Below are 144,179 nucleotides of genomic sequence, written 5' to 3'. Positions count from 1 at the left end.
AAATGAGCTGTAAAGCCACAAAAAGACACGGAGAAACTTTAAAGGCATATTATTAAGTGGAATACACCAATATGAAAATGTTACATAATGTATGATTCCAACTATGAGACATTGTAGAAAAGGCAAAGCTATGGAGACAGTAAAAAGATCAATGGTTGTCAGGGGTTGTGGGGGGACGTGGAAGAACAGGTGGGCACAGAGGATTTTTAGGGCAATGAAACTACTAATAATGATTATATATGTCATTATACATTTGTCCAAACCAATAGAATGTATACACCAAGAAAGAATCCTAATGTAAACTGTGAACTTTGGGTAGTACTGATGTGTCAGTGCAGGTTCATCAGTTGTAACAAATGCCGCCTCTGGAGGGGTTGGTGGCCATGGGGAGGCTGTGTGTGTGTGGAGGCGGGAGGAATGTGGGACATCCCCATACCTTCCTCCAAATTTCTTCACGAACTAAAAGTGCTGTAAAAATAAAGTGTAATAAAAAGTTTCAGAAATAATTTAAAACGATTTTCCCTTGGAAGTTCAGCAAGTGTTATTTCATTTGTTCCTTTTGGATCAGTAATTTTTGAAATTTTGAACTGTTAATGTTACTGACCTGACTGAATGAACACCCTGAGGAACGTTTCTTCTCCACTGATGAGGGCATTGTGGAGAATTGTTTATAAACTCCACATGGCTTTCAATTTCCTTCATATCTTGTTTATTAATATTCTGGAAATAAGACATCCCATCCCAAAATACTTGACATAAATTCAACTGGAAAACACCACTGTTGTGAAAAATATAAAATAACTAGAGGGAACTTTGACAGAATTTACTTATAAAAACTTATATAGTATTATTAGAGAATAGAAGGATTAAACATACACCAAAAATGTTAACACAAAGTCTACTCATCATAGTAGTAGTTAAATATAAGGAACAACTCTTGGTGCTCAGATCACTGCAAAGAAAGAATTGATTCCCTCCATGGTCACTTGAGCACATCCTTGTCAAAGAGGCTGTTCTGTGAAATCCAGGTCTGGGTGACTACTTGCCTTAGGTAACTTCAGAATCTTCCAATGTCAATAGTCTAACATTTAGAACTATTTAACCTATTTTTTCTGCAAAGCTCAAAGTATTTTGAGCTATCTATGCGTCTACTAGGAGATGGTGTAGATGGAGAAGCAGCAGGAACAATCATGTGTCCTCTCTGTACGTAATAGAAGAATCCAGTCTATCCAAATTGTAAAGTGCTCAACACTTATCAATTCCTTAATCGGGATGTGTGTGGAAAGCGGAAGCCAGCACAATATTTAAATTGCTAGTCGTGACAGTACAAAGTGAGGCAACTAAACTCCAAGATGGCAGAAGTGGCTCTATGCAGAAGTGGCTATACACAGAAGCACAGGCACAGCCTTATACAACGTGGCTGTGTGAATATGGGCTTCTAGGGAAGAGCAACTTTGTAACAGGCTGAGCAGGGCTGTAGGAAAAACACTGACCGCCTACGCAAGGAGCGTTCTGGGAGACAGTCACATTTAATGCCTCTTCAGTGATGTCTGGAGGTTAAATAAAGTTGTTCTCAGGCAGGAATGAGCATGAGGTTCTCCGTAGTTGGTGAGAGGTTAGATGTACAGTCCGTGGGTAGAGGGGAGCAAGTAAGTAGCCACACAGGCAGGCTGGGACTAAACTGAGAAAGTCCAAGGAGTGCTAAGAAATTTGGACTGAATCCTACAGATCAAAGAGACTTTTAAGCAGGAGATGTTTTTATTAGGATTGCACTAGCTTTATAAGAAATCAGCACAAAAATGTACAAGGACACAAACACAAGAGCAGTTTAATTCTTGATCATGTAGATGGTCTTGTTTTGTGAGGGAAGCTGGGAGCTTTGGTCCACACAGCATTCAGGACTCAGACTGGCTGGGACTCAGCCGCTTCAACACGTGGCTTTGGAAGTTGTCTCTGTGCATTTGGCACAAGGGATCACAGCTCGGAAGTTGTATATGGGGGCTGTTATGGGCAGACTGGAAGTGACAGATACGCCAAGCTGCTGCATTGCCCTGGCACATAGGGTGGGAAACACAGCTGGTTGCTTGTCCGGGAAGAAAAGGAAAGCCATAAAGATGGGACTGGCTAGATGTGATTTATAGAAAAATAATGCTGGCGGCCCAAAAAAGGATGTTCTGGAATGGGGCATGTTTCCTTGGGACCTTCAGAGAGATTGGGTCCTGGGGTATGTTACAAACCCAGAAAATGGCTGATGAGAGCTTGGAGTCAGGCCTTGGAAACAGCACTGGAAAGGCGCAAGGAAAGGAGATTGTGTAGAGAGGCAGGGAGCGGTGGGAACGGAAGAAGCTCTGTCTGAGCTGGGGGTCCTGACTGTGGCGTGGGTGGATGTGTTATAGAGACCAGACTGGAAGCATGGAGAGGTAGTTCTCAGCAGGGTGACTAGTCAGTGACTCGATAGAACTAGCACTTTAAGTTTGAACTTCCTGTTAGGATTGGGAAAGTTTATATTTGGGGCTTAACCCAACATTGGAACAAGCAGTGACAGTAAAAAAAGTGCCTTGGATCCCAGGCAGGGAAGTGGCTTAGCAACCGCAACCAACGGAACACGTCCAGGTTGCTGGGCCTTAACCGCAGTGGAGACCCGAGATGAGTATTGAATGACGGAAACCTCCCCAAATCCAAGACCGCCCCCCAAATCACATCATTTGTCATCGTTGCCTCATTTCCTGGGATTAGGTCCAGAATAGCCTCTGATTGTGATGTCTGTTCAGCAAAGTGTAAGAAACATATTGTATGATCTCTAGAAACACGTTGTCCATTTTAAAAGTGTTCCCAAATGATCCACTTAAGTGTGTTTTCTCTTTTTCTCACCTCTTTAAAAGTCAGGGACAGCGGCTGAGCACCAGAGCACCGTGCCGTCCTCACCTCCCATCCTGGATATGCGGAGTGTTGGCCAGCAGGCTTGCCCACTTTGCTTGGGCCATTTGGAAACCATCCTTACTCTTCTGCTCTGTCTTTTCCTTTTGTTGTTTTAAATGTTAACTCTTCAGTCATGAAGACACTTATTTCAAACACGCTTACAAAACTGATTGTAGAAACCACAGAGAATCCTTTCTTTGAGATATTGTGGTCTACTATGTCAAATGACAGCTAGAAGGCAACCTGGAACTCAAATTACCTGTCTAGGAAATGTGGGGTTTTTCCCAAGTGGAATCATAATAGGCTTGACTTTCTGTGAAGGGGAGAATAAGCTAATTTAAGCACAAATTGATCTAAACAGAATAAATTTCTGTGTGTGTGTGTGTGTGTGTGTGTGTGTGTAAGAAGGGAGTGTGCAGAGAAATGAGGCATTAGAGAGCTGTGCACCTAGAATGGCTTCACCCACGCTCAGGGTGCCCATGTGGGCTTCAGCCATAGGAATGTGACCCAAAGGAGCAATAGTGCTGAGGGACAAAGCAAACAAGCACATTGCCTGGTGACCCCTTCAGACCACCTCAGTCTGTGATCCAAAGCCTCCATTTCACCATACACAAGAAGTGTAAGGGGATCCACATCCAGATGTTATGCGATTGGCGATGCCATGCGTCATGTGGTACACGAGAACAAGGCAGACAGAGAGAGAGAGGTGGCCACCAAATGCACAGAGCACGTGCCATTCAGCTGCCTGGTGAAGAACGAAACTGGATCCATCTGATATCAAGGCCGTGTTGAAAAGATGTGGATGTAGACATACATACAAGTACAGGAAGAGATGTAGAGACCTCGTGTTTCTCAGCAAATATTTTACTCCTCACTACGTTGTAAACTGTACTTTAAAGTTCAGGCAGTTCCTGATGAAAAAAAGAATCACCTGATAAAAGAGAGATATTTAAAATTTCTTATTGATTTCCTCAATTTGAAGAAAACTTTACTTTGTTGAATAACAGTTTCGTAAAAGTTTAGAAGATACAATATTAGACACCTGTTTTCACTGGTATCAATTTCTTGTAAAAATGGTAAAGAATGAAAAAAAGTCACTGAAAAATCGACTGGGAAGTTTCCTCATCAGATCGGTGGCAGCTTTCACTGACCTGACACGATGCGTGGAGATGGGTGACGTCTACACTCCCGCGTGGTGGCTGAGAGCGTGTGTCTGGAGGGACAGCCCCGCGTTTGAATCCTAGCCTGACAACTTGATAGCAGCATGTACTTGAAGAAGTTTGTTAGACTTTAATGCCTCCACTTCCAAATCAATCCATTGGAACTCAGAACAGTGCTTGACATATGTACTAAAATAAGTGTTAGCTACCATTATCCTGAAAATATCATCTTCATCATCATCTTTATCATTATTATTATAGGAGCATGTGAGATAATACGTGGCCGTATGGGGGGAGTCTCATCTTTCACTCATTATCAACATGTCATTAGATTTTACAATTTGACTATATGATTCCATTTTGCTACATCTTATTGGCAGTAATTATAATTACATTTGCATATACATATAGAAAATACCCAGAGTCCACATGTAGAGATTAAATATTGATATGTGAACTGGATGGGCAGTGTTCTTATGCTTCGAGGTTGTTTGGCTTAATCCTGGGCAGCAGGTGGAATTTAGGTGTGCTGCCTACACCTGATCCTGACAGAGCATGTTCACAGATGTTGGTATGAAAGATGATGAGCTTGCAGTGTGGCCTCCACAGCATCACTGAGCTCAGTGTCCAGTTAACCGTTACTACCAGAACCTAAAAAATATTCAAAGGAACTTTGCCACTTAGCTCTGACAGGCTATAACTGACGTCTTCAAGGACGTGCTGAACCACCAAGGCAGTCCAATCTGGAGAGAATGAATTCCCTGTCAGACCATTCTAGCCATGCATATCTCAGCAGGTTTTAGGGGGACAGTTAGGGTTGAGATCTGGCCAGCAGCATGACAGATCCCACACCAATTACTTGTAAAATTTTAGAGAGTGGAGAATTTCTTTTTGATTTCCCTCGAGGGAAGATTACTGTGCCAAGCAGCAGTTAGCTTTTATGTTAAAATGCCTTTAAACTGAACTTTCGAAATTCCAAAATTAGCTAACATCGTGTTTAGTGGTGAAAGACTAAATTCTTTTCCCCTGGGAACAAAACAATGATGTCTGCTCTTGCCACTTGTATTCTATGCTGGAGGTTCTAGCCAGGGCAGTCAGGCAAGAAAATGAAATAAAAGTCATCTCGATTGGAAAGGAAGTAGTCAAACTGTTTCTATTAGTAGTAATGAACAAACAAAACATAAAACCAACTTTATAATAGCTTCGAAAAGAATAAAATACTTAGGAATAAATTTAACAAGATAACTGTAAAAGTTAAATCTGAACACTGCAAAACATTTTTGAAAGGAATTTTAAAAGGCGTAAATAAATGGAAAGACATGTTCATGGTTTAGAAGCTGTAATATTGTTAATATGGCAATACTAACCAAAATAATCTACAGATTCAATGCATTCTCTATCAAAATCCCAGATGGCTTCCTTTGCAAATCTTGACAAGTTGATCCTAAAATTCATATGAAAATTCAAGGGACTCGTACTAGCCAAAACAATCTTGGAAAAGCAAAAAATAGTTGGAGAATTTATACTTTGCAATTTCATAACTTACTACAAAGCTACAGTAGTTAAGGCAGTGTGGTACTGGCACAAAGATAAACATAGAGGTCAGTAGAATAGAATTGAGAGACTAGAAGTAAATCAATTGATTAACAAGGATGTCAAGTAAATTGAGTGGGGAAAGAATATTTTTTCCTACAAATGGCGCTGGTACAACTATACATTCACATGCAAAAGAGTGCAGTTGGATCCTCACCTATTGCCATATACAATAACTAATTCAAAATTAATCAAGGACCTAAATGTAAGAGCGAAAACTTTGAAATTCTTGGAAGAAAACATAGACATATTTGTGACCTTGAATTTGGTGATAGTTTCTTAGATATGACACCAAAGCACAAAGAAACAAAGAAACATATAAATTGGACTTCATCAGAATTAAAGACCTTTGTGTTCTAAAGGACAACATCAAGAAAGTGAAAAGACAATCCACATAAGGGGAGAAAAGTTTTGCAAATTCTATATCTGATAAGAAACTTGTATCTAGAATACATATATAAGGAACTTCTACAACTTAATAATAAAGAGACAGATAACATAATTTAAAATGGGGCAAAATATATGAATGGACAGCTCTCTAAAATGACTATACAAAGAACCAATAAGCACATGAAAAGATATTCAGTATTATTAGTCATCAGGGCAATGCAAATCGAAACCATGAGATACCATTTCACACTCACTAAGGCAGCCACAGTAAAAAGACAATGACCAGTGCTTGCAAGGCTGTGGAGAAACTAGAACCTTACACACCGCTGGTGGGAGTGTAAATTGTGCAGACACTTTGTAAAACAATTTGGCAGTTCTTCAGCTAGTTGAACATAAGGATTACTAAATGATTCAGCAATTCCACTGCTAGATATATACTCAAGAGAAAGAAAAATATCAGTCCCTGCAAACACTTGCACATGAATGTTTATAGCAGCATTATACATGTATGTCCATCAACTGATGAGTAGATAAATAAAATGTGGTATATCCAAACAATGGAATATTAGTCAGTGATAAAAAATGATGGTGAACCTTGAAAATATTATGGTAAGTGAAAGAAGGCAGTAATAAAGGACAACATATCATGTGATTCTATTATTATGAAATGTCCGAAACAGACACATTTATAGAGACAGAAAGTAGATTAGTGGTTGCTTGGGCCGGAGGGAGGGAACTGGGTGGTAGGAAGGCTGTGAATGGGAAGTAACTTGTAACAGGGATGGTATTGCTTTTGGGGGTGATGAAAATGTTCTAACATTGTGGTGCTGGTTGCATGACTCTATGAGTATACTAGAAATTACTATATTGCACTCTTTAAATGGGTGTACAGTAGGGTGTGTTATTTATATCTCAGTAAAGCTATTAATTTTTAAATTCCTGATATCAGGTGATTGTTTATTTCAGTGATAATAATATCCATTAAAGTCACTGAGGTTGATGAGGTGACTGGACTGTCAGCTAGAAATCCATGTTGTCACCACACTGTACCTGTGGCGACATCATTTGCATCTTGTATCAGCTCGTTCATGGCATAGCTGAGAGCTCAGCAGAGGGATTCATTTTAGAGTAGAGTTTAAGGTCTCTGTATACTCCTAGCATGGGAATTTTCAAATCGGACATTTGCTGCTCCTAATTTGTCCTTGTGTTGGAGTATTACTTTTAAATAGCACAATGAAATTTTGCACTAGGCAATTATATTATTTACAATGCCAAATGTATTGCAAAACATTGGTGAATTGATATTAGCCCACATGTTAGGAAGGAGAGTGAATCTAAGTATATCCACCCTCTCACATGGGAAAAGTAACTAATTTTAAAGTCAGGTTGTAAAGCCTCTAATATTGTACACCACTTAAGCAAGTAGCAGACTGGCTTTGTTTTGATTAATACAGACTTGGAGGATATTAGCAGCACAGGCTAGGAGAGTCCTATCCCTGTGCCTATGCCACGTATTCCTTGGAGAGAATGAACTCTAGGCAAGAAAGGCTGGAGCCAGCCAGAAAGGGGGGCCGGCCTCCAAAAAACCAAAACACTGTAAGAAGGCAGTAGGGGGAAGGGACCTCAAAAAATTTATTTAGGTCCTCCTGGAGGAGACTAAGATCTTTTATCTCATGTGCCTCATCTGTACAAAGAGCCTAGCACGGGGTCTGAGGTTTGCTAAATATTGAAGGAATGTGAGAAGGTTTCAATTCTTTTTAATTTTTTTTAACACACCTGTCCTCTTCTAAGGCCGTAAGTTCTTATTAATGTCTATTTTTAAAACTATGGATACCAAATCTAGTTTGTCTTTAAAAGATGATACTTTCATGGTGGTTTTTCTAAAAAGCAATTAAATATAGACTCAGACTTTTAAAAATGTTAATATGTGTCTCAGCCCTACAAGCAAAAAAAAATAATAATTTTTTTTTTTTTATCGGTTACAATGAAAATGTTGCAAAGGATGTTTTAAAAAGACTTTCCAGGAAAATATTTGGAGACAAGATTTTTTTCACTCTTGTATGTTTCATAAAAGCTCCCATTGGTTCTTTCTGGCAGTTTGATAGTCATGTCTTTAAAATGCAGAAGGGCTTGTTGCAAATTTTAAAGAGTTGATTGCTTTTTCCTTTATTTAATTTAAAAAGTGCTATTAGAAGTAGGAAACATACCGAATACCCACTTGGAGTCAGGGACAAAAGTAAGCCATGAAAACATCCCTGGTGGGAACGGCACACGCTGGCTGCAGAGCCGTGCGAGCCGGGTGTCCAGTGGCCACAGCCCGTCATGCCCTGAGCTGAGAGACCGCTCTGCGTGCACCTCACATGGAGCCTAGTGCGGAATAAAGCCTTCCTAAGCTCCACCCAGAAGTGTGGTTGCCTTTGTCATTTTAATTGGTGTGTGTTTGTGAAGTGGGGCCTCTATTTACTTATAGCTTGGGGCTTGTGTTTACCAAGCCTGGTGGAGGCCAAGGGACAGGGCTCCTGCAAGCTCTCCCGCTGTATCTTGAGGCACTTTTCTTTTCAGTATCTGTGCCTGTCTAATTCGTGAGCTTCTGTGAAGCAAGCACAGGAGGGTACAAGGCCTACAGGGAGGAATTACACCTAATTACTCAAATAATTGCTAGGCTGTTGCCTTCTTAGTCACTGAAAATAATTTCCAGGTCCCTGGCTTTTATAGATAGTCTTCTAGAGGCAGGAGGACACAGCCCCTTTTTAACTCAGCCCATTCACTCACAAAATCAGAACACTCGAGCCTGCAAAATTAATAAGCACCACTTCCATTACATATATTTTAGGTTGTTGTTGCCGTGGCGATAAAGTCAGGGACATTGAATCTCCTCTGTTGAGCCATTGTTATCATCCCTGGCCATCTGCTGCAGAGGAGTGATATTCCATCTCATTTGCATGATGACTGATATATGGGAGGTTTGGAAGGACATATGCCACAGCAATCATGTGACGAAAATTAAAGTGAAAGTTTTGGGCCCAGAGCCGAAAAAAATCTGTGTATGCGCATGAGGCTGTTGATGTGCAAATGTGAATCATATTGAGAAGGTCTGAATAGGGAGGTGTGACGTAAGGAGGGGACACAAACGCAGGTGCTTATCTCTAAGCAGTCAAAGGCACTGGATGTCATGTCATGGGAACTACCTTTCAAAGAAACAGCTTTAGTGTTCCGTTCAGCACACAAGGGAGGAGAGAGATATAAGTTTTGGAGTCAAACAAAAAAGTAAGTTTAAAACTTTTGAACCACAAACTGCTCACACTGATGTTTGAGTCACTCAGAATTGTAGCAAGTTTTCCTGTCTCAAGTCATAACATTTACTTTTGTTTCTGGGGGCGAGGGGGGAGGGGAACGTTACCAAAGGCTGAAGTTTAAAAGTGTGTTGATGGTTTTCCTGATGTTTGTTTTGAACTTCTGCTTCTGATTTCTGCTGTGATGTATATGAGCATGATATTTTAAATGCTATCTCTCTTTCTCTCTCTGTAAAAAAGGTTGTACCATCTTAAGAAGGGTTTCAGAATAAAATGTCACAGTGCAATTGCATTTACACTGCACCAGTAACGCCTTTGTTCGTATACATTTTTGAAATGTGCAAATTTGCAACAGAGAATATTTGATATGAGATACTTAGTGCGCTTTTATCTCTGCAAAAAAGTAATGTGGAAATAATTTCCGAGATCACAAAAATCACCAGTGAGATCCCAAATCTGACATCTCTCTAGAATAAAAGAGATCTTTGTTGGGGGGTGGGGGGTGGGAGGTTGTTAACACAAGTTTATATGAATAACTAATATCAAAAAGATGTTTTGTGTATTCTTCTTAAAAAGTAAAAATTCTGGTAGTATGTATACATAAGAGAAAGAGTTTGTGGGAAGCCCCCGAGAAATTTAAATTGACAAGTATGGTGTTTATAATCTTGTCTTTAAATATTTAGAGGATTAAATAAGAGCGCACTCCTTAAAAATGATACAGTTCATTTTTGACAAATGTAGATGTCAGAAGACTCTTCAGAAAGTAAAAAGAAATAATAGAAAAAGCTGAGGAACGAGAAAGACTTAATACTAACCTTGAACAGAATTTTGCAGAAGGATGATTTCAGTGATATATTTCTTAGGAATAGAGAAAAAACTTAAATACCTTGATAAACAGTACTTTGCCTCATATTTCTCTTACCTTATCAAAGTATTTATTAAAGATGCTTGCTTTGATATACATGGAAATAATCGAAGTTTCCTAAAAAAGTGTAGTGATCTTTTTTCAGTTTCAAAGAACAAAGCAGCTAATAGGCAAAGTATGTAATATAACTTTTCCAATCTTGGTTTCTTTTTAAGTGGTTTATTGTCAGAAAAATTTATATCAACTCTCATCTTTCACCATAACTAGGACTGCAAAATCCAATATATTTAAAGGAAAACGTTGAGGAAGGATTCTTCAATATAATTGTGCACACTATCTTCATATTAGATGTTAGGGAAATAATAAATAAGTTCTAGAGAATAATCGAATTCAGAGTCTAAAATAAAGCTAAAATTAGACTTTCCCTAACTTTTTTTTTTCTTCAAATACGATCTGCATAGTATCCTACTTTTATGCCTGTAACCTAGGATTACCAGTGTTCTCTTTTCTCCCTCTTCTAAATATTCAATTACTCAGTGGTGATTATTATGTGGCCTTCTTGGCTTACTACAATATTAGATTAATATAGATTTCTTGTGCCAAATTAGCGGAAATCACTGTTACACATAAGAGTGACTCACTCTTTTTTAGCTGTATTTATGTTATAGCAGAAGCATCATTTTAAGCTTAAAAGCTTTTATATTTTAAATTTAGATATACTGTACCTTGGAGAGCATTGGGTGGTTGTATTTAAAACATTTCAAAGTACGTTGGAACTTTTATGAGATTCTAATTTAGTTATGTTTAAAAGAGGGTTTTTGTTTTTTTGAGTGGCCATAGTATTCTGCTCTGACATTAACCAGTAGGATTTAAAGTTTCCTGGTTTCCCTTAAATTAAGCAACTGCTAGTGACCTAGAAAAGAATAGAAATGTTAGGAGCTGTCCGTGGTAGCTACATCCTTAAAAAGTTAACTGTCATAAAATGAATATCTACATGCTCTGTGTAATTGGTTTTATTACCATTTCTAAAGGTCAGGCTTAAATTTTTATTAGATGTATTAACCTTGTATGTACACAAGTTATTTGCAAATAATATAACAATCCTACTCTTATAACTAAATTGCAAAACCCAGCAAAACTTCAAGCCTTCATAATGTTAATGAACTTTCCTGGTTGCAGCTTTAAACTATGAGTAAATAAACAAAATTCATACCTATTAAATATATAACTCTTTAGGGTGAAATTAATATAAGAGCACAGTACAAATAGTTTCTATGGTAGTAGGGCAGTGTTAACAAACATATCGAAAAAATGTAACTTGCACGTCTTTATTGCTCTTGAAATTAATTCTTGTCCTTATGTGACCTGCCATGTCTGCTATAGAAATCCAAAAGATCATAATTGTTTGATATGAAATGCGGAAAGAATAGTTAAATTGAAAGTTTAACATCATGAAATTCAAAATCCCAAGCGGTATATAAACATTAAAAGAAACTTTGGACTGCTAATCCTAGGAAATGAGTTTTATGGATTGAATTCAACAAGGCTTCAGAAATGGTTCCATCTGCTGCCTAGCAGCTGGTGAAAGGATAAATTTAATTCATTAATTCATTTGGAAAAAAGGATCCAAGTAGTAAAGACTTCATTGCTCATAATGCATATAGGTGAAAACACAAACTGAAATCTGGTCCAGTTGATCAGCCTAGATAATGAGCTACATTGTCTTCTCTTTTTGGTAAAGGTCTTAGTGATTGAGTCAATACGGTGTTGATTTTTATGACAATAACCAATCATTTCTAATCATTTCAATGATAAAAAAAATCTCAGGGAATTTAAAGTAAGTCTCTGCTTTTAATCCAGGGAACTGCAGGCATTAGAAATTATGTACTTTCTCATTTTGTGTATATATGTATATATGAGAAGCAGTGTGTATATCTATGCTTATAATATATACGTATATGTATACACATATACTTACATACATATATATTTACAAAGAAATTCTGAATCACTTCACTAAAATATATTAGGCAGGTATCCTCCCATTTGTTGAAATACTCAGAATTATTTAGTACTTAACATTAATATAAGTAAAACATATCTTAGATTCAAAAATTCATATTTATTCAAAGTTTGCAAGATTCAAAACAAGACTTATTTTGTTTTCTCCTCTTTCTATACTTCAAACTAATTGCTCCAGTCTTTGTTTTCGGTCACACCCTGCAGAGCGCTTAAAAAGGTAAGAAGTTGTACATGAAGTGGTCACCTCCTGTGCTAATGTTAATCATTGTGACATAAGGAAGTAAAATTCTTAAGACATTGGGGAAAGATTTCATTAACTGAATTGTACAGGACTTTTTCATATCTTTATATAAAAATAAGGAAGGTTTGATGTTAAGTTTCCTGAATTGTTTAAACTCAATCAATGTGTTGAGGTATTAGAAAAGTTGTTTTTGCATTGCCTTTAACTTATCATCATATTGGAGGGGGTTTTTTTTCTAACTAGTAGCATTTTAATAAGAGTGAGGTCTCCCTTAGAAATGTATAGCTCACTTCTTCAGCAAGGTAGATGTTTCCTGTGGCCAGTTAATTGATCTGTGATAGAGATAAGAATATCCCTGACAGCAAAGCAGCTCCAGCAGCCAGTGCACAGTTTTAGCAGTTTCTTTTGGATGGTGATTTCACTAATGGTGTTTTGACTTTTCTTTCTCTGTGGCCCACTGCTCACTGTGGTGGGCTTGCTGGATTTACTGTAAAGGTTCTGCTTGCACCCTGTGGGCTGGGTTAAGAATCAGGGTTTATGCATTTACTTGTACTGTCGCATTGTTTATACAGCTTTGGTTTAGTTTTGATCTTTTTTTTTTTTTTTTTTGCCTTTGAGGCTCTTCCACAGTGTCAGCTGCTGACTGATAGTAGGAAAACGGCCTCGTGGTGTGAATGAAAGGGACCTAGCGGTTGGTAAACAGAGATAAGGAATAAATAGAGCACAGGCAAAAGGAGATAGTTCTGTGGGGGCCCAGATTGCTGCCAGTCTGTTCAAGGGAGATGCAGAGCTGTCCTTTTCCCAGATTAAATTAGTTGCGAAATCTCCAGTGACCTCCTCCTCTTCTCCCCATACTCTTTAGCCAAGCCGAACAGCCTCTGCTGTAAAGTATTCATTTTATCCAGGGACAGGCTGGACAATAGAACTCTCCCTGATACTTATGGACAGCTGTCGTCATTCATAGTGCTCTCAGCATTTCATTTTTCATAGGAGTTAAAAGGGTTTTTACCTTGTACCTGAAAGAGGACATAAATGCAACTTTGCCCATTCTGAGACTGCTTGGGCAGGGGGTAGGACTGGGGTGGGGGCAAGGCAGGAACAGGGAGAAACTGCTCCAGAAAGCAATTCTCTTCTGTTGTGCGGATGTGATTAAACTAAGAGAGAAATTAAATTTCAAATCCAGGTTTCTTGTTAAGGGAAAATATCTTTGATTCTGAAAGGTTCCTAAATTTAAGGTCACCAGTGCCACCTAGACAATTCACCTCCACCTGTTCTACTCTTGTTTTGGCTAAATATGCATGCATTTTATTACCTGCGAATAACCCCCAGTAAATATTAAGCCTGTAAGATACCTCAGTAGTCCCATATTTTTTTTATTTTTTTAGTGATTTACTGCAAATATATTCAGCATTTGACTGATTAAATAGACCTTCGGCAACCTTGAGGGTCACTGTGTAGAGTATGTACATAGAAAATGCATCAGCCCATTGTACCCTGGCAGCTAATGAGATTGGTCGTTAAGTAAATGACACAAAGCCTACAAAAAAAGCTTAGCGGCTCACTAGAGTATCACAGAGTGTCCCTGCACACCACACAACGACACAAACACTGGACTAACCTAGCCCACCCCTGCTTTATTCTACATCACTGCTTCCCTGATGTCAGCGTGAGAGGCAGAACAAAGGCCAGGAGGCACCGGTAAGTCAGTCTGGCAATTAAGCCCCAGGGAGAAAGTAGAACAAATCTCAGCCCAACCGTGGGGCTGAACGTCCGTTTCTCGACAAGTAGGTCAGAATGAAGGGATTTTGCTATCACTTCTGCAGATATTGCTTGAGTGATCAATGCTTTTATCTTGCTGTTGTTGTTTTGTTTTGCCGTTTCACAAAAGTTTGTAAATTTCTCAGTAAAGTGTACCACGAATGCAAGAGAACTTGAATTTGAGAGGTGGGCTATTTGTTGGAGAAATGGTGTTTTCACAGATAACCACCATTCAGGTGCGTGTTCAGGTTTGAAAACTTTCAAATGCACGAGGCAACTTTAATTTTAGTTAGTCCTACTGTTTCTAAAAGATGATGGAAACCTGGGGCATGAATGTGTGCAGGAAAGTTCATTCCTGACAATATTAAATTGTCCCAGCCCCTAATATATATTTAATATTAAATGTTATGACCATTTCCTTGATCAGTATCTTAAAAATCAATCAATCAAACAACAAAACAAGAAAATAAAAGCCCCTCTTTTCCTCATGTATTGCATTTGTCTTGAATCTGGAAATAAAATCATTGCTGTGAATCTGTATTGAATAGAATTAGTTGTTATTTTCTTGCTGTAGTTAGGGAAAAATCAAAGCTATCTCACACCGGAGCAGCACTGGCTTACTGTGTCCCTTGGAAAAATGCATTTGCAGTATTGAAGTGTAACATTGCAGGATTCATTTAGAGAAATATGGCAACAGGAAGTTGCCAGAAAGTCTTATTTGCTTTGCTGAAATGTCTGTCTGCCTTAGATTTGTGTATTCAGAGGATGTTTAGTTCAAGAGATAATGATATTGTTACAAGACATTCAGGTAAATTGAATATCTTATTCTAAGAACTGTCAGCTAAGTGAGTTGTCAAGGGTTTAATAAACTCTGACAATCTCATTGAAAACATTAAAAAAGTATTGTTAACATAAGTGTGTTGTTTTAAAATAGATGTATTCACAATATCAGTGTCGGGATTCAATTTTTAAACACACTGTCATTTAATATTAGAGTGGCATGTCATAATCACTTGTTCATGATTTTAAACTCTATTATAAAGAAATCAGTTTGCTTATTTGCATTACTTACACTGAAACAATTTTGTTTATAGAGGAATATAGAAATATCGTGATACAGAATAAATAGCTTACTATTAGTATTCATGAGAGATTTATAATACAGGTACATAATATAGTCTGTGTGATCAGAGGTCACATAGTTCTTTATCATTTTTGTCTTGAAGTGCTTTCCTCATTCAAATGTGTTCCCAACATTCATTTAATTTATATAATTTGCTTAGGGCTAGATGTGTGTCTGTATACTATATAACGTATATTATAGATTATAAACTCTTAAGTATTATTTTCACAGTCACCAGAATTTAGAAGAAAATAAATTTTGGGAAGAAAGTAGTACAATAGTGTCCTATTAATTTCAAGCAAAATATATGTAGGAAAGATAAATTTCAATTTTACTAAGTTGAGATTTTTCTACTATGTCATCTCATCACTGTGCCTTTCATGTGGTAGAAATCATGAGAAGAGCCAGCCATCTGAAATGGCCACAACTGCCACCTAACAATTTTAGTTTAAGGCAGGATTATGCAACCAGCTTACTCTTTCGGGCGTTGTGAATATTAGGCTATCTTTCTGTGCTATTTTTAATTTGAATATCATGCATTATCATTTATTTTTCTCTAGTTGCTAATATTAATCTTGTTGATATGAGAGTGACTGTTTCAGGAAACACACCATCCTTTTGGGTAGCCGTAAATATTTCAGTCTCATCCTCACCGGTACGGCAAAGGGAGTGCAAACTTGACTGAAGTCTGCTAGTGGCATCACTGTGGATGAAACGGAGTGGAATTACTTTCACAGAAATGTAATTGTCATTCTTCAAAGCAAAACAGGGCTGTGTTGTAATTAATATTAGAGAGCACGGATCATTACTTTTGGTTTATGCAAACCTGTTTCTACCAATATTGATCTTGCATTGGAGAGATTTTTTTTTAATTTAACTAAGAAAATACACATGGTTTTAACTGTTGTGTAGCTTCCTCTTTTAAAGAAATTTGAGGAACTGAATTTCTATTGACAGAATAAAACTTTGCATTACTGAACTTTTATTCCCATTCATGTATTTAACAAATAAGTATTAAAACTGCTTGGTTCAAAGGATTGTAGCGGGCACTGTGGGTAATGTGGAGGCCTCTTTCCCACTCCCAAGGATCCACCATCTAAGAAGAACTATAAAACACTTCCTAAAGAATAAGACAGTCATCATAAGTGCCATGTGAGTGACACAAAGTGACACAAAGTGACAAGAGAATCTACGATACTCCCTTCTCGAGTTCATATAATTGAAACCTGGTTCTCCCACCTAGTCTGTGAGCCTGGATAAGTTCTTTAACTTTTCTGGGCCTCAGTTTCTTGGTCTGTTAGATGGGGGCCAGGGTGGTGGTAGGAGGTAGAGTTTGTCTCATAACTTCTGTGAAAATTAAATAAGATGCTATACCTAACGTCCCTGGTATATGGTGTTTGGTTTTTACCTGTCACTTGCAGTTTGAGACAGCAAGTGGACGTGCTAGTGTCGGTTACCCTCCCCATGCCTGCACTGCCACCTCTACAGAACTCTCTCTCGTTTCACTTTCAGAGCCCCACATCTTGTGAGATTCCCTGAAGGATGGTGACAATTCCATTCTATGTGGCCATGTGCTCGTATCAAGTCTAAGGTAACATGTTAAAAATACTAAATGTATAATAAGTGTATATGACTAAATTGGCTTATTCTGCATAGTTTTGTTAGTAGCTATCAAAAAAGTACACTAGAATTTCATTGCACTTCAACTTAAACTTTTTGAAAGCACAAATATTTAATTTCATTTAACTTAAAAATGAAACATCTATAATTGAGATATTTAGTTAGAGCAAAGGTCTTTACTAAGACTATGGAGTTTATTCATTTCTGGTTTTTATTTTAAATATCTTTATTTTCTGCCTCTTTTGGATTTATTTCATAAGTTTTTGGCTTAGATTATCTCTCTTAATTGATACTTTGGATTTGGTATAAATTTTCCCTCTTCAAGGATGTTATGATTGGAAAATATTTTATCACCTATATAAAAAACTTGAACCTAGATTACTGCTGAATATTCTACCTTAAAAGATTCCATTCTAGCGCATTGCTTTGTCAAATGTTACATCAACTTTATAAGCTTCCAGGCAGGAACCTATTACTTTTGTGTTTAACTCTTCAGATTTTGGTTATAGGAATATTTGTTCTGGTAGGGTTTGACCTAAACATTTAAGTAGCAACTTTGAGAGAATTTTGTTGCTAAAAAGAATTTCTGATCTCTTGTGTCCACAGGTAAATTGCATTGACCAACAAAAATGTCAGTGCCTTCAAAGTTTTATTAGTAACTTATTTATATTACTAAGTAGAGTTAACTACAACAGTATAATACCTATTTAGATAAGAACATTTTAATTTATTTTATTTATATAGCATAAATACAAAGGAGCTAAGGATACCTGCACTAAATACATGTTTTCCAAATACTCATAAATTTATATTTGCTGGCTTACTGGAGTAAAATATATATTAATTGATACTATTCTAATAAAGAGTTACACTTGGTAATTCCATTAAAAACACTTACATTACTATTTCACACACATACAAATTAAGTATGAAAATTTTTGTGGTACATTTTCTCTGCCTCTTCCAAAAGTTAAAAGTAACATAGCTAGTTTAACTTAATTTCTTAAATTTGAGGGTTTTCCTCATGCACAAAACATGGCGTAAGGCCAGTGTCTAAACTTCACCTCGCCCTTTATTTCAGACGTGTCGTACATATCAAATTTTGTTATGAGTGAATTCATGCTTGACGTGAGACAGAACTTACTCTACTTATAATGTTATGCAGAACCAGACTGAAATGAAATGGTTAATTACTTAAATAGAATAAACAGTATTTTCATTCCTGAAATGTAGATTAAAGAGAATGTGAAAACAAAAAAACATGAAAAATTTTTTATTGAAAACCTAATTCGTGAAAGAATACCATCGGCTGGAAGGACGCGTCCACTGCTTGCTCTTTTGTTTCTATAGTATGTTTGGTATGAATTCGAATGGAGGTATTTACCTCTTAAATTTTCTTCTTTCAAATATCAAACAATGGTAGAGAATTAGTCTTAACACTTCTGTTCTGAAGGGTGAAAATGAGGTGAGGATGAAATATGCTCAGGAAGAAAATGAAATCAGGAAAAGATTGAGGCTGACAATGTGACTACTCTAGAAAGGGGGCAAAAATTAGAGCACACAACCTATTATATACAGAGCCCTGGATCTCTTTTTCTGTCAAAGATACCAGTGTCTACCAAAAGGGTTAAAGAAAATGCATTCTGTTGCATCTGCTTACTAAATCCCTTACTTTAGTAGAAATTCAAATTTTGTAAAGATTATTCGTTTTATTGATGCATATAATTATAATCACAAGCCATCTGCTGATTTGGCAGGCATGGTTAAAATTCTCTAACTCTCATAACCTTTCAAGTACAGTGCCCTTGGGACTCTATTTCACTTTTATATTTTGGAAAACACGTAGAGACAAATAAGGGCGGTCATCTGCAGAATGTCAGACCTGGGGAAACCAAAGAATAGGGATCGGAGTTGCTGTGGTGGTTATTTTGAATGGTAATGGTAGAGGAAGTTATTTTTTCCTTTCTTTTTTCTTTTTATGCTTCTGACTTCATAAAGGATTATCCTAGTTTCTGTGATGTATTTGGGAATTTTTTTTTCCTATGGATTAAAGCTCTGTCATTTTACTCCCAAAAGGCATGTTCCAAGTCTAAACAAAATGAGCAAACAAAAACCCTTCCTGGGATTGCTTGCATTGGCTTTCACAGATAAATTGAGTATATTTCACCTAGAATTTCTGAACTAATAGTCCACTGGTTTTATTTTTCTGAAATACATTCTACTGAATACCCTTCCAGCCTGAGATTTCAGACTGAAGAACAGCTTGCACATTTTGATATAGACGTCTTGGTTTAAAGGTCAAATTTCCAAACTTTTTTTTTTTTTTTTTTTTGCTATGAAATCATGTACTAACCAGATTTTCCATGACCGTTTTCTTGCCACCATAAACATTTGAGTTTGGTGACATTCCATACCTGATTCATTTCCTTCCTTCCAGAGGATTCCAAGGATCAGGTGGTCAGGTTTGGCAGAATAGAGTTAGTATATAGGCCATATCACAGTGTCTCCAAGTAAACTGATGAGAACTTGAAAAGGCTATAGGATCCCAGGACTTGGCTTCATGAAATAATGGAAACATGCACATACACAGCTCTCTCTCTCTCTCTCTCTCTCTCTCTCTCACATGCACACACACACACGCTGACACCCCTGTGAACTCACCAACCTAAGAGCCATTTCTTAGGGTTTGGCAAACAAGAAAAAGAACTTCTGGCTTCAACATTTTACATATAAATTTTTTAATAACGATGATATATATGACAATAATTGTAACAATAATACTTAACATTTACCAAGTGCTTACACTGTGCCAGGCCTGTGTTAAGTTATTTACATACATTCTATAATTTAATACTCACAATAATCCCATTCATATCCCATTTTTACAAATGATGCAACTGAGACAGTAAGATGCTCTTTCTAAATCTCAGCAAGATTGAGGCTGGAGCCCAAATCTGACTGTTCCCGAAACCCACACTTTTAATCTCTCTCTGTGCTACATGGTCACTGGGAACAGAGTATATGGGAAGAAACAGTGTCAGCCACATAGTGTCAAATGACACTGAGCCCCAAGTACATCTGGGTTTTAGTCATAGTTAAATATCATTAAGTAGTTGAATGATCCTGATGAAGGGACTTGAGAAGTTGCTTTATTTTTCTTATCAATAATATGTGTCACATTGAGGGTCAGGCTAGGGGACCTCTGGGCTCCTTTTTATCCCCCCAATTCTATAACTCTATAAACTTTTTATAATTAAAACATCCCATAAGTTTGAAAAATAATTCAAAAACAGCATAGCACTGATTATAACCTCTTCAAGACATACATATTCAGCCCACCAATTAACCTTGATGTCAGAAGTATCCTGTTCTAAGAACTGCATGAACTTTAGCTCTGACCCTAAACATCAGATCAAAACTTAAACATTTGACCAAACAGCCAGAAATCTTAGTTCTGTAACTGTAAACATAGATACTTAGAAACATCTGATAATTGAATCCTTCTTCCAAGTATTTTGGTGTCAAGCAGAAAACATTTTTTTTTTCTGTAGTAATAATAATAATATAGCACTGACTTAGAGCCAACTGCTCTTCCAAGTTCTCTGTATCTGTTAATACTTTTAATTTTTACAACAACCATCACCAGCACAGCAAGAGCCTGTAGAGTAAGGTCTGCTATCATCCCCTGTTCATAGATGAGAAAACCGTGCCGTGGAGAGGCCGGCAGCCCACCCTGACTACATAGCTGCGCGGTCAGAGCCCAGGCTCCCCACTGCGCTGTGCGCCCACGTGCCTGGGTGCTTTACCTCTATAGGCTTTTCAGTGAAATCTTACTGAATGCTTAAAACCATAGATTACAGGTTACAAATATGTTTAGACACATGGTAGTATTTATTTTTGTATTTTTGATCTTAATTAGGCAGTTACTATTATAGTACTCATATAGTTTCCTTAAATTATTATAGAACAGTTACTGAAAACATTTTTTAATATTTTGCAAATACCATATTGAAAGTATAATAATAAGTAAAAAGAGCCAAGTTAATGAATTTTAACAAAAATCCTTTAGAAGAGAAACTGTATTTAAGATCTTTTTATACTTCTCAGTGCTTAGCATAGAAACTTTGAACATACTGAGAAATGCATAAGTGTTTGTTAAAAGCAAAGAAAAGATATGAGAATGAAGAGTTTCAATCTCAATATGATATGAGTAACTTTTTCTAGGTAGAAGCCACATCAAGTTCACAAGAGATTAAAATATTTTATTTCCACTAGATATGATTTCAAATATTTTTTGGATTTTTTTATGTACTAAAGTTTCCAAGAGACTGAAGTAAAAAAACGTAAATATCAGAGCCAGAAAATTGTGAACAGATTATATAGGTTCTATATAATCAGTTGACTAAGATATATACACGTACGTGCCTAGACAGTATCAGAAGTATAGAAAATGACTATAAGTCATGACATCTATCTTCAAGGACATGATGAACAAGAGCAGGGGGCAGTGACATAGGTGAAGCTCCCAACCTTGTTTGGGTCCTTGTTGGTGTGGCCGGGCAGGCTTGTCCAACATCATGGCCTGTGCAAAGATCAAATAGGCTGTGGCCACATGCAGTTCCACTCTGGCGCTCAGTCTTAATGTGGGTGGGGCCAGAGCATCTCAGCAGGCACGGCCAATTCTAGTTTCTCTCTAAAAGATAAAATTGTAGCCTAAAGAAGATAATGACTACCTTTGCTCAGAGATAGCATTAGGGAAGATTTCATAGAAAAGGCATTTAGAATCTTGAATCCATTCATGCAACGAACTTATTGAGAATCTACCATGTTCCAGCAACTGGGACAGGCAGTGAGAACACAGACATAAGTAGTCAAAGAGCTCACACCACAACAGGAGACACAAACAAATGACATTCACAAAACAGTATCACCTGCGCTGTGCAAGAAGCAAGCCCAGAACATGGATTTGAAAACTGGTTGAAAGTCATAAATGACAGCCATCTGGCTTGGATTAATTATGAGGTGAATGGTCAACCAAGGTAGGAGATTCAGAAGGAAGAGATTATTTATAAGAAATACAGTGGGGTCTCTGTTTCACATACTGAACGTGAGACAACCAGGTGGTGATGTTCAGTATACAGCTGATTAATGGATCTGAAATTCGCGTGATATCTGGGATGGAGAGATTGACATTGGATGTGGTTTCCAAGGAAAATATGTATACTGAGAAAATGGCCAAAACTGGAATCCTGGGGATGTGTAGAGAAAGCAAGATGAGAAAAAACATCTCCAGGAATTTTAAGAAGTTTGAAGAACAGAGAGAGCAATATGCTTGTATAAAGGAGAAATATGTCTATGTTGAAGAGAAATAACCAGAAGAGGTAAGAAGACTGAAAAGTCTGAAGGCATGGAAGAAAGGAAAAGTAGATGAAGTGGGAAGCAGACGTGAACAGGGCTCAGTGGAAAACCTATCCTTAGAGAGAAGGAAGCAGCCTCTTCTTCTAAAACCAGAGAAAAGGACTAGTGGATGCAGAGAAGGGTGTTTGTTAGTGTAAGGATGAGATGTTGAGGCCACTCGGAGTTGGTAGCCCAAAATTTTCTATAAAATTAGGTTGCACACTTCTATCTTGACTCCGTGTGAAATGGTTTTAAACCGCAAGTTCCTTTAAAATGTTAGTTTTTATTAAGTATTATGTTTATGTCATATTATTAAAAAATAAAAGTTCTACCTAACTCCTAAATTTTATTTATAATTGATATTGGCATAGAAACTCAGAAGACTGCAAGACTAATGAGAACAGAAGACGTGGGGATTTTCCTCTTGGATTTGAGCTGTCGTGTAAGATGCACACAATCAGGGAGGTTAAGGGCAAAGTGAAGACTGTGCTTCCATCTGGAGCCCTGTGGAAGAAGGGGTAGGAAGAGTGGGAGAGGGGAGTGGTTGCTTCTCTCCATAGAGGACACGTGTCAGAGAGTTGGGAGAAGGGAGTTAGGGTGATAGCAGGCAACACATACATTTCTTCCCTTAGTTTCCCTTTCTGTGTGTATTTTCTTGTTTCATGCTGAGCATAGCACTTCAACTGCTAGCTGTCTCTTCCCCCTTAACCCTCCTGCCCAGCCTAGGCCCATTTTCTCACACCCCATTGACTGGTCTAGAAACCGATTTTCCTGTTTCCCACCCCTACTCAAAGCTGTCCAAGATCTTTGTATCATACCTAGAATAAAATGTAAACTCTTTACTATGGTCTTTGTGGCTTCCCTTGTTTTTAACAGCTTTATTGAGATATAATTCGCATATTATGCAATTTACCCATTCAAAGTATACAGTTCAATGGTCTTTAGTATATTCACAGTTGTGCACCTATCACCCTAATCCATTTTAGAACATTTCCATTTCCCAGAAAAGAAACTCTACACCCCCTATCCATCAGCCTCCAATCCCCCCTCCTCCCATCCCTAGGCAGCCACTAATCTACTTTATGTCTCTGTAGATGTGCCTGTTACGGACATTGCATATAAACAGCATCACACAATATGCCGTCTTTTGTGACTGGCCTCTTTCACTTAGCATAGCGTTTTCAAGGCTCATCCATTTTTAGCATGTATCAGTACTTCATTGCTTTTCTTTTTTGCATTTTTTAAAATTTTTATTTATCAATATACAATATAGTTAATTTTCTTGTCCCTTTACCAATTCCTCCTCTTCATTGCTTTTTGTTGCTGGGTAATATTCCATTGATCAGATATACCACAGCTTGTTTTCCTTTCATTGGTTGACATACTTTTGGATTGTTTCCGCTTTTATGGCTACTACTGATAATGCTGCTGTGAACATTCATGTACAATTTCTTGTGTGGACATATGTCTTCATTTCTCTTGGATATGTACCTGGGAGTCAGATTGCTGGATTGTGTGGTAATTCTCTGTTCAACCAGTTGAGGAACTGTCAGTTGCTTTCCAATGTGGCTGAAGCAGTTTACATTCTTACCAGCGATGAATGAAGATCTAATTTCTTCATATTCTCACCCACATTTGTTATTATATGTCTTTGATTATAGCCATCCTAATGGGTATACAGTGGTATCTCATTGTGGTTTTGATTTGCATTTCCCTGATGACTAATGATGTTGAACATTTTTTCATGTGCTTGTAGGTCATTTGTATATCTTCTTTGGAGAAAGGTCTATTCGAGTTTGTTGCCCATTTTTAATTGGGTTATTTGTATTTTTATTATTGAGTTGTAATCATTCTTTATATATTCTAGATACAAGGGCTCCAACCGTTTACATTCTGGCACATGGTTGTTGTTCTCCATATCAGACTAACAAAGGTGATTCCTACCTCAATCTAAAATAGCCCCCACCCTCTAGCCTGCATTATTTTTCCATAGCACTTACCACTGCTTTAGACTGCATTGTACATTTATGGCTTCCTTGGCTTCTGATTTGGCTCCTACACTGGAATATGATTTCTGTGTTGTCCATCCCTGCGTCTCCATCACTCATCTCGTGAGGATGACAGTCTGTTGTGATTGAAACACGGACCTTGGAGCTAGCATATGATTCCCAGCGCTTCTCCTCACTAGCCATGTGACTCTGGGCAAGGACAGGTTCTGTGTGTTTCAGTCTCCTCATTTTAAAGATGGGAATAATGAATAGATCTTGATTCATATAGTGGTGCAGATTGAGCTAACATACACAAAGAATTTATAACAGTATCTAGCACAAAGAAATAATAGCATAAAACAGTCGATAAATATTTTTGAGTGAATACATAATAAAATCTCCTCACTACATGTTCCCTTGAAGAAAGTCAACTTCTTAATCTCCGAAGTTATAACCACTCTCATCTACACCTGCCCTCACCATGAACACACAGTGGTGTTCACTGTAGACCACGTCCCTGTGGGCTTCACATAAGGACTGATTTTGGGGGGAATCATGGAATTTTACCATATGTCTACTGTGTGCCGTGCCTTTTATGTGTGGCATCTCTTGCAATCCTTACAATTCTAGAGGGAGATGTAGTTATTGTCCCTTTTAACAGACAGAGAACCTGAAGATCGGGGAGGTGAAATACAGTTCTGAGATGACAGAACAGTACGTGTCAGAGTTTGGATTCAAACTTGGGTTGGTGTTAGTTCAGAGACAAAGCGTGTCACCAACCTGATTCCATTGCCTTGGACCAGCACTCAAGGTCTCCAGTCACCTCCAAAGCATTTCCAGCTCGTTCGTCACTGTGTTCCCCAACATACCAGTTTTATGATTTTTGCTCTGTTTCACTGTCTCCACTTTCTTAGCACTCATTACTGATTTTTCAGTGTTCTATCTAATCTATATCCAGTCTAAATGCAGCACAAAAGTTGACATTCCCTGAGCGACTGCTCTATCGTTGAGGGTCTTTCTATGATTTGCTCAAAGAGAGATGTGCAGGCACCCAGCTCCCCACTGTCATTTTAGCCAGAGCTTCATGGGAGGAAGAACTAGTTCTTACCAGCAGTGCAGCTTCTTCAGTTCGAGTGCCCTAAGTTGGGAGTAATAATGGCAACCTCCTTGGACTGTTGTGAGGCTTAAATTAGATAAAATAACCATAAGACACCTAGGGCAGGGCCTGAGGCGGAGTCAATGTGCAATTCCGGCAGCTATTGCTGAAAGCCTCATCTGATTTTGTTTTCACCCATTGCTTCCTTTGGATCATTTAAAGCAACATCTATTCCTCTATTTCCCACCATTTCCACGATCATCCAATCTGAGATCAGTATGTCCTTTAGCACGTTCATTTGTATTTTCATGATAAATAATAGTATATTTCTTCTGTTATCTATTTATTTTATTTCTTGGTATTTTTCAGAATGGCCCAATTTAGTTTTGTTAGGCATTCTTAATATGCCAACCATTCCTCTAATTTTAACATACTAGACTGACCTGGCAATGACAGTTCTTAAATGTTAATATCCCCTCCTCTGTGCATCAAACTTCATAGATATGTGTATTAAGGATACAGTAGTATCACCTTTGCTTTTTGTCCATTTGTTTCTTCTCAGTTTGCAAAATTAATCTCGATTTACAAGTAAACTGTTCATGAAATTGCTATTTCCTACATCACTAGTTTTCAGATATAACATCAATAATGCAAAAAGTTCATGGAAAGACTCGTATTATCTTTTAATTTCATTTTTCCACTAACTTTTTGAAGCACTCTCCTACTATCTACTTTTTAAGCATTACACTTATTAGTCTTATAAGATAATGTAAATTATGTTTTCACTAACATCTCTTTTTGCTACATGCTGTTGATATTTACTGTTTTGTCTCTAAATCTTTGATCCATTGTTTTCCTAAAATTCGTATCACAGAGGCAATGGCCTCATCACTATTACCTTTTTTCTTATCAGCTTGTACTCATTCTGGTAGGTGACAATCTCCCGAAGCACCCTGTTTATGGAAGGGAGCAAAGAAGAGCATCTCTAGCTTCTAGGAGCTTCTAGTCTGGAGTGAACGATAACCATGGGCAGTGATTTCTTACAATGGGTGAGGTGCTAGGACAGGAGCAGGTGTAGCGTCCCGGGAATGTGGAGTCCAGGCACGGGGCAGGAGCAGTTCACGAGGTGAAAGGAAAGCCACCCAGCTCACTCTGAGGTGAGGTCTTCCTCTCATGAGCATTCTTGCCATTTACTTCGAAAACACATTGTGTGAATTAGGTCTTTAAAAGCAGGGAGTCCGTAGTTCTTCCTAGGCATTTTATCCCTGCACAAGCTTTTTTGGAAAAATTTAACATAACCAAAAAGTATGTAATCTGTTATCTAACAGAAAACCAGGAAGGATCAAACACATAGAAGCAGAGAACAGAGTGATGGCTACCACAGGCTTGGGAGCGGGGGATGGGGAGATGCTGGTCAAAGGGTACATTGTTTCTGTTAGACCAAAGGAATAAATGATACGGTGGTACTTGAGGTGGGAGATATGTTAATTAGCTTGATTGAATGCTTCTTCATTGTATACATGTACCGTAAAATCATTTTGTATCCCATAAATATATATAATTGTAATTTGTCAATATCCAATAAAAATAAATTAATTAAATGTAAAAAGAAAATCAAGACCAGATTCCTCAGGAATCTGCCACAGCTAATGAGATGCTGTGACATAGAGAAAGGCAAACTGGCTGATGAACACCAGTGAAAATAATGGACTGGACTTGGATAAGCATTGGACACAATGCCTGATGTGAAATGTGCTGACCTCTGATTGGTCACATGAGGTGACTATAAACTCAGATGCTCAAATGAACACGGGCACTTATTTAGTCTGATTCACTGTAACCCTTACAAGCCATCCAAGGAGATGGACCACTTAGGATCTTGGCATTCACATGCCGTCTTAGCCCATGACAACGTTGTGTGCTTCCATCCTAAATGAATTCTTGTTCACTCAAACTATACACCCTAATGTTTGTACTTCTGGGGCAGAGTTTTTATCAAATCCATCAGATCGTTCTCCTAAATCATCAAGAAATAAATTCAGCACCTACATCTCCTTGAAGATTTTTTATTTATTGCCTCTGGCTTGTACAACAGAAATATCTTCGCTGTAGATCGTTCACCTCTTTCTACTCACTGAGGATGCCACCAGTTATATAAACAGTGTCCCCTCTTCTCCAACAGAGTAGGTGCTTAATGAAGACTTGAGCATGTAAGTTAATAAATTAAATAATACTGTTCCCCTACCAAGAGGGTGAATTACACTGGTATTAATTAAATTCCTTATTTGTAACATTATTATCCTTTTGCATTTAGATGAGATTGACACTTTTAAAATAGCTCTGTTAAAAAAAGATCTTTGAGACAACAAAATCAGATAAGTGGTGACAAGAATCCTGAAGGGGCACTGATTCCTTCAAAATCTTTCTCACGTGCTTACATCGAGCCACATTCTCCCAGCTTGACTGGAGGACTAGTGAATAGGTTCATGTTTCAGGACATGAAATCGTCCTTCCTGGCCTGAGCAGATCAATGCAAATCACCCAGCTTCTTCTCAGTGAGTAACTTGCTGTTTGGAGAATCACCCTTCATTTTTTACTAAAGCAGATGGTTTATTCTATGGTTTATTTTATTACTCCCATCTTCCTAAAATATGTATTCCTGTGAACAGTGTTGTAGAATGCCCTTCTAAGAGCTCTGTTACTGAGATGTTTACATGAACAGCAATGCAAATATATCTTTAGTATTAGACTAAAAGGTTTTTCCATCCCCAAAGAAGTTTCCAGGATAATGTGTTCTTCAAAATAGCAATAATCAGCAAAGAATACTTCACAGATCAGTGTACATGAGAAACACATTGTACTGTTTAGAAAGTAAGTCAGAATTTACTAGGGCTAGAAAAACATTGAATGTCTCAAGGAAATTTGCATCATTGCTTGACATTTAAATTTGTTTTTATGGTATAATTTGTAATTAATCCATTCCCATATTTTATTTGCTTTTGGCAAGTTTAAATATTGTACAAAGTCTTAGATTTGTAATTTGTGAGCTTATATTTGATAATGGCACCTGTAATGGAGAAGTACATAATTGCTGCTTCTTTCCTGACATGAATGGCTTCATCTGAAGGGAAGATCAAGTTCAATAAGCTATAAAGTGGTTCTCAGAATGTGCTTCGATGATGGGCCAGAACATTCACTTTTTATCCATTTCTTTCTATCACAAAGGATTAAAACCGGAGGACATTTATGTCCTCCACTCTAGAATAGAGTGGAAGTGCTTCTGTTCCATGTGGATATAGCGTATTTCGCCTGCGGGGATTGGGATTCTTCAGTGCATTTAAGAGTGAATGTCTATTGCAATCCCATAAATACGTGCAATTACAATGGGTCAATATAAAAAAAATAGTGAATATCTAAGGCAATATTTCTCAAAGTGTGTTCCCCGAACCTTCAGCACCAGCATCATCTGGGAACATGTTAGAAATGCACATTCTCAGGCCCTGCTCCAGAATCAGTAACTCGGGTTTTAACAAGTCCTGCAGGTGATTGTGACACAGGCTAACTTTTGAGAACCACTGCTCTGACACTTTGTATTCAGTGTGGGCTAAGGATCAGCAGGAGCACCCGAACCCCTGTTGGAAATTTACAACATCAAGCTGGACCTTAGAACCTACCTGTTAACAAGAAACCCAGTGATCCCAATGCATATTAAAATCTGAGAGCCACTGATAAAAGACCTTAAGATTTAGAGCAGGAAACCTCCCTGTGAAAGAGTATCCTTTATTCAGAGGCATTTTGGAGGCTGTCAAAGTGGAGTTCAATGGATGCTTTAGTGTCTGTGTGTCCCTCTCAGTTGCCACTGGAATAAAGGAAGGCGGAAGAGATATGCTAACTTCTTGGCTGCAATGCTCAAAAATACAGAAGGGCACACTGTGTCTAATTCTGAGAGCAGAGCCATTGCCTGGTAAAAGCTGGTATCTGGGTCACAAATCATATATATACATATTTGTGCATACACATATATATACACAAACACACACAGATGTAAATTCCCACAGAGATCTAGGCATATTAGGTAAAAGCATAATTTTCACGTCTAATTTTTTTGTAAACCTCTCTATTTTCTGTTTCACTTTTCCTGTGCAAACAAAACTAAAATATTTGGGAGAGTCTTTTTCTCTTTGTTTTCTACCTTTGAATTTAATCTTCTGTAGTGTGGATGTTTTTATGAAGTCTTTTTACAGGGAAGGAAGTCGCAGACTTTCAGGGCTATCTGTCGTCCCATTGGGGGATTGTTATGATGCTGAGGAGTCAGTGAGACAAAGCTTTCTGTGCAGGTGATGAAGTTCACTTCTTTCCAAGGCTTTGGCCTTGTTTTACATCTGCTGGTGGTGAACCCAGGGACCTGGAAGAAAAACAACAGTTGAACAAGAAAAACCTTGATTGTAAAAATATTTTTTAGCACGAAAACACATGAGAATTAAAGGTTTTTTTTTTTTTTTTTTAAATCCTTTCGAAATCTTTGCACCTCCCCCCCCCCGCCCCATATGTAAATAGGACTGTCACTCCCGTGTTTGTCCACGGCTAGAGCTCCAGATGAACCAGTGTAGTGTACGATGACAGGAACAGCTGACTCATTAGCAGGGAGCAGTGAAAGGTAATTAACCCTGGGAAAAGTACAGCTGCCGTGTGGGCTGTTCCTTTCTGTAGGATCTGATTAGAAATTAGTGTTAAACCACTGATTCTTTTTTTTTTTTTAAGGACTGTCATTGATAATTCACTTTCACTCTCAGGTGTGTCCCTAGAAAAGGTTCTCAAATGTACTTATACACAAAAGGACTCAAATCTAAAAAGCATTTTCTGATAACAGTAGACACCTGTTTTTCTTGTTGAGGGAGAGTTCTTTCAAGTCAATGTTATCTTTGACTATTGAAGATCGGTGGCACCCCAACCCATATTCTAATAGCCAGCATGTAAATTATTTGAAAGGATTGTTTTTTATAGTTGATAAGCTGTAGATAATTACCACTTAATTAAGTTTTCTCCTTTTTCCTTCCATCTTTCCTCTGACGATGCTTCTCCTCAGTACCAATGGAAACTCTGCAGTTCAAATCCAATAGCTGTTAGAGAAGGTAAGTGAAAACGATTTAAAATAAACTTCCCCCCAGAGAGAAGTAATCCCCAGCTTTTCAATGTCCTTCAAAAATCTGAGAAGTTAAGAAACTTAATTTTAGGGAACCAGCAAAGATGCTCGATTTTGTTAATGTTGGCATTCTCATGGTAATTTGGGCTATATTTTATATATTTATATATATATATATATTTTTTTTTGAGGAGTGCTTACTCCTGTCTATTTTGATTTTTAACTTTACCTGTCTAATATGGGGAACATTAACATGTTAAAACATTTATAATTCACATGTGTAACTAAAGAATGTGGTAGACAGAATAATGCACCCCTCAAAGATGTTCATGTCCTAATCCCTGAAATCTCGCAAGGCAAAAGGGGTGTTATTAAATTAAGAGCCTTGAGATGGGAAGATTATCCTGGATTATCCAGAAAGGCCTAACTAGTCACATGGTCCTTAAGAGAAAGGCAGAAGGATGACTGAGGGATACATGACATGCGAGGGATTCCGCTCGACCCACAGTTGTTGGCTTGGAGGGCGAAGTAAGGAGGCCATGAGTGCAGGAGTGTGGCAGCCTCTGGAAGCTGGGAATGGCTCTCAGTTAACAGCCAGCAAGAGAATAAGGACCTCAGTCTTATCACAGCAAAAAACTGGATTCTTTCAACAGCCCAAATCAGCAAAGAAATGAATTGTCCCATGGAGTCTTCAGGAAGGAACACAGATCTGACTTGGTTTTAGCCTGGTGACTTTGAACCTCCAGAATTATAAGATAACAAACCTAAGCTGGTTTAAACCACTAAGTTTGTGAAATGTTGTTACAGCAGCAATAGACAGCTAATACAGAGAAGAAGCCAGCCAATAGATGGGACATATTTTACAGATGGCAATATAAAGCCTATGAAGAATCTCCTGTGTCTGAATGAAGAGAAAATTTTCTTTAAAGGCTAAGATTGATAAGTAGTCTGTAGAAATTGGAATACTCATGTTGTAGACTAGAAGGATGGTTATCACCAATTATTCAGAGATTTCTGTCTTTTGCTTTGTGACACCCCTTCCCCACCGCTCCCTGCAAATTCTCCCTATGACAATTCTGTAAACACAGTGCCTCTGTCATCCAAGGTATAAGTGAAATGCATGCTTTACTGGACCCTTTAGTGAGTCTGTGCATAACTGGGCATAGGTTAAGAGGAATGAAACTTGGGGACGGCCAGGTCACTGCTACAGTCACTCACCCAGTCAAGAAGGCTGAGCCTAGTGCAGTACAAATCCTGGTTCTGCCTTTGCTACTTGTGTGGACACTGTGCAAGGCAGGGAGCTCCCTCTGTTTCTCTTTGCTCATGTGCAAAGCTAACACTATGTCCCCACACGCCTGCCACGATGACAGGAGGAGAGTGCATACGAGTGCTAACAAGAGTGCCTATCACTTGGCAGGAGTAAAAGTGAGCTGTACTTATCTAGAAAATACTATGTTACTTCACCATTTTGATAAAAATAATAAATTAATCTTTTTCTCTTTTCTCATGGCTAGTGCCATTTTCTCTCCAATACAAAAGTCATCAGTTTGGAGTATATGGATACACATTGTTTAGAATATAATGTAGATATTCTATAGTTGGGACTTCTGGAGAATTTTGAGTGAAAAAGGTAGGTATAAGAACTAGGGACTACATGTAGTTTAAATGAGTTGGAGACTAGATAGTTTTCTTTCCAAATCTGGAAAAATAATACTAACTATATTTGTCTTTAATATTTGGCCTTTGTTACCACAATAGAACTAATTGAAATCATAAGCCCTCTTTTTCATATAAAGGAGATAAAAGTGGACATTGGGGAAGATCTGACCATAAAATCTAACACACTTCACACTTACTCTTCTTTGTATTTTGTGAGCTGATGTTCTTAACACAAGCAAAGATAAAATTGTAAATTCTCTTTAGTCGGCACAGCAACCAAGCAGACAAAATCTATAGTATCCCAGATGCTGAATGTCTGGGATGTTTTGTATTAAAATCCAATTAATAAACTATTATCTCAAGTATCTGAAAAGTATTATTTTTATTTTGTTTCGATTCAGTTCAGTACTAATATATTGAGTACTTACTATGACCATGAAATCATATTGCATCAGAAGGCCAGCGGGACACAGCCCCTCACTTTCAGGAGCTTGCACCAGCCAAGGAAAGAGAAAATGGGCACAAGTAAGTGTAATGCCCAGCAGAACACAGTCATCGGGATGAAGCGTCCATCAAAAAGTGATTGGAACCCAGAACTCTGGGAGATGCTGCCAAGCACAGCATGAAGGACAAATAACATTTCAGAAGACCGACTTTGCTTTTCTGTCACTGAAGGGAAAACTTCCTCTGAAAGTTACAAATGAAATCAACAAATTCAAAACATTTAATTTCAGCTATCTGATTCAACCATCTAGTCTCCTTGACCCTCTTGTAACTATATGAAAATATGGCTTTAATGCATTGCTTAACCACGCCAAGTACAATTTCGACTACTGGTGCTCTTTCAATTAGTCTCTAGGGACATTCATTTATTTTAGTCAAAGTTCTCTGAATCTCTCTAGGGATAAATTTTTTAGGAATCACCATCTTCTAAAAGCTTTTCCAGTCTGGTCTAAGTTTGTGTCCCACTGTCTTCTGCATCCTTCTGCTACAATATTTTCCATGTCATATTGGAATCCTCAGAGTGCTGGTTTGTAGTCTTGAGTTCAAGTATATTGTGTAACAATCTATATAATAAAATAACTTTAATAGGGAAAATTCTGTTTACATAACAAAAAGGCTTATTTTTGAATCAGTAAATGTTCTTTGAACTTTATTAAAAATGTTTTGACATTATAAGTTTGTTTAGTATAGACTTACTCAAAATAGCACATTTGGTTGCAATACAAGCCTTGAAGTTAAGTGGTTAGTTTAATAAAACAGAGTTTCCATAGTTACCAGAGGAGAACAGAGAATAACTTTTATTTCTTTTGAAGCCAAGAAGGGGATTTAAAGAAAAGATTAAGCAAATAGACATAAGCAAGTTTATTATATGTAGCTTCGTACCTGATTGGCTTTTTAAAAGAGGAAACTCTTGATATTATAGGAAATTAAGTTTTTTTCACGAAACTCTAGACCAGAACATTAAGAAGTCTGAACAGTCCCTTTCTCTGGGCATTTCAAACTAGATTTTGAGTCAGAGGGAAAGCTAATTTAATAAGACATCTCTGTGAGATGCATTTCTGCTCATGGTGTTTTGTTAATAAACCATGCCATAAACGAGTGGTTAAAAATGCCATGCTAAGGACATCACTGCATTACCCTAGAGAAAGATCATGCAATCTTAGGTCTGATTTTATTGCTCATGATCAACATTTGGTTGAAAGGCCTGGTGAAAGAGAAGTTGAGATCTATGCTGGTGAAGATGTCTCTTGGTGCCAACTTCATTGTTTTCTCGGTGTAGCACTGAGATCTGCTCCCTCTAAGTGTTAGTGAAGGTCACCACTGCACAGCCCTTTGCTGCATCTCACCCAAGGAGTTCTTCCCAGCTGACTGTTGAAAAACAAAATGATAGGGTTTCCAGTATCTCCCCTTCCGCTCTCCGGCCTCTAAAGCAGCAGTGATTAACAGGACTTTTACAAAGTTTCTGTGTAGTTACAAGGACAGTTTCAATCTTCTGTCATTTTTTTGCATTAGCTATGATTATGCTTTTACCACAAAAATGCATTTGTTTTAAAGGTAACAATACAGACTGGGAGAATAGCTTATGTTTCATCTATATTTATCAGCACTCACTGTACATTTGTGTCTTCATTACCAGGAAATATTAAGGGACATTGTGCCATCTATTCCTGTTTACAGTTTATTATGCAGAGATAGGAAACACTTAGCATGTAAAATGAATGTAGAAATTATTCCTGGATAGAAACACGGACATTTCCCACTCGTTGGCTCTTTCTCCTCCATCACCGGATCAGAGTGTAATTGTCAGTAATCAGGCCTGCTTGCTGCTGATAAAACCACTCTGAATGCTAGCAGCCTTCTTTGTGTGATGACTCAATTATTCCAGAAGTGCCTCATCAAATCTGCCCCATCAGCTGGGCTAATAAATAAGGAGAAGAAACTGGCCCCCCAAAGCAAATTATAAATCCATTTGCATTAACCATTTCGCTGGTCCATGATCCAGGCAGAAATAAGCATGGCAGATTGTGTTAAGCTTATTTGAATATGTTTATAATGTTTACAGCATGCAACTTTTTTTTCCCACAAGGTGTTGGAATTATCAGTCATAAATGGCATCTAAATGCAGTTATGTTAATTACAGCAAGGCTTTAAGTATCTTTGAGGGCTATTTTCTAACTTAAATCAGGTGAAAGTTAAATCATCTTGCAGGGAGAAATATAGGTCTTACATAAGTTATTGGAATTGCTTCAGAGTTTAAGGAGAAGAGATCTGTGTTCTATTTTTACAAGGACTGAAAGGACAAATACAAATACTATAATGCCTACTAGTTCAAGTACAATTACTTCACATCTATCACAGTGGAAGCTAGAAGTTGTTTTCATGCTCTGTATGACTTCAGCAATCTGCAAAGCAAAAACTGCATTTTCTGGGAGGAGATCAGAGTTGATATAGCACTCCTTGTACTTAAAATTCCTTATAAGATTCTATAGAGCAGAGATTTCAGAAAGCTGGGCAAACCAGTAAGAATCAAGTATATTCATCAATGGAAATTTTGCACACTAACAAATTTTATTTTATTCTTCTTTTAAAATGTACTGAATAACAAGAAGTTTTGTTTACATCTGAACTTTAGTGATCACTCAGGGAAGCAAAATATACTAAAAGTGCATCACGAAAAGCAATTTGTTAGTATCAAAGAATTTGTCCTTTTGAATATGCAGCGACTTAAAATCTGAAACAACCTCCCTGAAAGTAAGTGATACCTCTGACCCACTTTGCAATGGGAGCTGTTTTTCCTGCACAGTGGTTCCAGTTTTGCTGAAGCTCTTTTTTCTACTCTGCTGTGATCAGGAGCCTAATTATGGGCTGCTGGTAAAAGGAAAGCTTGTGGCCAATAAACAGTATTTTTCTTTGCATAAAACATCTTAAATGAAACTCACTACTTATCTTCATTTGCTCCAGCCAATGAAACATATTCCTTAATATCAACCTAAAGAGCTAAGCAGAAGAAAGTCATTTTTGATGGTGTAAATATAAAGTGGCAATAAGTTTACATAATTTTTGAACATCAACTTCTAAGTATATCATTTCTTACTATGACGGAAAAACCAATTCTATAACTCACTGATTAGAAACTCCAAAATAGGGGGTTTAAATTTTCATTGGAAATTTAACACAGCAAAATGGCAAATGGAAACTGAAGAATTCCATTGTATTCTCAGTCAAAGATATCTCCAAGATGTATGCAAATTTGACTATAACTTAAATTATCTTACTTATTAATGTAAAAATAAATCTGAAAACTTAGAACTGTAAAGAACTTGCCTTATTATTCAAAAAAATAAACCAGGCAAGGCTAATCTCCCTTTTTCATCATTCCAACTAATGAATAATTGGTAAAGATACTAAAGTTAGAAGAGTAATTAAAAGATTAAAACTGTTGGAAGTTGCGGAGATATGGCGTCCAGGGATAGCAACACTAAAGCAGATATGCTGGCATTCTTCTGTTTACTTGTTAAGAAACCAAATCTAAGATGGTCTTTGGAGACTGTATGAATGTTGTGAACTTCCGAGAGGACTCTTGTGACTTTCCATTCCTACTGAGATAGAATGATCTGGTTCCTTTGGTAGACAAATTCCAAAGGAAATCGTTGGTTGCAGAGGACTCACGTTAGTAATATTACCGGGCTACAAGTGCTCTATACCTTTTTTATCAAATTCATTTACCTTTTCACCAAATTTTTCACGCTGAGTTTAATCCGGAGGATTTAAAAATGTACATATCACATCGTTTTGAATCATAAGTAAATCCATGGTTCTCTATTTGGAGATATAATTGACATATGTATTATACCACTTTAGATCACTCATGTCACCTGATAAAGTATAGTATGGTACACTCTTTTTTAAAGTAATGCAGCAGATTTATTGTACTTTTTTAATAACAGCAAATCCATTGCATTGTATTTTAGGTTTAAAGAGCTGCCTTTTTCCGAAGCAGGTACTCACTTCTGAAGCGGCCACACAGGACTGAGAGTCCCCAGTTATTGGCAGATAGTGAAGCAGGCAAAGGGAGCACTTTGTGATGACTTCATTTAACAAGTAGAGCCATGTCGTAATTACAGAGCACACTTAAGAACCGTGTAATCTATTAGGTTGCGAACACCTTGGTTGTCATGGAGTTTCATCTTTTAAGATTGCTGTTCCATAAAAATATGAGCTTCAGTGCAAAAGCGTTCTTCTTAGTAGGTGGGGGACAGAACTAACTTTGTTTCAAGTTCTAGAAGCTTGGTCAATATTCCAAATGTTAGGTTAACTGTCTTCAAAACTGTGTATTTTTTGTGGAATATTTTAGTAAGTGCTTAAGTTGTATAAAATGGTTTAAGATCATCAGCAAAAATGACTAAGTATGGCAATTAATCAGAGTGGGTTGTTAAAGGTATGTCCTTGATATCATAGTGCACATGCAGGGAAGAGAGGGAACCGATTTCAGTGGAAGATTCCTTTTGGTATCTGCCAAGGCTGTGCTTCCAGAAAGCAGGTGGGTGGAGTGATTGACGATAGATGCATGGAATGGAAAGCCTCTGCAGGGCTTGTCGTTCCCAGTTGTATTTTGGTGTGCTTCAACTTCATGAGCCCCAGTGTGTCAAATCATATCTCTAAACTTATATTTTGTCGGTGCCCTCTGTGCACTTCTCCAAGCCGATCTCAGCTGCGCTGTCTTAACTCCACTCCCCAGGGAGGGGAGCCAGGCAGATGGGGTTAGGGCAGAGGACTGATGCATCTGACAGCAAACGGCCGGGTTGTTGAGTGGAAGCTGTGAGCGTCAGGAAGCTACTTTTCCCCTGAGAACCAACTAACCACTGAAGAAAGTTGAAAATGAGCCCTTTGAGAAACGCTATTAAAAGTAGTAAAAAATTGCAATTGTGCAGATGATGTGCTGCTGTGTGCTTATTCGGATGCTAATGAGTTTGACATTAGGGAACTCAGAGGCTTTACAGCTACTCCCTTATGTGATTCAGTTCTTTATTGGCAATCTTTGAGAAAATAAATGGAAAATGTATTGCTAATAAATACATAACACGATAGGGTATTAGACAAAAAGCCATTACTTTCAGGATTTAGAAAGAGCTTTGTTCACCAGTGTGACTGTTTTCCAGGATCTTTTGTTTTAGGTTAGTGTACAGCAAACAAAGGGGAGTAGCAGGTGGAAAGCTTCAGAACTCTTTCTGAACCGAGGGTGCAGGAGAATAGGCCAAAAACGTTTGTGGAGAAAGCCTTCTTTTTAGTTGCAATCAAACACAAACAGAATTCCCAAGCTCCTGTGCTACTTTTCAATTCTTACATCATGTGCCGTAATCTGCTCTATCACTGGAGAGAGTTTTATCTCCATTTTTCCCCAGGAACTACCATTGCTGGCTTGAGCTGAAGAAGCATCTGCTTAATGCCTGGTCAAAGCCTAGAAGTGATATGGAAATCTATGGTTAGAGAGCTGGACTCTGCAGTGTACCGCAAGGGACAAAAGACAGGACGATAGAAATCTCCTGCAAGGAAGGTTGGTGGTTTGTGTTTTTAAAATACCAGAACTGCCAGGTGTGAACAATCTAAATGTGCATTGATATTTGTGGTGTTTGTGTAAATAGGTCCTCTCTAGTACGTTGAGTGCAGTACACTGAATTTCAAAGTTTTCTCTCAAGGGCCAAATGGCCTGATGAGAACAGAGGCTGTGCCCATCCCTGGGTCCAAACAGAGGTGATGCCACCATGTGCGCTGTGACTGAACACAAAGTGACCCGAGGGCAGGTCGTTTCCAGGAAAGCAGGTTAGAACACTAACAGAAGTGTCAGCAGCACTTTATGATGGCCTCACCAAAGTGAAGCCTAAGTAACAAAAGGACACATTCTGAGTTTGTCTTTTGTGACTTCTTGAGTATCGTACATTCCACATATGTCTTGACTTTTTCTTTTGGGGGCTAAAAGTAAAGATAATAGTTAAAATAACTGAAAGTCCTTCTTATCCAGTTTCCCAACTACATTGAAAATGTAATTGGTAATAAAGACAGAAATGAATTTGGGTTACCTTAAAAAATCTAAAATATCCTTTTCTCATTGATACTTCTATAAAAATGTTCATTCTGTTTGTGGTAGAACAACCAAATGACAGGTAACGTGCTGGTGCGGGCTTAGTGTTCATTTAGGTATCTGTTGCTGCTCTTCTGTTTCCTGAAGGAAAGCCTGACATGCTTTCTTTCCTTTATTTTTCTCTCAGTAGAATGAACTTCAGGATTTCTCACTAAATCGGACACATTTAGTCACTCTGACGGAGCAGAGCACACTGAGGTGGCATACAAGTTACCTGGAGAAAGAGAGAGGTATTTTATTTATTAAAAAGTAGAATATATTGAAAGAAAATGAATTCCATCAAAGAATTTATATAAAGCCTTCCCTTACAACAGTGTGTGGTCTCTATGGATTTGCTTTCAAATTTATTGTTAGTGCTGAATTTAGAGTTGTGATTTTCGTCAGAAGCACAGTCCATTTAATATTTAAAAATATTAAACCGATGTCCCCTGAGCCTACTAACCTTTTGCATATTGATTAATATGTGTTATTTGTTCACACAGTTGCCCTTAAAGAAAGGTTTATTGTTAAAATAGTTTTAAAAATCCAATTTTAATTCATTTGTATTAGAAATTAGTTTGCTTAATAATGAAGACTGAGATTTTTTTAAAGCATGCTTTTAAAAGCACTATAGATAACTTCTAGAGTTATTTCTTACAAACGCTGAATAGTAAGAAATTGGGTTGTTCTTAAGAAAAGTCTGCTTAATACATCCCTGTATGAAGGAGCTTGTTTTCTAACATTTACGTATTTTGCAACAAACGCATTTTAAAATATCAGCAAGAAAAATTTAAAGACCCTTTAGTGTTATTACTTGCCCTGAGTTATCTTTAAACAGGGCATATTTTTTAAAAAAGCAAACAAACAAAAAACATCTCTCCTAAAACACAAAGTTGGTGATTGCCCCCTAATGTCACAAAGCTGTGACTCTGAGGCCATGGTATGGTGACTAATAGAAATCCTTGGCACATGTTGGTGACCTAAGGGAATAATAGAACTATTTGCTGGAGTCGTTTGGCAAAAGGACACCAACACATGGCTTTGGTTTATATTCAGCATTTCCAGTTCTACAAAGTTGTAAGATGAAGTCTACAACACAGTGACAACTTAGAAATACGAATCCGCAAAAATCACCCTCCTTATAAGCTACTAAAGCTTGTCTCTGGTCTATTGCGGTACATTTCCAGGTGATCCTAGACAATTTCCTTTAAAAATCATCTCATCTGTGGGGAATACACATGCACAAGGCCCTCAGGAAGATCTATTTCCCAGAATACTGTACTTAATCTGATATCAGACTGAATCTGCTTTTTCCTTTAGGTTTGGTATTTATGGGCCTAGGAGGGATTAGGGGAGAAAAGGAAAAGTAGCATAAATCTAAAGTGAACATATCATTCAATTCTTCAGCTTTCTATACAGAATCAAAGACAGTACAATTAGAGAGATAAAGGAACAAAGAGTTGAAATCAAGGGTAGTGTGTCCTAAAAAGGTTGAAATGTTCAGAAAAGTGTAAATATGTCATCATGAATGGTGTAAAAAACCATGTTTTTGCTACAGCTGAGATTTTTTTTAAAAACTTACTTTCTAAACATGCTCCTCGTCTTCCTGAGTAATTAATAAACGTATGAAAACTAGAAAAGTAAAAAGAGAGTAAGAATAGACAAAAAAATATACTTAAACATTCCTGGTATTCCTCTGCATGAGTCAGCTGTTGTCCTTTATTTAGCATTGCAGCTCATTTTCCCCATAATTTTTCCTTCTGTAACAGGTAAACATCTCTGCTGCTGTTTTGGGCTGACCCAAAGCCATGTTTAAAGCAAAGTGATGCCAGAATCATCAAAAGAAAGGGCACGCAGTGCGGTGTTCTTTGTTTTTCAGTCTGGCCAGTTTCATCCCAAGGTGCTGGCATCGTCTAGTTGTTTCATGTTCTGGGCTTAGCCTTTTCCAACTTCCTGAGTTTCTCTTTGTCATTTTTAAAAAACACTGATTTTTAAAAAGGAAGCATCCACTACGGATAAAGGGCTTCTCATGGCAGCCACAAACCTTCTCTCACAATTGCCATGAATTCCCAAGGACTGAAGCAACATCTCACATGAGCAATGAGATACAACACACAACCATACTTCCCGGTCAAAAGCTCAGGAGAGGAGCACAATGAAGTCCCGTCAAAAGGGGAAATCACTGCAAGTAGAATGTTTGTGAAGGACTTTGCAAATTAAAAGTAGCTACCTGCCTGAGGCATTTAACTAGGCAGTACTGAGATTACTTGTATAAGGGCTTTCAAAAAGTGCCCTCGAAACACTGTGATTACCATGACATTTTGCTACAAATATTAAGAAACTCGTGACTACTTATGAGTGTGTATTATAAATGCGTATTGAGGTTGTCAGTATCTAGAGCTCTGTTGAAAGGAGAAACAAAATTTCAACATCACCAAGGGATTTATTTTATCTAAGTTTTAAGAAGTGATTAAATATTTACTTGGAAAGTTTGGTTTGGTTTGGTTTGGTTTTTGGTGGTCTTTTGTTCTGTTTTGCCATTTGGTTAAAATAGGATTTTGAGTGAAAAATAAAATCAAAGGGAACTAAACCTCCCCACATACCAGTAGTTGGCTTGCATGAATGAAAGCCAAATTGAGTTTATGAATTCTGTGTCCTGCTCCTTGAGTCTGTCTCCCACAAAACAACAATTCCAGGACTTCTTCTTTAGCCCAAAAGAAGGTAGCAGATCTGTGCCCTGGGGTGCTGTGGAAGACCTCTGCTTATCACCCCTTGATGTAAGCTCCAGTCAGAAAAGACGTGAGGTTCATGGAGCTAGGAAATCACTTTGTACACCTGTGTTTAGGTTTGTAAGTATGTAAAGATGGTAAATGAGAGCATTCCCAATTCAACAAAATAGCTACATTTCATTTTATGGTCATTTTTCTTCTTCATTTCATATCTGCTTATTTTCATTGTTGGTTCTTGCATGTCCTTTTCCAAATTTTGCTTCTTGGCCTTCTTTATTTTATACATTTCTTTATCTCATGCCATTTCTCCTTGTATTTGCTCCTTTCCCCAGAGAATTGGGACATGAAAGCTTTTTAAAAGTTTTCTTCATGGCTTTCATATGAATTAGATACCAAACATGAACCACTTTTTTCTACTTGCTATAGAAATATTATACATAATATGTCAATACTTACAGGTTAAACTGAACTTTTCTTAAGGTAGTTTCATTTATTTTTTTAATTTCAGAATCTTATTTTGTTGATGAGAGAATTTTTATTAGCATATTCCTTATTACAAATCATACTTATTCTTTATACCCCTTATCTAATCTCTCCCCTCCCCCCACCCCCTCCACTGCCCCCTCCCTACCCCTTCCCTCTCCCCCACCCCTTCCCCCTCTCTTCTACTCCCTCCTCCCCACTCTAATAACCATAGATTTGTTGCTCTTTCGTCATGTAAAGTAGTTTTAGATCAGGAAAAATAAAAGTGCAAAGTTTATCTCTAATATTCTTATCTATACTGAGAAGTAGATGGTCAAGGTCAGGAGGAACCTATTATATGAATCTCAGAAAATGTCTTCTTCTGTTCTCATCCAGAAACTATGAAATGGAGTATAGAAAGGCCTTAGGAAATCTGAAGGACAGCTTTTTTAAAAATAAAATCTCTGTTTTGAAAAAAGGCATGATTTGTTAAATTTTACAAAATAAGTTGCAGCCTTTTCAACAATACCTGGGACTCAAGCAGTAAAAATGATGAAGTCTTTTACTCTAGTGGGAAAAAACAAAGTTCCCAACAAGGAGTATAATTTTCAAGATTGCAGTACATGTTATATAGGTCAATTTCCTGAATCACGCCATAATCAGGTGCCTCTTCTATAATTCTGGAAGAATTTGGAAGAATGATAATCTACCCCCTCCCCCTCCTATGGTTTCAACACATGCACTGAGGTAGAAATCTCTTTCATCTTTTAATGGTCCATTACCTGGTCAAGGTACCCATTGAATATGAGGCTTAATTTTAGAAAAATTAGGTCTACCTATTGACAGTTTACTAAAGTCCACAAAAATTAACCAAATAAAGAATACTTAGAAATTTCTACTCCCATATCCAAGATTCTAGAGGACAAAGACCTATTTTGGAATTGAGATCTATGAGGAGAAAGAACCATCCCATCAATGTTAAAACTCTCCACCCCCCAAAAGAAAAACACACATGCTTTAGGTTTCTGATATTCCTGTTCCCCAATGAGTCACAAGATGCCCAGACACCAAACTTAGTAACTTTTAGTCCTTTTTTAGTTCTTCAGGTGTGAAGAAGAGAAAGAAGGTGAAATAGTTGGGTTGTGTCCTATGGCCTTGATCTATTTCACTGCTACAACTTGGCAAACCAGTTAAATTTGAAAACTGAGTTTTATAAATGCATTATCAGATTTTAAAATGTTTATTGTATATAAGATATATATACACACACACACACACACATACATACATACATACATATATATATATATATATATATATATATCACACCAACAAGAGGACAATAGCTCAAAAAAATACAATTATGAGACTAGCATTCCAAGCACAATCCAGAGAGGTCCGTAAATATTTATGCTTTCCTTGCAATGACTTTAATGGAAAGATGGCTACATGTGGTAGTAACAAGAGGCCAGGCCCTTGGATAGCTGAATTGCAAAACAGAATTAGGCTTAAAGCTATTATAAAGAAGGTTGTACTTAAATATGCTTCTGAAACTTTTACGTGTGCCTGCTGGCACTCTTCGTAGTCTGTGTTTCAGTTTTGATATGGAAACTCGTGGAGTTCAACCTTCCTTTGCCTTTGGGGGAGTTTTTCCGAATGGCTGGGGAGAGCTAATAACACCTATAAGGCAGGAGAGCCGCAGATCAGGAGTGTGGCTGCTCACCAATGGGAGTGGCTTCCTTGGAAATATTTAGTGGTTTTCTCATTTTAGCCTTCACATGCTACTGATCTCTCTTGATCTAGTAATTCGCTCAGCGCATGGTGGGCCGTTTCTGTGAGTTGAGCCACTCTGCATGCAGCAGAGATGCTCACAGAGGAAAAGGAGTGGGATTTCACAAGGCAGTCCTCAACATCCTGGATAAACCAAGGCAGAGCCACATCTATCATAAACTCATGTGGTTTTAAAAGAAGGAAAATCCACAGGAGAAAAACACCTCTGTTTTATTGTTGTTTTTCTCTTATTGTGTACTTTAAAAATATTCACAACAATGAACCATTTTATTTAGACTAAAGCTACTGCTGTTTAGCAAAAGTGGTGAACACTTTTTGTCCGCTGATTTAAAAAGCAGTTCAACCATTGGTATGGTGTTTATTATGAAATGACAAAAGAGTTCTGGTGGTTTTAATAGTTTTAGCTTAGGAGAGCTGTCGTTAATTTTGTCTGTAGTGTTGCAGGTGAAAAAATGCACAACGGATAAATAGTCTATATTGGTTTAACTGAACGTAATATATAGTGTGTTCTGGAGTTGTTTGTCTCAATAGACTATAGTAATCAAAAGTAATGAACCTATTATGTGCAGGACCTTGGAGAGCGTCGAATGGCAGTAAAAGTGTGGCACATAAAAGGTTTATTAAGGGAAATTAAAGTCCATCATTGCCACACCTGCTCCCCTATTATAAGTCTATGGCAGGTCAGTGCCTTCAATCACAACTCAGCCTCCGAGAGCAGAGACGCGGGCCCCATTACCATGGCAGTCACACCGCACCCGAGCTGGTGTCAGGATTTGAGGGTGGGAGCCACGGAAAGTGCCTTCTGCCTGCCTCTGATTTCCAGCAAGCAAAACAACTTATTTACGTTTAAGAATTCCTTATGATAATATGCAGAAGTGAATTAAACTAAGAGATGGTTAGCAGATTCTAGTGAAATGGATGGGTGTAGTCAGGTCAGAGTCTATGAGAACAACAGGCTCTTACAGTCTGTGCATTCCTTTGCTAATTTATTTGATTACATTTAAAATAGTAATGATGTTTTAGGGAATTTGAAACTGACACGCCATCACTCAAATTTCATCTTCCTTATGCATTTGGATGATTATAACCATCACCAGTATTTATTCTGGAATTCTGGGAGTAAACATACATCATTGCCGATAATCAGAATTTCTAATGGTATTTTTCAGAGGTTTGTCTCCATGTTGCTTTTTTAGACAGGGAATTATTTTTCCTAACTTAGAAAGAGGTATGTATCAGGAAGGGTCTAAAAATGTAAATGGATTAGATTTTAGTAAATCAGTCTGAAATCTTTTGGTTTGATATGTGAGGTTCCATCTCCTTCACAACCACTGCTAATCACACAATCCTTTCTCTTTTGTTATAATGCCAGAAGTGTTTGAATCACTAGCAAACACTTGTGGACAAGGACATCTGCCCTGTTGTCACTGTTTTTTCATATAGATGGTCTCTATAGATGTATTTCTAAAACCAGTGGTATGCGAGGGCAGTCACAGTTATATCCTTGTAGAGCTAGAATGGGATTCCAGAGCATGAAAAGCTATTCTGTTTTTCATAATGACCTTCGGAACTTCTAATTATATGTTTTTCATATTTTGGTCACTGTCAAAGGAATGACCTCTGGACTATGTGTTCATGTTACAGATGGATGCAGAGGCTGAAGATAAAACACTGCGTACTCGCTCTAAAGGGACTGAGGGTGAGTGAGCAAGTGGGGTCTGTGAAATGGTGCCCCGTGTACCAGAGAAGGGAGTTCCGATGCTCAGTCTCTAATGTGTGGTCAGAATGATTACAACTTCCTCGGGGCTTTTGTTTTCCTAATCAAGCAAGGACACTGGCTCTTGGCCCTGAGAGGCAAAATAGTAAGAATCAGGAGTTAAAGAACTCGGAAAAGTCCAAATGATGTACGATGCTAATTTTTACAAAAATGCAGTCTTGAGTGAACATGAAAATCAAGCAAAATAACATGAGGCTCAGCAAACGAAGAATGCCTCATGGAGACCTACCAGTTATTCAAGTGACCTTTTATGGCCAAGGGGAAAAACGAAGTTGCTAGTTTACTGCCAAAGCAGGTTTGGGGGTTTATTCTATCTGGTTTAGTGACTCCCAATCTAAACTTAGTTTAAGTAAAATGATGATGTTTGTTTTTTGACTGTCCCTGCTGGGAATTTCCGGCAGCCCTGCAAAGCGATGTTTGGAAGGTTTAACTTGCCAGTTATCCCTCTCTTTTTGTAACCAACAGATGGTAATGTAATACTGAAATATAAACAGGCCCTTGATGATCTAAACATCTGGAAAACAGGATTGACTGGCAGTAATACCCCTTAAGGAAAATAACTTTTATTATAATTAGCTATATTTTTGTGACCCTTAATTCTAAGTGGAAAACTATGGGTTCACCATGGCCTCTGAAAACACTGGGGTAGCCCTTCCCCATCCCTCTCCACCTTTCTCAGGGCTCGCCTTGCTGAGGAAGGCTGAGTCACAGCAGGAACGTGCACTGGTTTGGAAGGATTTTGAGATGCACAGTTGGAAGTGGCTGATCAAATCGAATGCTTTCATTAGCTGTGTGTTTTGATATGTAGTCAAGATTGTTAATTACTGTTTGAGTAAAGTCCAGAATCCCAAAATTTTTAAGAAATTCAAGGATAATTTTTTTCAGTTAAAAAATGTATCATTATTCGTGGTAACCAAAATTCAGAATAACACTGTTCACGATATGAGACTTTTCTCTACTTAAACAGTTTGACATTGTTTTATTTTCCAGTTTAAGCTTAAAATACTTTTAAAGTAACCACATTATATGTCCTAATACGTGGAATGTAGTATTTCTAAACAGGAAATTATGCAGGAAACTTCTCAATAGGATAAAAGTTTAAGAAAAACAGTTTGTTTCGTTATGTAGGATAAGCTCATGCCTGCCGTAAATATCAGCATTGTCGGGATTGAATTTGGATTGTTTAAATCTCTTATATTGACTTCTAAAAGCACACTACTCTATCATACTTTTAAAATGTGAGTCTTTTAATTTACAATTCTTTTGGGACTCTAATTCTTTTGGCAAAGGCATATGCACCCTTAAACAGAGTCAAGTGTTCTTCTAGGGATGGAGCGACTGTTTTATGAGTAGTCTTTAAAACCGCCTGTTGTTTCTCTGAATGTGCTCTTCACCCTCATGTAGGCAGGTATCTGTAAACAGAAAGTTCTTTATCTTCCATCGTATCAGTCAGAAAAATCAAAGTTCTTTTTCCTGTAAATTCCTCATTTTTAAAAGGTTGCTGATATTAACATGGCTAAAGCTTATCCCCCCCTTTCTATGTAGAAAGTTTATGGAATAAAATCATGGGGCATATTCATTTGCTGGTTTTGCCAATTTTATTTAAATACTTCTTGCATAATTTCCTATTAAAAATAAAAATTACTTAAAAAATAATTCAAGCCCTTTGTGTTCGTTTAATTTTTCAATGAATCTCTAGAGACAGATATTTGGAAACACCAATCTGTGATGGCAAGGCCCCAGGGTCACCCAAGGCACTAAACCCAAAGTCAGTCTTTTCTGGGCCATAGTCATCTGATCTTTTATTTCCAAAGAACCAGAATAAGAAAACATCAATCCACCCAGTGAAAAACCAAGTGGGGTGCATACTAAGCATTTATTGGTCATTATCTCTAGGTGGGTGAAGTTTCAATAACGCAGTTCTGGAAAGTATCAACTGATTGAGTCCTCTTTTCTTGTTACAGTGCCAATGGACTCCCTCATCCAGGAGCTCAGGTAAGATTTGCCCTTCATTACTTTTTCTCATATTGATTGGGATTAATTACTAGAATGACTTGTACTTTTTGAGCCTCACAATCCTTGTTTCAGTATGAGGAATAAGCCAAAGGGCTTCTTTCACCTAGACTCTGTCTAGACACCAGAGAAGCAGAGAAGGGGAACCACTGTACTGATCATTGATCCAAAACAGTGCATTCTAATATTTTGATAATGAAACATGACGACGTTTTTCTCTAATGTAATTTCTTCGTGGAATGGTGCTACCCCTTTCTACACACCTTGCACGAGGTCAGATTTTGCACTGATGGTCAGTGAAGAACTGAACTGTCATCCATGAACCTTATTAGTGGATTACCCAGATCTTAAGTTATCCACTTTTTGTTTTCAACAACTGCATAATCCCAGTAGGTAATCACATTACTGTTTTAACCTAGACATTAGAAGATAATGTTATTGATGGGTGTTTTGGGTGGGTTCATGCATTTCCACCTTAGATACTATAACTATACCTCAGGCAATATTCTGAAAACTCCACCTTAATAGGGTTTATAGAATAAATTCCTATTAGATTTTTTCACAGAATCTTTATCAAGGTATAGTAAAAAAAAAGAAAAAAAAAGGTACATTTTAAAAATAGAAACCCATGATGAAGATACATGTTCTGTTGGGAACAAGGTGATTCCCTCGTCCGTTCTCTAAGTGTAATGTTGCAAACCCAGAAAGTCCCACATCCAGTCTTTGATCCACCTTTCTGATAACAGCAACAGTCTGAATGTGTTCATCAGGGAGATGTTTGAAAGAGGGGGCATGTGCAACAGTGTCTAATACACTTGGAATTGACAAGGTGTGTATTAACAGTTTACGCAGTTCTTCCAGGCAGCGTGCTTCATGACTTCCTGAAACACGGGCTGTATCAGTTACTTCCACGTCACGTATGATTCGCTCTAGGTTCACCCACTGAGTAGGACACCTGTCCATTACAATCCAGGCTGATGCTCTTCTCTGTGGAATTCTGTTAGCAGGGAATCCACAGCCCTGCCTTTGTTGTCCATTTCATCATTAAAAACTTTAATTTTTACTTTGCTTTTATAAGAGCAGAACTTGTGGTATACCCACAAGTATACCGTAAGTATAGATCAATTTGGACAGGTTGAACTATTGAATTACCTGATTCATTTAAATTCTTGCTTTTTAAATCTGCTCTTACTTAAAATTCCTATCTTTCTGGAGACTTTATGACCCCTGTAGAATGATCAAGAGAAGTTCAAAATGATCAAGTGCTCAAAACCCATAAGATGCTTGCCGTGGGATGGTTTTCTTGTGGTCTGCTACAGAAACCCTGTGCCCATGAGCACACGGCTGGCTCACGGTTGAAGGGACTGTCAGTCTTTTTAGGTAAACAAGCCATTCAGAGGGAGGAAAAAGAGGCCTTTTTAGTAATGTGTCTAGAAAAATAACTTGGAAAGAAAAAAAGAATTTTTAAGGAATTAACATATATGCTTTGGCCTAAGAAGAAATATGTAATCTCTACTAGTACATGATCCAGACTTGTGACTCCAAGACCAGCTCTCAACCACCAGGCAGTGCTTTCTCTCACACGCAATTAATAGTGCTTAAAATATAAATTGAAAAAATGGTTCATTGTTCATGTTCTCAAGCAGCCAGATTTTTTAAATCCTATATTTTAATCCTTATGGTTTATATTTCAGCAACCTAGTTTTTAAAAGTTTGGCCAAAAAATGTATTTTAATTAAAAGTAATAATGTTTTCTATTCTCTCCTAAGTCTCTAAAAGTTGCTATTTTACCTCATTTGTTATTAGAGTAACTTAGAAAGCTGGGAAAATTTCATGAAATTAATTCATCTATTTTTTCCTTAACAAGAGACACTTTATAAAAATTACTAATTGATCATTTTAAATGTTATAACTATTTACGTTCAAAAGAACAATCATGCTTAGGCTGATCCCTATTGTTTCTTCAATGGTTTAAGTTGACCCAGACATAGACCCTTACTATCTTTCTAGACGAGGCTACTTCAAAAAGTTCACAAAAATATGGAATTAAAGGAAATATGGAGATTTTTCATGAACTGAGGGGAAAAGTCCTGATTCATATGGAAGCTCATATTCTTAATGCCTTTATCACTGTTTGTATCACTTTATCTATTTCCTACAGTTGGCCTCTCAATTTATTCCACAGATTTGTCATGATCCAGAATCACAACTGTGTGCCTGAATTTTGAGTATCTTAGGAAAAGTGGCACCTTTTCCCCAGTGTAAAGGTTATGGCTATTTTGTAGACAACATTGGCAATTTTATTGAATTCTTCTTTTTAGAATGCATTGGACATGTTATTGCTTCTAGAGCGACTACTTACAAAAATACTAATACAAATGAAGCTCATTTAAATATACTGTATATTGTTCATGGCACTAATAAAAATTGATACTGACATTCCCATCTTCTTATTATACTCTATTGTCAGCTACTACCATCACTATTAAAAAAGCAATTTATAACCACAGGCCACTTTTAATCATATTCTTTATTAGCATTTCCAGTCTTTCCTCTAGCACAATTCAGCTTACAGGTGGTGTTGAAAGGTCTCTCTTGCGTCTTTCTAAATCACAACCATTGCATTATCTCTGCTCTCCTCTTTTATTACTATTATCCTTAATCTTAACCTCATGCTATTGCATCTACTAATATTGGTAATTGTCTCATGCACTGGCAAAATGTTTTACACCGGTCCAGCCCCCTTCTTCTAATTAGGAAAATAAATTCTAGCCTCTGAATTGGCTTTCCTATGTGACTACTTAGAGAGACAAATAAATTTAAGGCTCTTAAGTCTATTAGAGTCAAATCCCACCATCCTTTAGTGGTCGTATTGCTGTTTACCAATATGTTGGCTTAAGTTTTGCGATGAAAATTTTAATTTAGGTGTCTCTTTTTGCTTTATTTTATTTTATATAATTTGCTCTTTTCATTTAAAACCCTATATTTTGGTATTTTCTTGTAAAATTTTAAATGTTAAATATTTTATGAGCTCTCTAATCAATAAGTTATAGATTTAATAAGAACATTTCAACAGTATATGAAAATTTTTGTGACTTACAGATTTAGATGACTTTCCCTTTTTTCTTCTATCTTATTTCATTCACTACAGTGTTTATATCAGTTAAATATTTTATTTTAATACTCAATAGTTTTCTTTCCAATTTTTTCTTTTTGAGAATAAAATTTTCTTTAGTAGTCATGATTTTACTGGCATTTACTTACAGTATAAAAATTTCTGGAGATAACAACTAAAGAAAGAAATTAACAGAAACTGATTTCTAATAGTAAGTGTTCCACAAATCCATCATCAGGTAAAGGAAATTATTGGTTTCAATCACTAGGTTGGATAAAAGGAGGCAGAAACCCTCTTCTTTCCTTTCGTTACCGTCATTTTCAAATGTGGGGCTCGGTGCATGTTTTTGATTATTTGGTAGCAGATCTGCTATACTCATGTTGGCAATAGGTCTTTCTAAATATTATGGCCAATCTGACAAATTAGAGTCGAAGAAACTGACACCTTAAAGAAGATCCATTTTTCCTATCACCCCCTTTTGAGAGGGAAGTGAGACTGCTACAAAGATGCAGACGACGAGGATGTCATTTAGAAGCCGAGAAGCGGCCATCAGGCCTCCCGCCCGCCCCTCCGACGTCCTCCCCCACGCCTCGGGGCCGCGCCCCCTGAAGCGTTCCAGGCACTGCACTTACTAGGGAGGAGAGTGTCTTAAAATACTTTGGAGAAGGTTTTGACAAGAATTAAAACGAAAAGGAGTTTGTCGTTGAACAAGAAAACTCCACGGACGACAACGCGATCGTGTGTTCCTGTGTCGGCCGGGTCTTTCATAGCATTTAGCATCGAACTTGCTGCTGAGCGCACGCTCAGTAGTTGCTGGAACAACACGCACCGTGTCCAACGAGCCTGTGAGGTAGTCAGGACAATGACATTATCTGCGCGTGACTCCTGAGCTGAGTCCAGGGAAGTCCAGTGCTTTACACAGCGTCCCTGACTCGGAAGCCGCTGACCCCGAGCGGGACCTGGGTCCCTGTGCCTGCAGCGCGCCCCCCAGCCGTGCCAGCGGCCCAGCGGCCACTCCACCGTCGCTGGGGTATGAATTTAACTTTTCCAGTAAATCGATAAATCAAGGAAACATATCCTCACCTACAAACAAACCTTTCGCCTTTTCTTTACTCCCTGCACTGCCAGTTATAAAAAGGCCACTGTCCTTTCCTTCTAAATTGCTTTTTGTGAATTGGTCCTGTGACTTTAAGTCTACAACAAAATTTCTAGAAATGACACAAATATCTGTACATTATATTTGTTTTTTCTTTTAAAATACCACCTCCCAGGCGATGAGTTATCACGGGCCTTGTACTTCGGGGACTGCTTTTGCAGCTGGGAGGTGTGAGTCCCCTGACCTCCCCACCTGAGGCCATAGTCATTTAGAAACGGGCTGACGATGGAATCCTGTTTCTTCACAGCATCCTGAGCTCAGGAGACCAAATGGATTTGTTTTTGCCAGTTTCCACACCATATGTGTGTGTGTGTGTATACATACATACATACATACATACATATATATATATATATATATGTGGGATACTTCAAAAAGTTCATGGAAAGATTTATATTATTTTTTAATTCTATTTTTCCATGAACTTTTTGAAGTACCCTGTATATAGATAGAGGTAGACATCACATATGTGTGTGTGTATATACATATACATACACACACAGACACACACACATATGTAGAATTTTGATTACAGGAGACAGGGCACTGCTCAGGTTAATTGTCTGTGTTCTATTTTAAATTATGTCTGTGTTTCAGAAAACAATACTAAGGGGCTAATAAATAAATGTTCACAGTTAAGATACTCAGAAACAAAACATGTACTTTATTTTCTTGACTTTTTTCCTCTGTGCTCAAATATCATCACAAGGATATTGGTGTCCTCTGTGCACCAACAGGCTAAAGAAGTCAATAGTCGAAGGCACTACAGAAATCAGACATTTTCTAAAACCATGGCAAAATACCACCACTGCAGCTACGTGTGAGGATTTCCTTGTACCATTGCTTTTAGATTTTCAGAGCCCACCTACAGAGATAATTTTTTCATCCATTTAACTTTTTCTTTTCTTATAACATAAGTCTTTTTACACAACAGAATCTGCCACTCTTGGCTGAGGAATGAACATGTCCTTCACTATTTGTTCATTCAATGCTTCTTCTGCACCAGTGTGGTATTAGGTGTTGCAATGGATACACAATTAATGGCATTGGTAAGAAACCCAGGGAATTATGTAATAACCTCACTCTGGGTGATTGATACAAACCAAGTGCTACATGCAGTGAGAGGGAGAATTACTTCCAATTTGGGGCTCACAGGTAACCCTGGAGCCTGCCACTTAGAGTGGCAGCATCCCCTAGGAGTATATTAGAAATGCAGACTCCCAGGCTCCACCCCAGACCTGATGAGCCTGTCTTTAACAAGATCTACAGGAAACGAACATGTATATTAAAGTTTGAGAAGCACGAGCCTCGGGGACCAGAGGTTAGACTTTACCACCTCTTTGTTTTACCTCTTAGAAGTGTTTGAAATTAACCAGATCTACCTTAAATATTCTTCACATATCATTAGAAAGAAAGATTACGTAAGGACTTTTTTTAAACATTGTTTTACATGCCTCCATAGATGGTTCTTCAGCAGTCTAGAGTGTGTTCTCAGAGTATTTAGCATTATGTCTCAAAAAAAAAAATCCAAAATCTCTGTCAACTTTCATATGCCACCCAAGCGCCTTGCAACTTTGATATGTTGGGGACTAATGATGCCGAGGCTCCCTTCGACTTGCTCAGGCATTTCATGGTTTGTTTGTGACTTGTGGTCTGCATATTCTCAGCCTAATGTGCTCCTGAGCATATCCATTGTGACACAAAATCGTTCAACACCGTTTCTTGTCTTTCCTCGGTCCTCTTTGAAGGACTGCATTGACATTAATCATTAGGCAGAGCACTTCATCTCTTGCTGTTATCTTTTAAGTAAACTATGCCTATTTAAGCACCCATTTCAATTACATTATATCCTTGCAAACATAATGTTTCTGATACCTGGTAGTTTTTCTCCTGCTTCAAGTGTGAGTTGAAGTAAATGCGTCCTACGACGTTGACAAGTCAACTCCCTGCAAGCAAGTACAACGCGTGCTCTAGTTTTCACAATTTCTTCACATTGGGTGACTTCTCATAACTCCAACACAAGCTCTTACCTAGAATTAAACTGGTTCACGTGGTGGGAAAACACTGGATCATTGGCAGCCCTGGGTCCTGGGGGCTCTGTGTGGCCTCGAAGAAGTGTTCACAGGTCAAGTCTTGCTGCCTCCTTGACTAATGAAACATTTTTGATGTAGCACTTTTGGTCCAGGCCTCTGGGCTCACTTGCCCCTGCATCTCAAAGCGCACCTGACCTTCACCTCTGGTGTTGTTCAGCCGCGTCTTCTCAGTTCGTCTTTGCCTCCAAACCTCTCCTTTGCTGCATTTTCTGTTGGGTTTTTTCCTGGTGTAATCCGTCTCCTCATTTCTTCTCTCCTCCCTCTAGGAGAAAATACTTTTTTTTCTAAGCACATGTCACCCCCCCACCATAAAAAAAAAAAAATGTTCTTCCAATTTCACCACCACCCTACTTTCCTAAGGAAACTGTATGCCTGAATCTCCTTCTTACTTTTCATGTTATACAACACTGTGTCCATCTCGACTCTGTCACAACTACACTCAGCAAAATTATCCGCTTTGTCTTTTTCCATACAGGCTTTGCACTCATTCTTTATGGCTCAGGACCAATATCATCTCCTCCACCGAGTGTCCCCGTGACCTCCCAGGCTGACTAATACTTTTTCCATCGTGCTCCCAAAACTCTTCTTTAATGGTCTGTTTTTAAGCACTTCTTGCTTTGAATTGGAGCTATTTTGTCGTTCATTCACCCATCTGTTCAGCCATTCAAAAAAAAGCAGATTCTCTACCTTTGAGTTTACAGTTAGGTTGGGGAGACAAGAATAATGGAATAAACCATATAAAAAACTTTAATTGATCATATACAATTCTGCCTTTTTTAAATATACTTCCATCTTTTTAAGGACAAGGAATCTATTTTATTCATCATTGTAGCCCTAGCACATGATGAAAAATATTTTATTTTATATTATCTACCACCACTGTTTGTTTTGGGAATAGATAATGTAGTTAGTAATCCATTGTAAAGGCATTTTATTTAACATGTTGATTCTCTACAACTATTTTTAACGTACCTGCAACTTTTTTCCTTCCTAATTCTTAGGTTCTTTCTCTAGTTCTGTTTCTCTATTTTTTAAGAGAATTTTGTCTTATTGTGATAAGAACACCTAACATGAGATCTACCCTCTTAACAAAGTCGAGATTGTTTAGCCAGCAAAGCTTCCATTGTACCCTCAACTACAAATCAACCTACTCTGTGTTTAATCATTTCTAACACATTTATCTATTATCAGTAAAGGTTTTCCTCTATAAATATATCTTATCAAAGTATCAAACATAAAAGCGAGATGCTTTTAATTCTATTAACATTGCCTTTGGTCTCATTTGTTCAGTTTGAGTCAGGAAGAGAAAACAGAACTGGAAGAGAAACCCAAGCTGCCCGTTCGCGAGTGGCTTGTAAGAAGGGATCAGCCCCATGAGTCTGTGCACAGCTATGGCCTCATGCCACCAGGCCAGGAAGCGACGTTACTGCCAAGACTCATGAACACTTAGCAGAAATCGAAGGCTGGGGCAGGTGCAGAGCAGTGCAGATAAGGAAGAGCAGCATTTGAGCATGGGTTTTCTTCAAGGATTCTCTCCGCCTGAGGCGCAGGGACACACTCCCACCTGTGGGAGTCCCAGCCGGCATGATTCTCAAAGGTGGAGTGTGGAATGTGTCTCCAGGGACTCGTGCAAAATCAGGGGCTGGGGAGTGAAACCTGCATAGGGAACTGAACTGATTGTACTACGCCCCTGGGCACGCTAACCGCCCTTCCCTGTGTGGGAATCACAGGGGAGACTCCATTCTTCCAGGTGGCACCTGTGAGAACAGAGCGAATTTACACTCCTGGACTCCTCAGAGCGCTCATGGTGATTGCTCCGGAGCCTCTGAGGGCGCTGTGCCCTGTGTGTGGAAGAAGCCGGCATAGAACCTACAGTCTGTCCTGTAGGATCACCGAGCTTCGAGTTCCTTGAAGGAAGAGCTGGAATGCTCACTGCCATGGCCGTCTTTAAAGAGACTTGGCTTCCTGACACTGCAGTCCCTGATTTCCTCCTTCCTCTTAGACTGTATCTTCTTAGTTTTCGTTTCTGGTTTTTCCTCAACACCCTGATTTCTAAACACTGGACTCCCCAAGGCACGTCCTTGTTCTTTGCTGGTGATGCCTTGGTGATCCTTTTTGGGCTTTCAATACATTAGCATCTAAATTTACATCTTCAGCTCTCAGAGAGCCAGCTGTGTAGTCAACATCTCCGAATTGATCCATAATGAGTATCTCAAGCTTCACACATCCAAACTTGAAACCAAAGTCTTCTGCCACAAATTGTAATACCCACAGCCTTCCCAGGGTCAGTAAATGGGGAAGTAGAAAAGCCTTGAAGCCATTCTTGACTTCTCTCTTCACACCCTGTATCCAGTCTGTCCAAACATAATAATGCTGCTAATTTCAAAATAAACCCACAGTCTGACCATCTCCCACCAACTGCCGGCTATCACAGCCCTCAAACCATCCTTGCTGCCTGAATTATTGCAGTCACCTCTCATGGCTTTCCCTGCCTTCTGTCCTTCCTTGTTTATGGTTCACTCCACAAGGCTGCCAGAAATCCTCCAACAGGTCTCCCTTTCCTCACAAGAGAAGACAAAAATCCTTACTCTGGTCTGGTTTCTGCTCTCTCCATTGCACCCGGCCCCCCCAGCCCCTCGCTGGATCTTCCAGACCTGCCGAGGCCTCGGCCTGTGTGAGCCCTTCCTCTGCCTGCAATGCTGCTGCCCACACAGCCGCGTGCCTCATGCCCTCACGCACCTCAAGTCTTGGCTCAAATTCCCCCTTGTCAGCAAGGTCTTCCCTGACCTCAGCCTTTGAAATTATAAGCCCTCATTCCTCAGCTCTCCTGTTCCCTTCCCTGTTTTATTTTTCATGGAAAATTATTTTCTGACATGCAGTCTCAGTACTTTTATTTAACTTGTTTTTAATCTGTCTTCTTTCACAACAATGTAAGTTTTGTGACAGCAGGAATTGTCAGTTCTTATCCTATTGATAATATCCACAACATCTAGGATAGTGCCTGGCACACATTAGGTGCTCATAAGAAAAAATTAAATAAATGTGCTCTGAGTCCCATAGATGACACTGGAATGAGACACAGGAACTCAGAATTTTTTTTTTTTTTTTTTTTTTTTTTAATTTTATTTTGTCGATATACATTGTAGCTGATTAATGCTCCCCATCACCAAAACCTCCCTCCCTTCTCCCTCCCCCCCTCCCCCCCAACCATGTCCTTTCTGTTTGTTTGTTGTATCAACTTCAAATAATTGTGGTTGTTATATCTTCTTCCCCCCCCCCCCGGTTTGTGTGTGTATGTGTGTATGTGTGTGTGTGAATTTATATATTAATTTTTAGCTCCCACCAATAAGTGAGAACATGTGGTATTTCTCTTTCTGTGCCTGACTTGTTTCACTTAATATAATTCTCTCGAGGTCCATCCATGTTGTTGCAAATGGCAGTATTTCATTCGTTTTTATAGCTGAGTAGTATTCCATTGTGTAGATGTACCACATTTTCCGTATCCACTCATCTGATGATGGGCATTTGGGCTGGTTCCAACTCTTGGCTATTGTAAAGAGTGCTGCGATGAACATTGGGGAACAGGTATACCTTCGACTTGATGATTTCCATTCCTCTGGGTATATTCCCAACAGTGGGATGGCTGGGTCGTATGGTAGATCTATCCGCAATTGTTTAAGGAACCTCCATACCATTTTCCATAGAGGCTGCACCATTTTGCAGTCCCACCAACAATGTATGAGAGTTCCTTTTTCTCCGCAGCCTCGCCAGCATTTATCGTTCATAGTCTTTTGGATTTTAGCCATCCTAACTGGGGTTAGATGGTATCTCAATGTGGTTTTGATTTGCATTTCCCGGATGCTGAGTGATGTTGAGCATTTTTTCATATGTCTGCTGGCCATTTGGATAGGAACTCAGAATTTTGAAAGGTAGCACCCTGAAAGTCAGGAAGACATACTGTGATAATTCCTCTAAAATGGATTTATGGGAGGGAATGCAATAGAAGGAGCAATAGTTCTGGCTTGGGTTTGACCTGAGTTTCAGAAATGAGAGAATACGTCCGCCCTGTGCTGTCACGGAGCAGCAATCCATATGGGTGAGTTCAATCCGATTGAATGGCAAACTCTTCCAGCAGCCTGTTCTTGCGTGCTGTGCATTTGGGTGGTGGGGTGGGGGGGCAGGGGGGCAATGGAGGAAGGATAAATAAGAGCAGAGATCGTCCCTTGAGCACACGTGAAGCACAGTTCTCTCCATTACTTTGCATACACTTCTGCTTGCCCATCTTTAATAAGATGTTCTGGGTTAAATGTGTCCCCCAAAAGGTCATGTATTGGAAACTCGACCCTTGTTGTAGCAGTGCTAAGAGGGTGGGAAATCCAGTTATGGTATTTGAAAGGTGGGGCCTTTAAGAGGTGATTAGATTGTGAAGATTGTGCCCTCCTGAATGGATTGATGCATTCATAGAGTGATGGGCGTGGTTCTGATGGCTTTAAAAGGAGAGCCGGAGAGAGCCTTGGTTGTCTCTTGCTGTTACCATTCTCTCCATATGACATCTTGAGGTGCTGTAGAAAGTCCCCACCAGGAAGAAGGCCCTCAGATGTGTTTCCTGGAACTTAGACTTCCCAGCCTCCAAAAAATTAAGAAACCAATTTTATTACATTATAAATTACCCAGTTTCAGGTGTTCTGTAATAAGCAACAGAAATGGACTAATATACAAGATATCGCCATATTTTGAAAAGCAATGGGAAATCATATATCAAAAGAAAGTCTATACTCTAAGATTTAAATGTCTTCAATGTTTTATAATTGTGTACTTTAATGAATTCAAATTTGATGTTCAGTTTATTTCTATATCTGAAACAGATGCAGGGCAATTTCTTGGCAACACGGTAGCCCAAGACTACAAACGGAGTTTTAACCTCATAATCCCTATTTACCACGGGAACATCTTTGTAAATAGTGACTTACAGGATAGCTCCCAAAAGTCTATCCAAACAACGTGTGGATCAAATGTAAAATGGGTATCCTGAGTCCTTCTTTGCCCTGGAGCACTGCCAATGTCACAGGAATTATGCACTTTAAATCCCCTGTCTTGCTTGACCCATGGCTCCATGAGGTGGGTGCTGCTGTCCACGTTGTCTAGACGAATGGACTCTGGCTCGGAAGAGTGTTACTGGTTGCTTTGGTGTTCTCAGGGAAGAACAGGTGCATAATAATCTGAATGAGAATATGACTTGTTTTTTTAAAAAAAGGATGTGATGGAATATTAAATTAGGATGTGGGCACTGGCAAAACAGTCACTTCTACTCCTATTGGCGAAAGCATTTATGTCAAAAACTTCATGGAAAATGCCCCACAAGTATCAGTGAGGCCAGGCAGGTGGCCAGCCTGCCCAGTGCAGAACTGGCAGAAGCAGTACTGGGGCCTGCAGTTTTGAGTGCCTGCAGCTCCTGGAGAAGGGGCTGGAAGGGGGTGGTCCCCGAGAGAGGTTGTTCCTCAGTAGCTCTTGTGTCTATGTGAAAGAAGGGACAGATATGTGTTGGGATTGAGGTCACAGAAAGTGACATGTGGAACTTGCAGGCTTCATTTTTAGTTGGTTGCTTCTAAATCAGGGACAGCCTTTAAAAACAAGTTATTTTTGATTCAGTAGGATACTTGGCTGCTGAAACATTTCACAGATTTGTGTGTGTGTATGTGTGTGTATATATATACAAATACACACTCACACATTAGAGAGATAGATGACACATGCATTTATGTACATAATTATAATGATATATTGAAGTAGGTGATCCCTACTAACTCAGTACTCACTTGACTATTTTAACACATGGTCCTCCTTTTAAATATTACTCCAGTATGTTAGCAATTTCTGTCAAATAACTCATGATATGTTTTGGTGAAGTTGAGAAGGATAAATGGAGGCATTCTAAATATCAAACAATTCTTTTCATACTCAGCAAAGACCTTGTATATATCTGTAGGTTTCTAGTTTTCTAGTTCAGAGAACTAAAAGAGAAACCCAGATTTATGTGCCAAATTTCTGCATTCAGGTAAATGTCAAGAAAAGAAATTAGCTTTTATGATAGTAGTTATAAAACAGCCACATGATCTTCAGAAAGTCTTTTTTTTTTTTCTTAGTAACTTAAAAAGCCAAATGATATCTGTGCTGCTCGCACTGCCCAGGTGGGTCTGCCTTGGTGTGCGTGCCCGTTTAGTCTGGTTGTGCTTTCCCTCCGTAGCTCTTTACCCCGTGTTCGTGTGTCTCTGTCTCCTCGCTGCTCTCCCTTCGCGTTGCTCTGGGTCTCTGCTCCTGCTGGTCTTGGACTAGCTGTGAGACACACGCACGTGCACATTCACACTTAGCTTCATTTCTTCTTTCCCGCCTTCCTGCCTTCGTTCCTTCTGTTCCTTTCCATCTCGCACACTCTCTTTTCCTTGTTTTTACTTAGTCTTTCCCTTTCTCTAAATTTCTACTCTTAAGTGCTCATGCTGGAGAACAGAAGGACGCCTGTACTTCATTCATTACTGTACTAATCAGACCTTTCTGTGTCCTTGTCTTCACTGAAATCCCTCCCAAATAACTCAATTTTACTTGTGTAGCCCTGGCTTGAGTGTTTCTGGGGGTAACTGACCCGCAGTGACGAAGAAGTTCTAAACCTCATCCTCAGTTGATGGTCTTTACTTTGTGAATAAATGAGATCATTTTCATTAGTAAGGATGTGCCTGCCTCACAAACATAGATTTGGACTTCGTGGGTAATAGTGATAATTTTTTTAAGTTGTTCACAATAACCTTCCCCCCAACCCCTGGTTGTCTAGCTAATTAACACGGACGTGAGTTTAGGTATATGAATGGAGTATTGATTACCTTTGTTATTTTTGTTCTAGTAATTAAACGTTAGATCAGGCGTTTTTTGAAGTGCACTTTAAAATGACCATGACTTATTCCATTCTTACATTCCCATTCAAAACTGAGAGCCAGAGTCGAAATTTTGAAATGTAATTTTGCCAGTGCCTGGATACTGGCTCTGCATCCTATTCAACAACTGATGGAGTTTGGATGTTTTGTCCCCCCAAAACTCATGTGGAAATTTGATCCCCAATGTGGCAGTGTTGGGAACTGATTGAGTCATGGGGGCAGATCCCTCAGGAATGGACTAATGCTCTCCCTGGGAGAGGAGGGGTAGTGAGTGAGGTCTCGCTCTATTAGTTCCCGTGAGAGCTGGTTGTTTATAGGACCCTGGCACCTCCTCTCTCTCTCTCTCTCTTGCTTTCTCTCCTCTCACTATCTGATCTGCTTGTACCCACCACCTGCCTGAGGCTTCCTGACATGAGTAGAAGCAGCTTGAGGCCCGTGCCAGATGCACCTGTCCCAGAATCATAAGCCAAATAAACCTCTGTTCTTTATAAATTTCCCAGTCTCAGGTAATTCTGTTATAGCAACACAGAAACGGACTCAGACAACAACTTTCCTTAAAGTTTAAAGGTCTTCTTTATAAAATAATTGCAATTCACCTTGAGCTCCGACACTTACGACAAAATCGACTGTTTCTCCTTTCCTCAGATGCGTGCACACAGGGGTTCTGTTTTGCCTCAAACCACAGAAAGTGCTCATTCAGCGCTTAGAAGATAGGTAGCAAATAGGTCCTGACCTCTTGGAAGTCCCAGGGCTGTGCTACGCCCAAGGTATAAAGTTAGGACGAACACACACAGGATGTCAGTCCTCACACGAGTAAGGCAGATACTTGCCAAATAAAATAGGAGCTTGATTAAGCAAAGTGATGAATGAAGCTTTCCACATCATTCAGGGGTGATTTGAAAATAATGCGAAGATACTTGTATTTAAGATTTCTTTTTCTTTCAAATGTGAGGTTTAGGGCTTACAGTGCTTCCTGGCAGAGAAATATTGAGTCAGTATGGCTGGTTCCTCCATGTGACGGATGTGCCCTCTTGGGGACACCTGGGCAGTCGGGGTCAGACGGGAGGAGCAAGAGAACATCCCCCTCCTACACCCAACCCTGTCTCTGTACTCGAGCAGCGCCTGTCATTTGCTTTTTTAATTCAACCGTTTTTTTTGCAAGCATTTCTGTCTCTTAGCACAACTGCTATTTCAAATGAGATCAAATATAGTACTAGGGAAATTAAAGAGGGCACATTTTATTTTCTTCTAAAACTAGGTATTTGTACATATACAAAAAACTAAATGGGATCTTATATACTAACGTAATATAGAAAAATAAAATACAGTGGTTTTTATACTCATCATCATGGAATTTCACAGCTCTTATTATTTAATTTAATTTTTTTGGTTAGGACTATAAGCTTCAAGTAAAAAAAAATTCAGATTACTGACTAAGTAGTTAAAAAGAATCACTTTGAACTCTATTTTATGAATTCATTTACCTTAAATTGTCAAGATGATTCTGTTACTCAACCACATTTACTCTTTTTAGCAGACACAATCTATAATAAAATATTTATCAAAGATTAACTAAGATGATGCAATAAACTTCTTTTAATTTTTTTAAAGGATAGTTATTTTAAATATTTCCTTTTTAAATATAGTAATTAGTTTGGTAAGGCAAACATTCATGAACTATGTGAATTTCATTTTTGTATTTCTCCACAACCAAAATAAGATAATTTCCGTTTAGTTTTTCTTAATACTTTTAATTTTATTTGGACAAAATAAATATAAACCCATATTTCTTTATTTTATATACTTAAGAGAAAGTATTTTGAGGTATTACTCAATAAATTAAAATAACAATGGGGCTTTAATTAAACCAAATTTACTAGCAAATGACAATAATGAGAAATCTCCCTTTGTACCTAAATTCTTTCTGAATGCTTTCAGTATCTTGATTCTAAAATCCACATCACGTCTGTCTCTTGCTACTTTAATTTTCTAATTTTATCTTAATGTATTCAACTTTCAATATATTCTTTTTTAGGGGAAATTCCTATGATCCATCATATTTTTTTCTGAAGAATCCAGAGATCTATTGATATATTGTATCGGCTAAGCTATGGCTATGAATTGTTAAGTCAATCTATAGGCAATTAAAAGGAGTTTGGTAGTACCCACTTTAACGAAGATACATTACGTATCTTTGGGTTTAAATGGGAAGAAATTTGTATTTTATATTAGATAGTTTTCTAAATTTTTGTGTATAATTGTGTGTTTTACTTAATGATTGAATAGTTAGTTGATTGTTTAAAAACGTTGGTTCATATGAGGGTTGAATTATCTTTAAAACTACATGGCAGTTCTGCATTCTTGAAAAGTAGAGTTTGAGACCAATCATTTCATAATTCCATGGTCATTTGGTCAATCTTCGTGTGGATCAGTTAGGATTTCTTGATTCACGTGCTACTGCTAACTTACCTCCTGTCTTGTTTTTGTTTTTGTTTTTGGCTGTCTTGCAAAACTACATCCTCAGTGGCTGTGAGGAAGGATAGGCGAGCTCTTGCCCCAAGGAGAGTGGGGCAGCTCCACCTCCCATACATTTAATGGGTGGCTTTTTGATGCATCTTCTGGAGAAAGGCAATTCCCTAGGTTCATGTTTGCACTGAAGTTCATTTTTATAAGCTTACATCTGGGTGGAGTTCAACTTCAATGAACGTTTTACTGAGCGTGTTGCTAAGACAGAGGCCTTATATATGCACAGGAGATGTAAAAATGAACAAGAGACTGTTTCTGTTCTGTTGTAGATGTTTCCAGGTTACTGGGGGAGACAATTATACTTCAGAGAGATAAGTTTTATAATCACAGTAAATGCCAAATTAAGCAATGTGTGGTGATGGTGTCTTCAGAATGACATCACAGAGAAGGTTGGACGGACAGCTGGAGGCTTGTGGGGAGACTTCCTAACTCCACTTAACTATTACCTCCCGAGTTAAAAGAAGTTTCTTATTATTCCTCTTGTTATTACTACAATATTAAATGGCTAGACTATTTTATGAAAACCTCTGTTGTGGATGTTACGCAATTAATTTATCATTCGTAAAACTTAATCCCAATTAAATGAGGAAGAAGCATCTATTAGCTCTGGCCTTATGGAAAAAAATGTCTCGTCTCTTACTAACCTGATATTATCAAATAACCTTGCCAATGGAATCAGTGTTCCATGACAGCAAACCAGCCATCGATAAATAGCAACAACTTATTAGATGCTGAATTTATGACGTGGTAATAGGAGAAGCTTAAATTACAGGTTTACTGTTCATGCAGTATAGCTTGACATAGTTCTGTAAACACAAGCGTGGTCACAAAGTTTCTCAGACATAGCTGAGAGGATCTGCTCATGAATTTCAGGAATTATCCTTGCAGAATGAACAATAGCTCCACAGTCTTCACTGCGTAAAAGTAAATTTGTCATTAGGGTGGCCCATTAACTCTCTTAGGAATCATGAGGCCTATTTCAAATGAATGCACCTGATTTCCTAAAAGTGTGCAGATTTCCTAGCCATGTGCAGATTGTTTGTTTACCCTGTAGCACACCGTGCCAGGGTAGAGGGTTTCAGGAAGTAACATAACCACCTACTCAAATTACAAAACAAAAAAGTTACAGAGAGAACGTAGCTTTTTTTCAAATGTGACGTGTCTGGGGAAGAAAATGACTACCCATCTGCCTAAATTCTTACCAGAAATGATTCAGGCATTTGAGATAATCTGGTGAAATGTACATGGGAAAATACTGAAAACTCAACTTTCTAAGGGATAATATCACGATTATGTTTTCTTTAAAACGATCAGGCCCTTAGATTTCAGTGAGTGGTATTTCAGATCATTGGAAGCAAGCTTGCCAATGTCAGAATAGGAGAAAAGTGACCCGCCTGCCTCTTCCCTGCCTGATCCACTGCTTACTGCCTGCGTCACCTGTTTCAAACTTAACAGCATGCTCTCTCATCAGTTATCGTCTCTTGTGTGTACTTTCTCTCTAGTGAGATTTGAGTTCCTGACAAATAGAGGACATGTCTCACACTTTTACATTTTTATTATACTTACCTAATAACAAGCTTTTGGAAAAGAAATTTGTGAATTTTTTTAGATTTTTAAGCTGTATATATAAGGCTAAAAACTCACCATGAATGTATTTCCCAATGGAGCAACATGACACTATATGTCAAAGAAGTCCCCTGTGTGGTCACATAGACTAACATGTTTTTCACCAGTAGTCTTTTAAGTCAAAAGCACCGATATCTCTTAGTTTCCTAAATGGGTTCAAGTGGAGTCAAGAGCAAACCCACATATAGCAGCCAAGACAAGGTACCCTCTAGGCCTTCACCTCACCTCCCTCATGCAGGGGTCCAGAAGAGAATCACATGCTCAGAACAGAGACTGCAGTACATTCACAGCCCCAGGATCTCCTTATCTTTGTCAGTGGAGGTCAAGAGCAAGCTCCACACTCGCCAGCACTCCAGCCTCACCAGCAGCACCTGCCTCCAGCCACCAGGGCCGACCTCATCATGCCCTTACCCCGCGTGAGGTTACCTGGGAGGCAGACTCTGAGATGGGAATTTGTAGGTACAACGTTTTGGGGAACAATGCCTGTCAGGTGTAAGGGAAGCAGGACTGGCAGAAGGAGAATCTGAATTGCAACGCAGTCCTCAGCCTCAGCCAGTCCTACTGAGAGCTCTGGTGCTAGATTGCTCTTCAGAGTTACTCCTGCCTGAGGCAAGGGTGAATATGGGCTGTCCCATGGGGATATAATTTTGGGTTAGATGGCTCTGTGGCTGAGGGCAATTTCTAGAAATGGATTCAGCTAAGGTTCATCAGCTCCCAACAGTCTCAGCAGGTAGGGAAATGAGTACCTTAGTCCTGAAGGGAGGGGAGAGGAGTGGCACACCACAGTATCCACTACCGTCAGCATGTCCACAGCTCGGCGTGTTAAGTCCATCATCTACTTGTTCTTCTACCCATCCCCTTCATCCATGCCAAGCACCTCAGCTGGTCTAGATGGATGACTTGTGCCCTGACTCTGACCTTCATCCCTGAGGGAGGAGCCCCTGGTCACCCTGACCTTCTGATTCTCTGGCTGCTAAACTGATGATTTGCTGTCAAGTTTGTGCCAGGAACTGCCAGGAGACATGCCAGTGGATCGCTTGGGTGCCTGATTTATCCTTTCCTGTCCTCAATATTTAATGACAGCCCTACGACCACCAATACCAGGGTTAATTACTCCTGCTAGGAGTGATTGTCTTTCTTACCTGCTGATCTCTAAGCACAAAAGCCCAAGTGACTGAGAGATAGTCTGAGCTTAAAGTTTAATAGGACTCTTACTCTGTACCCTGGTGAAAGCATTCTACCTTTGAAAACCAGGATGTTTAAACCCACAGAACCTAGATTTGGGGGTAGGGAATATACAGATCCTTCAAGTTGGTCACTGGGAGTTGTGGCAAACCAAGCCATTCCTAATTCTTGGACTCATGTATTCAAACTGTTGAGTATGTGGCATTATATAATTTTCTTTGATTGAGTGAATATTGCCTCCCAGGAAGGTGCCCCGTCTGACAGGGTATCTCCTCCAAGCTAGCATCTCAGCTATGCCTTCAAGAGGCCACTCCATCACTCCATCAGGCTAGTGATTTCTGAGCTGCTTGGTATGTGATAGTATCCGTGAATCCTGTGATTGTGTTGACATGGTTATTTTCCTAAGTGGGTCCCTTGCTCTAATGAGATGTATGAAGATTTCTTTTGGTAGAGCAAGCATTCTGTATGCCCTCGGATAGTCATACTGGCTGTGACTTTGAAGGTAGGAAAGGCAAACCCATACCCAGAATGTGCCATTTCCAGCCAAGTTGAATTGCTGCCCTTTCTAGAGTGGAAAGCATCCAGTGGCTGGTTGGCTTCCTCAAGGAATGATGCCAAATTGGGGAGGATCAGCATTTATTTCTTTTGGTGGCAGATGGACACTGGGCTCTAGTAGATGCTAAATCCATCTTAGTGGGAGTCTATGCTGTTGGACCTGGTCAATGCCTCAATTCCTGCTGCTAATTCTACTCCATTAATGACCCTATTGAGCCATCCCTGGGAAGGCTGAAGACAGAGGCTGGATAACAGGTCAGGAGTGACCAGTTCATCCTGCCTGGTTGTTGGTTTAGTGCTCTTCCATGGTATATGCTATCTGGCAGGCATGCAAGATTAAGACCTTCACATTTCACCCCAGCTCTCATAAGTCCACCCATGTGCCTCTTGCTCATACCTCCTCATCCCTTATCTTCCAGATGAACCATTCATCTCCTTGCATCTGCCTGACTAGCTGAGTTATTCACTTTGCCCATGGGTCCTTATATTTTCTCACCTTGGCCACTTTTCTCTCCAAACAAAGTGGAGAACCAGCTGCACCCCTGCCCTGCCCTGTAGCTCTGCCTATTGGGAAGATCCCTTCTGTCTGCTCCTTTCAGAGCCACCCTTGAGTGGTGACCTGCAGACTATTTTCACATCACATCAGATGCTGAGCCAACTCATTGATAAACTAAGCTGATCCTTTTTCTTCCTTTATAGCTGGTGTTCAGGAGCCCTGTGTTTGCCCCACCTGTGGCAGCTGAGGGGGAGGTAGCACCACCACAGCAGTGGACGTCATGCACCTATGCCTTACCTGTTCCCTCTAGACTTGCTTTGGCCTAATCCTGGGCCTTCCTTCTTATGATGGATTGCTTCTAGGCCTGCTTGACACTATGATTTGGTGGATCTAACAGAATCCAGTTCATGATGGTCAGGTCTGATCTCATGGTCAGGGATTTGATCTCTACTAGGGCTGTTTTTCTAGTGGTGTATAATTCTCTGCTGTAAATGACATGGCTTTGCTCCACAGTACCCTGTGGGTCTCTGCTGTGATTCTTCCATTAGATCTTGCCATGAATTTCATTGGCATATTTTCCTACCACAGACACCTCCAAACAAACCGTAGGCTCTACCAGGTTCTGTGGCCCAAGCCACAGGGCTGCGTGAATGTGCTCTGGAGCCACTCGGAGGTCGCCACCTTCCTTATTTCCCATGGTGTAATTTAGAGCAGTATTCCCAAATGTGGAATATGCTATCTCTAGAAACTAAAAAGACCAATTTGGCATCGTGCCTCCTTCTCAATGGTGGGAAGTGTGAGATGCAAGAATTTGCCCCGGACCGCTAAGCCCCTATATATTTCACCAATATGGTATGCCCCAAATCTTGTCTGGATATATCTTCCACCTTGCAGACACAGATGTTTTGCCAAAGCCTCCAAAATACTTGCCACTTCTTACTTATCTGTTCTCATTAGCATGATGTCAGAAACATAATTTACTAATGTGATGATCTGTGGGATGTGTGGATTGTCCAGGTCTTTTCAGACTATACCATGACAAAGGGCAGCAGAATTAGCACAGCCCTCAGCAAGATCATAAATCTACACTCTTTTTCTTATCGTTGGAATTCTACCTGCTCCTAGTTTTGCTTCCTGATGAGGATGGAAAAGAACATATTTGCCATGTCAGGACTGTGAAACATGTATTTGAGTCTGTGCTAATCCGCCAAAGCAAAGATCCCATATTTTTGGCATAGCAGCTATAGTTGGCATTATCACATGTTTGAGTTTGTGGTAGTTCACTGTCAACCTCCAAGATCAGTCTTATAGGGTCCGCAGTGGTAAATTAAATGGGAAAATGATAGGGACCACCAACCATGCATCCTCTAAGTTTTAAGGGTGGTACTAATCTTTGCCATTCTCTCCAGTATATAATGTTCTGGATCTGCTGTTTTGGTGATGGGAAGGGAATAGTTGTAGAGGATTCCACATATGTTCCCACTTTAGTAGCTTTTACTCTGCTATCCTAGAAACCAATATATATCTGTTCCAGTTATACACACAGAGACCAAGGGTATGACCATGAGGCAGGTTCGCGGAGCCAGGACACCCACTGGGACAGGGCTCCATTTATGAGCTGCCCCCAGATTCTCCCACACTATCTAAGGCCATGATTAAGCTTCAGTCCCTAGGAATTAACTCAGACACTGTGTCCTACAGTCCTTGAAACATTTATGCAGTCTTTTCTCCTCACAGTAATTGTTCTCCTAGTAAATGGCCATAGGTCCTTATGGGAAAGGACTGAGGGAGACCATTACCATAAATGAGGGGTCTTCAAAAAATTTGTGGAAAGGTTCATATTATCTTCTAATCCCATTTTTTCATGAACTTTTTGAAGTACCCTCATATACCTGACTTGTTGCAGGGACCTTCCTCAAGGGGACCTGGCCTATCCTTCAGTCTTTGTTTGAGTCTGAGAACTGCCTCAAGCCCCAGAGACTTGGAAAGGGATTGTGATTTTTTATTGGGGTGAATTTCCTGGCCTATGTAAGATATCCATTCTAGAATGTTCACTTCTGTGAACCTTTTGATCCCTTCCTTATTGTTTGAGATGGCAGTTCTGGGATTTCTAATCAGTGTGAATCGTTGCTTTTCTAGGCTTCCAGGAACCCATCCAGCAGCATGTTAGTCCCATCTCCCAGGGTCCTCAACAGGCGTTAAGTCCCATAACATGAGAGACTGCTTCCACACCAACTTTCTCTTATTCGGCTTGATGTTCCATCCCTTGATCCAGCACCCCTGGGTCCAGCCCATACGTGCTCCTGAAGCTGCCATGCATATTAGCTGGATGCTGCAGCTATTTTGGCATATGGACCCTTTCGATCCTTAGCAAGCCAGATGATGTTGGATGTTGACCTTGATTATTGTTCAGAAGGCAAAGAGGGTGGATGGAATAATGTGTTCTCTTGCAAAACAGAAACATCTGCACAGTCTTCAACATGATGCAGGGAGAAAGAAACTAGTTCTGTGGCACAGAGAGTCCAGGGCACTCTTAGTATTCAACATTTGTGAGTGTATCAACCCGTATCCTGCTTCCACATGCAGTAAGCACTTCAAATTTAACATGTTCCAGATTGAACTCTGGATCTTCGACCCTCCCAGATTCTGCTTCTTCCAGTCTTTCCCGTCTGGGCAATGCTGACTACCTGGTTCCAATTCTTAAGCCAAAAACCTTGCAGTCATCCTTGACACCTCATTTTCTCTTACATCCCATACCTAATCTCTCAATAACTTCATTTAGCTTCCTCTTCCAAATATATTTAGAATCTGACCACTTCTCACCACCCCCACCAGTACTACCATAGCCCAAATCATCCACCATCTCTCACTTGGTTATCGCAGTAACCCCAACCACTCTCCCTGCTTCTAATCTTGCTACCTGCAGCCTATTCTCAACAGACAAGCCAGGGCAATCCTACCAAAATACAAATCAGCACGTGTCCCTCTGTCAAAACATTGCAAGTCTTCACATCTCACTATGTGTCGTCTCAGGAACAGTCTGTAATTTTTGACAGAATCTGGATCCATTGTTTTTATGAACTAGTCTCCTGGTATCACCCACTCACTCATTGTGCTTGAGCCTCTTGTGCTTGTCTTCAGACATCCATATACTGCACACCTCAGGACCTTTGCACTTGCTGTTTCTGCTGCCTAAATTGTGTGCTCCCATATTTCTCCCTGTTTTCTTCCTTACCTCCCTCAGGTCTTTACTAAAATTTAATTTTCTTAACAGGACTTTTTTTGACCACACTATCTAAAACTCCAATGCTTTGCCACCGTGCATTTCCTATTCCTGTTTTCTGTTTTATTTTTTCCAAGGCACTTTTTTCAAACGTACCATGTATTATGCTCAATTGAAAATTTTTCTGTCTCCTTTCTCTGTAATAAAAACAAGGAATAGAGACAATTTTTAATTTTATTCAATGTTATGTCTTTAAAACTTAGAGCACTGCTATACATATTTAGCATTAATTACATATTTATTGAGTGAGTGAATATCTCCATAGGCATATAAACTGGAAATTTAGTACTGTCTATATATACATTGATTTTGCCAACTAACTTTACCTAGAAGTATGTAAAAATAAAAAGTAAAAAGTAAACTGCATTAATTAATAATAGCTATTCTAAGTATAGATGGCATTTGTTTTAGAAATGTGGTGTGGAGATGCAAATGTATTCAGACATGGTTCTTCAAATAATTTATTTTGGCAATTAGGTTAAACATACACATAGATATCACTTGAGAACATTTGCAAAACAAACTGTCAATTGATTAAAAAAAGATCACCTCTCGTTAATCAAGCCTTATCCAGTACTTAGTGCATGAAAAATGTCTGTCCTTTCTTGAGTCAAAGAAAATATTCTCCACCCATATCTCAACATAATGGCTCATTATCCTTTAAGAAAAAGTTGAGGACAGAAATTCTAAACCAAATAAAGTTCATCAGTTGGCTTTATTTCTAGCCTCTAGCAAAAAAGACTGATAATTTGGAAAGCTTTTTATAGTCCCATCATGGGCTATGTTTGTTCATTGGATTAAGTCATATCTGTTCATTAAATCATTGACTAGTATGACACAGCTAATTTGAAGGATCGTATTGAGTAATAATTAATAAGCTGGAATTTAGATATCAACTGCCTGCGTTCAGATCTGAGTTCAGATCTTTTTGTGTCATTAATGGCTGTCTGATATTTCACAAAGTAACCTCTCTGAGCTTTACAGATATAATAGTGCCAACCTCAAAATGTTATTAAGGAACTTCAATCAGTTGATTCATGAGAATCATTTAGAACGTTACCTGGCACATTCTAAGTACTCACTAAATCTGATCTATTATCATTAGCTTCACTGGGTTAAGAACCTACACTTGAGGTCAAGACCTTTGACCTTGTGTCTATTAATACTTTCGGCAATCAAAGAAATTTGCAGCTTACATTGGCTGAACACTATACCAGGCTGCAAATGGACTTGCTAATATTTCTCTTTTTTTAAATATAATGTTTTGTTGAAGAATAACACACACACAGAATAATGCACAAATTATATGTCTATAGCTTTATGAATTTTTACTAGATTAACATACCCATGAAACCACCAGTCAGAGCAAGAAACAGAGCTTTATCAGCATCCCAGACATCCTCTTCATACTTTCCTCAGTCAGGACCCTCAAAACAGTGACCACTCTCCTGACTTCTCCCACATAAATCAATTGTGCAGATTATCTTTAGACTTTATGAATGTACTCTCTTGTTGTCTGGCTTCTTTTCTCCAACAATATGTTTATGGAATTCATCAGTGTTATTTGTAGCAACAGTAGCCTTTTCCTCATGGTTGTACAGTATTCAGGTATGTGAATATTTCACCATGTTTTTGACCATTCTACAGTCAAAGGACTGTGGGATGTTTCCAGCTTCAGAGCAAGTACTGCTGTGAACATTATCAAACACACCTTTTGGTGCATATATGGACATGTTTCTTTCAGCTTCTAGAAGCTTTATTGTTTTATAGTGCAAGTTATAAATCTATATCCCTTCTGGAATTGCTTGTTGTGTATACCATGAGGTACAAGGCAAAGTTTTTTTTTACCCAGATAGATATCCATAGATTGACGTAGCACCAAGACACAACCACTTCCCTGATGACACTTTTGTTATAAATTGATCATATATGTGTGAGTCTACTTCTGCACCCAAGAGATGGAACATGTACTCTGTTCCATTGGTCTGTTTATGCCTGCCCCAATTTCAGGTATTATAATAAACTTTGACATCCAAGACTATAAGTCTTCAACCTTTGTTCTTCTTCTTCAAGGTTTCTTTATTGTTCTTGGTTAGTTTTATTTCCACAGAAATTGTAGAATAACTTGTTAATTATTAAAAACACGTCCTCGGGATTTTGATAGGGATTTCATTGAATGTAGTAGATAAACTTGGGGAGAATTGAAATTTTGCTATACTGAGTCTTTTATTCCATGAACATTTTATATCTCTTCATTTATTTAGGTCTTCTTTAATTTTCTCAATATGGTCTTTCTTTTGTATAGGTTTTACACATCTTTTGTTAGATTTATTTCTAGGTATATTATATTTCTATGCTAGTGTAAATGGTTTAATTTTTATTTTCTAATTGTTTATTGCTGGTTTGTGGAAGTGCAATTAATTTTTGAATAGTGACCTCACTAAATTTATTTCTGTACTTTAAAATTTTATCTATAGATTATTTGGATTTTCCTTAAACACAATCATGTCTCTGAAAATAATAATAGTTTAATTTTTGCTTTTCCAATCATTGTAATTTTATTTTTTTCTGTCAGTCTTCATAGTCATAATTCTAATTCATAATTCTTGGCCACTTTTGATGAGTCTGTGATGTTCTACCTAATCAAAAGAAATCAGTAAAAATACCTGCTATGATTTTCCATGAAAATGTTGGAACACATAAATGGTTTCCTTGGACTCAGGGGCTCATAAATTTTATTTTTGTATTTTATTTTTGGAGGAGTGTGTGTTCTCAAATATATCTATTGCTGAATCTACATTTTAAAATTTTGCTACATATCCTCTGATAACTTGAACTGAAAATTTATTATTGTAAGAAATAAGCTGAAAAACTGTGCATATTGGGCAGATTCTGGGGATCCAAACTTTTCTAATTCGTTGTGTTTTTTTCTGAAACCTGAGAGATCAATGAATCTGACTTCTAAACATACTTTCAGCATTAAACCCATCGTTGATATTACCTAATTGTGGTTTGCCTCAATGATTTTTCAAAAAAATTTTAGTTATATGTTGTCATCAAAGGAAATACCATTTCAAGTTAGAATTCAAGTTTCTAGTGGAAGCATTTCTCACATATGTAACCAAAAAGTTTCTCTCAGGTAAAAATACAGATCCTTTAAAGATATTTTAATGAAATCAAAACCTGAAAACCTGAAATATGGTATTGAAAGATATTTGTTGCATTGGTTAAGTTCCCCGGAGGACTCTGGTTGTTTAAAGCAACAGTTTGATTGAATAGAACAATAAATGCAGGGCTGAGTGTATTTTTTTCTCTTTCTTTCTCATCTACTAGAAAAATATAGATAATAGAGCTCATTTATTTCCTTAACATTTCAGAGCTCCGCAGATGGGAAAACACAACCCAGTGGAAATGATTTCTGGCAACCTTGAGAAGATATGTTAGCATTTTGTGGCATTTCTCTCAATGACATGTAAAGCATGGCTTTCCCTCATTGCAGTGTCACAGTGAAGTGTCACAATAAAGCCAAAATAGTGTGCCCTCTGGGAAAACTAGGAAAAGGGACCATTTTCTGTGCACACACAAAGGGTAATATTTATTACAAAGCCTTTCATTTTAGCTCCAAATGCTGCCTGGGCCGGGGGTACTTTGCGATGGGGAAATGCACAGAATGTGAGATTTAAAGCAAATGTTATGTGTGATTCTAATGCAATTTATGTAGATGCAAATAGTTGTAAAAAAGTAGCATGCATTTATGGACATCCATGCATGCATGAATCTGTGTAGTGCCCGGGAGAGAGTGACAGCCTCTCCCGTGTTGATGAAGTCTAGATAGCCCAAGCCTGGCACCAGAGCAACTCTGTCTTTACCTGTTTCTGTCATGACCAGGAAGGATGTCATGTCTTTTCTTCACAAAACATGCGTTGTAGAAATTATTACCCCCAGTAGGTAGATGAGGAATTTGATGTTCCAAAAGATTCAACTGTTTTTGGCAGGTTATGCAGCTAGTACTACTTAAGCTATTTCATATACTTTTAGTATCAAATACAGTAGTTTATTTTAAGCTAAACCTATACTTTTTATAAAACCTTAAACGTCTCCTTTAGCCTACATTTGACAGTTATTATTTGGACTCAAATATTAAACTTGAATTTTTATTACCATTAAATGTCATCTCATTAGGTTCGTTCTACTTCTCCAGTCTATGGACATTTCAGGGGTTCTTAATTACATTTTGCAACATGTTTGTCAGATTGAATGACTGTTGCATATATTCCCCACCCAAATTGTTTGGTGGGGCCCTGTGGCAGACACCTGTCTTATAGTTAGAGAGGTCACTGTTTTACCCAGTGTCTATTTCAATGAATTTTCAAATGCATACAGAAATTACCCAAATCTACTGTCCTGATCTGGCAACACAGAGGAAAAAGACCTGGGGCCTTTTAGATATGGACTCAGATGGCCTCACTAATGACTGGTTGTGTGATTTGTGGAATGTTACTTGCCTTCATAAGTAAATTTGGATGATAGCATTAACAAGATAAAACTTGTAGTGCTCCTACAGGAAGCATGTGTTCTGCCCTGTTCATCACCCCAATCACCAAAGGAAGAGTAACATTTCTCTGACTGACCAGTCCATTGCTAATCACCTCCACTACCCCAGGTCTCATTGCTCATTGCTTCCCGGTGCCAGCAAATCTTTTTTTTTTTTAATTTTATTGTAGTAAGAACATTTTACATGAGCTCCATCCTCTCAAATTCTTAAGTGTGCAGTACTATTGTTGACTCTAGGTGCAGTGTTGTACAGCAGATCTCTAGAGTTTATTCATCTCACTCAACCGAAACCTTATACCTGTTGATAAGTAACTCACCATTTCCCCGCACCCCCACCCCCTGGCAACCATTATCCCACTCTTTGATTCTGTGAGTTCGATTACTTTAGCTACCTCACTAAGTGGAATCACACTGTATTTGTCTTTCTGTGTCTGGTTTATTTAACTTAACATAATGTCCTCAAGGTTCATCCATGGTGTTGCATATTGCAATATTACTTCTTTTTATAAGGCTGACTTGTATTTTGTTGTACATGTACACCACATTTTCTTTATCCATTTATCCATCCATAGACATTTAGGTTTCCACATTTTGGCTTATTGTGAATAGTGCTGTACTGAACACAAAAAATGATACTGACGTTCCTCAAAAATAGAACTACCATATGAGTCAGCAATCCCATTTCTGGGTATTTATGCAAAATAATTGAAATCAGGATGCTGACAAGTCTTCATTTTAATACACTTCATTAGCCTCTTTTCTAATACTATGGTTCTGCTTAAGTCACTGTGATGTTTAGAATCCACTTTCTTTCCCTGCTCTAATATCTGAATGGCATGGAAATCGTTCCCATTTTCTGCAACTCTTGGTTATGATAATGGCTTAGTGACCTTACTTGTATATTTTCTGAGCATTTTTAAGTAGAAATTTATTGGATTTAGGAGACTTTAACTGGCTTAGGGAACTTCTGGAACTCTCTTTATGTACAAGGAACTTTATCCTCCTGTCACATGATTTGATTCTTCTGCCCAGCCACTTCAAAAGCCAGTCTCCTTTGACAAAGGCGGCAGCGTGAAGTCCTGCCTCTCGGAGCTGGCTCTCACTTCCTCATCACTTGGTGGTGCAGATTCAGTCCATGTGGGTCTTCGCTTTGTCTGCTCTCATGGTCCTCTGGTTATACTCTCCGTTGCTCATCTTCAGGGTGGCCACTTTGAATTTGCACTCTCCGTTGCTCATCTTCAGGGTGGCCACTTTGAATTTGCTCTCTCCGTTGCTCATCTTCAGGGTGGCCACTTTGAATTTGCACTCTCCGTTGCTCATCTTCAGGGTGGCCACTTTGAATTTGCACTCTCCGTTGCTCATCTTCAGGGTGGCCACTTTGAATTTGCACTCTCCGTTGCTCATCTTCAGGGTGGCCACTTTGAATTTGCTCTCATCAGAGAACTTTTGTGAGAGCACATTAGTTTATTTAGGAGATTCACTCTTCTCTTCCCATTAGGATATTTAATTCTCCAATTTTTAATCCTTTTTCAAAGATTTCAAACTCTTGAATAATCTCCTCCTTCTAGAATCTTTTTTTTTTTTTTTCCTGAAAGGAATGGCATTTTCCCCCATTGAAAAAAAATTTTGAATTTACACTTCTGAATTCAAGAATTCATGTATGACTATAACTGAATTGCTTTCATGAACAGGCCACCATCTTTGTATTGATGTTTGAAAGAGAAGCATTTAAAGCCTTTTTCTGGTTAGTAATATTACTGAGAATTCAATATCTTTTAGAGATACAATAAGTAATATCTTATTATTCTGAGTCTGGGATTTTCTCCTCTGGATCTTTTCATCTAAAGCTCCAGCATTTTTCTTCAAAGAGCATTTAACAAATATCTCTCATAGACTCACTGTTGGCTAAACCCTCTGATCTTCACAGATCTTGCCAAGGGAATGTTTGTCTTAACTTCACACATAGAGTGATCTGCATTAATTCTGAGTGAGCTATATGTAGGAAATCTATTTTGAAAGGGCTACCCTCCAGAGCATTTCCAAATAAACCAGATGAGAACAGGAGTAAGGATAAACTGTTGTCCATTCTTGTGAAATCCAATCTTCCTTCTCCTCCTTTTATTTGTTCTGTGCGCCAAGTGACTGAGAATCAAAAGGCAGAATGCCATGTAGCATCTTTTCAGTTTATTTTATTTTTTGGTGACTGGAGATGAGTCGATTGAATTTTCATAGCTTGTCCCCTAATTCTCTGCTACTTTCATTCAAGTTGACGTCCAAAATGTGTGCATCACAAGTTTTACGCACAGGCGTGGCGGAGATAAGTAGTCTTGGTAGCAAACAACTATTTGAAAAACCTTGTGATTTATCCATATTGGACACATTTTTTTGTATCTGGTGGTATATTTTTCACATTAGCTGTTTCTTAGGATTAGCAAACCAGTGCAAATCTTGTTTCATCCCTCCCTGGGTATTTACTGTAGTGCCAAGCAAAGCACAGATTAACATATGCTTTCTCAGGATTAAGGACGATTTTTTTTTAACTCTTCTGGTAGACAGTGAAGTAGAATCCTCACAGTTCAATAGATTCCACAGATGGGCTGTTTTTGTTAGTGCCAACAACTAACCCTAAACCTCTAGTCCCACGTTTCCAAAGTCTTTGAGTTATACTCCATGAAAATCAAATGCCAAATAGCAATAAACGCTATCTTACTGTGTTCTTAATCTGCCTCAATCACTACAGCGCTGCATATGATTGCTCCGTGGTGAAGAAGAGGAGGGCTGAAGAGCAGGCTTTGGGTGTCCCAGTCAACAAAAGAAAATCCCTACTCATGAAGCCCCGACACTATAGCCCAAACATGGACTGCAAAGAAGACAGTGACAGCAGGGCCCCGGACAGCAGCCTCTCGGGAACAGAGGATCACTGTACTGCAGGTAGCGGGAAGGAGTGCCCAGCTTTACCTACTCCCTGGCATCAAAGACTCCATCTTAATTTGTGCAGAACATGTAGTTTGTATGGTTGTAAAAGTAGATCAGAATTTGGGAGCAAAACAGAACATTTATTTCACATAACATCCATTTACTGAGGGCCCGTTTTTATTAATAACATTGCAGGGTCTATAGATAAGCAACAGAGATCACTTGCCCTGAGTCCATTTCCAAAAGCACAGGATTGTACTACATCTCTTTCTGAAGAAAATAGAAGATACTAAGCCTTAAAGTTGAAAAGTACCTTGTCTCCTTAATAGGACAGACGTCTAATTCCTGAGCACATCCTTCAAATTAAAGGGTGTAATTAAAGTTTAAGATACCTTTTCAATGATCATGTTCTATATCATTAACAATTATGATATAATCATTATATATATACAACTAAACCATTTATTTTTTATTCTTTTAACCAACATATATAGTATCACTTAGCCCAAAATATAATTGGTAATAACATGAACAGATGCAGATGGTCTGTGACCTTAATATTTTCAATATTTTTTAAATAAATATTTATAGCAATGGACTGTAGAAGCAGCCTAAAGTTGGCAGCCTAGCGTCTCCTTCAGTAGTAAAATTATGTATTATAGAAAATGTATCGCTGTGGCCATTATTTCCAAAATAAATCATTTAAATTTACCTTTAGGTACACATTATATGTCATTAATTCAGTTCTTCACTCACTCATCAAACACCCTTTGCTTGCTGAGTGAAATGTAGTTACTATTTAGAAACTTTAGGACTTATTTCTCCCCAGTTCATGGTTATTTCCATTAGTCTCTGGGAGTCACATACCTCCAGGAGCTGGAATATCATGCATTGCTTTGTGCATGAGGCTGAAGTTGACGGGATGCAAAAACTCTCAAAAATTTATGGAAAAAAATTAAGATCTAAAGCTTTACTTAGTAGAAAGTGAAATTAGTGTACATTTGTGCTGTTAAATATACACTTTTTTCTGAATATGACTTCTTAAAGAATCAAAATAAATAGCTTTTTATTTGAAAAGAAGTGTTCATTATATAAATAGGCAATGAGATTCTTAGAACGTAAGTATTTATTTTATGTAGAATTATAGTAATAACAATAGGTATTAATAGAAAAGCTATAAAATCATATTGAGTGAGCAGAAATCTCAGATCAGAATTCTCCTAGCTCCAGTAAGCTTGGCTTAGACTTAGTTTGATAATCTTTGGCTAAAACAAAGTAGTATTTTGATTTGAATGTGTTTAAGTAAATTTTCTGGCTTTTCAGTATTAAGCATATGGTTTAAAGCCTCATGGCTCATCTGTAAATTACAATCATCCTCGACTTTTTTCGTTTCTTTGAGCTAGTTAGGTTTTTTTGGTTGATTCATAAAAATTGCAAGTTGAATCTAGTATTATGGAAAGTACTCGAATCATTGTGGTTAGACTTGAGGTATAATACATTTAGCTGGCATTAAATAGCTGGATATTGAAGAAAATATGCTTGTTTTTATGCCATGAGGACAAAGATTATATCTGGCTTGCTGATTTCCCACCTTCTATTGTAGTTGTTTGATCATTGTAGGTGCTTAATATTATCCAAGTATATACTGTCCTAATGAATCCGTTAAACATTCAGTTATAAGCACTAATGGACATCTATTTTCAGGTTCACAAATGTTAAGTATTTTTATATTTAATATTAGAACCACTACTGACAATAATAAATATGCTGAAATTAGAGCAGTAGTGACCATTATTTTTGAGTTCTTAGTATATTCCAGGCACATAAATTATGTCACTTAATCCACACAACAATGCCAGGAGGTGTGGATATTTAGGGTCACATTTTTATAGATGAGGACCAACGAGATTTATTTAATGCTTAAGGTAAGGCTGTTTTTAGGTGTTGGAAGAAAGATAATTAAGAAACAATTGGAAAGATAAGCAAAATAATTACAGTTGACCCTCTGTATCCACAGGTTCGACATCCACGGATTTAACCAGCCTCGGGTTAAAAATATTTGGGAAAAATAAAAATAACAGTAACAATACAGCAATTAAAAGTAATGCAAATTAATAAGAAATACAGTATAACACACATTTACATAGAATTTACATTGTATTAGGTATTTTAAGTGATCTAGAGATGATTTAAAGTATACGGAGGATGTGCATAGGTTATATGCAAATACCATGCTATTTTATATCAGGGATTTGAGCATCCGTGGATTTTGGTACCTGTAGGGAGTCCTGGAATCAATCCATTGATACTGAGGGACGGCAGTATTCCCAGCTAACCATGCTGTATAATGCAATTCTCCCCAATTCAATACCTTCAGAGTGTAGACTGAGTAAAGCTTCTGTAACATCAAATCATGAAGTCACAATTTCCAGAAATGGCAGGTCAGAGATTCTCTTATCACTGGTCAAAAGAACAAAGGCTCTAAGTTGCCTTCAGCCCTCTGAGCAATGTCCTCCTCAACCCCTTGGAAGGAAAGAGACTGAGTCCAAGCCCAGCATAAGGACTTTTCATCCAGCCTCCCATTTACCCCAGGCACCCCAAGGTCTTTACCTGGCCAGGTGTGTGTTCAGTTATATCATCAGCTGGGAAATCCAGATGATGAGAGCGGGTCTGGTGCTCATGAAGGTTAAGGTCACGTGCGTGAGTTCTGTAAAGTTTGTATTCCATTTTATGGCACAAACTGCATCCCATACCCTTAACTGGCCGACAGTCAAAGAGTTGCAGGTGGCATTTGGGGGAATAGAAGAAAATGTGGGCAAACTGTACAGATGCACTTTCTTCATGGGAAGACAAGCTTGCCGAGTCCAACCAGGAGGCAGGACAGACTCAGGCTCTCCCAGCTCAGACGAGGAAAATGAGAATCACCTCCAAGTGAGATGAGCCAAAACCGTGCATGGAGTTCCCACATGCTCGCGTGGGGGAAACCAGTCACAGCCCTAGTGGTGCTATAGTTTAAAGCCTCATGGTTCATCTGTAAGTTATAATCACCCTCGACTTTTTTTGTTTTCTTGAGCTGGTTAGGTTTTTTGGTTGATTCATAAAAATTGAAGGCAGCTCATAGTACTTTCAAGACATAGTATCTCTCAATAAATAGCAAATAAGGGATAAGACACTCCAATTTCAGAATGTTGGAAGAGGAATTAGTTTTTCTAGGGCTTTTATTCCCAGCAAAATGTACATACTCAAGAGGCCCAGAAAACTAATTTACCTATAAATGTAACCTAACTAGTTACAGAAACAGAACTGAAATCCAGTTATTATAAAATCTAATTATACTAAAGGAGTCAAACTCGAAATGTGCTGTGGTTTGAAGAGCAGTTTAAAACTTCTTTTGATGCCAAACTTCTGATATTTATGCAAGAATTCATTAGTATAGACCTATAGGATTACCACACAACTCAGAGTTTTAAACCTCGGTTTAAAGTAAATAAACTTTGGTGTATCAGGCAAAAGCATTTATTTTTTACTCCATACACAAGGGAAACATCCCAGGCCCAGCTCCTCCTTCCTCCTCCACACTTTGAAATACGCTCAAGATGGAGACAGGCCTGACAGTCAACTATTAGGTTGTGCCCTCAGGATTTGACCCCAGGAATTTTCTGACCTATATCATTGTGGCATTAAGAAAGTTAAGGTCGAGGTGTTGTTAGTGTTTGTTTTGCTGTATTGTTTATTTGCTTTTACCTATTTTTATTTATAATCTAAGGATCATTGTTTTATTGAAAGTTAGCTGACGGTTACATTCTAGCATCTTCATAGAAATTCACTCTTGAGAACATGCAAACTTGGGAAAATACTAGGCTATTTGTATTCCTGGCAGTTTCTCTTAAGAGTCTCTGTGCTCTGTAAACATCAGCCATGGCACATGGAGTTCCATGGCCTCCACAGAGGGAAGCACGCAGGGTTGGAGCCACGTGGCCATGGGTTGGGTCATCCCTCCGCGGGCCAGCCATGTGGTCTTGAGCAAGGAGGCCCTTATCTCCCTGGAACTGTAGTTCCTTTTCTGTAAAATGGAGTAGAAAGGACCTTTCTTGTAGTTATTGTGCAGATTACATGAAATAAAGAACTGAACACCACGCCAGGAACATATCCGTTTATTGTTCTAGGAAGGATCGTTGGCTCATCCAATCATCGGATCACTGGGTCACCCTCATTTTGAAGATGAGGACCCAGGACTCAGGAGGCCACAGGCCTGTCTCAGACACCCCGGCAGGCAGCAATATGCCAGTAGCATGACCTTGGACTCTGGACCTCAAAGCCCAGAGGTTTTTCCCTCTACAATGTGCATTGTGAACTGCAGTTTCCAAAGGCACTGCAGCATGCAGAGGTGACCAGGGCTGAGCCTTCTTCATGCTACAGGCCCTGCCCTTCCGTAAGGGTCAATTTTAGTAATTATTCTAAATGAAAAACAGGCCCACCATATTCATGGTAAGGGTCCCGAGTATCCAGTCATTGCTATCTTCTAAAATAGTATCTGGGAGAGAGCCCACGTTTACTGAATCCCTGTTGGGTGTTCCCATGTGACCTGTATAGTGTGCACTGGCTACACTGTTGTCCTCCCTGTGCAAATGCAGATGCCAGGCTCAAGCAACCTTGGCCACCTGTCCATTGAGCACAGAGAGAAGCAATGGATTGGGACCCAAGCCTGGGTTGGTCTAACTCTAAAGACAGGATTCTTTTGGTTATTCCAGTGGCAAAAGCACAAAATAAATCACCAGGCCACCAGGGAAAATAAAAACACACTAGCATAGAAAAACACAGGCAGCCCATTACAAAGCTGGGAGAAAAAAGCACCTCGTCACAGAACTCGCAGGCTCAAAAGTAAACTCAACGTCTTGTGTGTGACCACTGGGCAAACCAGGGAGGGGTGGGCATGCGGAAAGTTGGTTTGCAGGTTTGCAGAGCATCCCCGGGAGCCAGCGTGCGTAGGCACCTCTGTCGGCAGGGCTCCTCTTTTCCCGAAGAATAATTAATAAATATTTTCTTTTAGCATATAACAAACAGTTGAACCAAACAATTATGTAAACTGGAAATGACCCAAAACGCTGGCAGTTGGCAGCAGCACCATGAAGTGCGTCCTCGTGCACATGTGCGCTTTGTCGCTCCCGCCTCTCTGGTGATCTGCACTTAATAGGAATATTTTAAACTATGTAGCTAAGCAACAGAGGTAATTGTTGCTTTCTAGAGCTTTTGTTAGCACTCTAACACAGCCCAAATATGCATAATTAGGTATAATGTCTATAAATCATTATCGTACACATGTGGATAGTTAAGTGGAGTGAGAGAACAGTTCAATGAATTGAGCATATTCACTGAAAATGCTTTTTATTTGTTTTCTGTAGTTCATAATACTTTAAAATTATCATAACCCTTTACACTTTCTCTTAATAGCTAACCGTGATATTGAGAAAAACTTCATTTGCATTTTAGACTATGTTTAATATATTATTTAAACCTGGAGTTTCTCCGATATGAATTCAGGAAAGGATAGGCCATCCTATCAGATATTATGTGCTTGTTTATCCAGCCTCTTTTCTAGGAACTAAAATGTTAAATTTTTCAGTTTATGTTGAATAGATCCCAACAAAAGACTGCACCCTATAATCAGCATTATTTACCAGGGCTAGTGTTGTGACTGAATTCTTCCCTCCGTCCAAAAATGCTTTTAGTTACTATGGCAATATTTACTTGATCCTGGCAGTCCAGTGTTGATTTAGGGAGATAATTACCAGAAAAGAAGATGATGGAGATGTATTTTTGAGTGTCCTTGTCAGAAACAATGTTTATAAAAAATTAAATGAGACCAAAAAAGGCACATTGTCTTGTGCACAGACACCCTTTCCCGCAGCCTCACACCGGATGGCTGAGCTTTTCTTCCCTCCAAAGATGTTTATTAACACAGAACTCACTTCACTGGTGTCTTTGACAGTCTTTAAAGGGCTTATTAGTTTGTGTTTCCCACCGCCCACCCTGCATTTGAGACACAGAAACGGTCCTCCTTTATTTTATTTTATTTTTTTTTTCCTCATCCTAGTGGATGTCAGGGGACCACTGCTGGGTTGCTGGGTACCTTTCACAGCCTGGTCTGAGCTGGGAGACACCCTGCATGCCAGGGTCAGGGCTGGTCACCATCGGATCCTCACTCTCCACTGAGGTATCTGCACAGGGACAAGCTTGCGTAGCCGAACTACAGATGTATAATCTGTCACCCCAACTGGGCCATTCCTGAGAGCAAAAGGAAGTAACACTGGCAGCCAGCCTGGGACAGCAGCCATCCCCTGAACCGTCCTGGACAGATTGGCACAGGGGCCTTGATGTTCAAGACCGCACACTGCCCTGGACTGAGAACAACTTGTTAACATTCAGCATCTGCCAATCACCCCCACCTCGGTTCTCATTTCCTTTTTACACAAACGCATGCAAGTATCAGACCAGAAAATGTGTTACTGTTTAAGATATTATTTGGTCATGGTAATTTTCCTGTCTGTGTTTTCCTCAATATGAAATTTTACTGTGACAATTACAAAAGTGAACAGGAAGTCTTGAAAGCCTCAGACTTCTTTTGGTTATCATCTCTGTGTAGTTGTCCTTTGTAGCTTAGCTAACACTTCAGAAAATCTGAAAGTACCTCTGAGAAGCTAGAGAGTAAAGAACATGAACCAAATAATCTTTGAAAATACATTGTCCTGCTAACAGAGAAATCTGATGAATATTTTCTATACAATGTATAGTATTATGTAAGTTTGATTTCCTTCCAGTTGGCTAAGATTTGGGAATATAAGAGGTACAGTAACAATTTCACATTCAGTACTTTATTATTAAGTACCTACTTGTTGTCTTGGTCAGTACCTACAAACACGTAGCTTTTAAAATGCTGTGTTTTTATAAAAAAACAAAAATTTTTTTTAATTTTAATAATTTAATATTCAAATTTGTCAAAAATTATCTCAAAGGCAATTCTTAGACTATTAAGATCAAAGTTTTGTTTTATTTTAAGAGGATATATACTTTTCTCACCAAGGTTAATAAAATTCATAGAGACCACACATTACACATCTTATGTCTGTATATGTGTATATATGTGTGTATGTACATGTGTATGTGAATATATATACACATATATATATGAAACTCAGTGAAGTTTTCTTAAAACACTTTTTGTTCTCATTTTTCAAATATTGGTTTCTTTTTTCCATAGAAGAAATCATGGCAAAACCTGTGGATGAGAACCTGCATTCAACTGCACAAGAAAACTCCAGTAGGAAGGAAGACAGATATGCTTGTTATCAAGAGCTCATGGTCAAATCCTTAATGCACTTGGGGAAATTTGATAAAAATGTGTCTGTTCAGACCATAAGTGAAAACTTAAATGACAATGGCATCCAGTCTTTAAAAGCAACAAGTGACGAAACAGACGAGTGCTTTATGATTCATTCCAACAATGGAAGAGACAGATTCGAGGGTTCCCAGCCAGCGTTCTGCTCCTCCGACGACAATGAAAGTAACCCTGAAAGTACAGAGAATGGTTGGGACAGTGGCTCCAACTTCTCAGAAGAAACCAAACCACATACAGTCCCAAAGTATGTTCCAGCAGATAATAAAAAAGACTTATTGGAAGTTCCTGAAATAAAAACCGAAGGTGACAAATTTATGCCTTGTGAGAACAGGTGTGATTCTGAAACAGAAAGGAGAGACCCACAGAATGTTCCCATGGAACCCTTGGACAGTAAAGCCAGGCCTGCCTTCCCCGAGACTGAGGAAGCTGAGAGCGAGAGGCTGACAGCAGTGACGGAGGAGGCTGGTAACCTGGAGAAAGCAAAGGGGAATTTAAGTTTGCTGGAACAGGCGATTGCCCTGCAGGCTGAGCGAGGCTGTGTTTTCCACAACACCTACAAAGACCTGGACAGGTTTCTGCTGGAGCACCTGTCAGGGGAGAGGCGACAAACCAAAGTTATTGACATGGGTGGAAGACAAATCTTTAGCAATAAACGTAAGACACGTTTTTGCATTTATTTTAAGAATAAAATTGCTTTAGGGTTTGGAAAAAGAAATTACATTTAACTATTTCTTTCACATAGCTTTTTAACAACGAAATGCAAGGTAAAAATTAATTTATAATTATAAAAGAAACAATTTCTTTTTCCCCTACTCTCTGGATTATTCTCAGATCAAGTTCAGTCAGATTTGCAATGTTTCATCCATGAAATAAGATTCATTGCATCTATTTCTTTTAATCTAACTGCTTTTTAAAAAATACATCACTTTAAAAAGTACTTTATTGAACATTGTACATCAGTACTTGTATTTTAGCCAAGTCAATTCCAGAAACTTAATTTTTCTTTCCCACCCTCATTCTAGGACCATCTCACTGCTTTTGAGCTTCAAAATGATGTCAAGTCACTTGCAAGGCAGATTTTATTCCAGGGATAAAACTGGATGTTAATGCATTTATAAACCTAAAGTTTCACCAGCTCTCTAACTCTGGGCCCACAAATATCTAGGTCAAACTTGAATGAGAGAGTACATGTGCTTTGGGAAAACCTTAAAATTGTTCCTCAGACTTTAGGAAAATTGTGTCCCTGGCTCTTATAGAGTATTTCCCCACACTCTCTCCCCAGAGTCTTGCACCAGATGGGCTGATGGTGATGTCAACTGTCATGTGGTGTCTCCCAGTGGTGTTCCTTCAGTGCCTAAAATGCTTGTTTACAATGGGTATTTCCAGATTCAATCAGACTCAGTGCTTCGGAATTTGCATTTTTTAAGCAAATTCTCAGGTGATTCTTGAGCACCCTAAAGTCTAAGAGCAACAGAATTAGGAATGGAGTATTTTAGAGAAAATCAAGGTCATGGACCCACAGAGCTTACAAGAATAACATGTTAGTATGGTTTAGATGTTCTGATTGCTCAGATTTATTCGTAAACAAATTGTGTATTTTGTCATTTGAAATCCATTTTTGCAGTCATCTGCAATCTTGACAGATAATGTCTTGCCGCTCAGAGCTGAGAAATCAAAAATAAAATAAAATAATGCCATGTGGTGAGGAGGAAGATAACAATGCTACACAAACACCCTGAAAGGGTTAGAGTGAGGACAGAATGTGAATGGCTAGTGTGTGGTTTGGGACAGGACACTGTAGCTCTGCGCACTTCCACTAATATGCAACTTGTTGAATTTACCTGTCGTCAGTGGGGGTTTTTCACGAACTACAAAATCAGAAAAAAAAGATAAAATTTACTTCAAATTCCCAAAATCCATAATTTCTAATATACTGTATTCCATTGATTCTAAGAGATATAGTGTCCCCATTTTAAGATTCCTGAAATCAGAAGGGTATGTTGTAGTTTAATTATCAATAGTTTTTTTCTTTCTTAATAGTACACAAAATGATGTTTCATCTTACATCTGATAATATCTCACAGCCAATGAAATACAGTATCTGGAAAAACTTTATTTGAGCAATAGCTTAAAATACTTGACCATCCTTTGGTTACTTTTATAGAGCTTTTTAAACTTTTTTCGTTTTCTGAAATTAACAAGGCAGTAGAATCTGTGTTTGTAAATGTTGGGCCAGTCGGAGACCTAGAGAATAGGCCAGAATGAGTCAACAGTATATCTTATTGTGTGGCGTATGGTTCTTCCCTGGGCTATTAAAAGCCTCTGCAAGGAGATGGAGAGAATGTAAGAATAAGGTGAAACCCACATTGCAGGGAGGGAAATACAGGCTTAGTCTGGGATGCCTGTAGAGTCCAAAGTAAGTATTCACATTCCTGTTCCTTGCTCCTAATGTGGGAGCCAGTGGCTCAAGAGGGATTTTTTTTTTTCCTGACACGTATTCCATGCTTTTAGGTCAACAGTCATCCCAACTGATAGTCCTATTCTCAAAATTCTCCACCCAACACACAACTCGTGCATGCAACTCCTCTGTGAAGGAGAGAACAGTAGAATTTTAAAATATCATTTTCCCCAACCTTCAGATGAGCCAGCAATTCTAAACTTAAATTTGGTTATTCTATTGCTACTAAGCTCTGATTGAGACTTCAGGTCACCATATAAGTAGAGTCACCATGTATTGTCATTTATTGCCCAGCCAGCGATACTTTGAGTACAGTGGAGCGATATGAACCATTATAGGAGTATATCAGCTGTGGATAAGGACAGTTCCAGGCAAACCAGGATGTGACATCACCAGAGCATAAGGTCACCCTCATTATGCAACATTGTGCAAAGAAGATAAAAGAAGAGCCTGGCTGCTAGCATCCACTGGCTCAGGCTGCGGCTTCTTGTCATGCAAACAGGTCCCGTCCTGCAGAGCATGTCATCTGCATCTTTGTTCCGCCCAGCAGAGGAGAGCCTCGCAGACAAAGAGGTGTACGGTGGACTGCCAGTGGGACCCGTGGGCAGGTGCCAGCCCTGCCTTATCTCCAGCGCCCTCTCTGGCTTCCTGTAGACAGTGTGGCGAGGACAGGGAAAACTCCACGCCAAACCTTTCCATGAGGTTTGGAGACGTGGCCTCACCTGGAAGCGCATCAAACACACAGTGTTGCCCCCATTTTTTCTAACACGCTCCCATGTGGTGTCAACCTCCTCAGTCCTCTTTAATCATACTTCAAGGATTTTGACTCCTCGTGGTCTACAGGTTTTACATGATCAAATCAACTTGAAAGTTGGCACTATTGGGGGCCCAGATAAAATATATATCCACAAAATCACAGAACGTCACACAGCTCTTATTACGCCTCTTTGTCTCTTACAACATACAACCAGTGTCCTGGCCATATGATCGCAGTGAAACCCTGTCTCGTTAACATAAATGCCTGTCTTGGACGGCTCCCTCTCTTTGGCCACGGGTTGCTCACCTGCAACCTACCGCTTTGACTCCCCACCCTCCTGCAGGCGGCGCGGGCGACGACGTGAGGGCCCCGTGGCTCCTCCCCTTCCGCTGAGACCACGCCCTCATATAATTGCATTACAGGCAGCCGCTGTGCCCCATCTGCCCAGGACCGCGCAGAATCCAACAACCGGGTGATGTGCTGTCACAGAGGCACGTCTGCTCTTGCAGTGCTCGGCCCTGGAGACGGCTGTTGCGTCCCAGGCAGTGGCCTGCGCTCGGGGCCGCCTGGAGCAGGAGCACGTGGGGGCTCTGCAGCTTTGCACGGCAGGGCCCTTCGAGGCAGGATCACACAGGTTATCCATCGCTCTCAGCACCGCGTGTGCTCGTTGTTCCTGATGCTTCCTGACCTGAGAATCCTGCAGCCCCGCTCTCCCTTCTCCCCCACTTCTCGGGGGCGCGGGCTCCCCGAGACTGACGTCCTTCCCTCCGAGCGCGTGTTCCGGGCCGTCAGGCTCGAAGATGCATTCCCGTTCTCAGTTTACCTACCGTCTCAACCACGAGTACGAACGTTTCTAAATAAGCCTCCGTTTGTGTTAGCTCTAGCCTCATCAGTATTCATGCGTAGTGCTCATTTATTTGACGTATTTATATAGCCCTTTGTCTAACCCTTGGCAATGTGTGTGCCAGGACATGAAACCCCCTGTAGGCACTGTCCCTTGGCGGCTGGCAGTGCGTCAGGACGCGGTCCTTCCGGCGCCTGGCTGCACCCGCGCCTCCACTTGGCAGCGCCCGCTGGGCCGCTGGGAAGGCGCCCCACTCTGCACTCTTTCTGCAAGTCTCCCGAAAGAACGATTTCAGTTTTCAGTTTCTGTATTCAGAGTGACACCAACAGCTTCTTCCCCACAGTCACTGCATATTGACCCTAAGTGGCAACCCATCAGGGTTTTCTTATCTTGAGACTCTGCAGCACTTTGATGGCACGGGCAGGGCACGGGAGGGCACTCTAGACGCCCTGCCCTGACTGTGACCAGACACGCAGTGCATGAGCGGCCCGGCCACATGCTGCCCGGGATCCCGCGAAAGGCCAAAGAAGACTTTCTTAGATGTGGCGGGTTCTTGGTTTTGTAATTTTAAATCTGGCTTTTTCTAGAATCTTTCAGTAGGAAAGAGTTTGGGTTTAAACAATTCTTTCTTCTTTCTCACTTTTTTATTTTTATTTTTTTCTTTTTGGAAGCTTGTTTATCCTTTGGCGTAGGGTTGATTTTTCATCATGAGGCTCTAACTACAATATGTGACATGACAACTTAAAACCGTCTCTGTATTTTAACACTCCCTTGACCTGTGTCATCCTTTGCTTAGGAAGCCAAGAAAACTGAAAGCATGTTTTATGTTCCCGCAGGTCTTAGTTGAGGGTCTTATTCAAGGCAATGTGAGAAGAATGTTTATGATGGTAAAACTGAATAAAGTAAGAATGTCACCCTGCAAGGCCACTCTATTGAATGGGAAGGGAAAGAAAAATAACCAAATGCATTTCTCAATTTAATCCCTCTGTAGATTCGCCGAGGCCTGAAAAGAGGGAGACCAAGTGTCCCATCCCTGGGTGTGATGGCACAGGACATGTGACGGGGCTCTACCCCCACCACCGCAGCCTTTCGGGGTGCCCCCACAAAGTGCGGGTCCCCCTGGAAAGTGAGTACTGCTTAGCCCTAGAAGTAGGCACCTTCTCACATGTACCACAGCACCACGATGCAATCCTCTTTCTCTCCCAATTTGGAATTAGGATTGGAAACAAAGTTTTCTCTCTGTGTCAAGCCAATCTAGCTGTGTATTTTAAAATCTAGTGTATCTGATAGAAAATCTGAAGAACAATCAAGCCAACAGCTCAGGAGACAACTTCCATTGGGAAGGTAATTTGTTACTCACAGTTCCCAAGAGGCAGGGCAGGGTTGCACCATGCCACAAAGGGCCACCAAAGAAGCACTAAGGTGGGTCAGGGGCAGAGGGAGGTCAAACTGTGGGCAGGAGCCTTTATCATGGCGTATGGGTGAAGGAGCGGGCAAAACAAGGCAAGCAGTCTCAGGACTGGCTGGTTTGAATAATTCCAGGGCTCTGGGGCATAGAGCTGTCCCTGGTTGTCTGGTCCCTGGCCCTGGATTGACTAGGACAGGTGGACAGTGGCCCAGAATGTGACAGCCCAATAAAAGAGGGAGTTGGAGTGTGGGTTCTGGATTGGTTGGTTTGCATTTTTAAAATGTGCTTGTGGGCAAGTTGCTACTCTCTCTAGGAACTGGCTCATTCTGGGAAGGGCAGTCCCTTCAGGGTCAGCATGTCCCCAGACATCAAAGCATCCGAGTACAGAAAATAAGCCATGGTTCTCACATTGTGTGACTGCATAGTCCTTTCTCACTTGTAGGCATGGCTTCCTTAAGGCCAGGCCCAGTCTCAGCCTCCATGCATCACGGGGCAGTCACCAGTGTCCTCCTCGCCTCCCTCACAGTGGGAACGGACACTCTGATGTGTTGTCTCCACAGCAGCCGAGGCCCTGAGCAAGAGCAAACCTTAGCCTGTCCCTCCACCCATAGTGCCTGGTGAGCTGGGACACTGGGCTTAAAGGAAAGGGCTGCCACTTGCAAGGTTGTAATGCATCAACATGTTGCAGCCACTACTCTTCCAAACTCCTTACTAAGACACCTCTTGGGCCGTTCAAACCACAGAAATCAGAACACCTCACCGTCACCCTTCTCAAAGCAAGACTTTGCAAATCACTGAATCCAGTCAGCTGAGCACTGTCCTGCTGGCTTAGCAGCTCCTCAAACGGATCCTGCGACTGTTCACTCAGCCATACTCTTGCCAATAACCATAGGCAGTGGGGGGCAGGCAGTGGGGGGCGGGTGAGCAAAGAATCAAAATAATGTCACTTGGGAAATAAAGAAGGCTATGCACAGCACTTCAAATTGTGGGGAAAGATAGAACTATTTGACAAATATTGTTCTCCATCTACTCCCCCAAGGAAAAGCACATAAATGTAAAAGGAACATTATGAGCTTTTCAGCTTAAATAAATACAAGCAGAATAGTCTCATTTAAGTCTACTGTTAAATACAGCATGGAGTTTAGAGAAATTAAAATCTGAACTGGCTTGCTGGATTTGATTTCTGAAGTTCTCCAGTGCTCATTTGTTTCCATATGAATATGTGGGGAGGGATCATGGTGGATTACGTAACTAAAGTCATTCGAATGCAAAGTTGAGAAATAAATTTGTTGGTGTGTTATATATTTATGGTAAATTATTCTTTCCTTTTACATGATATTTTGTGCTCAGTTCTTGCCATGCATGAAAATGTGCTCAAGTGTCCCACCCCAGGATGCACAGGAAGGGGGCACGTGAACAGCAACCGCAGCACCCACAGGAGGTAATTCTGATTAGAGGCTGATCGCTTCAAGGAGTGACAGACTCTCCACCAGTAAGACAGGGAGCTCACAGCATGTTATGGGAGTCGCTGCACCACTGTCCAATATGTTGCACTTGAAATAGATAAGAAGTATTCTCAGTGTGCACAGAGTCAAAAAGAAAAGAAAATTACATTATTTCCTTTCCCAGAAAATTTTTTATTAGCAGCTGATTATGATAATAAAATAATGTTATATTTAAAGGTGCTGGAGTTATATACCCATGTAGTCATCCAAGTAGAGCGTGTTCTCTTTTGCTCTGGAACTTCCTCATCGCTGCTTGACACTGAAAGGAGTTGCTTATGAGTTATCTTGAATCCCATCCAATAGGCATTAAAACGGTACCAAAAGGACTTCAGCATACAGTAGTTTTGACTGTAAACCAGGCAGAGGGGAGAAATCATTTAATTGAGATTGCAACTAAAATAAAACACATATATGTGCACTTATATACAAATTTATTGTTTATATATAAATATTTTTGGTGAAGATACTCATTATTTTGTTTGCATTTGGCATTACATGTAGATTATGGAATACTATTTGACTTACAATCATACTGGCAGAAAACTTCATATTCTGCACTTGTAATTTAAATTGAAGTATACAATTTAGTCTCTAAAATTTTGCTAAAGATCCTAAGAGAAATCACAGAGTTAACATGATCACTTCTATAGTTGGATACGTTGCAGTTGGGATGATCAGATTTTACTTAAAATGTTAAGAAGTTTCATAATACTTTAGTTATTTGTCCCTTACACAATATTTTGATTTTCTGTTAATGAGTTTGTTACCTTCCACCTCTGAGATGGGGATGGGGGACACGTGTTGACACTACAGTTGGGATCTTCTGGTACGAGAGTGGTGCTGAGGTGAACTGTTAACATGGCTTAACATTTAGTGGTGCCAAGTATGCTGTGAGGCACATGGCAAAGCAAATCACACTATCATTTTCACTCAAATCCTCCCACTTTTCTTTTTTTCCACAGTCTTTCTGGTTGTCCAATTGCTGCAGCTGAAAAATTGGCAATGTCCCAGGATAAAAATCAGCTTGATTCTCCCCAAACCGGGCAGTGTCCTGACCAGGCCCACAGGTATGAACCTCCCAGGAAGTTCCCGATGCTCTGTTCATGCGAGGCTCCTACACAGTGGGCCTCCTGTCCCTCAGGTGTCACTTCCTTGTGGCTTGACCTTCATTCTCAGCCACCAATAGACCAGTGTGGACAGCCACTGGAGAGTTCCAATGAACTGCTCGACAGGCCCTGAAGAAGTGTAACTTGAAATTCATCTTTTTGCAAAGGTAACATAATGTGGATGAATCTCAAAGACATAGCATATACAGTAACATATATTAATCAACTTCATTAATCACTAAATGGAAGACATCAAAAGCAAGTCAGGTGCATTCACCTGTATGATTGATGTCACCTTTCTGCCTGGAGAAAATGCCATCACGCCCACTCAAAATATGTGGTGCTATATATTCATCCTTCAAGTCCACCTATACATACAGTTTCTTTAAAACAAAAATTTATTCCGTTATTGATAGCTTTTAATAAAATCCTACAAACTCCCAGATTCTTCACAGTATCTAGTAGTTTGGAAGATCTCACATCTAAATAATAGTATGTATGATGATGTTTAATGTGAAGTTATACGTTTATTATAATAAAAAGGATGTGTGCAGAAAAAGTGATTTTGGAATTAAGATAGATTTAGATGATCAGATAACTTGTTCCTAAGTCACTAAAATGCAAACAGCTATAAGGCATATCAATATTTTTAGGATATGATTTCCCTTAATATTTTGCTTCTATAGATTTAATTTAAAAAGTCAAAATTGGCATGCGAGTCACATGAGTGAAAAACATATGTCAAGTGAAGATCATGAATTACTGGATAAATAGCAATTAAAAATCTTAAAACAGGATTCTTAGTATTACTATATTGACCACTTTCTCCCTGAGTAGGTTACTTATCAAATATAAAAATGCCATTACATTTTATTTTGCTCATTTCTTAAAAGATTAATATTTTAGATTAGAACATTTGTGTAACTTTAGGGCTATAAATCAAGTTATATGTATAATAATAAGATCAATTAGTCACTCAAATATTTTTTTATCTAATCCAAAAAGCATCATTGAAACTCTGACATTCTGATGAGTTGGGCATGTTTTGATGGAAAATAAATAAATACAGACAGACAGACAGACAGACAGACAGGTAGATAGATAGATAGATATTGCTAAATTCTGAAATGTATATTTATTTATGTTTTCTTCCAGTTAGACCACAGCAGAAAAACATTTGGATTTTCTTTGGCTGAAATTGGTGCTGCACAGATATGTTGTCCTTGTTTAATCCAAATTCAGTAATTCTAGAGGAATATTTAATTCACATTTAACTTGGATTGGGATAATTAGATTAAAGATGTGATAGCTATTATAACTCAGTAATTTGGATTCATATTGAAATGATGGCAATTTAATAAATAAAATATTGAAATATTATTTAAAATATTACTTAAATCGGCAAAAACATCAATGAGAAAACAAGATGAAAAGCTTAAGAAGAAACTCAATTCAGGAATTGAATTTCTGGTGTCTGCACTGCCCCTCTTAGCTGTGAGGCTCTGCCAGCTCTGCAGAACTGAGTGGGGCTCAGCATCCCTTCTTCTGAACAGAATATAATGACATTCTTCACTAGTGACAATTGTGGCTATTTGCTGCTAGTCTGATTAACAATTCTAGCAATATAATGTGCACACCTTCTCAGTGCTTAACCAGTTCTTACTGATAGTTACATGGCCCTTTTCTCTAAGGAGCTCAAAATGCTAATAAACATCAAATGCTTGCTTCTCATGATGTGTGTGAGATGAATGGAGGACTTCATATTCCCATTCTAGCGATGAAGACTGGGACACAAAACATGCAGTATCATCATAGCAACACACAACCCAAATCATCTCATTGTGTCTCACTCTGGGTCCAGAGCACTCTGCTCCGTCGTGCTGCAATCCCGTCTCTGTGGGTACCCACAGGCAGTGACGTGTCTGTCTACTATAAATTCTGACACTAATATGCTCACCAGTAGTTTTACTGTATTTCTTTTGAACTACTTTCCCTCTCTTTCCAGGACAAACTTGGTGAAGCAAATTGAATTCAATTTCCGATCACAAGCCATCACCTCTCCCAGAGCCACGATGTCCAAAGAACAAGAGAAGTTTGGGAAAGTACCCTTTGATTATGCCAGTTTTGATGCCCAAGTTTTTGGTAAATGCCCCCTGGTACAAACGGGGCAAGGACGAAAAACACCGCCATTTCCTGAATGTAAGCTTCGAGCTCTAATACTTATTCCTCCAAGACGCATCTTGTATGTGTATATGTGTGTGTCTGTGTGGGGCACTGTACTCAAATATGCTTCTTACAGCTAGCAGGAGAGAAAATATATTGTACAGTGAAATAAAATAAGGAAAACAGTAATAAGTCAATTTATACCACTAATTTTATACAAAAGTTATGCTGAATATGGTGAATAGTTAATGGATTAATTATTCTACAAATATTGTGCCATTGTTGAATCTAAATACAATAATTCTGAAGAAATATTTAGTTCACATTTTGCTGGGATTGAGATTAATATATTGAAAAATGTGATAGCTATTGTAATGTAGTAATTTTATTCATATTGAAAGTATGGAAACCTAACAGACAAAATGCTGAAATACTGTTTAATATATTACTTAAATTAGCAGAAGCTTTCAGACTGAATATGGAGGAGAGGTAAGAAGTCTAAGAAATTCACAATTCAGGAATCAAGATTTTATCCAGAAGAAAAATATGTCACGGTAAAGACGTTTACCCACAAATTTGAGAATTAATATAGAAACATTTAAAATAGTTTAATACCCTTTAATGTAGAAGACCATAGCTCAAAGATAGTGTAACATATATAACTTACTGTTTTTACTTACACATTTCCTTACACATTGTTTGGAGTCCTCAAATATTCTAGTGAAAAGGTGAGATAGTAAATGTTGGGAACAAACACAGGAAATGATTTCTACTTTACCATAACTTAACTTCCATAAAGGAAGAAACTGAGCCGACACTGTGGCTCACTCAGGAGAGTGCAGCGCTGGGAGCGCAGCAGCGCTGGGATTGCCGAGGCCGCGGGTTCGGATCCTGTATAGGGATGGCCGGTGCGCTCACTGGCTGGGCGCGGTGCGGGCGACACCAAGCCAAGGGTTACGATCCCCTTACCGGTCACCAAAAAAAAAAAAAAAACATAAAGGAAGAAGCTAAATAATTCCCACTTTATGTCCACCATAGACCGTGAACTTTCTATAATGTTCTGTGAATTCATGGAATCCCTTTGATGCTATACCAGGTTACCTAGACTGAGTGCTCATATGAACACAGGATATTTGCTTCATTATGTGATGCTTATCAACTCTTTCAGAGAATGAGAACCTGGCTGTGCATAAATAGACTTGAAAGGAATTTGCCCAGCAGTGACAAGGACATTATATTCCAAAAGATATTTTACCTATTTTTACCAAAAATAGTTTCCTCTAACATAAATAACCACTGACAACCTGTTAGATTCAGGAAAAAAAATACATACACACACACATGCATGTGCATGCACACATTTTATGCTATCTATCCATACAATCCATATACTTAACTCACACACTACATATATGTATGTATGTATATAAAAGGACATTTATTTATATGTGTCTTCATATATGTATATTCATACATATATACACACATACACACACATATATGTTTAATTCAGGTGAACCTAGTTAATAAGAGCCTTCTATATACTCATATAGTATGGATGTTGATTTTTAAAGTGCAAAACATTCAGTGACGTTTTCATATTCCTGTAATTACAGGAATAACATTTGGTAATGTTTTAAATTTTGTTTTATACAAAGTGACAAATACTTAAAATAAACAATATTTAATGCAAAATAATCAGCTAAATGCTTTTATATCAGCCCACATTAAATCTTGGGTGTTTCTCCTGTAACCCTGAGTGACATTTACACATATCTCAGAGTGAAGAGAAATGTTTTTAATTCTATCTCTCAGTAGTGCCTTGGTACCTACAACAGAAACCTAGAACTTAAACTCAGCCTTGATAACTAAATTGCCTTTCTGTTCACCTTGAGAACATTTCCTCCATGTACTTTGCTTATCTTTCTCTCCCGGAATATGCAAAATGTGAGCTTATTATAGACTCTGCTGTCTCTTTAGTTCCATTTAGTTGGACGAAGAGCAACTTCCACTGGTTAAGCACAAAACAGACCTACATATCAAATAATAAAAATATGATGCCATGGCTAAGTAGAAATTGATATGTGAAAACAAGGACACATTTTTTCTCTACTAAAATCACTGGTCCTCATACATATACAGCTTTTAGGTAAATGCCTTAAGCTCTGTTGTCCCTGATGGGTTTTGCTAATGTGTGTTTTATCTACAATTTTTGCCACAAATATTGCCAGTGCACCTGCCCCATAATATTATGGAGTTTTTATGATAAGAAGTGTAAATACGAAAAATATTAAAAGAATAGGCATTCTTTCCCAGCAATCGTATCATCTGATCTGTGAACCTTTGTGAACACCAGTCTGAATAACCTTCATTTAATGTACCAATGGATAGTGGATTGTGTTTTAATTTATTCTTCACATATTTTAATGCAAGAAGTTATATCTTAAAAAAAACAAATCTATTTAATGACTAAAACCACATCCATGTAATTGCTAATCAAATCTCTCTTCAACAGCAAAGCATTTTTCAAATCCAGTGAAATTTCCTAATCGACTGCCTAGTGCAGGCGCCCACACACAGAGCCCCAGTCGTGCCAGCTCTTATAGCTACGGTCAATGCAGTGAAGACACCCACATAGCAGCAGCTGCTGCCATCCTGAACCTTTCCACCCGCTGCAGGGGAGCCACAGACATCCTCTCCAACAAACCACAGAGTCTGCATGCCAAGGTAGGCTGGTCCAAGAGCCCGGAGGGTGGGCCAGCGACTGAACCATGAGAATAACTGCCTTTCATGTTCCTGACTACGCTCACTACCCCTCGCTCCCCGGCCCCTGAAGCCACCCCTCCCTGTCTTAGGAACAACTCAGAGGAACACTGACAGGGACGAGCTTGGGGTGGGTTCAAAGGAGAACAAATGAGTACATATCTCGCTTTGTGGCTCTGTCTGAAGATTGTGTACCAAAGTGTGGGGAGAAGTGAGTTATGGAGACTGGTTAGGTAGAATTTACAGATTTCAAACCTATTTCTTTTATGGGGAATTGGGCACACAAGAAAAGAGGATTGCTATTAAAACAAATCTCAGCAATGAAAGCTTTTGGCTGTCTGCAAATCAAAGATGGTTAAGTAAAGTTTGATTAAATGATGACTTGTAAAACATTTGCTCAATTGACCCATGCAATTTTATTATTGCTACTGTATAACAGAAGACAGTCTACATTGCTTTAGTATTCTTAAAGGACACCTGGTAAAACCTGTATGTTAAGCCTACAAGAGATGTTTACAGAGAGGGGAGAACTCAGAGCATTCAAGTCCAAAATCAAATTCTGTGAAGTTTATGGCAGCGCCACGTTTCTGAAGCCTCTAGCCCTGAAACTCGGGCGACTCAAGTCCATAGTTCTTTCTTGCCCCTTTAAGAGCAGCTTGGTCCCCAGTGTGGTCAGCTGCTTGCCTGTGCCGTGCCAGGCCTTCGGGAGGGCAGGTAACGCCGTGCCACCGAGCATTTGACAGAAGAATCAGAATCAGCTTCTGGACAAAGCTGAGCCAAGTAAACCCCAGGAATAGTTGGTGGCCAAAAACCACTCAAAAACAATTTTTAAACAAATGAGGTTCTTAAACAAAGAAAAGCACATCAGCTAAAAATATAAAAATACCAGGCTGTCCAAATTCAAAGGAATCCATGTCACAAAATATTTACATAGATGAAGGATTTGGGGAATTTACTTTTAAATTCACTTTTTAAAATGTGAATAAATTTCATCTTTTTAAAGGAATATTCTAATATGTACCTGCTTGGAGAAATATGAAAGTAGTTTCCTTCTTAGTACTTTATTCTTTTGTTGTCTAGGCTATCCTATAAGAATAAAAGTACCAATATTATAATTATTAACGTTACTGAAATTACTCAAGCAAATGGTTCCAGAATGAATGCTTTTTATTTGCACATGTAGATAGTTTCTGTTCTTCAGAATTCTGCTTTTAACCTGTACATTCTCCATGTTCTATTAAATTGCTGATGTCAAACAATGTATCAAAAAAAGATGACTCAAATTTGAGGGTTTTTTTCCTTATCAATACATGTTCTTCTCTTTTACAAACACATTTCTGGTCAGAAAAGTGACTTAAATTGGCACATTTCAAAAATTCAAAGAATCGATTTCCAGCGTGTATTCTTACACTCCCATTGGGAGAATGCTGTGCCAGGGCCGCTCTGTGCCCATGCCCGGCATGCCCAGGTGACAGGGATGCCCTTGTGTGTCTCAGTCTCCCACTGCCAACCAAGTCTTAACTGCAGAAGCCAGACAATTGATGTGATGGTGAGGATGGAAGAGACAGAAAGTGCACACACCAACTGGAAAGGAGTTTGTTATGCCGGGAGTTGCAAAATTCATTTTCCCATGAAAAATTGTCTCCTTTGACATAGTGGTTGTTAAAATAGGATAAACATGGCACCCTAGAATGTCGCTTTGTGCAGAATCCTTCTGGCATTGCACGCACACATGCACACAACTGTAACAATGCATAGAATTCTCTCTTAGTCAGATCCTATTTACTGAATATAGAAGAGAAGGTCATAAATTACTGAAACAACAAAAATATTTATGTTAGCAAAAGTGAGAAAAGGCCAGGGTAATTAGCCCTGAAAAATGGCCTCTGATCAAGTAGTGCCTGATGGGGGACTTTTTAAAAAAAAAAATTTTAGCATTTACTTGTACATATTTGTGGAGTATGTTTCAATACATGCACAATGATTCACTTAGGGTAGACAGCATAGTTTTGCACCCAGCAGTCCACCGCTTCTCCTTGCCTTCCCCCTGCCTCTGGTGACCATTATTCAACTTTTCTATTGTCAGTGTTGTGCTTTGCTCTGTGTCTTTTACTTAACGTAGGATTGAGCCTAAACAGCCTTCCTCTCCACATTGAATGCTAGCCTGATTCTCTTCCCACTGTGTTTGGTTCTTCTTCTGTGGCAGGTTTACTACATTTATTTCTGAGAGCCTAAATCCATAGATATCTTGAGTTGCTTATTTAGAAATAAGGATGGAAAGACAAACAGCTTTTCCCCACTCTAGACTTCTGCAGCTGAGCATTTTTGATGTGTTAGAGAGACACGCTGGCAGGTGGACTCACAGCTGTGCCAACCAAAAGATCTGTAAGTGTTGGACTGCCCCAGCCACAGGTTAGATTCTGTCACAGGCCCTGCCTTCAAGGAGCTTACTGACAACGCAGGATAAGTTAAGTAATCCCTGGGAGCCATACCTGCCTTGTTTTTTCCAGGTAGAAAGCTGGGTTTGAGGAGGTGAGATTCCTAAGGTCCAGGGCAGGCATGGGTGGCCTTGCAGTGAGTGATCAGAACTTGTGGGAGGGCTGATTTTTCACTTTCCTTCTGCCCCCATCCCATCCTGTCTTTTACACAAGCATCTCTTCAGTTGTGTGAAATCCAATAGCAAAATGAGTTACAGATCTTACTAACACCTGTGGGCATAACCTTTATAAAATCAGGTCAAAAAACACTGACCTTGAAATTGCCTTCACAACCACTTGTTGGGGCCAAAACAGATTTTTTTCATGCTATATGCAAGCTCCCAACCAACTCCCAAGTTTAGCGGGAAATCTCAATTAGTGATTTGCAAAATCACTACTCTTATGGAAGATCGTGGGAGCAGACTCTGTTTCAGAGAAGCAAGAAAACGTTGAGTTCCCACACACTCTGAAAATAGTGAAGGACGATACGGACATTCCAAAATGTTCTTCGCCTTCCGGAGTTTCTCAGCGCTGACACTAGAGCCCTGGGTTCGCCTGTCCCTCCACGCGGGAGGCTGGTGTCAGCGCGCTTGCCACACTCCCCTGGCTGCCCACACCAGAGCCCACTCCATCTCGAAAGCAGAAGACGTTCGAAGGAATTATTTATATGTTAAAAGACGATCTGGCAGGTGCATAACATTTGCACCACCAGAATCGCCTGGGCGTGTTTTATACTTAAACACACACACACGTTCTCTTTGAGGAATGAAATCAGGGGAAAACAGTACTATCAGCACTCGATGGATATCATAATGGGTAAAGGTAATTTTGTTTGAAGTATTAGCTCTTTTGATCCTGAAACGCTCGTTGCTTCTAAGATCTGCACGATGTCCTTTATTTTGACATGGAACTAACCTGCGGCTCCTCGGACCCGGCACAGCAGGTGCGGGCGTGCGAGCGCCCTGTGCCCTGCGCCCTACGCCCGTTGCCCTGCGCCCGGTGCCCTGCGCCCTGCGCCCGGTGCCCTGCGCCCGGTGCCCTGCGCCCTGTGCCCTGCGCCCTACGCCCTGCGCCCGGTGCCCTGCGCCCGTTGCCCTGTGCCCTGCGCCCGGTGCCCGGTGCCCTGCGCCCGGTGCCCTGTGCCCTGCGCCCGGTGCCCTGTGCCCTGCGCCCGGTGCCCTGCGCCCGTTGCCCTGTGCCCTGCGCCCTGCACCCGGTGCCCTGCGCCCTGTGCCCGCCGGCCCCGCGGCGCCCGCACCCATACGCTCCCCGTTTTCCTCCCTCCACCGCCGCCAGCAGAGGTAGGAGCATGCTTCACAGTCTATCTTTATCCTCATCGCTGCAGCTTGCCAAGCATTCTGTTGTTTGTTTTGGTGTTTTCCCCACCTGTTTAGACAAAATGGCATATGCACAGTGTGCCTTAAAAGAAAACAAAAAATTGACACTTGCTTGAAATGTTTAAAGTTCAAAGTCTGTTTTGTGCTGAACACGGCCTAGTAACGACGTGAGGCGGCATCGCCACTCTTGCCGCCTGGTATCAGGAAGAGCCTGGCGGCCCTCTGGATGGTTAGAGCCCAGAAGGAGCCTTTTCCAGTAACTTTAACAATGGGACAGATTCCACCATATATTGTGAGTGAAATGTTATGAGGGTCTTGGGTCGGGCATCACAAGAAACTGATCGTATAGATGCAAAAAAGGTAGATATTTAATAACTGGCTCTTATAGCCCAGTGTATGGTAGCCTAGAGACCTGGTATTCAAAAACCCAGCCAAACTATTATTATTATTATCATCATAATTATTAGCTGTCATTTATGGAACTCCTACTGTGTGCCAGGCACTGTAAATAAGCACTTTGCTCACATTAATCTTTTTTAATCCTTCTAGAATCTTTGTAAAGCAGATATTATTATCCTGTTTTGCAGATGAAGGAACAGTAGGACAGAGATATTAAATGATTTCCTCTAAGTGGCACACCTATAACTGCTGGAACTGAAATTTGAATTCACAGCTGTCTGACTTCTCTTCTTAAAGACCTTAAAGATCGTAGACTTTTGACCCACCTGAGAGGTTTCACAGACCATGATTCCAAGTCCCAAAGATTTTAGAAAAGTGATTATAAATTTCATTTAAATGTTATGCCTTATATTATCATTTTTCCTCTGAATTCCATTATTCTGTTTATATTGAGTATATTTTACAAATTTATAATTTTAATAGTCTTAATGCTCAATTACCATTTAGTGAGAATAAGATATTTTCATTTGTTTATTCTTAATATCCTGCCTACTTTGAAAACATATTTAAGATAGCTTTTAATGCAGAAAAGATATTCCCCATACAAAAAACCCTCAAGCAAGAAGGAAAGACTATGAGCTGCGAGGTGAAAGCCAGGGTCTAATTACAGCAGAAACAGACCGACACTAGTTTTTGCACTGCCTCTCAGCCAAGTCAAAAAGGAAAAGAGGGTAGGTGACCAATCCTTTATTAACAGAAAATTTGCCAAGTAGGGAAAGCAATGCTGTCTTATTTTATCAATGTTTGGAACATTAGTAATTTTCACAATTATAACATTTAAGGTAAAATTATAATTTTGTCCTTCATCACCAACTTTGAATGTATGATAATTTCTACCTGTTGAAATAATATAATATTATCATTGGCCTGGAAAATAATGGAGAAAAGTAGCCATAAGCATATCCTCTAAATACAAGTACAATATTTTTGTGTTTTTTTCTTTTGTTCTTCATCAGACGACAAATTTCTGTCCTTTTTTCTACTTGTATACAAAGTAAGAATGTCACATGCCCTGCTTTCAGTGATATAAGTAGTTTCCTTGTAGAAACAGTCCTCATAATTATCATTTTACTGGCTGTATGTTGTGCCATTAAGTAAATGTAGCATAATTTCATTAATCATTTCTCTGTTGGTGGACATCTAGGTCACTTCTTATTTTATAGTACAGATAAGGAATAATGAGTAATTATTTCCGCTTTCAGTTTAGTGATAATTTATGTTTATTAAATTACTTTTCACCAGAAATCTCCTATATGCGTAAAATAAGCTCCTTGAAGGCAGGAACCATCTATTTTTAAATTTTCTTTCCCCCAAAATATAGTGTCTTGAAAATATTAAGTACTTCATCAATAATTTAATGGATAAATAAATTGTAGGTAGCATATGTAACTCTGAAGTGGCTGAAATTGATGACCTTTGATGTTCTAAGCTGGAAAGTACGTGAATAGTATTAAACCTATGCTAGCCTCAAAAAAACACTTAAATTTCTGTTTCAGTACTGAAAATAAGGATCCAAAACAGCACTTTGAGAAATGAGAATATTAGAGGTCTGGGGGTGGGAGAACCACGTCAGCTGTGGCTCCAGCTCTCCTCCCCTGCTGGCCTCTCCCACCCCTCCCCTCCTTTCTGTGCTGCCATTTGGAACTTCAAGCACAGAGAGAAGTGATGCCTATTGATACTGCTCTGAATAAACACCCATGCTGTAAGCTTGTGATCCCCAGCTATGGGCAAAAAGGGGCCCTTCTCTGTTACTGTGTGTAATTGTGGAACGCATCTGTGCGCTCACTTAAAGCCCATCTGTACCCTGCTCCCCAAAGTGCAGCCCTGCTCTCTCCCAGTGAAGTCAGGTGCTCAGAGCAGCCGGCTGGAGTGTGGGATACAGAAAAGCGCCTCTTTTAAACACAAGGAGTGATTTTTTTTTCAATCAAGCCATGATTACTCAAGATGTATAATCATAACAATTCCTAGAATCTCTCATTGTTTAAAATTTACTATTTGAAATTTTTTCTTTAAAAACTAAAATGTATATTGGTATTGTCTTGGAATAGTTGATATTTTTCAGAGAGATTGAATCTGCACTATTTATGGGTTTTGCACTATAAAACTCTGCAGCCCAGTCACATGGCTTCTTTTTCCTAAGCCATCTGTCACAGAGGTCTGGAATTTTATGTGAATGTTGGTTGTGCAGTCTTAACCCAAGTTTTTTTAAATTTTTTTTTATGAAAAATGTCAGCAACTACAATATTTAGCATTTTACTTTACGTTGGCCATTAAACTTGATTACCATGGCTCCATTTCATTGCTATAGTTACATATCAGCTATGAAGCCAAAAATTGTTTTGATGCGCTCCTGGCAGAATACATTGTGAGATCATGGGGAGAGAAAGCGTGTGGCACTGATATGGTTAATGTCTTGGATTTTTGTAACTAAGGTTTATTAATGCTAGTATAAAAATGTATTTGATATTATACAGATGGCATAAGATGTTGTGGTTACTAAGTTATTATCCCGGATAAGCCGTACTGCCAAATTCGGGGCTTAAAACTATCACGAGAGATTAAACTATTTACTAAAAACGAGCAGAAAGATATGGCCAAAGCATCTTAGTTCAACATATTAGAAGTGTATTTACCTCCCACAAATATAGTACAGCCTATCTATCTCATAGGCTGACTGCAAATATAAACTTTACAGGTAAAACAAGCAACTAGAAAAGGTGTTTTTGTTTTCCAAATCGGGCACAAGCAGCAATTCTAGCTAGTTCTGCTCACGGAAGTCACTGGTTACCACCTGAGTTAGGGATCTTGCTAACATATTCAAGGAAGACTCCTCCTACTTTGCCAGCAAAAAGGAAAAAGAATAGAGAAATTGTCAGGAAGTTAATTAGGAGTTGATGGATGCGGGTGAAAATACCAGAAAGGTGTTATTTGACCCATTTTTAAAAATGACAGGCCTGTTCTTCCTACCTTTAGAGAATTATTGCATGGTAATATTTACAGTGCATGACCCCATTCAAGCTGTCCCACAGTGTGCATCTTGTAGAAGATCCAGAGCAAATGAGCAGCTTGGGAATTGAACCAAACACAGAATGAGGTACTGTTCCTTAAAAACAAAAACGAAAAACACTTGGCAAATGTATCCTAAAGAGGAACATTGTGAGATAGAGTTAGTCTCATGCCAAGTCTCTGTAAAATAAACACCTTTATTCTGAAGTTTTCGCTATAGAACTTAAACCCCAAGCAGTCACGTGAAAGACCCCAGAGTGAGGTGTGGTTTGCACTGTCTGCCTCCCCTCCCCCTCCCCACAATTTAACAAAGATTTCCTAGTTCAGATAACCTAGGGGAAAACGTTCCTTTTGTATTAATCTAATATTCCAAGAAAAAAATCTCTTCCAACTAGTTATTTTTGCATATTTCTCATGTTAGATTTATGTTGTGATTTGGAGGATCAGGAAATTATATGTGCCGTCTGATAAACACAAATGTTTATGTTTTAAATGATGGATTGGGAGTGATAATTCTGTAAACAAGAAAAGAAGATTTAAAGCTAAACTTTAAAAAATATATACATAACTGTTATATATATTGTTCTCTCTATATATATAGAACAGTTTTAGCCAATAGGTTTAGTATTTGGAACATCTTATTTATATTAAGCTTACTTTGTTTAAATCCAGAAACACAAAGCTCACTAATGGGGCTGTTCTTAAAAGTCTGCCTAAGAAGTGAACGTCACCCAGTGCAAATCAGAAAGCTAGACTGAAAAGCAGATATACTTACACGAAAGCTTACATTAAAATTATCCCTTAAAAGCCCCACATGGCTAGGCTATAACCGCAGACTGCTTAAATATTTTCTGTTTCCTATTGTATGCCAGGGAGCTGAGATAGAGGTGGACGAAAATGGCACATTGGACTTAAGCATGAAAAAAACCCGAATCCTGGACAAAGCCGCAGCCTTAACCTCCTCTAACACTTCTATTCCAACGCCATCCTCTTCCCCGTTCAAAACAAGCAGCCTTCTGGTCAACGCAGCGTTCTATCAGGCTCTCTGCGATCAGGAGTGCTGGGATACGCCGATCAACTATAGCAAAGCTCACGGGAAAACAGAGGAGGAGAAAGAGGTATTGTTTCAATAGGCCAGTTACGTTGAACACAGCATAATTGCAAAGAAATCTACCTTTTTCCTCCTAAATTATATTTCACATTCCTGTTTAGATAATACATAATTCTGTACTTTGTTTTAGATTTTGGTGAAGTGATGGTTTTAAATTTCAGACGAAATTTATAAATGAATCCAACTTTTTCTGTCACTTGCCTAAAATAACACACCATTACAGTGAATTTTATTCCCGTTATGGCCGCAATTTTGTGCACTGCATAAGAGATTATATTTTCTATCTCTTTATAAAGCAGCATGTAAGGGGCAACGTGTCACTCAACACTGTAATGCCAACTTATTAATTCTTTCTGAGCCAGAGGGTTGAAGATGAAATCAAATCAGAGACCAGTAAGAATTTATGAAACATGTCAAATTCATTTCCTGGGTTTCTTGAAGGAACTGTGTTAGCAGACCTATGTGTAGAATCATTGTTTGAGGTGCTGGATCATGAATGCCGGATATCTAAATTGTTTCAATCCCAAGGTCAAGGAGACATGTTTGTATATTTGGTTATCACAAAAGTGGTTTCACCCCCAAAAGGCAGCTGTTAAGACTCTGCAGGAATTCATCCAGCCTGCACCCCATAGTGTGAGCCACACTGCATTGCCTGATTAGCCAAGGACTACTTAGTATCATTCAAAAGAACTCACAGCCAGAAACTCCCATTGCTTAGACTCTATGTAATTGTGGATATGACCCTGTTTATTGCAGTAAGTGATCCTGTTTTGCTATTTGTCAGGAAAGTTGTTAATGGGCTTGCAGGTGACTTGTTTAAAGAACTGAAACAGTCATTCTCTGCTGAAGTGTGCACCACCTTTTTCACCTCTTTGAAGTTCAGAGACTTTGGGTGCAGGGATCTAATTTGATTTTAGCACATGCTTTAACACCTCAGAGCATAAGTGGATATACAGTTGGCCCTCCGTATCTGTGGGTTCTGCATTGGTGGATTCAACCAACCCAGGATCAAAAATACTTTTTAAAAAATTGCACCTATACTGAACATGTACAGACGTTTTTTCTTGTTATTCTTCCCTAAGCAATACAGTTTAACAACTATTTACATAGCATTTACATTTTATTAGGTATTATAAGTAATCTAGAGATAACCAAGTATACAGGAGGATGTGCATGGGTTGTATGCAAATACTACACTCTATTATATCAGGGACTTTAGCATCTGAGGACTTTGGTATCTGCGAGAGGTCTTGGAACCAATCCCCCTGAGGATACTGAGGTACATAGTAGTGACCACAGGTTTGGGTTGTTTCCAATTCTTTCCTTCCTTCCTTCCTTGCACACATTTTTGCCAGCATCTCCCAGTCCAGACAGTAAAATAGGTCCTGGAGATGTAGCGACAACTAGGACACGCTTCGACCATGCACGTGCACCTTGGCCAAGTGTGTGTTTGGATTTTGGTAGGAGGGCTAACCTGTGACTGCATACACTGATAAACAGAGTAGCACAGCAGGCACACAATGTGGAGAGGAAGAAATGGATAATTCTGCATGGAGTGGTCAGGGACAGGTTCCTGGAAGACCCCCTTCCCCCAGGATCCTTAGCAGCCCCCATGTCACCACCACCCACACCATCACATGAAAGGACAAGGGGAGTCACACAACAGCAGCTTTTGATTAGATTCTGCTGTATTGGCCCTAGTCATTTTATTCTGCTTGGCTTTTTAAAATTCACCTAAAGTGTCTAATGATGTCCTTAATTAATCTACTATAATACTATTTTAGAAGTACTTTTTATAAAAATAATACATGCTTGACTATAATAAGTGTGAAATGACTCCTGCAAATTATAAGAAGCTCATTTACCTTAAGTTACAACCACGAACTGGCAAACACACATCTCTTCCCTCCACTGCAGTGCCCACTGCCATCTCAGGCTTGTGTGAAAGAACAGAAGTTGCACCTAACTTCCGTCTGTTTGTATAATCTAAAAGCCAGTCAGTGTTCCCATTACATGATCATTTTGCACAACCTGTCTGAAGTGGAAGTAAGGAGCAAATGGGCAGGTTGTTCATTCAATCCTACTACATGCAAGTCAGCTTTAGAAAAGGGGCATACCCTCCAATTCACAAGACTGCTTAATCTCCAGCCACTCGGTTGCCAGTCGGATCATGCATATCGCACCCACACCCCTGAAGTGAAACCTAACCCTAGGCATGAGATGTATGGAGGTGGGTTCAGCAGAAGTCATTATGTTACATAAAGGATAGAGCTTTACAGAGTAACTGTAACTGCGTCCCTGTTCTTGCATGAATCACACAGGGTCAGCCTCCCAATGTGTTCTCATTTCTGGGAGTGTCTCAATGCCATGTGCAGAGTGGCACCTGGGTTTTCTGTCCTCAGCCATGTGACTGTGTTGTCTATGGACTATGGTCAATGCATTCACCAGAAGTCTTTCAGTTTGTACTCAGTGTCAGACATACCAATCTAATCCTGAAAAGTAACAAAGTAAATTTGCCTCAAGGGGGTTCTCATTTTCACTTAAGGTGTCTTGTATTGTTTGACATTGATTATATTTCTGTGCCCTGAGCATCAGTGTCAACGCTGCACCCTTTCTAGTCTCAGAGACCGAGACTCCTTCCCATCCTTGGCTGTACTTCTTATCATCCAGAGAGCCACACAATGAGGTTTCATAGCAAATATTTTATCTTTATTTTCCAATCTCAGTTTTTGCATAATACCAAAAAAATCTGGATTCATCTTGGCAGTTTTATAGATTCAATTGGAGTGTCTTTATCTAATACATGTAGATCTGTGACAATGTTTCATTTCCCCAGATATTCAAAAAAATATGAATGTGGCAAAAAAAAAAAAAAAGCGTTTCTTTAGACTAGATTTATGCTCTTTTCAGGATGGCTTACTTCAGGTCTGACAGCATAGTCTTTTACTGCTACAATTTTCAGCGTAAGTATTCTGAAATCTGGAATTGAGATGCTATGTGGGAATTCAATGTCACTGAAAGTAACAAAGAAGATTTGAAGATACTAAGTGAGTTTGGGGGCTCAAAGCACTTGCCCTAGGTTTGAGTTGACAAAATATTTTTTAAGCTAAATACTTATTGTCGCAGCTGTTGGAGCAGGGCGATTCTTTGCTTGGGGAAGCTATGGCTGATGGGGACACACGAAGGTGCCTCTGAATCATTGTAACTCCCTGGTATGCATTCTCACCCTTGTTCTTTGTTCTGCATCTGTGCCAAGGTGATCGGCTAACAGAGAGTATCTTTCACATTCTGTTATGAATCTTGGAAATGAGAAATGTGATCCTTGATAGGTATTACTTGGAAAAAGTAGATTGTACTCAGTGTCCTCATTGAGAAGCTATCAGAGGGATGCCATGTACAATAAGATAAAGACAAGGAATCTTTATACACAGTGTCTCATCCTAACAATCCTGCAAAGTAAGATAATTATCAAATTTTTTGGAGGAGAAAATTGAGGCTTAGGGAGGTAAAGTTGTTGGTCTTGGTCATAAAGAAATTAAGTAATGGTCCTGGATGTCCCAAAAACAAAGAAAAAAAGAAAAGGGGGAAAATAGAGAAAAGGAAAAGAAAAAAATTCACTGAGAAATGGAGACAGCTTAGGACATACTGAGAAAAATTAAAAAGGAAAGAAAAAAATAGGATAAGAAAGAAATGGCGTGTGGCAAGGTGTGGCGGAGGCACCAGTTGTCTCAGGTGATTCCAAGGAAGAGGAACCAAAGCTTCTCGGACCAGGGCAATTCTGCATAACAGAGCCACAAAAACCAGCTACAACACTGGGTCGTTCTTGTCACTTTGCAGTGAGCTTTACTGGAATAGCTGCGTGTGGTCTGGACAATCTCTTGTGAGTGTCTGAGGACGGGAATGTGAGTGCTCCTGCCCCACCCCGCAGCCTTCGCTCTGCCACCTCCACGCCTCCCCCACGCCCCGCCACACGTGACACTCACACAACTAGAAATTGAGTGATTATTTCTAATTCATTGTTATCTAGTTCATATGCACAACAGTTGCTTAATTTTGGTGGTAATTTTCAGAAAATATTGTCTGTCTCTCTCAGTGAAATAGCCTGTCCAGATGCCCCCTAAAAAAAAATTTCTGAATCTGGAAAAAACTCAAAATATCTCGAAAGGAAAGTGCTGAGAAACTACCAGGGCTGTCAGTTTCATTCAACTGTCAGTTCTCTAAAGATTTCAGGGCTTAAAATGTTAAGAGTGCCAGATGCTATCATCTGTTATTCATGTTACCATTATGTTCTGGTCTTTATTGAAATCAATATAAACTTCCATCTGTACATTAAAGGAATTTCACTCTCTAAATACACACATATATGCCACATTCTCTCTCACACCTTCACAGGATAAAATTTTTATTTTCAAAATAATACTTTAAGTTTTGAAAAAAAAAATTCTTACAAACACTATTGATTTATTTTACAGTAGGTAATATTCATCTGATATAAAATGCTTCTGTAACAAAACAAATGCAAGAATTCTTCTAGTGATGGCCACCTGTATTTTAACACATAAACTCTCTGCAAGTTTCCAGGGGGGGAATACTGAGCAAAGGAAAGGGTAAAAGACAATTATTTCATAAAGCAATTGCATACATAAGAGTTCATCGTTCCCATGAAAAAAAAGAGTCCATCATTAAATAAAGTTCAGAAATATTCAAAAGGCTATATATCACAAAATTATCCTGTTAAAATATTACCACATATTACTATGCCTAATTAAATACCATATATCATGCAGGCATTATTTTTGCATGCATCTTCGTCAAATAATAATTTAAACTTTGATAGCTGAATATTTCTTTCAAAATCCCCCATTGCCTTCCTTTTCATAATCTATAGATTCAGCCCTAAAATAACATCTGAAAACTTTTATATGTTCATCTATAAATGTGCATGCCTTCTTAGAGAGACTTTGTTCTTAACTTTATCATAAAGAAAATAGTAAAATGGCTGTTTTTACTTCATGCTATTTTTGTGAAAAAATCAGCATCTAAACAGAAAAACAAAAGCTGTTCCACATTGAGATAATATTGGATTTAACATTTGTATGTACTTTCAAAAAGCCAAGACATTTCTAAATTATAGTGGAAAATACTACCCAGGCCAAATCCAGGTAGTACCAAATGGAGTGGATGGGGGAATCACCAGGTTTAAGACTTAAAATTAGGAATCGTCTCATTTTAGTCATTTATACTGTAAAACTGTAAAAGGATAAGCATCAATCACTTATTTCCCTGTAGAGCAGCATGAAAATAGCACTTCTTTTTGCATCCTAGTACACAATTATTATTAAGCACACATTTCTCTTTACTTCAAAATGGTCTATTTTTATCGGCTACTATTTTCAAACATTTGTAAGTAAAATACAATGAAAAAAAAATTGTACCAAACTGGGTTTTATTAATTTGATCTGAAGATTATGTCATTTGAGATAGTTTACCAATATGCTTATAATATACAATATATTACTGTACGCTCTTGTGTGAAATGATTGACTGAAGAGTTATTTGGGTAATTAATGAAAGAAATTACATTGGCCTTGATGACTGAGATCCACATTTAGAATTTTTCTTTGGGTGGGAAAATCCAGGGATTTTGTTTTATTCGTTGCTTTTGAATGTAGACTCAGAATTATTAAAACTATATTATACTGTTGCATTTTTATGTCCATTTAATTTAAATGAGATTTACTTTGGATAATTCAAAATAGTTTAGTCACCTTAAATAGAACAGCACTTTCAAGAGTTAGAATACAGTTTTCTGTATTAGTTAATCTGATTTTAATATTAAATCCAGAAGTATTATATTTACTGGATATAAGCTTAATGATGAAAGTAAGTTAATTATGTGATTGAGGAAAACCATCATTAGTTTTCTATGAGATAATATATCACTAAATAAATGATTTGAAAGGATTAGTAATTCTTCCTTGTGGGATCAAGATCAGTATTAAACGTAAAAGGAGGCCATAAAAATTAGTAATATCCCACAAGAAATTCCATTCAACGAGTAAAAGCGTTATGAGATGCCAGCTTAGCAGAAGAGGTAATTTCAGAAAAACAGGAAATGATGTGAAAATAAAAGCAGCTATTCAAAAAATCAAATTAAATGCCTATATACTGTGGCCTCAGTTATGACATTTAAACTAATAATTTATGTCTCAATTCTTTGTATATAAGAAAGGCCATTCTATTAACCCAAATTTATTTCTTCCTTTTCTGTTTAAAAAATTATGTGATTAATTTTTAGCAATATTTCTTTTGTTTTTCTGTTGTTATGATTGCTGGATATATAAAGAGCTATTCATTCCTGTGTTCTCCAGGAAGCGTTCATTTTCCAATAGAACTTGAAGCGTACTAAAATATTACCTATATAGCTCAAGTAATGCCTCTGTAACTATATTTGCCCAAATGTGAACTTCTTATTTTTTTCATTCATTTATATTTTCTTTTATTTATTTCTTTTTTTATCATTATACAATGTAATTGCCGAATGTGAACTTTTTAAAGGGGTTCCCCATCAATTATAATTTCTGATTCTTCACTTAAGATACAGGTCCATAATAATCTTATTTCTTATACAAATCCTCTGAGGTATTTCAGCTAAGTCTTTAAGCAAAAACTCAAACCCAATCCCAACAACTTCAAATCCAGTTGTTTTTCTAGGATTCCCTAACGGCTTCTGTGCTTCTGTATATATGTTTTTTTTTTTTTTCCAGAAAGACCCAGTGAACTCTCTAGAAAATCTAGAAGAAAAAAAGTTTCCTGGAGAGGCCTCTATACCAAGCCCTAAACCCAAGCTCCATGCAAGAGATCTCAAAAAAGAACTAATCACGTAAGTGGTATTCAGTGCCATGCTTTGTAAGATTCTGGAATTAAGATTGAAATTCATAATTTTGGGTGATAATATCCTGGCTTATACAGTTGACTGTAAGACTGTTTTAGGGCAATTTCAACCAGTCAGTAGTTAAATGTTTAAAATGTACTTAAATCTGTGCACCAAACAGAGAGGGCCATAAAAATAAATAAGTAAAATAAAAATAAAAAATATAAAAGGGTACACGAGTTGGTTTTATGCTAAGAGAACTATAAATCTGTTAATTAAAAAAATAATAATAATAAGATAAGGCAGTTAGAATGTTTGTGTTTTGACCATAATTTCTTAACCTGAGATCCGCTGGCCCTGGAGATCTAAGACTTGGCTTCAGGAGTCTTCTAGCCATATAATTCTTTAGGCAAATTGTTATTTGGATAAGGGAGTTAAAGGTTCTCATCACATTCTCAGAGGTGTTTTGTGACTCAGAAGAGTTTAAAGACCAGAGCAGCTGAAGGCAGTAAGTACTAGATATGTACTAGTGAGTGAGTGAATGAAATGCGGGAAACTGTTTTCCACATGTAAGTGATTAAATCGTAATCAAGCATATTCATACACAAAAACATTTAAAGCTGCCAGTTAATGAGAGCTTCCAGCAAAGGGTAACCAATCCTTCCACTTAGGCACCCGTGCCCACACCCTCTCTTCTGCAGAAAATATGTTTTTTAAAAAAATGTAAAAACCTCTCCTGACCCAGCTTCCACCTGGACTCTGTCTCCCCCTCCTTTTATAGCTAAACTCCTCAAGAATGTTGTCTCTACTGTATGACTGGGCTTCCCTCCTTGTCACCTCCCAGGGCACGCCCGCAGTCTGGATGCTGGTCCTTCCTTCTTCCTCTTGCTCCCACTTGACAGGCAGCAGGATGCCACAGAGCTGAGCATGCCCTCCTTCGCAGTGGCTCCGGGACACCTCCGCTGGGGACTCTTCTCCACCTCACCCTTACCCCTGACTAGACTCATGGGCAGGCAGCCCCATAGGATCCGGATGCCTCAGAGCTCAGTCCTGGGACCTCTATGACCCTGATGCCTCGAGGCATCCCAGCTGTGCCTCCAGGTGCATTTCCACCAGCCCTCGGGGACAGTGAGCTCTCTCCTCCCCCCAGGCCACTGTCCTCCCCGCTGGCCACCTGTGTTACTCACTGCCCCACAAGCACACCAGGCATGCTCTTGCCTCGGGGATTTTGGTTGCTGTTGCCTCTGCCCAGAATGTTCTGCCCCGGCCTCTGCAGGACATCGTCCCCTCCTGCTTCAGCTCTTCTCTCAGATGTCACTTACCAAGGGGTCTTCAGGCTACTGCCGGTTCCCCACTCCCCAGCCCTGATACTCCTACGCCCTTTCCAGGTCTCTTTCTCATCTTTTATGACCATCCAACCTACTTACACGTTTCGCTTCACCTGTACTCTCTGTCCCCCTCCCACTAAGAACAGAAACCCCAGAGAGCACCTGTGCCCCTCTTTCCTCCATCTTTGTTCTCTACTGTATCCATACCATTGGTGCATAATATTTACTGTGCTGCCTCTTATTTCCCCAACTGCATGGACAGTGACTTGGGAGCAGGGAGCATATCACAAATGTCGGTGCCAGGAACGGGGCCTTGTGCACAGTAGGTGTTCAATAAAAATTATTCCCAGTCCCTCAGTTTACTCTATTGACATGTAAGTGGCTTTGCGATGAGCTTAGACTTTGCATTCTTCATTGCGTAGGCAAACATTGCTGGCTCAAATGTCAAGACCCCCTGTGAGTTTAACGTTCACCTGGGGCTTGGAGGTTGACGCAGGCAGGACAGATGGTACCACACGTCCTGGGGCTGTCTCACCCAACACTGTTTCTTTCCACAATCCCACTTAGGTCAGCCGTACACTCATTCCCACATGGAGCTGCTGTTTGAGTTTTTTTTTTTTATTTTATCTTTTTATAGATTTTCTTTCCACATGTTATTTTTAATAACTTCGAAAATGGCAAATTTTTATCCTGTGATGGTACGTTTTTGGAAATTGCCAAAAGTCATTCCGAACTAAATGTAGTGTAAAAGATTGATAATTAACCTGCAATAAATACCATTTTGATTCAGAAAAACAAAGTGTAATTATTTTGTAATGGGCACTTCTCATTGGTGCAAAGGTATTTATAAAAGAAGAAGGGCTCCAAAAAGCATTTAAACAATTTTGTAATATAATCTTGAATTCCTAGGAAATTAAGTCTCTCAAAGAACTCATCGTTCACACACTACAGACAGAGTGGGTGCTTTAATGGATATTTATGTGTCAGTGTTAGCGTATTTGTTTTGTAAAGTGTCAACATGTCCTTTTTATTTCTAAACATACCTTAATTGGTACCTTAATTAGATACCAAAAACTGTTTGGTCAGAATAGAATTTTTTGATATCATCAATTATCCTGGAATTTGCTTAGGGTTCAGTGCCACTTACTGAGAAAATGAGCTAGTTTCCTTCCTCTAATTTTGATATTTTCGTCTGCAAACCTTCCCAGAATATATCACCCAACCGGTATTGGCACATGTTATCATGTAAGATTTTTTGCAGTAGATTTGGAATTAAATCTAGCTATGTAGAATCTTAAACAGAAACTGCCCTTACTGCAATGTTGCGTCCATTTCTTTTTTTATTTCTTTACCTTTTTATATCACCAAACTTAAAACATTTTTAATTAAATTAATTAAATGCATATTTTCTTACTTTATTTCATAGGTAATTTATAATTACCTAACTAAAACTGAGTGGTTTAAAACTTCTTTGCCTATCCTGACAGTATTTGTGGAAGTAAGTAAAAAAGAGAAAAGTTTTAAAATAATAAAATACATGGATGCTGTTTTGCAACACTAGGTGGCGATGTACTTCCAAAGCGGGAATTCCCAGGCCATTGAAACCCATCCCTCACATGCTGAATATTTCAGTTGCATAATTTTCAGAAAAGATTATTCAGCATTTAGTAGGTGAATGGTACTTGCGAGATAACCCAGCCCAAATGTTGATCGCTGTTAGTTTTTTCTTTATTTTTTTACATATGTTTATCCACGAAGAAGGATGAGCTAGATAACTCAGCTTGGATCAAGTCTTGAAAATCAAACATCCCTTTGAGAGAAAGAAATGTTCTAACTCTCATAGCTTTTTTAGATTACTTGAAAATGATTGGAAAGTGGCTTACAGGGAAAAAAAAATATTTAGAAAGTGACAATTCAAAAAATATTGGAATGTTAATCTATTCCAAAATGTCCCTTCAAAAGGGTAAATTCTGTACTCTCTGTATACGGACAAGCCCTCACTTTAGGCAGGATGTCAGAGAAAATTAAATGCATGGGGAACGTAACTGATTTTCCCTCTGATTATTAACATCATCACAAACAGCCCTGAGCAGGAGGGGGTCGATCTGCCTGCTCCACATGAGTGAATTTCAAGCAGCTTAAATGATGGAAAAACCGGGGAATCTATTAATTGTGGATGGAGAACTGCTAAAGATCACTACCTTCTTACATTATTTTTAAACCATACATAAGACGCACAAGACATGACCAGTTTCTGAGACAACATGTAGTTAGTGCAGGGGCACAGACCTGGGTGCAGGTGGCTGAGAATCTATCTTTAGGCTAATTGCGAATTCACGATTGTTTTTGTTGTGTTTAAGCTTTGGATGAAATTGCTCATGAGCTTCAATAACTAAACTTCCTGCCTATTTCTGTACTCTCAGAATCTTTTCCACCTAAAATATCAGTTTACATTTCAAAGGTGTTCTTCTTTTCCTGCTGGTGGTTTCTGAAATGTTTATGAAGTTACTAGGTTGCCTTGCTCTTAAAAACTCACAAAAATTTCTCTCTGTAATCTGTCTTATAATCTGTGCCAGTGTTCCTAAGATCTGCTGTCATAATAACGCATTGGTTTATATTTATTTTTTACGACATTTACATTTTCAAAGAAATGAAACACAATGGGTTGTTGACTCCCAGCATCACTAGGACATGCATTTTGTATCACTTTTGTACATCATTTGAATCAGAGAATTGGATGTGATGTTGAAAACAGATAACTAAGAAAGTAAGTCATCATGCTATGACGAGTTTTCTAGTTCTTACATAACATGAATCCTTCATATACTAGCTTCTGCATGTCCCGTACTGTGTTAACTTATCTTGCAAAGAGAAGCTACCTCGTAATCAATCAGGCAGTGCAAGCGAATCCATAAAATGCATTTGACTCTAATGACATATCTTTATGGCCTTAGCTGTCCAACTCCGGGATGTGATGGAAGTGGCCATGTCACAGGAAACTACGCATCCCATCGCAGGTACTTAACGACCTCATGAGCTATCAGACTCTCATCATCTTGTTCTGTTTTAAATACTTATCCTCACCCATTCTAGCAAGATACTACCTGGATCAGGAAATGGAGAGTGAGTTATTTGGGTTTTTGGTTTATTTTGTTTTTCAGAAATAAAGTTCTGTGTTATAGAAATCATGATTCTTTCACAAAATGGTTTTCTGATCCTGTAGTCAAGGATACAAACCAAAAGTTAGGGTTTGTGTCAGGCCTTGGTTCTGTCTGGCTTTAGGATTCATGTGGAACAAAGCAGAGAGGTGGAATGACTGGAGCCGACATCCACACAGTGGGAAGTGGCCACCTCCGTCCTGGGCAAATACCAAGCTGAGGGTCAGAGAGATTAAGCAGTGCAGAGAGGCTGCATTGGACCTTTCATTTTACCTGCTTAATTTACATGACTTGCTTTCCCTTTGGGCACTGGTCACACATCTCAGCCATCGTCCCCTGGTGATGCAAAGTCAACCATCATTGCATCACTGAATTCTACCGTTGGGGAGTCTCATTGGGTTAAAGCCCTTCATTTGATAAATAGCAAATCTGAGGCTTTGAGAAATAATTACGGTATCCACGAGCCCAGACTGGTGAAAGTAGCAAAGCCAGATTCAAACCCAGTTATTTTTTCCTGATCCCCAGTCACCAGTAATTTTATTTATGTTCACAAACTCAGGATGCTGCTGGAGTCGGGTTTGTATGTGTCAGTGCTGTGTTTCATTTTTTTCTCATCCCTCTTTAGTGTTTCCGGATGTCCTTTAGCAGATAAGACGCTTAAATCCCTCATGGCTGCAAACTCTCAGGAGCTTAAGTAAGTGTCAGGAAGCACAATGTCCCTGCCCTTCGCCCACTGGGGCGGGACCCTCCTCCTCGAGTACCAGTATGATCGGTGACAAGGAGTAAATCGTGCCTACCTGCATTATAATAAAGGCACTCTTTCCCCAAAACCTGGAATGACTAAAGCCAAATCACTATAATTTAATTTAGTTAATGTATTTGTTTTGGGGGCTTTGTATTTTATAACAATCTTTAAAGGAATGGGGTGATAGCTAAACACACTGATTTTTTCTGTCAATTTCAGAATTTGTTTACTAAATCAGACGTACAAAAGTGTGGAAAAGCATTTCCATCATCTGATTTTGAGAAAATTGCATATACTCATATTTTCGTCCTTGGCATTTTGAATCACACAATTGCCTTTCACTTTTGGGTGCTAAATACAATTTTGGCACATTTCTGCCTAGTCTATAAGATCTTAAAGTCACATGTATATTATTTTTTACCTATTGATATTATTTTTCCTACTCTTCTTTTATTCCAAATTTCTCACTTATTTCATATTTTGTTATATTACATATAGAATAATGTAAATTATGATCCACCTTCTGCCCTTTCTAAAACATAAAAGGGCATAAATTTAAAAAGATAAAAGAATAGCTTTAAACAAAACTAATGAAACTTATTTGCAAATAATAACATTTTAGGAAAAATGAGTGTTACTATGTCTAGTGGTAAAACATCATTTGTGTTAAGCAGTGGAATGAACATTTGGGTTCTGAAACATATGAAACATTTCAGACATGACATTTCCGTAATTGTTTGCCAGGATTTCCTTTTTCTGAGTTGTTTTAAAATTTTTATCCAAAAATTACAAAAAAAAATGTTTATGAAAGATTTGATAATGAACAGATATAAAAATTTGGAGTTTTAGTACCAGAAATAGTAAGGGAACTATGAAATATACAACTTTTCTCATTTTCAAAGTGTATAGTACAATTTATTGTGTCAGTGTAGGTTCTAGAAAACATTTTGTTGACTGCCATTTTCTCTAGACTGAAATATAAGAATGTTAAGTAGAGACTAATAATTAACAGATTGAAAAGTGAGGTGTACCAGAATATCTTATTTAATTGTTCTAAACTTCTACATTGCCACATCTTAACTATAGCTATTGATTGTCCTAAGTATTTTCTCTAAACATTATTTCTAGAAAAAATGTGGATAATACAATGAAAACATGCAAATTGAGAAGTCCTATCCTATAGCAATATTCAGTATTTACATGTTTGGTATAGCTGTCTAGTAAGTAATATGTTTGGTTTTTCTGTACAAGGAAAAAAAGAGACATTTCATTGACCAATTGTTTAGGTATTTAAGGAGAATCATCAAAAAAGGTTATTTGGCACAGGTGTTTCCATAATTGCAATATACTAGTAAACTATCATTTCATTAAAAAAAAGTTAATAGAAAAAGACTAGCATGAAAGCCTTTGTTATAGTAGAGAACATGAGTGTACTTCAAAAAATTATTGGAAAGATTAGTATTATCTTTCAATTCTATTTTTTCATGAACTTTTTGAAGTACCCTGATACATATTATGTCTTTAAATGATTGATCAAAGACTCAGTGCAGGTTTCTGTGCTTAGCTGGAAAAGATGTGTGCTGATTTTATATTTTATTTGAAAAAAGTACTTCCTAATTTTCTTCCTCAACATTGGACATAAAAGCATTCCATGAAAGTTCAGTGGGACAGAATTTAAGAAAAGGGATAGTATTCGCATTTTCCTTTGGATTGTTTTTCTCAAATGGAACTCTTGTTTGAGTAGAGATCTAAACGATGGTGAGCGTAAATGTGAAATAATAAATGAAGATAAAGTCTATGAAAACCTTCAGAAAAGCAACTATTTCACAGTGGCCTCTGTGTTTTCATTTGTATTGAGGATTTCTTTAAAAGGCAACAGAAAGGTGAAATCTGTATACATTTTTGTATTCAAGTACATTTTGAAACCTATTCCTAATCAGCGGTCCAACTGGATTTCCCTTTCTCTTTCACCCTTCTTCTACATTTAATGGCTGATTGTCAATAATCTACTACTCTGGTAGATTTTCCCAAAGACCATTTAACTTGAGCCATGAGGCAGGACACACCAGGTGCAAATCATTCAGGTTTTTTGGCTAATCATATTAATGCTTCAAGTCTCTGAAGTTCACATATACCACTGCTGTTCATCTAAAATTAATGGATTATCGTGATAGTATAGTATATCAGAGCAAAAAAATTGTTCATATAAACAGCCTGGAGAACTTTTCTTCTTACATGAAAATAAGAACTTTATATGATATAGACAGAGCTCAGCAGTAAGTTGTGGGCTGACTTTCAAGGTCCTTCCAATATAAGGTTTAAAATACAATAAATAACTAATACGTTGTCTACCAAGCATCACTCGGTAGTTATATATCTTAGAATTTTCTTTAAAAACATATTCTTTACCAAAAGTTAATTATTTTTAAGCAAAGAGAGTCCCATAAGAAGCAAGTCATTCTGCTTAGATCTACTGGACTGCGTCCTGCTTCCCCTCCCTCCACCACCACCCCAAGGCCCATGCTCTGCTCCCGTGTTTTCCAGGTGTCCCACCCCAGGTTGTGATGGTTCAGGGCACGTGACTGGCAACTACGCTTCCCACAGAAGGTAGGAGTGACCCCATTTCCGAGAGGTGGAAATCAGCTTGTCGGCAGCAGTAGTCAGTGAGATCACATGGCTTTGTTTTGTTTTGTCGGGTACATATTTTAGCTTGTCTGGCTGCCCTCGTGCAAGGAAAGGTGGTGTCAAAATGACCCCTACCAAGGAAGAGAAAGAAGACCCTGAACTTAAGTAAGTGCCAGTTGAGGCATCTGAGTCAGCGGTAACTTGTTGGCCAAATGGGAGGGACCTTGACTGGCATGCCACTGAGCATTGATGGGGTTGCGGGGAGGGTCCCCCTATTAAACACAGGGACTCCAATCGAGAGTCAGATTGTTTGGAGATTTGAGAAAATCTCTCATTTATAGCCGTGTCCTCACAGCTTTTGGTTAATGCAAAAGAAAAGGACGAATGTTTACACTTTTCCCAAGGAAAGTAGCATTGGAGAAATGCTATAGAATGACAAATACGGCAGCATTTTCCCCTGAAACTTTAATTTTGCTTAAGATGAAATTGTATCTAAATTGAATTCCCTCCTCTAAGAAATATGCTACCAAGTCTTGGGTGATATATGTATATGTAGCTGTAGAAATCTAAGTGGCTTTCTCTATAACATTTCTAAACACAATGTTTAAACATTTGGAAATGAAAATTCCAGTTTGAGTGATGTGCTGTGTAACATTAATCAAGGCAGTTAACAATTTATTCTCTTGGTCTTTGTACAGAAGCAATATAGCGTAGTCCTTATGTGGTTGGCTCTTGAGCTGAAAAATGTGAGCATGAACTTGGCTCTGCTTCTTGTAAAATGGGCAACAAGTTACCTAAGCTCTATTAGTCTCATTTTTCCCACCTACAAAATGGGATAATATCTCTACTCGGTAGGTTTGCAGTGACTATGAGATGAGATAATGCATGAAAACTGCTTAGCTCAGAGCCTGCACACCATGATTACCACTGACACAATGCTCTTCTGCTAGTTGTGGTGGCATCTCTTAAATCTCTCTGATCTCATGGCTTGCCTTCTGTATCGTATGGGACTGTCACTGCCTTCTTCCCAGCTGGTAATGTCTCTGCTGTGTCTCTCTAGATGTCCTGTGATAGGGTGTGATGGCCAAGGTCACATATCAGGTAAATACACATCACACCGCACAGCTTCTGGCTGTCCCCTTGCTGCCAAGAGACAGAAGGAGAATCCTCTCAATGGGGCCTCACTCTCCTGGAAACTGAACAAACAAGAGCTGCCACACTGTCCCTTGCCAGGCTGCAATGGGCTGGGCCATGTGAACAATGTTTTCGTCACCCACAGAAGGTAACATTTGTTTTCTGTCTTTTTATTGTGGTGCTGTTGTGATTGGTCATCACCTGGTTTGCTTGGGGGAAGTGGAGTTGGGGGGAAAATCCCTCCTAAAAAAGCACTTTGATTTCACAATATTGAGTCTTGCTACATAGATATTTGACCGGTCTGAAGACTGAAAAATGTTATTTTTTCCATTCACTACACCATTTTCAAGTGCTCTAGAAACTGTGCATTTGTTTTTTGTAGTCTAAATTATTGCTTATGCTGCTTTTTAAAAATGGTTTAGTCTTTTAATTGTTCCCTTTAGTTCCAAGTGCTGATATCTACTCTATTATGTTATGTAATTGTAAACTTTCACTTTACCTATTTATATCATTCCCTCCCTCGCATGAACTGGCTCAATTTCAGGCCAAAATTGTAGTTATTTTGCTGCCGGGAAGATGTGACTCACCCAAAGCAGCCAGAAAGAAAACAGCACAGCAACTGCCACGTGCACAGAACAAGGCGACATTTAGAAAACCCTTTCACAGCCTCACCATGACTGAATCCCGCTGTCACCGAGTGTCACGTATTTTAGCCAAGCTCTCTCTTGGGCAACAGTGATCTTAGTCCTGCTTTTTGGTTCACAATCCACCTAAAGGAAAAGAGCTAGAAGACTCCCCGTGTCTTTCTCCAGGCAGTGGGCCCTTTTAGGCTTGCGGGTCACTGTGCACAACGCTGATGTAAAACCCAGTAAAGCTTCAGGGACCCCTGACGCTTTGCTTGTGAGAAGTAGCAAACTGAGCACAGTCGGGGCACTGTGACGTTTTGTTCAGTTCTAAAGATCTATATCGATGGTAGTAAACGGAGCCTTCCAGGAAATGCATATTTAAAGCATATGCAACAGAACCTGCTTAGGGAGAAACCATGAATTTTTCAAGCGGTTTATTTTTTGATGGTTTGGGGATGCAGGCTCATTTCCACAACAGCACACGTTGTTTTATCCTGAGTTTGAATCATTATTTCGTATTCAGGGGCAGCCATCACAAGTCAGGCATGCTTCATGGTACGTTTGCTGCTCAGTAGCTTTACTTTCTTGTAATGACCTCAGTAATACCCACGTTGATACTGATAATGAAATACTAATGCTGTGCTGTGGTGCACACATCCCTCAGTGGACAAGAATGGAATTATCTTTAAAACATATGAAGAAGTTTCAAAGGTGACATCAAGGCTTGGTGAGGACGTGGAGCAGCAGGGACGCTGATACACTGCAGGTGGAAGAGTAGCTGGTAGGGCACTTTAGGATGCAAATTGTCCTTAAAAAGTCAAGTTGAAAAAGAACAAATGAACATGCCCGAGCACCCAGCCGTGAACTGTCAGAGGGCTTCTTGCGTATTAAAACCCAGAGACCTGTCTGAGAATTTCTGGCGGCAGTGCTCTGTTAAGTCCAAACTAGAAACAGCCCGTGTGCCTACTGACAGTCAAGTGGGTAAATAAATAGCACGGGCGCTGTTACCCACGGGTGCTGCCACCCACGGGTGCTGCCACCCACGGGCACTGCCACCCACAGGCACTGCCACACGGTGCTGAAAATAAAGCGCATCCACAGAGGTGAACATTACAACCCAGTGCTGGGCAGGACAAGCTGCTGAGCAATATGTGTGGTGTGATTCTGTTTATGAAAAGTTAAAAACGTGGCAAAATTACATTTTAAAAAGCTGGGTATCTATTAGCCTTCAGTTCAAGGTAATGCTCCTCTCTTGGGAACTGTTACCTTGCTTTTACTTATTTTGTGATTAAGATTTGTTTTATATCCTGGAAGATATAACTACTCTGGAAGATACAAAACATCAAGTGGCATTTTTAAAAATTTTTTAATATTTACTTGTACATGTTTGTGGGGTATAGTGTGTTGTTTCAATATGTGCGTATACTGCACAATGATTCACTTAGGGTAGACAGCATAGTTTTGTACCTGTTAGCCCAGCACCTCCCCTTGCCCTCCTGCTGTCCCCTCCCAGCCTCTAGTAAACATTTTTCTACTCTCTACTTCTATGAGAAACCACTTTTTTTTTTAAGATTCCACATGTGAGTGAGATCATGCAGTATTTGTCTTTTTCCCGCCTGACTTACTTCACTTAACACGATGGTTTCCAGTTCCATCCAGGCTGCTGCAAATGATAGGGTATCATTTTTTTTTTGATAGCTGAGTAGTATTCCATTGTGTATATATACTGCAGCTTTTTTCTCCATTCATCCATTGATAGACACCTAGGTGGATCCCGTCTTGTGGCTATTGTGAATAGTGCTGCAGTGAACATGGGAGTGCAGGTGTCTTTTTGATATATTGATTTCATTTCCTTTGGCTATTTACCCAGTAATGGAATAGCTGGGTCATAGGTAGATCTATGTTTAGTTCTCTGAGGAACTTCCATGCTCTTTTCCACAGTGGCCGTACCAATTTACACTCCCACCAACAATGTAGGAGAGTTCCCCTTTCTCCACATCTTTGCCAACATTTATTTTTTGTCTTTGTGATAAAAGCCATTCTGACTGGGGTGAGATAATATCTCACTGTGGTTTTATTTGCATTTCTCTGATGATTAGTGATGTTGAGTATTTTTTCATTTGCCTGTTGGCCATTTGTGTGTCTTCTTTTGAGAAATGTCTGTTTGGGTCCTTTGCCCACTTTTTAATTAGGTTATTTGTGTGTTTTTTGCTGTTGAGTTGTTTAAATTCCTCATATATTCTGGATATATAAGCCCCAGAATATATAAGCCTCTTGTCTGATGTGTAGTGTGAAAACACTTGTCTCTTCACTTTGTTGATAGTGTCCCTTGCTGTGCAGAAGCTTTTCAATTTGATGTAGTCCCATTTGTGTATTTTTGTTTTAGTTGCCTGTGCCTTTGTAGTCTTGGTCAAAAAAGCGCTGCCCACTCCCATTTAGTGTAGCATTTTCTCTAAGTTTTCTTCTAGTAGTTTTGTAGTTTGGGGCCTTAAATTTGGATCTTTGATCTATTTTGAGTTGATTTTTGTGTATGGTGAGAGGGGTGTAGTTGCACAGTTCTGCATGTGGATATCCAGTTTTCCCAGCACCATTTGTTGAAGAATCTGTCCTTTCTCCATTGTATATTTTTAGCACCTTTGTTGAAAATCACTTGGCTGTAAATATGTGGGTTTATATAGGTTTATATAGGTGCTCTCTATTCTGTTTCATTGGTCAATCTGTTTGTTTTTACGCTAGTACCATGCTGTTTTGGTTACTATCGCTTTGTGGTATACTTTAAAGTCATGGAGTGTGAGGCCTCCAACTTTGTTCTTTTTATTCAAGATTGCTCTAGGTATACAAGGTCTTTTGTGGTTCCATACAACTTTTAAGATTGTTTTTTCTATTTCTGTGAAGAATGTCATTGGTATTCTGATAGGGATTGGATTGAATGTGTAGTCTTCTTTGGGTAATACGGAGATTTTGATGATGTTAATTCTTCCAATCTATGAATGTGGGATATCTTTCCATTTATTTGTGTTCTCTTCAACTTTTTTCACCAATGCTTTGTAGATTTCACTGTAGAGGTCTTTTACCTCCTTCATTAAATTTACTCATAGGTATTTCATTTTTTTGGTAGCTATTGTGAATGGGATTACTTTCTTGATTTATAGTTTATTATTGGCATATAGGAAGGCTATTGATTTATTTGTGTTCATTTTGTATCCCACCACTATGCTGAATTCATTTATTACTTCTAGTAATTTTTTGATGATATTTTTAGAATTTTCTGTGTACATGATCATGTCGTCTGCAGATAGAGATATTTTGAATTCCTCCTCTTCAATTTGATTTCCTTTTATTGTTTTCTCTTGCCTTATTGCACTGGCTAGAACTTCTAGCACTATGTTGAATAAAAGTGGGGAAATTGGGCATCCTTGTTTTGTTCCAGATCTTAAAGGAAAAGCCTCCAATTTTTGTCCATTCAGTATGATATTAGCTGTGGTTTGTCATATATGGCCTTTACTGTGTTGAGGGACATTCCTTCTCTCCCTAATCTGTTGAGTGTTTTTATCATGAAAGGGTGTTGGATTTTATCAAATCATTTTTCTGCATCTATTGAAATGATCATATAGTTATTTTTCTTCACTCTGTTGATGTGATGTATCATGTTCATCAATTATGTTGAATTATCCTTGCCTCCCTGAGATGAATCCCACTTCATCATGGTGAATGATTTTTTAATGTGTTGCTGGATTCTGTTTGTTTGTTTTTGCAGCTGGCTGGTATGCTGGCTTCTGTTTGCTAGTATTTTGTTCAGGATTTTCACATCTGTGTTCATTAGGGATATTGGTCTGCAGTTTTCTTTTTTTGTTGTGCCCTTTTTCGGTTTTGGTTTGAGGGAAATGCTGGCTTCTTTGAATGTTTGGAAGTATGTCTTCCTCTTCAATTTTTTGGAAGAGTTTGAGAAGAATTAGTATTAGTTTTTCCTTAAATATTTGGTAGAATTTGGCAGTGAAGCCATCTGGGGTTTTCTTTGTTGGGAGACATTTTATTACTGCTTAAATCTCATTACTTGTTATTGGTCTGTTTAGGTTTTCTTGTTCTTCATGGTCCAACTTTGGTAAGTTGTATGTGTTCAGGAATTTATCCATTTCTTGTAGGTTTTCCAGTTTTTTTGTATATATTTGTTCATAGTAGTCTCTTATGATCCTTTGTATTTCTATGACATCAATTGTAATGTCTCCTTTTTCATTTCTGGTTTTATTTATTTCAGTCTTTTCTCTTTTTCCTTCATTAGTCTAGCTAAAGGTTTATTGATTATTTTTCTTTTAAAAAAACCCAACTCTTTGTTTCATTGATCTTTTGTATTTTTTATCTCTAATTTATTTATTTCTGCTCTGATCTTTGTTATTTCTCTCCTTCAATTGATTTGGGGTTAATTTGTTCTTCCTTTTCCAGATCCTTGAGGTGAAATGTTAGGTTGTTTATTTGGAGTCTTTCTTCTTTGTTGATGTAGGCTTTTATTGATATAAACTTCCCTCTTAGAACTGCTTTCACTGTATCCCATAAATCTGATATGTTGTGTTTTCATTTTCATTTGTCCCTAGGAATTTCTTAATTTCCTTCTTGATTTCTTCTTTGACCCAACTGTTGTTTAGAAATATAGTGTTCAATTTCCATATATTTGTATGGTTTCTAGTGTCCCTTCTGTTGTTAATTTCTAGTTCTATTGCGATCAGACAAGGTAGTTGATATGATTTCCATTTTTTTAATTTGTTGAGACTTGTTTTGTGACCTAACATATGGTCTATTCTAGAGAATGTTCCATGTGCTGCTGAGAAGAATGTGTATTCTGCAGCTGTTGGATGAAATGTTCTATAAATATCAGTTAGATCAAGTTAGACTATAGTAGAGATTAATTCTGTTGTTTCCTGGTTAATTTTCTGTCTAGATGATTGGTCCTTTGCTGAAAGTGGTGTATTAAAGTCCCCAAATATTGGAGTTTATCTCTCCTGTTAGGTCTAATAGTAATTGCTTTATATAACTTGGTGCTCCAGAGTTGGGTACATATATATTTAGAATTGTTATATTCGCTTGTTGAATTGATCCCTTTATCATTACATAATGACCTTCCTTATCTATTTTTTACTTTCCTTGACTTGAAGTCTATTTTATCTGATATGAATGTAACTATTCCTGCTCTTTTTTGTTTCCATTTGCATGAAATATCTTCTTCCATCCCTTCAGTTTCAGTCAGTGTGTGTCTTTATTTTTTAAGTGAGTTTCCTGTAGGCAGAATATTGCTGTTCCTGTTTTATAATCCGTTGAGTCACTCTGTGTCTTTTAATTGGGTCATTTAATCCAATTATAGTTAGGGTTATTATTAATATACAGCACTCATTATTGCAATTTCACTATTTTTTTTTTCTGGTTGTTTTGTAGGTCCTTTTTTTCCATTTTTCCAATCTTGTTATCTTCCCTTGTGGTTGAGTGGTTTTCTCTAGATTTACATTTTGATTTTTCTCTATTTTTAGGATGTCACTTTTATGTTTTTGTGTTATGATTACCATGAGGCTTACAAAAACATGTTATAGTTATAAGAGATTATTTAAGACTAATAACAACTTAACTGTCATATCTAACAAAAAAGAAAAATCCAAAGCCAACCTTACACTTTGGCGTTATCTCCCCTACTCCCCACTTTTTAACAGTTTGTTGTTTCAAGTTACATCTTTTAATATTGCCTTTGTCTTATATGGTTGCTGTGTATGTTAGTGTCTTGTTAGGTTTGTCCTTTAGTCTTCAAACTGAGGATGTAAGCAGTTTACTCACCATGCCTACAACATTGGAGTGTTCTGAGGTTGTCTGTGAACTTACTTTACTAATGAGTTGTTTACCTTCAAATGCTTTCTTGTTACTGTTAGCATCATTGTATTTTAGATTGAAAGACTCCGTTTAGCATTTCTTGTAAGGCAGATTGAGTGTTGATGAATTCCTTAGCTTTTGCTTGTCTTGAAACAACTTTATTTCTCCTTCATATTTAAAGGTCAGTTTGCTGGATACAGAATTCTTGGCTGACAGTCTTTTTCCTTCAGCAATGTGAATATATCATCCCACTCTCTTTTGGCCTGTAGGGCTTCCACTGAGAAATCCACTGAGAGATATATTGGGCCTCCAGTGAATATTACATGTTTCTTTTCTCTTGCTGCTCTCAATATTCTTTTTCTGTCTTTGGTTTTTGATAATTTGATTATGATGTGCCTTGCATTCCTCCTTGGACTGAATTGGACAACCTCTGAGCTTCCTGTACCTGGATGTTGTCATTTTTCTCCATACTTGGGAAATTTTCAGTCATTATTTTCTTGAATATGCTTTCTACATCTTTTCCTTTTTCCTCTCCTTCAGGTATGCCAAGTATGTGGAGGTTATCTCACTTGAGGGAGTTCCACATTTGTTGTATTTCTGTTTCATTTTTTCTTATTCTTTTTGCTCCTCTGGTTCTGTGATTTTGTGTGTTTTATCTTTGAGCTCACTGATTCTTTCCTCTGTTTGATTAAGTCTGCTGCTGGAGCTTTCTATTGAGTTTTTCCATTCAGATAATGTATTCTTTATTTCTAGAATTTCTAGTTGTTGTTTTTTTTTTTTAGTTGATTCTATTTCTTTGTCAAGTTTCCTGTTCTGCTCCTGAATTTTTTTGCAGATATCATTTAATTTCTACCTATATTTTCTTTTGACTCCCTAACATTCTTAAGAGAGTTACTCTGAATTCTCTGTCTGACATTTGATAGATCTGTTCCTTTGTGTCCATTGCTGGTGCTTTTGTTTCCTTTGGTGGTTACATAATTTTCTGTTCTTTCTCGATCTTTTTGTCTTTATGTTGATGCCTGAGCATTCGAGGGGATTGCTACCTCTTCTAGGTGTTATAGATATTCCTCAGTTGCATTAGATCATTACTAGTTAATATTAGAGTTTGTCCCTGGTCTGTGGGGGATTTCTTTCTGTTCTGTGGTGGATTAATAGCTATCACCACTGCTGAGACTCTGCACTGGAACTTACGTACTGTCCTGACATTAGTTCTCAGATTGGTAGAACTTCCTGTGGGGACCAGAACTTGAGCTCTGTGCTTGAACTAAATTGTTGCTTTGATGCTGATTCTCTGGGGAAGATTTTAGTACAGGTTGTTCATCACTCCTGGATCTGGGCTGTGTAGAAATTACAGCCAGGGACGTAGTTTTTCGTGCACATTAAGCCCCCTACAGTTCTGTCATACCCTGACTAGTTACCACTGAGACCAGCTGCCCATGCTGTGCCCAATGTTCCTGCAGTGGCCAGCCTTTCTCCTGCACTCCAGCCACTTTCTGTGGGGTGAGCATGTATGTGCCCCTTGTGATAACTCACTGACCTCTGAGAGGCACCTTTCTCCAGTTGCCTTTGGCTGCTTGCTCCTGTGAGGGCCCTGGGGGATCCTGCTAGTGGTCTTTGGCCTGTGGGCTGGAATGGTGTGCTCTGAAGCCCTCCTCTCCCCCTCAGAATCCAGGCAGGCTTATGCAAAGGGTGCCACTGTGGCTTTTTCTGGTTTTGATCCATGTGTGGTAGCTACTCTGCACCTCCATATCAGGACAGCTCAGAAGCAGCCAGGGCTTAGAACAATAGTTGCCATCCCTACGCCCTTTTGCTGTGGCCTCTTGTGCCTTCACAAGCTCTGTGGATGTTTGCTCCTCTTCTCCTTGGCAGTCTTTGCTTTTTAATAGTTGTAAATTGGTTATGTGTGGAGAGAAGGGTGCTGGAAATTGTCTATTCTGCCCTCTTGACGACATCTCTCTCTCAAGAGGCATTTTTAGAACAAAACCTCACTTAACCATATTCTTTGGTTCTAAGTCACATAATTCTAGATGAACCCTTCATTAACTTTTCCACAACACCATTTCATCCTGGAAATTTTCTGCCTGTTCTCTAAACAAAATAGATTCTTTAGAGGACAGGGTAGTGAAATTCTAATGAGGTGTTAATATCATTATGTTACAAATGGACTTACTATAGGTCACCTTTAAATATCCAAGTTACCAACTAAGTATTCATCTTATTCGAGACCATTTTCTGAGAATACAATATGTGACATAAAACAAGACAGACTTCTGCAAACTCTTCAAAAAAAAAAAGAGATAATAAAGCTTATATAGAGATACAAGAGATATAAAGCACAGTCTACGGTGAAAAGCTTCCAAAAATAGAAGACTCAGTTCTAAGTTCAGTTTGTGCTTTTCATTATTTTCTTTTTCTGTGTAAAATAAAATATTGCTTATCGAATTTGGGTAAACTGCATAAACTTCTCTTTATATATAATATTACCTTTTTTATATTTCATAGAACCTTAAAGTAAGAGAATTTAGTCTTATTAAAAATACTTTAGCAAACATTTATTAAGGGCTTTGCTTTAGGAGTATTTTCTTTCACTTAGCCAAGTGTCCCAAATTTAAGGTTGAAATGATTGTTTTATAGATGAGTTGTAATCAAATTTCTGTGGGAAAAGTATTTTAAATGGCTCGTTGTGATCCTTTTTATTTTGATCTAAAAATTGTTTCTACAGAAACATAACAAAATTGCCAAAGAATTAATGGCTGCTTACAACAACAAAATTATCTGATCACAAATGATGGAAAACAATTTTTGTTCAAAGTTGCCATTATCATACTGGTGCAATTTAAATAAAACAGATGACATTAAAGAAAAGAATCCCTGCTGAAGAGTGCAACTATTAAATGAAAAAGGTTATAAACAGCCCTGCAGGATAACAGACTTCCCTCATCTGTGATTACATCTGAATATACTTGTAGCAGCTCTTTTTAGTCTCTTTTCACGGTAGAGATTTTTTAAATGACTAATAATGTTTTAAAGTTAAAGAAAAAATTAGAAACTTACCCATAACCAAACTGAATTTGCCATGGGGAGGGGCGAGTTATTTTTCACTTGTATTAATTTGAGCCATTCTGTAAAGATCAGACTAAATTCAGAAAGAACTAGATTCTGCTTTATTACTTATGGAATTTTGATTAATTGGGAACAATTCTTATTCATAATATATATGTACAATTCCACATTTACAGAAAATAAAGTAACTACTACCAAATAAGGGCACTTACATAAATACAGAAGAGTAGCACTTTAACAAAATAAATTAAATCACAATCAGCAATAACTATTTGTACTTCGATTTAAGAAAAAAAAAACCACAAAACATTTCACATTATTCAGTAAGAGCCTTTTGCCTTTGCTTTAATAGATATATATTTGTTACTTTCTACAAAGAGACTACGGGCTATAATGTAATTAGTAGGCAGGGAAAAACATGAATAGGTAGTGAATACAACTTTCTCATTATTATATAAAATAATGTGCATTTCACACATCACTATAATTTCGGTTTTTGCAGCCTATCTGGATGTCCTCTCAATGCACAAGCTATCAAAAAGGGCAAGGTCTCTGAAGAACTAATGACCATCAAGCTGAAAGCAACCGGGGGTAAGCACATGCAGCTGGAAGTCACCATCTCCACCGAGGTCTAGACCCCAGCTCCCCAAAGTGTTCTGCATGTCAAAGTATGCTCTATATGGGAAGCCTGATTTTAATATACAAGAAGAAGGATTTCCTCAGATTTGAACTAAAACTATAACTTTATCTAAAAAAAAAAACAATTTCTTGGTTTCTTCCTTATTTTTTAATACGGATCTCCAATACAGAAAGTCAGGCAATGGTGTACGATGGATTAAGATACGCTGGTAGCAGTTGTGCCCTTCAGTCTCCAAAATGAGTTTCTCTCACATGTACACGTGTCTGTGTGTGTGTCTGTGTATGTGCTTTCCTGGTATAAGTCCCCATGAAATTTCAGGAAAGTTTCTGACATCTGTATTTGAATCCTTAAATTCTGTTCTGCTGTGCTCAAAATGATATTTTTATAGCGATTCCAGATGATTTAAATTTAGCATCTATATCTATATCCACATTTCCCTACATACTCATTAGTGTCACTCCCATCAAAAGTTAAGATGACGCTTCTGAGTTCTCTATTTGGATCCTCTGATATTCCTTTGATTCTTGAGTGCTTTTCTGAAGATTTCCAGTTATCTTGGGTCCGTGTTGTTTTCATCGGCGATTATTCTACAGCATCTCAAGCATCTGAGAAACAATGGCAAAGCAGTTACTTTGCTTTGGAGATTTTACTGTATTTGCATGACTAGAATTGTGCTAGCGACTTTAACTGTGGTCCCTTTATTTCTCTGAAAGCATTCCTTAATCTGCTTGATTTGTGTGTGTGTGATTTTTTAACAAGAAGGTACACAGTATCCAAGGGAGTAAAGTGCTCAAGAGCTTCCTAATGTTCCTCTTCGGAGGCTTCATCTGCTGTCTCTGGAGAGCGGCCCTTGGAGGCTGCTCTGCCTCTGTAGTGCTCCCTGCCAGAAGCTGAAGGGCAGCAACTCTCAGGCCGAGTGGGCCTAGGCCCCAGGTGTTAGGGACCGGCCGCCTCCTGTGTTCTCTCCAGCACTTGGATGCTCGGCAAGAGCTTCCCCAGATGCTTTGCTGTTCCTCGGAAATACTCCCCACTCTTCAAATACTCTCCCCTCTCAGTACGTCTTCAGTGATGAAATTGGGACCATTCAATGTCTTCTATTTATTTATTTATACATCATCTTATTTCAAACTATATTTAAAGGGTAGGGTGTGCAAAGCTACATATAATAAAAGAAAGCTTCTTAAAAACTAATTCAAAAATGAGATGAAGGGAAATCAGAGACAGGAAAGCAAGATGGAGTAAGCCCACGGGCACTGGGGAGGAGCAGCACGGCCAGCCGGTCACACTGGGTACAGAAGGAGTGTGAGCATGACTCCACTCTTTAGAAGTCGGAGCAGAGGCGGATATCATCATTAGGAGAATCCCAGAGTCATAAGTAAATTTAGAGCAAACTCTGAACCCAGCACAGACTTGCGCAGTAACCCAGGAGCAGCCGGACTGAACACACACCCTTCCAAGGGTCCTTTATAAATCCAGCAACCTCAGTGGAGCCGTCAAAGGGCATGGACTGGCAGCCTCATGGTTGACACATGGACAAGAGCAGGTGCAGTTATTCTTGGTGGCCAGGAAACTGGAAAAGTACAGGGTTTTACCGTCTAAGGAGGCAAGGGCTGATGCTCTGTGAAGCTTGCAAACCTGCAGTGACCTTACATGAAGAAAAAGCCACCTGAGTTCAGGTGAGTGGTCCATTGAGGGTCAAGGAGGACCTGAAGTGATTTGGAATCTGCTCTAACAATGCTTCGTCCCATGGTCTCCTAAAGCGTGTCCACAGTAATTGTTCTCCAGATGATCTCTAAAGCAAGTGTAACTCAACACTCCCTCAGCCATTAAAAAAAAAAAAAAAAACTACAATAAAATATAAAGTGCATACAACGTTAACCTTAGGTACTATGTTACATTAAACTAGATACGGATCATTCACACAATTAGTTGAATTAGGTGATGTTTTAGGGTATTATAATCTGCAAACCATGTCATTGTGGAAAGTCTATATCAAAAAAAGTTTACATTAATTTTAGAAAAATTGATCTTTAGTTCTTCATCCTTGCCATAATTAAATTGCCACGCTAATTTTTTTAAGACCATTATTAGTCTTTGATAGTGAAATTAGGTCATGTGTACAAGAAAAAAAGGTTGTCATTCTGTGCTGTGTGGGGAGGAGTAAAAGTCATGATGATTGACGCATGCATATATTCTTACATTGAGTAGATCCTTCTAGCTCCTCCCATGTACAAAATAGTGTGTTATAAACATTGTGACATGTCATTCCTTTCTGGATATTAACTCTCTTCCCTCCTTTAGTAACCAAACTAGTCAAATTTACAGTAATTCATTTTCTACTAAATAAGAAAAGAAGCAAAACTTTAGTCTGTAAATAATATTAAAAAAGTTCGCTCAAGAAATATAATGGACTTTGTTTGGAATATAATAGAATTGTTTCATTCATATAACATGAAAACCGTAACTACTTAAAACCTCTTATAAGTTGAGTACACCTGCTATACACAGGTATATACACCACTTGTATAACTATACACAATATAAAGAAAACATTATTATAAATTATGTAATCCCTGATTATGCAAATTAGGCACAGATTAGTACTGAGTAAAAATTAGAATTATTGATTAAAAAGAAAGCATATTCTCTTGCTTTTAAATAGATGGGCTCTATAAAGTAACAGGGTCATTGGATAGTTCAGTACAATATTTAGTAGAAAGTTTATTTGGTTTCCTTGATCAGCAGCAGTACCTAGCTAGCCTGATGTTTTGCTATGAGTCCATCTGTAAAGGAACATCAGTGCACACTTTTTATTGACACTTCCAAACAAATGAAATATCCATGAGTAAAGGTAGCATTATAATGGTTAAGAACATACTCTGGAACTATGCTTTGCACCTTGCTTTCCCTATCTGCAAAATGAGGTAGTAAGTGTTTCTACTCATGGTTTTCTGTAGGGATCAAATACGAATATTTGGAAGTACAGAGTGAAATTCAAAATGTATGCATCCTCTCAGCTTCACTCAATGGTAAAATGCTTTACTGAGGACAAGAGAAGGCTCTTAAAGACTGTATGGAGAGGAGGTTGGTGGAAGTAGATAAGGAAATGTATTAGCAGAAAAAAATTACAAGGAGATTGACTTAATTTGATACTGTGCCTAAAATATCATCCCAAATCCCAGAAATCATAATAAACATTAGTTCATTCATTTATTAATTTCATGAGAATTTATGGACAGCCTGTTATGTATTAGATCCTATGATAATGTTTCTTTTTTGGAGTCTCCTGTCATGATCATTGTTCCCTGTAAGCTCCAGGCACTTTTTGTTGTTACGAATCCTCCAAATGTCCCCATATTGATTAAGAGGCTTGGGTATCTTCACTTGCACTGGACAACAGGGAAACAATCCTAACTACATCCCAGTACCAAGAACCCATTATGTAGGCAAAGTTGAACTTTTAGCGATCCCACTGCATGTTGCTGTCCCAGGTCCTCCCCATAACAAATGGCACTGCAGTCACCCACCTGCTCGTACAGAAGCGAGTAGTCAAGACAGATTCCTCCCTCTGTCTTCCCTACCTCCAATCCATCACAAGTCTTGCAAATTCTGCCTATAAATTATATCTTGAGTCCATCCCTTCACTTTACCCCCACTTCACGGCCGTGGAGCAAGGCACCATCAGAGCTAGCCAGGACCCCAATGATAATCTCCTAACTGGTCTTCTGGCTTCTACTCTGTCTCCCCTTCAATCCATTCTCTACTCAAACCTTTGAATTATGTTTTTGAAATGTCATCCATGTCACACCAACTCCCCACTTAAAATCCTTCACTGGCTCCCACTGCCAGGGGAATAAACCCCAGCTCCCTGAGAGGTCCCCCATGACCACTCCCCCAACTCACCTTCCTACCATCCTCAGAGTGCCCATTTCCTCCCCCACCTCGCCTCTGTGCTCTCTGCTGGTTATTTTCATTTGCCTGCCTCCTTCTTGTCTTTAAAGTCTCAGAGTAGGTGAGTCTTCTCCAGTGAGGGAACTCACTGCCCCTGCGCATGTCCTTCATGGCACTTAATGTACTCTGTGTCTCTTTGATTGGTGTCTGCCTTACTGGATACTATGTAAAAAAAATACCATTCCCTGAAGTGGAATTTTACTGCAAAAAGACAGAAAGGAAAAACAATATGACAAAGAAATATAGCAAGAGAAGTTTTTATTTGCTCAAATTAGAAAATTGAAGTGCCGATGGCAATCCAAATACCTGTTTCATTGAGAATCCAAATATTTTAATTTTTTCTTCCCTAGATCTTACCTATCAGTTGTGTGAGAGAACATTCCTCCAGCAGTGCACCAGCCAGTAAAATAAGGTGCTCAGAAATGCAATCCAGTTCTCCACACGCAGCCGGCCAGGACAGAATATGCACGGAGTCCCAGATGCTGGAGTTCCATTACTGTGGTCCCTCGTAAAACTAATCGTTGTCTTTGTAGCCATGTCACACTGTTGACTCATACTCAAACTGATCTAGGTACTAAGGGACCTACATCTGAGCTGTCGGTTGGTTTTCTTTTCACTGAATCTCAGAGCCCAGAGTTAGATCAGTGTTACGACACACTCTTCCTTGCTTCATGCATGGCCCACTTTTATGAAGTGGTTGGTCATTTTTCAATAAAGCAAGTAAGTACCTGCATGATGGTACCTGTTCTGTCAGGCTGTATGTAAACTTTCAGGGCTTACTTTTTTTCTCTTCGGTGTGGTGGTGTTTTTTTTTTGGAGCGGTGGAGGGCATGTACCTTGTTTCCTTGTAGGGGGTGCATGCACCTTGTCTCCAGGTTGGGCTTTGGTGGACAGCACTGCTGTGTACATCATATGCAGGCCTCCTGTGTACTTGTGCAATGGTTGGTCTTGGGTGTACACCTAGGAATGGACTTGCTGAGTCACAGAGAATGTGAACATTCACCTTCAATGGGTCATAACTATTTTCCAAAGTACCACCCCAGAAAAGTATGAGAGCCTAGATCTCTTTCAAACAAATTGTTCAACCAAGTCTTTGCCATCCTCCTCCTATGAACTTGCTCTTATTACATCTAAATGCAGAAGTTTCCATTTATCCCTCTTCGTTGTCAGCTCTGGTTTAGACTCACTCTTCTGGACTGTTGAGATTACCTTCAGTCCTGCTTCTGGCATCCTTAATATTAACTACCTTCCCCAGCTTCTTAAAATCTTTAAAAGCTATTCATATTCCTTCTGCAAAATAATGATGGGAAAATAGCCCCCCTCACTGAGAGCCTGCTGTGACACTTAGAGCACTCATTCTCAATGTGCATGTTGTGCCTGTTTTACAAGAGGAAACTGAAACACAAAGACGTCGCCAGGTTCAAGAACAGGAGTCACGGCCAGCATTCCAACTCCAAAGCCGATGTTCTTTCCCTAAGTGGCATTGGTTCCTCATCCAAGTCCATGCAGAGAACCCTACTGCATGTCCCTGGACTCTGAACACATGCCTGCACTGCAGCTCTGCCTGCAGTTGGGGTCGGAAGGTGTAACTCAGCCAAACGGATATTTAATTACTCGGCATAACTAATGTCTTAGCTATTCTTGCAGCATTGTGTACAGAGGATACGTGGGCTTTGGCATTTACTCCCAGCTCTGCCTCTGAATTTGAACTTGGGCAGGTTGTTTACCTTCTGTCAGTGATTCCTGAGGCCTCGTGTAACCTGTCTGAGGCTCAGTGTGTTCACATGAGAAGAGGGTAGAGTGGAACGTGGCCCTTGCCACAGCGACAGCACCTGTGGATGGACCCCTCTGCGCTCCCGAGCACCACGGAACTCATTAAAGGGTGATGCTTCCCTGCTGTCTCTTTCTTTCTTACAAAGGTATAAAATCCCATAACTCCTCTTACTCACTTTTTCAAGATCCTCAGTATGTGTGGTGTTGATGAAAACATTTCACATTAAAGTCTTACTTTCATTTTTTCTTTTTCGGTGGCTGGTTGGTACGGGGATCAGAACCCTTGACCTTGGTGTTAGAACACCTTGCTCCAACCAACCAAGCCAACCTGCCAGCCCTTAAAGTCTCGGTTTCAATTAGCAAGCCACAAATGAAATGTAAAATGACTCACATTTGCCACAGTCTCATATTTTCAGTTTGAACTAAGAAAGTCTGTCTCTTTATAGGTATGGAGAGTGATGAAGAGATTAGGCATTTGGATGAAGAAATAAAGGAACTGAATGAATCCAACCTTAAAATTGAAGCAGATATGATGAAACTTCAGACCCAGGTTAAAAAAAAAAAAAAAAGTAATTAGCTATCTTTAAAGTAGTCATAATCTTTAGTGGAAACAAAACAAACTTTTTAAACTTTGTGACTGAAAATATGCTGTTGTCTTGGAAGGAATGTGCTGGGCCTTTCTTGATTATACAATTATTGTAAAATCCTGAGTAGGTGGATCGTGGGATCATTACTGATTCAGCAGCTGTAGGCAAAGTCACTCATGTTTCTGCCCTGGCTGCATCAAAGTTTTCACAGCAAATAAAGCCAATCACCCTACAATTAACAAGTCCTGTGAGCATGTGGTGCTTCAGACAAAATCATGATGAGAAGCTAGGAGTCCTTAGTTTTATTCAAAATTCAAAGAAAGTATAGCCATGTTTTAATTTAATTTTTCTGGAACACTTCTGAATGTGTCAGTATTTGTTAGAAAATACTTACTAGACATTTTCTTGAACAAATTCTTTACCCTAAAATCCAAGCAATTTCTTGATTCTGCGTTCTCCTTTGTAATATTTGCCCCACCCCCTGATTAAATTTACCCAAGTGGAAATAAAAAGTTTAGTCCAAGATTTTTTAAACATTAATAATAACTATTGCAACAAGTTGGAAGGAAGAGAGTGAGGCAAAGCATGGGATCGAGCATCTGTCCCCGTCCCTCTGTACTCTCCTGACATGCAGGGCTTCTATTCCACCATGCTTGCAGACTTGCGCAGATGTCCTCACACACAGCAGCTTAAGACAAAGGATTTTAATGCATCTGAAATGTAGTTTTGGTTTCCTTACCCAATGTGTCCATTGTCACAATGTTCCATTAATTGCAGGTCCATACAAAGAGCTCGATGCTATGGTTTAGAAATCATGGGCATTTCTCCTGAGAACCACCAGCAAAGAACACAAAGTCCTCTGCCCTCATGGAGCTTAGAGTCTAGAAGTAAAATGCAGACAGTAAACAAAAAAAAAATCATAAATGAACATATGTTGCATGGTAGAAGGGGGAGGGGATGGAGGGGCAGCTGGGTTTCAATATTAACTAGGACAACCCGGCCCAGGCAGAGGGCAACATGTCTACAAAGATGAGGAGTGAAGAAGTTAGCCAAGCAGGTGTGGGGGAGAGTGTTTCAGACAGAATAAAACGGCAAGTGCAAATGCCCTGAGACATAAGAAGGCTTCGACAGCAGGGAGGGAGTGTGGCTGTGGGCGAGGTGTTCTAGAAGAAGAGTCTAGGAGGCAGCACAGGCCGTTCACCTGGACCTCTCGGGCCATTGTACAGTTATTCTGAATGAATGCAGAACTGCTGCGGGGGTTGAGCCCAGGGGTGACACAGTCACATTTAACTTACATTCTGACTTGTGTTTGAAGAGACTCATTCTGGTGGCTGTGTTGAGGAAGGGCCAAGAAGAGATTGCAGGGGGTCAAAGGCAGACACAGGGCCACTATGAGGTGACACAGTCACACTGGTGGGTGGCCCAGGTGGCAGCAGTGCAGGTGGGGCAGGGGTCCCTTCCTGAGTATTTTGAAGGGTGTGGCAGAAAAAGAGCCCTGGACATGCTTCGAAGTCTGAGCAACATTGGAATTGCCTTCAGCTGGAGAGGAGAGACTGTGGGTGGAGCAGGTCTGGGGGAAATAGCAAAGGTTTGCTTTGGGGTATATTGAGCTTGTGGTCAGCCACATGGAGAAGGTGAATCTGTAATTCATGGAGAAGTCTGGGCTGAAGATATCAGGAAATGTGATCGCAACCCTTCGAGCAATACGATGGGGCTGCCACTGTGTGCACCGAAGTTGGGGCATTTGCATCCCTTGGTGTTTTAGATGCAGCGGATGCACTTTCCTTCAGAGAGAAACCTTCTGTACTCCTTCCAAACTCTACTTCTCATATTCCAAACGATTTCCATTCCAGATCACGTCTATGGAGAGCAACTTGAAGAGCATAGAGGAGGAGAACAAGCTCATAGAACAGAACAACGAGAGTCTGCTGAAGGAGCTGGCCGGCCTGAGCCAGGCCCTCATCTCCAGCCTCGCCGACATCCAGCTTCCGCAGATGGTAAGTGGGAGGCCAGAACGCTGCTGTTCCCTCACAAGCATTTGTCGTGTCACTGTGCAGTACCCAGGGGCTGCCAGTGCAGAGTGCTCGAGGACACCTGTCCCCAGCCGTAGAGTTACCACACTTCACCCAGCTCTGACATGCAATAATAACCTCCCTCACTGGGAACATGGTAGATACACATATTTAAATTATATTAAGGCCAAGGATTTTTTTAAAGGCCAAGGCCATTTAAAGATGAAAGTTTATTTGAAGCTTGTTTTACAATGTAATATGAACATTGGAGGCCAGAGCTTCCTCACTGAAAATGTATTTCCAAGTAGAAGATTCCAGGCTTGCAGAATCTGAGGTCCAACCATCAGTGTCATCCACCAACATGAGAACTGTAAAAAAAAAGTCTAACTCCCTGTAGACTTGGTGCTTTCTTTATACTAGAGTATAAAGAACATACTTCAGTTCTCCTCGTATAGAATAAAAAGCACATAAGTGAGCAAAGAATCCTTATTTCCAAAATCTAAATGTATATTTTAGGTATGCAACTATTTAGAATTCGTAGAAAATTAGATTTTTTTTTTAGATTTTCATAAATATAAATAAATCTTTGGAGGAAGGGTTTGCTTGGTTGAATACTTTAAAATTCCTCAGAGCCTACATTCTTGACGTTTTCTAAGCTGCCAATTTTATATATAAAATGGTTTTAAAAAGCAGCAATGTAATGAGGAAATATAATTGGTTTTCTTGAAGCTATAAATCCCTCAGTTTACCTGACTTCCCAGCACAGAGCCATCATCCTAATTCCCAATATGTCTCATGACCAAAAACTAAATTAATAATGTAATAATGAGTAAATCAATTATTACTCTATAGCTAGTATTAAGGTAATTATTGGATATTTGTGTAACATTATTCATTAACATTGTCTGACTCATACTTCAAATGTGTATTGCTTAATATTTTTTTCTTCACCAGTGCCATTAAGAAAAGTATGCACCATATAAGATACTTGTACCTTGTGCAGGTTAGAGCTGGTCACATGAAATGTTCACTGGGGCACCAGAGAGTAAGCACAGGGACTCCCACTCTGTAGCTGGGGAAGTCAAAGCCCAGGGAGTTTACGTAATTGGATCAAGTCAGATGGGCCTGGCTTTACAGCTTGGCCTTTGTCCTCTCTGCTACCTGAATCCTAGTCCAGTTCCATGATTCTCCAAGAAGCTCATGGCCCAGCAAAGGCAGAAACTAAAGGGAACAGAAAATCATGACTGGACAATACTGATATCTTAGATCGCTGCTTTGCTAAGCACAACCAAATAATCTTCAAATTTAGAAAGCTTACCTTCTAAGTCGCAGCAAAAACAATAATATCTGATATATCTATAGTATTAAGACCTTTTAAAAGTCCTTTTGTCCAAGTACCTTGTGCAGCAAGACAGGCAAATGTCATGTGTTTTTAAAAAGGTGGGAGAATGGAGGCACCAAAGATGGTCAGGCCACGTGCATGCCCTCTGCACCCTCCCCCACTCCTGCAGCTGACACCCCCAGAGCGTGTCCTCTGCACCCCGCTCCACTCCTGCAGCTGACACCCCCGGAGCGTGTCCTCTGCACCCCACTCCACTCTCTCAGCTGACACCCCCAGAGCGTGTCCTCTGCACCCCCTTCACTCCTGCAGCTGACACCCCCAGAGCGTGTCCTCTGCACCCCGCTCCACTCCCGCAGCTGACACCCCCAGAGCGTGTCCTCTGCACCCCCTTCACTCCTGCAGCTGACACCCCCAGAGCACGTCCTCCTTGAAGCCTCACATTAGGCCAAGGAGACACCAAAACACACCAAAAGAATGAGGGTTGAACAAACCTTGACTTTGTAAAACTGATATTCTACCTGAAGAGATAGAGAAATTCAAATAAAATAAATATAATTATATAATAATATAAATATATATATGCTGCTGAGAGGTAAAAATGGACAACGAGGTGTCTGAGGACGGAGGAGGAAAATTTTCCATTACAACTGGTTAGTGAGCAACCTGCTCTAACCTTAAACTCCTTCAATGTCAGCCCAGTGCTGTTACAGGAGCCCCTGGGCACAAGCACACCTTCCTCCCAGCCTCTCCAACCTTCACTTTCCCAAACAGCGGGTGGCTTTGGTGCTGAGCATGTGCAGTTGAGGCTGAGCTGCCTCCCAGGAGAAGTAGAGCAGTTTAGAGAGTCCAGCTCAGCAGCCAGACGTCTACCTTACATGGCTCCAAATCGACCCCAAATACTGCATAGTCGAGTCCCATTAATCCCATGGTAAGCCCCAACACACACTCCATCTCCCCGAACTCCAGCACCAGTGTGGAGCCTCCCCTCCCAGACTACTGATGTTCTTGCTTCAGCCTGAACTACTGTGATTGGTTCAATGTATTTTGTCTCTATTTAGGGACCTATCAGTGAGCAGAATTTTGAAGCATATGTAAATACGCTCACAGACATGTACAGCAATCTGGAACGGGACTATTCCCCGGAATGCAAAGCTCTACTGGAAAGTATCAAACAGGCAGTGAAGGGCATCCACGTGTAGGATAGCAGCGCTGCCAGGCACCAGAAATCAGCAACAGCAGCAAACTCCGGATGGACCTGTGAGGGGTTCATACACTGCTAAGGCGTAGAGGATGCCGTACTGCATTTACAATTGCAACGTTGCACTAATTTTCCCCAGCTGACACAAAAAGGAAAGAAAAAAAAAAAAAAAAAACTATGATAGACTCTTTGGATTAAAAGCAATGCAGTCAATTATTAGATCTTATTTATTTTCATATGTTTTTCTTTTATTTCTTCATTGCACTCTTTTTTTGTAAAGTATATGTAAAATAAATGTGACATTTTTATATTTTATTTATTACTAATCACAGAGTTTTTTATCTTTTAACTGCATTTTGAAGTCTGCCATATTTTTACAAGTGTGTTTATTAATTTA

General features: G+C 39.0%; 1 protein-coding gene across 1 annotated transcript; it reads left to right on the top strand.

Moving 5' to 3' along the window:
• The first annotated feature begins 77,854 nt into the window (after positions 1-77,854).
• ST18 (ST18 C2H2C-type zinc finger transcription factor) lies at positions 77,855-143,783 on the top strand. The gene is made up of 19 exons (XM_063079246.1): positions 77,855-78,104; positions 85,348-85,729; positions 85,817-86,139; positions 90,536-90,670; positions 92,303-92,393; positions 93,420-93,524; positions 95,569-95,762; positions 98,242-98,453; positions 106,641-106,886; positions 113,647-113,762; positions 118,036-118,098; positions 118,865-118,933; positions 121,529-121,591; positions 121,694-121,774; positions 122,670-122,891; positions 132,782-132,870; positions 139,090-139,193; positions 141,084-141,227; positions 143,643-143,783. Exons 1-19 carry the CDS (start codon positions 77,855-77,857, stop codon positions 143,781-143,783), a joined length of 3,030 nt encoding a protein of 1,009 aa, XP_062935316.1.
• The last annotated feature ends 396 nt before the right edge of the window (positions 143,784-144,179 follow it).

Source organism: Cynocephalus volans, chromosome 15, assembly GCF_027409185.1.
Source record: "Cynocephalus volans isolate mCynVol1 chromosome 15, mCynVol1.pri, whole genome shotgun sequence".
Taxonomy (NCBI): domain Eukaryota; kingdom Metazoa; phylum Chordata; class Mammalia; order Dermoptera; family Cynocephalidae; genus Cynocephalus; species Cynocephalus volans.
The sequence above is the reverse complement of the archived record's forward strand: the minus strand, read 5'-3'. Positions and strand labels throughout refer to the sequence as shown.

What these genes read in the sequence shown, in the direction of transcription:
- ST18 (XM_063079246.1), top strand. Translation starts at nt 77,855, where the DNA reads ATGCCAAATAGCAATAAACGCTATCTTACTGTGTTCTTAATCTGCCTC. An exon ending in CACAGAGTCTGCATGCCAAG is followed by an intron (nt 98,454 to 106,640) that starts GTAGGCTGGTCC and finishes ATTGTATGCCAG; the next exon opens with GGAGCTGAGATAGAGGTGGA. An exon ending in AAACAGAGGAGGAGAAAGAG is followed by an intron (nt 106,887 to 113,646) that starts GTATTGTTTCAA and finishes TTTTTTTTCCAG; the next exon opens with AAAGACCCAGTGAACTCTCT.